This window comes from Manis pentadactyla, chromosome 16 (assembly GCF_030020395.1).
Source record: "Manis pentadactyla isolate mManPen7 chromosome 16, mManPen7.hap1, whole genome shotgun sequence".
Taxonomy (NCBI): domain Eukaryota; kingdom Metazoa; phylum Chordata; class Mammalia; order Pholidota; family Manidae; genus Manis; species Manis pentadactyla.
Genome location: NC_080034.1, coordinates 23,362,214 through 23,501,414, shown reverse-complemented (window position 1 = coordinate 23,501,414; position 139,201 = coordinate 23,362,214). Strand labels below are relative to the sequence as shown.

The following is a 139,201-nucleotide window of genomic DNA, read 5'->3' as shown; positions in this document are numbered from 1 at the left end:
CCCAGACAGCTTCAACATCTGCTACATCTTCCCCTGAAAAGGAACCGGGGAGATAGATTTAACCAGTCTTCCTGAGAAAGAATTCAAAACAAAAGTCATAACCATGCTGATGGACTTGCAGAGAAATATGCAAGAACTAAGGAGGGAGAATACAGAAATAAAACAAGCTCTGGAAGGACTTCAAAACAGAATGGACGAGATGCAAGAGACCATTAATGGACTAGAAAACAGAGAACAGGAACGCAGAGAAGCTGATGCAGAGAGAGAGAGAAGGATCTCCAGGAATGAAAGAATTTTAAGAGAACTGAGTGACCAATCTAAACAGAACAAAATCCTCATTATAGGGGTACCAGAAGAAGAAGAGAGAGAAAAAGGGATAGAAAGTGTCTTTGAAGAAATAATTGCTGAAAACTTCCCCAAACTAGGGGAAGAAATGGCCTCTTAGACCACAAAAGTACACAGAACTCCATGACAAGGGATCCAAGGAGGGCAACACCAAGACACATAATAATTAAAATGGCAAAGATCAAAGACAAGGACAAAGTATTAAAGGCAGCCAGAGAGGAAAAAAACGGTCACCTACAAAGGAAAACCCATCAGGCTATCATCAGACTTCTCAACAGAAACCCTACAGGCCAGAAGAGAATGGCATGATATACTTAATGCAATGAAACAGAAGGGCCTCGAACCAAGATTACTATATCCAGCATGATTATCATTTAATATGAAGGAGGGATTAAACAATTCCCAGACAAGCAAAAGTTGAGGGAATTTGCCTCCCACAAACCACTTCTACACAGCATCTTACAGGGACTGCTCTAGATGGGATCACTCCTAAAAAGAGCACAGAACAAAACACCCAACATATGAAGAAGGGAGGAGGAGGAATAAGAAGGGAGAGAAATAAAGAATCATCAGACTGTGTTTATAATAGCTCAATAAGCGAGTTAAGTTAGACAGTAACATAGTAGAGAAGCTAACCTTGAACCTTTGGTAACCACCAACTTAAAGCCTGCAATGGCAATAAGTACATACCTTTCAATAATCACCCTAAATGTAAATGGACTGAATGCACCAATCAAAAGACACAGACTAATAGAATGGATAAAAAAGCAAGACCCATCCATATGCTGCTTACAAGAGACTCACCTCAAACCCAAAGACATGCACAGACTTAAAGTCAAGAGATGGAAAAAGATATTTCATGCAAACAACAGAGAGAAAAAAGCAGGTGTTGCAATACTAGTATCAGACAAAACAGACTTCAAAATAAAGAAAGTAACAAAAGATAAAGAAGGACATTACATAATGATAAATATGCACCCAATACAGGAGCACCACCATATGTGAAACAAATACTAACAGAATTAAAGGAGGAAATAGAATGCAATGCATTCATTCTGGGAGACTTCAACACCCACTCACTCCAAAGGACAGATCCACCAGACAGAAAATAAGTAAGGATACAGAGGCACTGAACAACACACTAGAACAGATGGACCTAATAGACATCTACAGGACTCTACATCCAAAAGCAACAGGATACACATTCTTCTCAAATGCACATAGAACATTCTCCAGAATAGACCACATACTAGGCCACAAAAAGAGCCTCAGTAAAGTCCAAAATTTTGAAATCCTACCAACCAACTTTTCAGACCACAAAGGCATAAAACTAGAAATAAACTGTACAAAGAAAGCAAAAAGGCTCACAAACACATGGAGGCTTAACAACACGCTCCTAAATAATCAATGGATCAATGACCAAATCAAAATGGAGATCCAGTAATATATGGAAACAAACGACAACAACAACACAAAGCCCCAACTACTGTGGGATACAGCAAAAGCAGTCTTAAGAGGAAAGTATATAGCAATCCAGGCCTATTTAAAAAAGGAAGAACAATCCCAAATGAATGGTCTAATGTCACAATTATCGAAATTGGAAAAAGAAGAACAAAAGAGGCCTAAGGTCAGCAGAAGGAGGGACATAATAAAGATCAGAGAAGAAATAAATAAAATTGAGAAGAATAAAACAATAGCAAAAATCAATGAAACCAGGAGCTGGTTCTTTGAGAAAATCAACAAAATAGATAAGCCTCTAGCCAGACTTATTAAGAGGAAAAGAGGGTCAACACAAATCAACAGAATCAGAAACAAGAAAGGAAAAATCATGACAGACCCCACAGAAATACAAAGAAATATTAGAGAGTACTATGAAAACCTATATGCTAACAAGCTGGGAAACCTAGGAGAAATGGACAACTTCCTAGAAAAATACAACCTTCCAAGACTGACCCAGAAAGAAACAGAAAATCTGAACAGACCAATTACTAGCAACGAAATTGAAGTGGTAATCAAAAAACTACCAAAGAACAAAACCCCCAGGCCAGATGGATTTACCTTGGAATTTTATCAGACATACAGAGAAGACATAATACCTATTCTTAAAGTTTTCCAAAAAATAGAAGAGGAGGGAATACTCCCAAACTCATTCTATGAAGCCAACATCACCCTAATACCAAAACCAGGCAAAGACCCCACCAAAAAAGAAAACTACAGACCAATATCCCTGATGAACATAGATGCAAAAACACTCAACAAAATATTAGCAAACCGAATTCAAAAATACATCAAAAGAATCGTACACCATGACCAAGTGGGATTCATCCCAGGGATGCAAGGATGGTACAACATTCAAAATCCATGAACATCATCCACCACATCAACAAAAAGACAGACAAAAACCACATGATCATCTCCATAGATGCTGAAAAAGCATTCGATAAAATTCAACATCCATTCATGATAAAAACTCTCAACAAAATGGGTATAGAGGGCAAGTACTTCAACATGGTAAAGGCCATATATGATAAACCCACAGCCAACATCATACTGAACAGCGAGAAGCTGAAAGCTTTTCCTCTGTGATTGGGAACAAGACAGGGATGCCCACTATCCCCACTGTTATTCAACATAGTACTGGAGGTCCTAGCCACGGCAATTAGACAAAACAAAGAAATACAAGGAATCCAGATTGGTAAAGAAGAAGTTAAACTGTTACTATTTGCAGATGACATGATATTGTACATAAAAAACCCTAAAGACTCCACTCCGAAACTACTAGAGCTAATATCAGAATTCAGCAAAGTTGCAGGATACAAAATTAACACACAGAAATATGTGGCTTTCCTATACACTAACAATAAACTAATAGAGAAATCAGGAAGACAATTCCATTCACAATAGCATCAAAAAGAATAAAATATCTAGGAATAAACCTAACCAAGGAAGTGAAAGACCTATACCCTGAAAACTATAAGACACTCTTAAGAGAAGTTAAAGAGGTCACTAACAAATGGAAACTCATCCCATGCTCTTGGCTAGGAAGAATTAATATTGTCAAAATGGCCATCCTGCCCAAAGCAATATACAGATTCGATGCAATCCCTATCAAATTACCAACAGCTTTCTTCAATGAACTGGAACAAATAGTTCAAAAATTCATATGGAAACTCCAAAGACCCCGAATAGCTAAAGCAATCCTGAGAAGGAAGAATAAAGTGGGGGGGATCTCACTCCCCAACTTCAAGCTCTACTACAAAGCCACAGTAATCAGACAATTTGGTACTAGCACAAGAACAGAGCCACAGACCAATGGAACAGAATAGAGACTCCAAACATTAACCCAAACATATATGGTCAACTAATATTTGATAAAGGGGCCATGGACATGCAATGGGGAAATGAGAGTCTCTTCAACAAATGGTGCTGGCAAAACTGGACAGCTACATGTAAGAGAATGAAACTGGATCACTGTCTAACCCCATACACAAAAGTAAATTTGAAATGGATCAAAGACTTGAATGTAAGTCATGAAACCATAAAACTTAGGAAAAAAATAGGCAAAAATCTCTTGGACATAAACATGAGTGGCCTCTTCTTGAACATATCTCCCCGGGCAAGGGAAACAAACGCAAAAATGAACAAATGGGACTATATCAAGCTGAAAAGCTTCTGTCCAGCAAAGGACATCATCAATAGAACAAAAAGGTATGCTACAGTATGGGAGAATATATTTGAAAATGACACATCCGATAAAGGCTTGACATCCAGAATATATAAAGAGCTCACATGCCTCAACAAACAAAAAACAAATAACCCAATTAAAAAATGGGCAGAGGAACTGAACAGACAGTTCTCCAAAAAAGAAATACAGATGGCCAACAGACACATGAAAAGATGCTCCACATCGCTAATTATCAGAGAAATACAAATTAAAACTACAATGAGGTATCACATCACACCAGTAAGGATGGCTGCCATCCAAAAGACAAACAACAAATGTTGGCGAGGCTGTGGAGAAAGGGGAACCCTCCTACACTGCTGATGGGAATGTAACTTAGTTCAACCATTGTGGAAAGCAGTATGGAGGTACATCAAAATGCTCAAAACAGACTTACCATTTGACCCAGGAATTGCACTCATAGAAATTTACCCTAAGAATGCAGCAATCAAGTTTGAGAAAGACCAGTGCACTCCTATGTTTATCACAGCACTATTTACAATAGCCAAGAATTGGAAGCAACCTAAATGTCCATCGATAGATGAATGGGTAAAGAAGATGTGGTACATATACACAGTGGAATACTACTCAGCCATAAGAAAAGGGCAAATCCTCCCATTTGCAGCAACATGGATGGAGCTGGAGGGTATTATGCTCAGTGAAACAAGCCAAGTGGAGAAAGAGGAATACCAAATGATTTCACTCATCTGTGAAATATAAGAACAAAGGAAAAACTGAAGTAACAAAACAGCAGCAGAATCACAGAACTCAAGAATGGACTAACAGGTACCAAAGGGAAAGGGACTGGGGAGGATGGGTGGGTAGGGAGGGATAAGGGGGGGAAAAGAAGGAGGGTATTAAGATTAGCATGCATGGGTGGGGGGAGAAGGGAGGGCTGTACAACACAGAGAAGGCAAGTAGGGATTCTACAACATTTTGCTATGCTGATGGACAGTGACTGTAAAGGGGTTTATAGGGGGGACCTGGTATAGGGGAGAGCCTAGTAAACATAATATTCATCATCTAAGTGTAGATTAATGATACCAAAAAAAAAAAAGGCAGTTCCTTTGTGGTGACCTCCAATGAGTTCTACACAAGGGTATAAAGGGCATATAAAAGTGTAGGCAAAGGGTCGGTTTGTGTTTATACAGAGGATCAAAGCCTAATTTGGCTACCCCGAAAATGAACTAAGATATGATATGAAAAAGAACTTCCAACATCAGCACTCTCTGGAAGACTCATGCCAGAAGATGATCATCAAAAAACCCCAACAAAGATCCACGCACTGCTACAGGTGTAGATGCACTCATCCCACCAGTTCCTGGACTTGCCATTGGAATGAAGAAGGAGATATCTAAGCTGGCCTGTGCATACAGTAAAACAACAAATTTGACTGGATCTATACTGTTGGAACTCAACCAAGAATTAGGAGAAGTGCAAATTGTAGCACTCCAAAATCTTACAACTACAGACTATTTACTGTTAAAAGAACATATGGCATGTGAACAGTCCCCAGGAATGGGTTATTTTAATTTGTCTGATTTCTCTCAGACTGTTCAAGTTCTGTTGGACAATATCCACCATATCATAGATAAGTTTTCACAAATGCCTAAGGTGCCTAACTGGTTTTCTTGGTTTCACTGGAGATGGCTGGTAATTACAGGTATGCTTTGGTTATGTAACTATACTCCTATTATGTTAATGTGTGAGCGCAATTTAATTAGTAGGTTAAAACCTATACAGGCTGAAGTTACTCTACAAGAAGATATGTCAAAGAAATAATTTTCCCACGTTTTCTTCCGCCTGCCACTTCTATAGCTTTTCTTCTTCCTTCCTAATTACAACCCTTAAATAGAATTCGTGCCTCATATCAAATTTACCAAGTATCATAATTCTTCCAAGTGTTAAAGATACCTCAAGACAAATGCTGGGCATAGAAGCCACAGGGCATAAATATGCAAAGAAGTAAAAAGCTAACCTTTTCAAACAATAAGGCTTCTCTCTCACCAACTTTACATTTCCCTGTAATGGCCCCGGAAGATGACTGGTTAGCCAGAGACGGGTAAGATTCCTCAAGGGAGGAACAACCTAAGACAGGCAACAGTCACAGGGGGGCCATCAGGTGAGAAATTGGGGATCAACAGAGCTGAGGCTTAGAACCTCACCCCCCCCTGTTCTGAGAGAAATCTTCTGCATACGTGGGTGTTTTATTGCCCTTGTCTAGCTTGGATTAACACATAGTCTACAGGCACACACCTGATCATCTACATTTGCTCTCTTACAACACTAAAGTATGTTTTCTACCTTTATCTTGTATCTATCTACCACTTCAGCATTTTATTAAAAATAATAATAATATAGAGAGAAATGTATCCACATATAAATCAAATATAAAAATCAAATGAGTGTTCATATTTGAACTGTTTATAGTTCATAATGCATGAGCAAAACCGAAAGTTTCTGTGATGACTGCCCTTGTACTCTTCACCATGTAACTTATTCACTATGTAAGAATTTGTTCTCCATGTAAGAACTTGTTTGTTATGCTTCAGAAGATTGGAGACTAATGAAAATTAGGCTTGGGGTGGATTGATGATTGTGCATTGAGCATTGACTCCTCTATACAGAATTTTATTGTTGTTAACAACCATTTGATCAATAAATATGAGAGATGCCCTCACAAAAAAAAAAAAAAAAAGTACACACTTCCAATTGTAAAATAAATAAGTAACCGGGATGTAATGTATAGCATAAGGAATATAGTCAAAATATTGTAACAACTTTGTATGGGGATAGCTGGTACCTAGAATTATCATGTATATAAATGTTGAATCAGTGTGTTGTACACCTGAAACTAATGTAATGTAATACTGTGTGTCAACTACCCTTAAAAAAAAAAAGAAAATGACAGATCTGATAAAGGATTGACATCCAAAATATATAAAGAGCTCATACACCTCAACAAACAAAAAGCAAATAATCCAATTAAAAAATGGGCAGAGGAGCTGAATAGACAGTTCTCTAAAGAAGAAATTCAGATGGCCAACAGACACATGAAAAGATGCTCCACATTGCTTGTCATCAGAGAAATGCAAATTAAAACCACAATGATATATCTTCCCACACAAGTAAAGATGGCTACCATCCAAAAGACAAACAACAACAAATGTTGGCGAGGTTGTGGAGAAAGGGGAACCCTCCTACACTGCTGGTGGGAATGTAAATTAGTTCAACCATTATGGAAAGCAGTATGGAGGTTCCTCAAAATGCTCAAAATAGAAATACCATTTGACCCAGGAAATCCACTTCTAGGAATTTACCCTAAGAATGCAGCACTCCAGCTTGAAAAAGACAGATGCATCCCTATGTTTATCGCTGCACTATTTACAATAGCCAAGATATGGAAGCAACCTAAATGTCCATCAGTAGATGAACGGATAAAAAAGATGTGGTACATATACACAATGGAATATTACTCAGCCATAAGAAAAAAACAAATCCTACCATTCACAACAACATGGATAGAGTTAGAGGGTATTATGCTCAGTGAAATAAGCCAGGTGGAGAAAGACAAGTACCAAATGATTTCACTCATATGTGGAGTATAAGAACAAAAGAAAGCTGAAGAAACAAAACAGCAGTAGAAGCACAGAACCCAAGAATGGACTAATAGTTACCAAAGGGAAAGGGACTGGGGAGGATGGGTGGGAAGGGAGGGATAAGGGTGGAAAGAAAAGAAAGGGGGCATTACGATTAGCATGTATAGTGTTGGGGAGCACGGGGAGGGCTGTGCAACACAGAGAAGACAAGTAGGGATTTTACAGCATCTTACTATGTTGATGGACAGTGACTGTGAACTTGGTGACAAGTAGTGATTTTACAGCATCTTACTATGTTGATGGACAGTGACTGTGAACGGGGATGTGGGGGGGACTTGGTGAAGGGGGGAGCCTAGTAAACACAATGTCCTTCATGTAATTGTAGATTAATGATACCAAAATGAAAAAAAATTCTAAAAAATAAATAAATAAACAAAACCCCTTCTTTCTATAAATTTTCCTCATTGTGATATCAAGCATGTACATATGAATAAGTTATCATTGAAATATATTAAAAATCATTTATAACCAACTACAGTATTAATGTCTGAGTTACTTTTATCTGTTTGTAAAATAACTAATTATTTTCCTTTCTAACCTAGAATATTTTGTCAGTTAATTTAGAAGGTGCTATAATTCTGTTAATATCCTCCAGGCAGAGACCATCAGGAACACAGATTTAGTTAAGCAAGTTCAATTTAATGATCTGTGCAGTGAGGGAGACCACACATCATGGAGAACCCTAGACAGCTCAATAAAAGGGTCAAGTTCCCTATTCTAAGGGAATAATGGTCAAGGAGGATGAGGATATTAATGGATTTTGGAGCAAAAGAAAGTGTTCAAGGAAGAAAGACAAGTACCAAATGATTTCACTCATCTGTGGAGTATAAACAAAGCAAAACTGAAGGAACAAATCAGCAGCAGACTCACAGACTCCAAGAAGGGACTAGCAGTTACCAAAGGGGAGGGGTGGGGGAGGGAGGGAGAAGGGGATTGAGGGGCATTATGATTGGCACATGTGGGGGGGTCATGGGGAAGACAGTGTAGCACAGAGAAGACAAGTAGTGATTGTGGTATCTTGCTACACTGATGGACAGTGACTGTGGTGGGGTATGTGGGGAGGACTCAATCATATGGATGAATGTAGTGACCACAATGTTGCTAATGTGAAACGTTCATAAGAATGTATATCAAGGATACCTTAATAAAAAGAAAAAAAAGTGTTCAAGGAAGAAAAATTAATTACATGAGTGAAGGTGGTCACAAGGTATAAACTTCCAGTTATAAAATAAGTGGGAAGGATACCTGTAGTGCAGTATTTAAAGAAAACACTTTTTATGTGTTTTGAACTGCCTGCTACATGGCCAGGCAAAGTAACTAAAAGTGAAAGATACCACAAAATGTCTTAAAACTGAAAAATCCTTCCCTTGAGACTTAAAGCTCCATGTTTCTAGAGTGGCTAACAGAGCCCCAACTCACTGAGTTTTATCATTAATCATGCCATTTATAAAACCTCTGGTGGGGAGGGAGGAGTTACATTTAATGTCTGCTCCTTCAACAACTGTTTTAACAGATTATTGAATGTCAACTGGGATTTTTACTTACCATTATTGCTGAGTGATAGTTCTTCACCATGCACGAACAGGTCATACTAACCCTCTTGTAACTGAAAAGTATCTGATCTAATTTTGAGATATGTAGTATCTTCTGGAAGGTAGGCAATCCAAAACATACACAATATTGTCTTCAAAGGTTGGATTTTGGAGTTTTGGTATCCTCTTTGTGAAGAATTTAAGAGTTAATCACAGGTCCAAAATTACATTCAGCTGCACATGGTCCCAATCATTCAGATGGCCATCTCCTATGTAGTTTGCTCACCCATCTAACTTTTCACATGCACTTCCTATGTCAACTATGATACATCTTTCCAGTGACTGAGAAGCGCCAGTGCCAAAAACTTGAAATTCTAAAAGATACGTATTTTGGGATAGATGATAATAGAGTGTAAAAATGTAGCCTATGATAATAATAGCATTTCACATAAAATGTAGAAAAAATATTCAGTAAATAGTCTTGAGAAAACTAACCACACCAGAAATGGGGGTGGAGGGGCAGCAGTTAATATTCCTACTTTATGCCAAAATAGACTCCCAGTGAAGTTAAATATAAATACAAAGTATAAATAGCTAATTTTAGAGAAGCAAAAGCCTTATGCACATATAGATAAGACCATACAGGAAAAAATAATCATTAAACTTTGAACTTTTTAAAAATAAGATTTTAACCCCAAAATCAAGCCAAAGATAGCACAGATCCATACAAATATAAAACATACACAAAACAAAAAATATGCTTTCTCAATTAAGAGTTCTAAAATATCAGTAACAGTTTAAGTACTAGGAAAATGGGCAATTTTCAAAGAAAGATACATAAATGGTCAAGTGTTTGAAAGATGTTCAACCTTATAATAATCACTTAAGTGCAAATTAGAACAATGTTTTCATCTATCAGATTGAAAAAGGGAAAGCTGATGAACATACAGGAAAATGGAACCCAGTAACGCTGCTAAAGGAAAGAAGATAAAATCGGTGTGATTGGGGGTGAGGAGGAGGAAGCAACCCGCACAGATAAATTGCAGAATCAGTGAACTGTCAGTCATTTAAGATTCTTGTTTTATATGAGCCTTCCATTTTCCCAAACTCTCACTCTCAGTAGGTCGTATGTTTTAACAAACAGGTTTTGTTTAAATAGGAGACACCTCCACTGGAGGGATTTGCTTTCTTTTATTTGGTTGGATAGAATTTCCTGGCATTCTCTACCAAAAATAAATGCAGGTGCACCTGTCAAAATTAGTATTTGGATCAGTCAGGTGGCTTAGTCTCTAAACATAAATCTAAATCCTCTCATGTTTCATTCATTGTCAAGAAATACTCAGCTTTGACAGAGGAACAAAGAAAGCACAAGCAGAGATTCAAATTTCCCATTTGGGCTCTATCATGTATAAAGTGACTGAGCCCTTTTTGTGTTCTAACTAGCTTTTCTTGTTAACACTGCCATTGAATGTATTTCTTTGCTACTAAACCACTATAGAACCACTTGCTATAGCCTAGATGTTTGCTCTCCTCATTAAAGTGACCTCTACAAAGCTATGAAGTTGCTATAGCAACCATAAGCAAAGATTTGTTATGGTTGTCAAAACTGTGCAAAGAGGAAGATGAAGGGACATCTTGCAAATTCAATAAAACTATAGAGAATTTTTTAAAAAATAAAAATTGTTCATTTTTAACTAATAGAAACAAATGTGCTTTAGCCCATTTCATCCCATTTCCACCCATAAGGAGGAAGTTAATGTGGGTTTCCAAGTGGGACAACAGAACTATATAACAATAATAATTATAAAAATGGATGATATCTATCGATGTGTGCTATGTGCCAGGCACTATTCCTAGCCCATTACATGTATACATGTGTTTATACCAATGTTTAATCTTAATAACACTATGAGGATGAAGCCTCATGACAGTCACAGTTATCCCCATTCTGCAGTGATATGAGGCACAAAGAGGCCAAGTAACTGTCTTAACATCATTCACATAGTGATTGAAATAAGGAAGTGAAAAAAAATGGTAATTTTGACTTCTTAGTAATTTGCTGATAAACTACAAATAGAAGGGGCTGGTGAAGCTGAGTAAATCCAATAATGTACAAATCCATCTGTTTTTCTAGGTATAATGAGACTATGGATTAGAGATTTGCTTGGTTTTATAGAAGAAAATCTCTAAGTTGATCTTACATTAATAACCTCTTTTCCCCCCTTCTTTTTCTTTTTCCTTCTAATCTCAGAGTTTACAGTTCAGCTTGGCTTGATGGGCTTATTTTAAATTTAATTACCTTTAACCAATGCAATTTTCCTGGAAAAGTAATATGCTCTGCCTTTTTGGCATTTTTCCTTATGACAAAAAGCAACGAATTATTCTAATTAGTTCTGATGTATTATAGAGTGCAAAGAACTCTGAAAAAAGGGTAGATGTTTCAGTTTCAGATGCTCTTGGGAACAGGATGTATTTTAAGTCTGGGAAGACATTCATATGGCTCTCAGAGTCCATAAATAACTTGACCCCTTACTTTTTAAGGTTTTTCTGATATTGTTACCTCCTACTTAAAACAGTTTCTGTTTTAGAAATAACAGCTGCTGTTCATTTTTAAAAATAGATTTCCTCACATAATATTTAGAAAAGACTAGATTTATATAAGATCCTTAGGGCTATGCACAGGTTATGTGGGGGCCTTAGTAACACTTTAAAAAAAAATGTCATCGTACTAGGATCAAAAACACTTTGACATACAGTAATTGTTATCTAATACAATTTCTCCAGTCACTTTCAACTACCAGCTACCCATTGTATTACTTAAACTAGCATTGTCAAGTAAAGAATGCCCTAACTTACCCTTCATTTGGTCTTGACGTTATGAGACATAAAGATGGTAAACAGTAACCTCCCATGTGACCGCCTTCAAACTGAAGTACTCTCCATATGCCTTTGAGACGTTCGTACTGTTTATTATCCCAAGGCTCGGGTATTGTACTGTGTGCTGAGAAGCCCATGTAAGTGCTTATATGGTGCTTGAAACTGCAGCCATTTGAAGGAAGTGAGTTAAACTCTGAATGACTTCTCATTTAAAAGAATAGGGTAAGAGAATTAAAACTCTCAAAAATACTCTCAATTCCACAAGTATCCCCTTTAGAGGTTACTCTTTTCAGCCTTGGAAATTTAGGGCAGCAAAATCATTTTCTTCAGAATCAATAAAAATAGAAAAGGGGTCAGTACCTCTATCTTATTTTCTTACTGTACCCCATTTGCCTGGGTCCTATCCCTTCTTATTCCTTTCCATGGGATCATAACGGATAGGTTTTATGCCTAGAGAATGACCACAGTTAGTATTCATTGGCTTTTACACTTTAAGATTAAATGTTGTAGAAAGGAAGAAATGGGGTGAAAATACTTATATGTCTGATGATTTTTCACGTGACCTCATAAACTCCTCCCTTTCTACAGGTGTGGACACTTCTCTCTCCCTCCTCTTTCCACTAAGGACTAATTAGGGAAGTAGGCTTGAAGAATTAAACTCACCATTTAGGGAGAAAGAGCTGCTGCACTGAGAGACAGTTTAAAGACCTCAATTTCAGACTGAACTCCCAACAGCAGGTAAGCATTCTTTCGTTAAAATAATACATTTCAAACCATTGGTTATTGATCGAGAAGACATGGGAGAAATAGAAAGAGGAGAGATGAAATTCAACATTATATGGGAAGAATAAATTATAATTAGGCTTAGAGGAAAAGATGTTTTCTATTTGTTTTTTCGGTGTTTTTTTTTCCTCTTAACTGATAAAGAGAAAATAAGCATTATGAAATGTAAAACTCTTTGCATTAAGATATGGGCATAACTAGTGAAACAGATAAGAGGAATCTCTCTAAATAGAAAGCTTACCTAAAAATTAATCACTAACACTGGACTGCAAGTGCTTTAAAATAAGTTCTTATTAATAAACACCCACCATTGTATTGTACATGGTATATTACACTGTAAAAACAGAGATTTTTTAATGTTTTATTTAAAGAATTAACATTGTCCTCAGAGAGTGTCATATTTTCATTGTCTGATACATATTAATAAAATATTTTAGGTACTTGCCATGTACTGATGGCCACTTAAATGCCCCAAAGAAACTTCAGTTCCTAAAACTTACATAATTATTTTCCTTGACAAAGACTTTTAGTTAGTGAGTCTGTTGTTGAGAGTTGATCATTGTCATTATGACTTCCTAATATAATTCAAAAATGTGAAAAAGATTTTCTGTACCTGTGAGAATTTTTGCATTCTATTTTGTGGCGTTTAAAAAATATTTTTGTATTTCATAAAAGAAATACATCTTTATGATCTTTATGAAATTCATCACTGTTTACTGAAAGGATATTGCCCAATGTTGTTCATTAATTATAGAGTCCTCTCTGTATGAACCCATGGGAGAAATGTCTCTGATTTTAATTTCACCAGTATTTGTCATCCTGAGTAATTTGTTTGTAAGTTGAGAGAGCTTTTTAGTCTAGAGTTTATTGAAGCCAAGTGAAGAAGGGTTTTGATTATTTAAAAGCTAGAGAACTAGACTTCATTAGAGATGGTATGTGACAAGTCAAGCAAAATCTAATAAAGATCATGAGGATAATTTTTTGGACAAAGTGCATCATGTAACTAATCATGTCTGTTTCTCTTCGTGTTAGTTGCTAGAAAGCTTAGATTACAAAATGGACTCAGCCCCTCCAAGTACAGTTGATTCTCCTTGTTCCCAGTAGTTATGTTTAATTAAGTCCTAGTGAACACTGTCTTAGCCAATTCTGAACTATGCTCCTGGGGAAAATAAGAGTTAGGTTTCTGCAAGCTTCTGGTCACATGTTCATCAGCAGATCAACACATAACCTTGTTTTATGTGTATTTCTGTTAAGAGACACATTATTTAATATATATCGTTGATTTATTATCACTGAAGGCAGTCAAGAGCATTATACTCATGCCTTAATGAGGCTTATCAGTAACACATGTGTTTTCTCCATAAGGCACCTTATAGCCTTTTTGCACATAAGAACAATAAAGAGCACTTAAGCACTGTACTTGGAGACATTTTAAACAATGAAGTCACCAAAAAGTAAAACATGCAAAACACCATGGCCATAAAAAGACCATGTAGAGAGTTCCTTATAGTACAAGAGCTGGAACAAGAAATCGATTCTTTGACTTTACCCAAACCCGTAAGCAATGGGAGACTCAAATTTTCCACCGCTGTGCACATATCCACAAATGACTATAGAAGCACTGTCAGTATTGTTTGGGAAAGTGACAAATAAATTTAAGCGAGTAGATGATTTCACAAATATGGAATCCACAAACAGGAAGGATCAACTCTATTTGTAAGACTATCTATACAGCATATGTTTACTTGCTGACCTCACATGTGTCTCCATATTACTTCTGTACCTCTGTTTATCCTCTTGCCTGAATTTTAATTTAAACTAATTTTTCTTCAAATATTTTACCCATGTTTATAAGTGGTTTTAGGCCCTTTTGGGAAGAAATCAGGCAATACATAACCAAGACATCAATGAGTACTTAGAATTTCTGCTAGTTTCACTGGCTGCTTTGCTATGTGTTAGGACATCAAAAGATCTCTAGGCATCCATCCTGACAAGAGATACGTGATCAGCTTCCCTTTGAAGTAGTTTCATTTTATTTTCTCTTGAAAGATTTTGAATTAGAATAAATGAATGTACTCTACATGAGGGTCTACTAAGAACTTAAAATATTAATTGAGACAACGTGAAATAGTGAAAAGTCAAGCAGATATCCGGGTGAAGAGATGATGACTACTTTTCTTCTTTCTTTGCTCAACCCAAACTCTGGAAACTTGATATTTTCAAAGTTTCTAATAATGGCCTGGACTATGAGTATAATAGGGTCCAGAAACCTGATTTTCTGATGCTGGCCCTTAGCATCTCTTCTGCCTCCTGTAGAGAATACAAACACTTCAGGTTTGCCACTCATTGACCTGGAGCCCCCAGAGCTTGATATAAGAAATGTGTTTCCTAGAAGTTCAGACTCACACAAGCTATATGGTAGAGTTTTACAGTGGATTTTAACTAAATCACAGTCAAACACTCTAAGTATCTTATAGCAACACAGAGGTGCCACATGGGGATATCAAGTAGCTTTCTTGGTCTGGAAAATGTGTTATAAAGGAACAATCTCTCACAATCCCAGAAGCACCAGGTTTTCAAGTCTAGCTGAATTATCTTTGCCATCCTAGTTCCTGACTGCTAAAAGTAACTGGATAAGATCTGCTACACAGAATATAAAACAATATTTGTTTTTCTTTAATTTAATCAAGATGTGACTGGAATGCCAGGGAAAAAATTTTCTTGGAAACATAAAGCAACAGAGATGTAGCCCCAAAATCTAAAAAATATAATTCCATAAGAGTGGATGAAGTTGCATACTCTTCACTCCTTAATTTTATCTGGTGAAAATGAGCCTCAGCCTTTTCTCACATCTGACTCTTCATCTTCAGTCTAGGTGTTTCTCTGCAAGTTGTTCCTCATAAGCACCTGACATCTGACCCCCACTTCCAGTCTTTCTCTGGTCTTCGCCCCACATTGTGAAAAAGAAGTTTCCCTCCTTAACCCTAAGACTCTTACTCAAGCTTCATATCATCCATTCAACAAATCCATTCAACAACTCTGTTGGATGCCCGTTACTATATGCCAGGCCAGGTAGGCACTGGAGACACAGTGGAGCACAAAGCAGACATGCCCTTACTTCATGCAGCTCACAGGCTACTTGAGACAGATGTAAAGAAAGCACAGGTAAATGTAAAATGACAACTGTTTCCGTGTTCTGAAAAAACGTGATACAATGAACATGTGTAACAGGAAAACTTAACCCAGTATAGATCTCACATCTTTCTGGGATTAGGTCATGAACACTCTCCATTGCCGTGTGTCCTCTTATTTACCCATGCCCATGTCTCTCTTGTCCTTCTTCCCTCTTCAGAGGGAGCACTGGCATTACACCCAGTGAAAACAGGACTTCAAGGATGTTCCTCAATCGATTCAAATGTTAACAGGCAAAAATTAAATGTGTACCTTCAAGTTTTTAATTAGGTGTGGAATTGCTAGTGCTCTGGAGAAGATGTTGGTGCTAAACTGTTCTACCAAGTTACTGACGTTGGAAAAAATGTTGAAGTGTCACTTTCCTGAATCACTCAAGGTACTATAAATTTAAGAGTTTTATTTCTTCTTTATTTTATTAATCTGTGAAATAATGTCAGGCTAGTGGCTGTCTCCCAAACTGTTCTGATGATAAGAGTCTCTGGGAGCACTTGTTGAACATATAGCTTCCCTGTTCCCTCCTGCTAGAGACTGATTCAGTGGGTGGTGGACGCTGCACAGGTCATTATATTTTTGGCAGTAACTCAGATGGAAAATTCAGGTAATGCTGGACTAGGTTATTTCTAAGGTAAATTCAAGTTCTAAAACTTTTCAAATGGGTGAAGGGTATGGATTGGGTAGCATTGCCCCTAATAACATAACCTAGGTATGCAATGGAACTGAAATGTAGGGGGTAGTTATAATTTTTTTTCTGTTTACTTCAAAATCTTTTTTCTGGAAGTTTTTTCAGTAGCTTTGTTGGTCATCAAACCTCTATCTGTTGAAATTGTCTGAAAGTCAGCTACTGTGGAAGATGGCATTCATCAAAGATTACAAATAAATAAAATATTAGAAATATGTTAAGCACTTGGGAAAAAATACAGAATGCAATGAAATTATCTTTGAGGGCTGACTTTCTTGACCAAAGAAATAGCCCTACAACAATGGTTTTCAAATATGATCGGCATGCTAACAACCCAGAAGATGTATAATGGAACATAATTTCTGAAGATAGAGACCAGGGACCTGTATTTTTAACACATACCCTGGATAATCCATATTTAGAATAAAATTTGGGGAAAAAATGACCTAGAGAAAGTCCTCTGTTGTATTATACTGAGTTAATTAAATCCAGTCATCCTGCCTTATTGATTGTGCTTAAACTATAAGCGGTAGGGAAAACCTGAATGATAATTTGGTATCACATGGCTAAGACAATACCAACGGACAGTTCAACCCAAATTTTCCCATTTTGAGTGCTGACGATGAGGTGAATAAATGGAATGGGACAGTAGGCTGCTTTACTTTGACAACATGTTTGACCTACTCTTTCACAGAGAGAACTAAAAAGGGTTCACCAGCCTTCACAGAGTCATAAAAGATGTTATAATCATCAAGACAAATGATGGGTCCCTAGATTATAAAGAGTATATTTGGATAGTACTTTAGCATGCAGAGAATCTCATTTTTTTTATCTGTCCAACAACTTTATAAGATGTTTATTAGTCTATTTTATAATAAATTGAATAAATTGAAGTTCAAAGAAGGTAACAGCCAGTAAAGAATCAGAGTTATTAAATCTCAGTTCTTTCGATTTCGTATCTGTTGCTTTTCCCACAGGAACTTAGCTACCAGAGGCACAAGTGTAGATGTTGAATTTTTTTTTTTTTTTTACTCCTCCCACAGTGCTTGGCATGGAGCTTTGACCATAATAATGTCTGATCAAATAACTGTTACTGATTTGTCACTGCAAGCTTTATACAGTAATTACTGATTAATCCCCAGCTGTTCAAATATTATTTTAAAGATTTCTGAATTCAGATTGGTTGACTTGATCTGAATAGTATATGTAATTTTTAAACTTATCTTCCACACTATCTCATTTGAACTTCAAAAAGCTAATATTAACACCTCTGTCATATAATCCCTCTGTAATGTTAATACCTCTGAATAGACAGATACTTATAATTCTGCAGATGATATTACAAGTAACTGCCCCATCTCTAAGTGCTAGAGTTCAGACTTAAATCCAATCTATCAGATTCAAAATTGAGTGTTCTTTTGAAATGTTTGCATCTCATACCACCATTTGAAGTAAGAGTTAAGGGAACAAAACACGTAGGCACAAATTGATGCCTTCCTTGTATAATCTTTTCTTTAATAGCTGCACACCTTGGTACTGAAAAGTTCTCATTTTCCAAACACTGAGTCTCTTTATCCTTGGATCTCTTTCTCCTACTTCAATTATTGCATTGTTATGTAATACCTGGCTTTCGTTCTTTGACCAGACTTTCAAAATACCCTGTCAGTTACGCTATGCCCTTTAGAAAATAAAAAAAGATAAAGAAAAAATTATTTTGTTGCTCACCCTTTCTCCAGTCTTTATAGCTTATGGCTATGTATTTTATAATCTTACCTTAGTGTTTAAGTGATTCAATAGCTCTCCAAATTTTCTTCACAAGTTCTAGTGCTCACTCCCCCAGCATCTTTACTTAGCCACTTAGCCACTTTTCATCTCTCAACAGTCACTTTTTAAATAAATAGCTGTTGGAAGGGTTTGTTTTCAACCAAAGCCAAATCCTTCAGTTGGTTCCAGTCTTTCATAAACAAGGTTTTTTTTTCCTTTCAAAATCTAAATACTGGAAAGAGTTTTTTCCTTTTAACCTTCTGAACTTTCCAAATACTTAAGCTCCATTCTTGAATAAGGATGCATGGCTTCCTTATATGAAACCATCTTAATAAACTGATTACTTTGTATATGTAAGATCAGCAGCCCAGAATTTAATGATAGCAGAACAAGCATGGCCCTCCCAGGTTATTTTAGTCCTTGGGTTTTCACTGAGTATGATCCATGTTGCACATCAGTATGAGCTAGACTAAATTTGTGAAGATGTATTTTATGAGATTTGAGTGAGGTCCCAACTAGGTAAGACAGAACAGAGTTGGAAAATATTCTGCGCATTGAGGGGAGTGATTTGAATTAAGATAGGGATAAAGGAAGTAAAATGTAGGTTTCAAAGCCCTTATAGTTTAATTTTTTTTATTGAAGTATAACACATACTAGAGAGTGCATATAACATAATTATGCAGGTCAAGAGATTTTCACAAAGCAAATATCTGTAACCTCTACAGGAATCAAGAAAGAACATCACTTCTGATGCTGCTCCTCCCCACCCTCCAGTGCTGCTTTCCAATCACTGCCTTCCCCTCTCCTCAGGAGTTATCGCTATCCTGATTCTAAAGCCGTGATTTAGTTTTGCCCGTTTTTGAATATAATGTGAATTGGATCAATTGGATACAATAAGTATCTTTTTTGAATTTAGCTTCTTTTGTTCAACATTATGTTGCCGTTTTGTAATCCAAAGAATATGCCATACTTTATTTCTTCCACTGTTGATGGACACTGAAGATTATTTCCAGTTTTTGTTGATTATGAAAATACCATTGTGAATATTGGTCTATAGTTCAGCTTTCCTCATTATCACACAACTTTCTCTTCTCTGTAAGTACACATTTAACATATGAAAGTTGTTTTGTAAGACAGACCTCTTTGATTTTCACGGGAGAAAAAAAAATGTGAAAGGCCATGGAATGGAATTCAAATATTACTTCAGTACTGTAGGTTTAGTCAACAAGCATCTGAACAGCTATGTCAAACTCCATAGTTGTAATAATGAATGAGACATAATTATGGCCCACAGGAATGCTTATAGAATTTTACCCCATCAAACCCAAAATTCAGGGGGAGTGTTTGGGTTTTCTCTTTTTTTTTGGTGGAGAGAAGGGTGTTTCACCTCAAGTGATGTTTAATTATAATTCAGGGTTGAAGAAGGAGGTGCATTTCACGGTTATTTTCAGACAGTATGATATACTTCAGAAGCACCTGAACGTCAAAATTATGGAACTTTTAAAAGGTGTATGAGCCCTAAATCCATATATTAGGTTCTGATTCTCTCAGTAAGTATTTATTGCTGACCTATGTGCCAAGTTCCTGTCTTGACTTGATGCTCTCACTGTGGTATTGCAAAATAACTAACTTTAGGAAGTATTCAGATTTCTTAATCAGTTTTCATGTGTACCAAAGAAATAACAGTAAAGTTTTTATGTGTGTATATATGTATGTATATTTATAATTTCCCTGCTCATGGCCATGGCTATACAACAATAAGTGAAATGTGAATATATGATTGAAACAGTTATTAATGTGATTGGCTATTTCTTTGGGTTCTGTGGCTCAGGTTTATGGAGCAGTGATGAACATAAATCGTGGGAATCCCTTTCAAAAGGAAGTGATATTGGATTCATGGCCAGACTTCAAAGCTGTTATCACCCGGCGGCAGAAAGAGGTATAGTTTGGAAAGGCGAAAAACACTGAGTCGGCAGCAACTAGAAAGAAAACATAAGATAAAGGGGCTATTATAAACATCAGAGCCATATGCTTTAGCTTAACAGGCTACATATTTCACCATTCATTTCTAATTTAATTGGCTTTGAAGTATTAGACATATGGAAAACCTCTGGTCTGTCTTCAATAATGTGTTTCTTCAGTGTTTCACAATCTCTAGAAGCATGAAGCATACATATTTGTACATACTAGTTTTTCCAGTGGGTTGATGATTTCTTATCACCGATGGGTGACTTTGGTCATGTGAGTAAATATGTAAGATTGAAAAAGACAACATCTGCCCCATTTTGCCTCTGCAACCAAAGGGGCTCAAGTGATCTAAGATGTGCTGCCCTGACCACATTAGGAGTTTTAAAACTCCTATTTGATTCTCATAGGTGGATCTATTGAGTACCCTTTCTATTTTTATAAATAAGTGAAATTCTAGAAAAATATGAAATAATGTCTTAAATTCTACCTAATACCAGAGAACTAATCAAGCAAAACTTCCAAAAATTTCTGTTCTTTCCCTCCCTACAGTATATTAGCCACATTTACACTTAGCCATTTTTATAGTTGGTTGATTTTGGTAATGGAAATTATCTAGGCATGCCAGTTAATTGTATCTAATCTATTTAGGATTTGAATTATCTACAGGATATGTTATGTTTTTATGACTATGTCTTCTGTCCTAGGCTGAGACAGATAACCTGGACCATTATACTAACGCCTATGCTGTGTTCTACAAGGATGTCAGGGCTTACCAACGACTGTTGGAAACACGTGATGTTATCAATTGGAATCAAGTTTTTCAAATACAAGGTGAGGTCAAGTGCAAGATACTAGGCAGTCATTTTTTTCTTCTTTTTGTCATATCTATCAAATAGATGTGACATATATTTCACATATCTGATATATATCCCATATATGCACAAATACAGTATATTGTATATATTTACAATTAATGTATTACAGTTTTATAAGAACACTTATTTTTTACTCTTAGTGAAGCTTGGTCTTTGGTGTAGGCAGAGGCCACTTAAGTGGAGCTGCCTTTAAGTGACGTTTTTCCCACTACTAATGTAACATGAATTTCAGTGAGTATCACAGCATATTTTCCCTTACTACTCTTAACTCTCCTATCACAACCTTTTAAAAGAACTCTAATTTAAGTTCTAAGCCAATAGGTAAGACTTTTATTCTGTCTGAAGCAAATGGTTCTGGAAAGAGATAATCAACTGACCTGCATAGGGTATTCTGGAATGATTTTATGAGGAGAGAGTATATGCGAGTTCCAAGAAGGTAACTTCATGGCCATGAATACTAGAGGACGAACTTAAGACCAAGACAGAAACAGATTGAGTTTCTGACAGTTTGGATGGACAATTTCAGCTTCAGTGTATCACTTACTCTTTCCACTTTTCATGATGATTGGGGATTGAGACAGGCAATGAAGTTACTGTTAGTAAGTGTTCCAATGAAATGAGTTCTTTGATCATTTGACAGGAAGGTAGGGATCCCATGTTAGAAATACACACTCTGGTGATCTTTTCCAGCCATAAACAGCTGAAGCCCTCTCATAAGGAAAAACTTTGTCCACCAAGAACACTGACTAATGCATATTCAAAACCTAAAGACTCAGGATGTTGTATAAAATCCATTTGCAAATGCTCAAAAAGACCTATGGAGGAAGTTCTAAACTATCTCTCACCTTTACAGATTTACCCTAATTATGCTGGTTAGAAGTGAGATGTGGTTCTACCACTTGATCAGCCAATTTAGAAAAACATTCTCACCAGAATTACTTGAATGTGAAATGAGTATATCTCTTACCTGTTGTGGAAATCATGGCAATAATTGAATGGGTTTGAGTGCAATAGTCCTATTATCCTCAAGTCACCTGAATCCATTATTATGAAGAGAATATCCAATTGCCAATTTTTTTTTTCAAAGAGGCTGAGCTGCTAGTCATGAGTCAATCACAGTCATTTAAATTGACTCACTCATCCTTCCTAAAGGTTTGGTGGAGATGAATGTGAATTAGTAGCGCCTAGTCCAGCTGGAGTGGTAAAGTCACTTCATTTAGCACAAAGTCTGTGCTGACATTATCTGTGGCTTCTGATGTGGCCTCTTGGCAACAGGCTTCTGTGATGAGAACACTAATCTCCTTGGAATAGTGACAAGCTTCTGAAAAGCAACTTAGCTATTCTTAAGTAGAGCACCTAAAGAAGGTGCTGTTTCTGTAACATCCCCAAATCATGAACAACTCCACAAGCCTATCTCCTGCCATATAGGCGTTCAGTCATTTGTTACAGTGCAGGCTCCAGTCAGAGCTACCAGCTGGGCTGCCGGGATAGATCAAGCATTAGGCGGAGGAGCCACCTCAGTGCTGGGTGTTCACAGCAATAGCACACTTTGCACAGGAATGCCTTCCAAAATCTAAGAGCCATCCATAAACAATAATAAATCAGGTTTAACCCATTCATGTACTCAAAGGAGCCAAAGTCCTTGTGTTTGCCACAAGAGGGCAGGAAATGAAAAAGTGCATTCCTATGCAGACAGGCCAGCCTCCTTTGCTCACTCCTAGTTGCATGGATGAGAGAGAGCTTGTCCTTATGAGCACTAACCTGAAAGTTACAGAAGCCTGCACCCTGGTAACTGTGGTGCAAGAAATGTCTTGAGTTCTGGTTTACCCAGTGAGCAGTTACTCCCCTTCTAAGAGGTAGAGTGAACAAAGGCAGAAAAATAAGTGGAACTTCCTTTCTTCTGTGAGAAAGGAGAAAATCATTTGTTAAAGGTGATAATCTACACAATAGGTATGAAGGGGATTTAGAGAAGCAGAGCGAGTCAGTTCTAAGTAAAAAGAAGCTAACCTGCCATGCTATAGGCCCTAGCAGAACAGAGACCATACCACTGTGATGCAGCACCCAGCATAGTGCTTTATAGGAAACAAGTAGTAAATAAATGCATATATATATATAATACAGTATCGCTGTTATGAGTAGGACCCAAGTAAGTCAAGTTCAGGATAAACCTCACCAACACGAATTTTATACTTTAATATTTCTATAATGGGCATTTAGGCCAGAGGCTAAAAGAGACTTTAAAGTCAGAATACCATGCCAAGTGAATCTAAGCTCTTTTACACTTCTAGCTGTAAGGTCGATCATAGACTTCTAGAGCTATGAAATGGCCCTTACCTTTAAGAGTTTAAGATCGGTCTGAGGAGTAAGAAAAATAAAAATTCCCACAAGAATTTCCAAATTCCTAAGGGATAGTCCCATCAGAAATTTCCATGATCACGATCATAATAAACAACATGATGAGAATTTTAAAATTCCACACAAAGTTTGGAAATCAGGGAGTACTGTAACAGTCCATATATTCATACAAAGCAGTTAGGAAAATACAAGGTGGTAAACTGGTGTTACTGGTGATACTTAGTATAAAAATACTGCAACAAATTTCCTTTTTTTGCATTTTCAAATAAAATATCCACATTTTTTCATTATGTCTTTCCATATTCAGGGCTGCAGAGTGAGTTATACGATGCTTCCAAAGCTGTTGCCGACTCAAAGCAGTTGGATGTAAAGCTAACTTCCTTCAAGGCTGTTCATTTTTCTCCTGTTTCAACTCTGCCAGATACCAGTCTCCTGTATGTAAACCGAGTTTCTGCATTTGGGATAGGACTTACTGCTATGGAAGTGCATGTAGTAGTATCTGGAGTTCTTAGTATAATTAAGGGATATTTAGGTAGCTTGGATTTGAGCCACTGAGTCTAAGTATGTCTGTGTATGTTTACTCTTTTTCCTTTGTGCTGTGCTAGACTGCTCTTAATTTTCTACAAAATCAAATCAGTGTCTTTGTCCACAGTAATAAATGAACTCAGGAGTCCTGTATTTTTACAGTGTACATAGAAAAATCAATTCTTGGTATCCTCACCCACAAATAATTCTAAGTAACATCTGTTGTCTGAGCACAAGGCTGTTGTTACTGTTTTTCGTTATTTCAGGGAAATGGGCATAAGGTTTCAGGGATAAGGGCTTCTGTGCAGCTCTAGTATATCAGGCACTAAATGTTTTAAATATATTTCTTCTTGAATCCTTTTCACAACCCTATAAAATAGTACCATCATTTGAAGGAACTAAGTAAAACAAAACTAAGCCTAAAGAAGAATGGATACTTTAAGGCACATAAAGCAACTGGCCTTTATTTTTATTTTTTTCAGTTGTGAATATTTTCAAGCAAGATACAGAGGTTGAGAGACTAGTATAATGAGCCTCCCATCAATATATGGCTAATGTTGTTTCATCCATATCCATATCTATACTTTCCACCCCCTGGATTATTCTGAAGGAAATATCCCAGACATTATCCCATTATTCTTAAATATTTTCATGTATATCTCCCAAAGATAAGGATTCTTAAATTTAAAAAAGCACTATGCTAATTTCTTCTCTTTGTCAGGAGTCTCCAAGACTCCCCCCACCACAAGCTCAGTGATTGGCTAGAAGCACTCACAGGACTCAGTATGTTTATTACAGTGAAAAGATACAAAGCAAAGTCAGCCAAGGGAAAAGGCACATTGCAAAGTCCAGAGGACACCAGGCCCAAGCTTCCCAGAGTCCTCTCCAGTGGAGTCACACAAGACACGCTTCATTTCCCCAGCAATGTAGGATTTTAACTGGAGGCATTCTCTGCCTAGCAGGTACTAATTTCCTAGATGCCCGAGAAGGAAAGCCAGTGTTCAGCATAAACCACGTTGATTGAGCAAACAGGTCCTGTGAGCCCCTCATATCTGTTCTGGGATTAGCAGGTCCCCTCCAGAAATCCAGATTGCTGAACACCAGCCAAGGGCCAACTGGGCAAGCAGGCTTTCCTAAAGACAGCAGACTCAAGCCTGCTGTGTTATCTCTTTTCTGCACAACCCATTAAAATTTTCTTAATAATGTTTCCTTAAAATAAAATAACCAGTTAGTAGTCACATGCCCAAATCATCATACTATTTTTAGCAGTTTGTTTTGAATAAGCATCTAAATAAGGCTCATACATTGTAATCGGTTAATATCCCTCAAGTTTCTTTTGACATACTTTGTTTACTGCCATATTCCTGAAATGTTATTTAAAATTTTCTCTATCCTTAGTCAAGACTTTTAAAATCAGGTTTTGACTTAAATTGCTCCCTTTTGCATAGGAAGTTACATAATTGTCTTGAACCACCTAGGTCATTCCCCAAATTTGTACACTTTATTTTGAATACCCTACACTTCATATATAGGTCATAGTCTCTAGTATAACCACTCTTGAAACACTTGATTTGGCAATGTTTTTATTTGCAGGGACATTTCTGCCTGAGGCTTCTTGGCCTTTGTTTAAAATTTCACTTTCAAACATTAAATTAAAAACCCTACTAAACCAGTTATTGCTTGTATGCCTGCTTATTAGGTGATTGGCCCAGTGCCAGACCCCACAGTATGCCTGAAATATAAGCTATCACTACAGACTCACTAACAAAAAGAAAACACAAAGTTATACTTGATAAAAATATCATAGCAAGAATGGCATTACCAGTCTCTCAACAGTTGCTGGGGATGGCCTTATTACTACATCTAACTACAAGAATGAAAGCAGGTTCTGAAGTAAAATGAGCCCCATGGTCTTTCAAATAAGTAATCCATTTCAGTTCTTAGAAACTGGACCAAATCCTATCTTTATCTTAATCTCATGTGTGTTTTACACCTTTTACCAGCCCTTTTAGCCCTTTAAGTTTGGAAGAATCAACGTTTCTTGAGCATCTATATATGCCTGGAATGTTAAGCAGTTGGTATTTTTCTTCTAGCCATGGATGCATAAAGATAGAAGTTCTATCCTAAAACTTATTTTTAAAACCAAGGAGAAGATTAGCGGTCCAAGAATCTTGACTTTTTCAAGGTTTCAAGAGGATGTCAGAATACTCAGGACTTAACAGAAACAAGTCTGAGAAATGTTTTACAGAAAATGAAATACCTGTGTCCTGCCAGTGGGTTTCAGCCCCCAGCAAGTTCGCTATGGATTCAGTGTGACCAAAGAAATGACAGTAGAACGTTTCTTTGGGGTGAATGGGTTTATTACCTGGCTTGTTCCTCCGGTGGTAGGTGGAGCACTGGCGTCTCTGCCTCTGCCCAGAGCACTGAGCCAGCTCTCTATATAGCACAATAACAGCTTACTGTCTAAAGGTGCGGAAGCGGTAGCCTAGCAACAGGCCAGTTACATCATCAGGTGGTTAAGTTCAGTGAGGATCCTGGCCATAGGAACCCCAACTTCCCCACACTTGCCTTAATCTATACTCAGGGATAACAAATGGGCATAAAATTAGAAGGAAAAACTTAAATTTGATACAATGGGTATTTGTCCTGTGAGAAATGAAACCTTAAAAGATACTTGTAAAGTGAGGAGTGATGGATTTTAATTCATTGAAAATATCTTTAGATTTGCTGGGCACTATCTCTGGGATGGTTTCTCAGTTTGAATCAGTGCAAAAAGAGAAGTGGTTGTTCGTAATCACATGATCCTGAGTCCCTATTTCCTCCTGTGTTGCTTCCTCTAGAATGAGCTCTCCCCCGCGACTGGCCTACCTGAGCATTGCCGATGCTGACCTCCTCAATCGGACTTGGTCGCGGGGCGGCAATGAGCAGTGTCTGCGGTACCTCACCAACCTCATCTCCTGCTTCCCAAGTGTGTGTGTCTGTGATGAGAAGGGGCACCCAGTCTCTTGGGCTATCACTGACCAGTTTGCCACCATGTGCCATGGCTACACCCTGCCAGAGCATCGCAGGAAAGGTTACAGCCGGCTGGTGGCCCTTACACTGGCCAGGAAGTTGCAAAGCCGGGGATTCCCATCTCAGGGCAATGTCTTGGATGACAACGCGGCGTCTATAAGCCTCCTGAAGAGTATCCACGCTGAGTTCCTGCCTTGTCGTTTCCATAGGCTTATTCTCATTCCTGCAATTTTCTCTGGCCAAGTTTACCTCTAGCTCACTGACATTCCAGGAATTTTCTTCCTTTTCCTGAACTTAAACACACTCCTTAGCGGCCAATGAGATGAACATCAAAACTGTAATCAGGAGAATCTTGGGTTGTTGAAAAGGGCCTGGAGAAGTCATGCAGGATCAGCCTGAGAACCCTCACCCCTCCCTGTCTCAGGTTTCTACAGTAAATCACTGTAAGGGTCAGAGGCAGCTAGGACTGAGAACAGAGGCTGTCCCCCTTTGGGATCCACTGCAGGGAGAAGTTCTAAAGCCAGCAGTTCTTAGCAAAGGAGCAGAAATAACTGCAAGAGAACAGGTGACGACATAGGGGCACGTGGCTGCTGCTCTGTTATTGCTGCTTCTGTATTCTGTTACTTCTGTTCTGTATTCTCACAGACACACACACCAGAACCCTAAATAACACTCCCCAGTGCCTGCCGTTGCTGTGTCTACCCAGATGCTCTTCCAGCCACCCAAGTTCTCTGTAGAATATTTTGCTTTTTCCCTTCTGCCTACAGCTCTGGCCTATAGCTCTTCCCTGGGAATGCTCGAATGCAGTGGTTCTCACATTTTAGTGCACCCAGAATCACCTGGAGGGCAAGTTGCAGCACGTTCTCTGATTCAGTAAGTGTGGGGCAGGGGCTGAGAATTTACTCTTCTAACAAGTTCCCACAGCTCAGTTGCCTTGGATGGAGGAATGAAGATAGAGGCATTTTAAATGCTAGAAACAGATGAAGTCAGCATAGGACTGGACCTTACCTGTCACCTATTTCAGCCTCCTTGTTTATGATTAGCTTTTTCTTAAGAAACTAAAATGCATTTACAAATACGCATTTAAACACGCACACACACACACAAACACATATATAATTCCTTTCATACCTTCTATATGCATTTGTATAAACTCATAGAATTTTGATGCAATAATAAACTTCAATTCTTATTGCATATGAAAAATTTGAGGACCAGGAAAACCAAATGACTTCTTCAAAACTGTACAGATAATCAGTGCTTTAGGCTGGTCCAGGATGCTGGCATTTTGTTTTTGATCTATTTTTTTCACTAAACCATGTACATTTTTTGTAAAGGAAATTTAAATGCCTAAGCAAATACTTTCATTTGTCTTCTATTCATGGAAGCATTTTTAAAACGTGGGTTCCAGTTGCTTGTGTATGTGTATCTTTCAAAGATAGTAAAGGAAAAGATAGATAGCACAAGCTGTGTTCTTCCATTTGCAATAAAAGCAGACACAAACACTGGTTGGATTAGTCTGGATAAAGTGGATTTAGCCATGTAGAAAATACTGTTCTTTTATTCCAATAGAATAAAAACCCCAACCACAAAGATAAGGGGAAATCCAATTTTTAGGTGTTTATACTGAGAAAAGTAAATTAACTGGCTGAAGGAAAGCATCATTTTAATAAAAAATAAGACTCCTTAGGAGTGAATATGTGCTTAGGCCATCGTGAACCACTGGTTCCCTGGAAACCTGTCGCTGATGCCAGAGGGAAGAGCACCAAGTAACTGGATTCCATAAAACTCTTGGGAGAATACGGTCTAGTTGCTGCCCCACGGATGCTCATTATCTTTAGCATTAAGCATCAGTTACTCCTGTCTGGTATATGGCAATAATATTATAGCCTTATTTTCTTTCTAATAACAATATTAACATTTACTTAAAATTTAACTCTGTTTACTTAAAATTTAACTTTATGCTGACAATTGTGCCAAACAGTAGGTGTATATAATGTAATCCTTGTGAAGGATAAGGTATTGTCTACTGCTGAGAATTCTGACTCAGGAGTGTTATGACCTACCAACAGTAATGCAGGTTTTAAGTGGCTGAGTCATGTTTGGAATCTGGGTGTGTCAGATTCTGAAGACCGTACTATTAGTCATTTTGCTAACTGATGTCTTAAGCAGGTTGGAATTCTTTAGGGGCAATTATTCCTTTATCTCATTGCTTGCTCAATTTACCTCCTCCACCCCTGCTCTAAAAGGAGGAGTAGCAGAAGATAAATTGAGATTTTTTTCCAACCAAATTGCACCTATTACCGTATTTTTGAATTTTTATCTTCCAGATAACCATGTTGGATATAATTGTTCAACTGTCAGACCTGTTTTTGAGCTTTTTAAGGAATGTATGAAGCAATTTCTGCAGTAAGGAGAGAAAGGCATGGGGAAAAAAAAGAAAACTCAAGAAGGAAGGAAGGGCTAGATTCCCATAGGGCCTCAGTGCTGATTTTAGGAGCTTCTTTAATGTATTGTACAAACTCTTCAAGAATTTTAACCAAAATATTCATCTGTTTGGAAATCAGTTGGGAAACTATTGCAAAAGTCAAAACAAGAGATGGTCCAGGTTTAGTTTGTATTTTAATGCTGGCAATAATGATGATAAGTGAACTATTACCAAAGCTATTTAAGAGGAAAAGATGTCAGGATTTAGTGACTGTAGGGTATTGTGAGAAGTCATAGGCATGTAGATGGGAACAGAAGCCATATCTTTGTCTGAGACTGCCTAGGACTGGACCTTGAGTACATCGAAGACTTAAGGTTGAGTGAAGGGAAAGACTCTGGAATAGGAGAAGGAGCAGCCAGAAGATAGGAAGAAAACCAGGAGATGACTCTCACGAAAGAGAAAGGAGAAAATTTTCAAGACCAAAGGATAGTCAGTCAGTGGTGTGAAATTACTCTGAGAGGCCAAGAATACATAAGAAATGAAAATTTCCCATGGCACTAGCAAATATTTTAAATGTGTATACAAGGAGAAGCCAGAAACAAGGATATACATTGTATGATTCTGTTCATACAAAGTTCAAAACTAGGCAAAAGTGGTCTTTCACCTTAGAAGTCAGGAAGTAGTTATTCTTCAAAAGGATAGTAAACAGAAGAGAGTATGAAGGTGCCTTCTGGTTTCTGGTAGTATGCTGATTCTTGGCCTGGGTGGGTTATACAGGTGTGCTCACTCTCTGAAAGCTAATCAAGCTATACCATTACAATTTGTGCACTTTTCTGTATGTATGTTACACTGGAATGTGAAATACCCACAATCAGAAAACAGGCCTGGCATCTGGAAAAAAGGCATATTCCTTTGATCTAGTAATTCCACCTCTCGAAATGTATCCTACTGGTATAATATCAAGTATGCATTTATTTATATAAAAGGTGTTCTCTAAAGCATTGTTTGTAAAAATTAAAAAAAATACACTAAATATTTTAAGTAACTCATTGGTTCAGTATAGTACAACCATTCAGTGGAACTCTCCAGGAAACTAGAAAGCTCTGATTGCTTTGGAAACTATGGAAAAGATGTACATGATGATAGTGAGTTCAAAGCGATGTAAAGAAAGTAATAGAAAGTGTTTCTTCTATTTAAAATTCCATTGTGAAGGTAAGGAAAGAAGTAAGCAAATAGGTAAAAAGCAGCCTTATGGTTTTTAGTGGAATGGGGAAGCCCTTGGTATATGTATTAGCAAGTACTTCATGGTGCAGCCATGGCTAGTTTTTGATGATGAAACGAATCAATACAGGTAACACACTCCTGGAACGTGTACTTGTCTTGTACACTCTGGATGGATGTTGACTTACATTTTGCAAGCATCTGTATATTTTAGCAACAATGAGTATTCACTGTGCCTAAAACCCACTAAAGGGAAATAGGAACAATTGAAAATTCAGTCTGCTCAAATTTTGGGAGCAAGAAAAGGCAGTGCAATTCTGGGGGGACATTTACACACCCTCAAAACAGAGTCTAATCTAATATTGTGAGTTTTGATTCTGTTCATTTTGCGTTTTTCATCACTAATTTTTGTTTGGTGATTTGAATCTTGAGAAAGAACATGAAATAACTGAATTAAATTTCCTTAAGTTGTCCATGATCATACGTAAAGTTTTATATCTATTGTCCCTAATCTTAGCAAACATTAGGGGCAGAAAAAAAATAAAATGAAAGTAAAAACACAGCAGATAGAATAGCATAGTGCCAACTACAAAGGTAATTTTGTCTTTCTAGTCTAGGACGTTCACATTAAAATTATTTCAGTGGGGAAAATGAGACTAGTAGAGGTACAAAACACAGATGGAAGGGTTTTTCCCTATCAGTATAGCTATAATTAGCAACCGAGTTCCCTTTTCCCAAGTTTCTAAAAACCAGAATTTCTTAAACTCTAAGACAGAAATCTTAGCTACAACAGAAAACCCAACTGTTGACAGCCGTCTGCCTTTTCTGATCGTGGCTCTTACTGCACCTGAAGAGTGAGACAAAAAGGGGAAGGTAGCCACTCCAGCCTCCCCTCTTCCCTTTACTCCTCCTGTCTCAGAAGGTGTCGTCTATGTTCCCAGTCCTGTACTATTTTTGTTCACTCCTTGAGTGAACTTTTTTTCATTTCCAGTTTCTGCCCTTATGATTTAAAATATTATGACTAAGAATAGCTAACACCCGGGTATTCCTCATACCAATTGATGTGCAGCTCTCTCTTCCACTAACAAATTTACATATTTCCAAGGTAAAATATGCTCTAGGTTTTAAACGCTGTTAAAAGGCATTGCTTGTAATAGGGATTATCAGACGTTCAGTTAGTACCATGTAGTTATTTCAGTGAACACTAGATGTCAGATTTTAGTTCTAGATTGTTTTCCAATAAGCGAGCCATTGAACTTTCCTAGTTGTTTCAATAGAATTTTTGCTGCATTTTACACTATTTCCCAGCAGGTACCCGGGGCTACACAAGTTTATTTTAGGGTTTTATATGGAAAATAAATACATAAGAATATCAATATAAATTCTGAAAAAACAAGGTAAAAGAAAATTACTCCCCTAATATTAAAATATACTATAGTTATATAATTTTAAAATGTAGTAGTGGTACATGATTGTTCAGAACAATGAGGAAAAAAAGGTCCAGAAATAACAACAAGTATCTAGGAGAATTTAAAATGAGATCAAAATGGCATTTCAAATCACTGTGGTAAATATGGAATTTATATAAATGTCATTGAAGCAATGGCAATAGCAATTTGAAGATAAGTAAAAAAAAAAAAAATTAGATGCATACCTCATACCTATGCTAAAATAGACTCCAAAATGATCCAAGATATAAATTTGTACTTTAAAAAGAGTCATACAAATACCAGAGGAAACATGGTTTACTTCCTTTATAACCTGAACATGAGAAAAACTTTTTCAAATTCAGAACTAATAAAAAATTTTAAGTTTGATAAATATGTGCATGTGTGTGATTTCTTAATAGCAAAACACCATATCTAGAGTCAAAATACAGATGACAAACTAGGAGAGAAACTATTTGCAACTTATATCTCAAAGAGCTATTTTATGTAAAGTATAAAGAGCCCTGAAAATTCAGAGGAAAAAAAATACTCAAACCCAATAGAAAAATGAGCAAGATACATGATTAGTTCACAGAAAAACAAAATGTCCTTTAAATATATGAAAAGATGCTTAACTTTACTCCAAAGAAAAATGCCATCAGAGTATTATGTGGTACCATTTCTCACCTATCAGACTGGCAAAAATAAAAAGTATTCAAACACAAGATAGATGAAGGTGTGGAAAGCAGGCATTCTCATACATTTGTAGCGGGAGTAGAAAATGTTACAGCTCCAGTGAGGGGAATTCTTAGTAATATCTAAAAATATGCATATGCATTTAGTTAAGCAATTATGCTTCTAAGAATTTATACTGAAGATTCCTCCATAAATATAAAACAAATTTTTACACAGGGTTATTCTTTCTGATATTACTTGTAATAGCAAACTTTTGGAAACAACCTAAATTACCATCCTTAAGAGTCTAGTTAATGAATTCCAATTCCAATACATCCGCAGAATGGAACACTTACAGCAGTAAGGAAGTCCTGTATGATACAATTTGGAGTAATTTCTGTGACATATTTTTAAGTAAAAAAAAAAAAAAAAACTAGGTAACAAGAGATATGGAAGAAAAAATGAGTAAAGTAATGTATATCACCATAGATCTTTGTTTATTTTTGCAAACAAAAAGGCAAATTAAACAAGAAACTTTTTTTTTTTAAGTGACCCAAAAATAGTGGAGATAGGAAATGGACATAAGTCTTCTTTGACTATATCACATTTGTATAGTTTTACTTTCTAACAACATAGGAACCTGGGAATAAAAACTTAACATCTATTCCCTAGGTCTGTTGACTGAAAAGGCCTACAAATAACAACACCCAGTGACTATTCCTCCTACTCCAAAACAATGAACATTCCTAATATTCAAATCTTCATTTCTCAATACGTTTCAGGGAGAATGACTCCTTGAGAAAGCTGATTCCAGGTCTGGCAATGAAAGAACGTCTTGGGCAAGAAAGTAAACAAATGCTCAAACACTAAATGTGGTCATGGCAAAAGAAAACAGTTGGTGTAGCAAACCTCCTACTTGCCAAATGTGCTATCAAATATAACAGCATAAATGATAACAATAATGTTAATGGATTATAACATGGATTTAAAAAAATACCCCAGTCCACAATGATATGAAAAGGGGGCAGGAGAGGCAAAAGTCTGTTATAGAAGGGTACCTAATAGGAATGCAGAAGGAATGACAAAATCAGAAAATTGCCATTTTGCAATAACCAATTTAATAAGGAATTCAGGCAATGATCACCAATGGATGGTAAAGTCAGTGAATGAATGGCTATTGGGAAACAGGATAATAATGCAGGGTCAATTTCCCATCCACAGATTACTGAGTTGTAAAAGGTAAAAATGTAACTTTAGAATGGAGATGTCTAGCCATAAGCATCTTAGCCAAGTGATCAAATTCAGCATGAGCAATAGTGGAACAACTTAACCCTATGTGCCTTTTGATATGATGCAATGGGAAGTGTAACACATCACCCACGTAGACATCCTCCCAAAACTATTTAACCTGAACCTAATCACAAGAAAACAATCACAAAGATCCAGTATGTGGAACATGCTATCAGACAATTGGCCTGCACTCTTTAAAAAAGTCAATGTCATGGGGAAAAAAAAGAAAAGTTATGAGTGCTTCATCTTAGATTATAAGAGACTAAAGAAATTTAGCCAACTGCAACTCATGAACCTTTATTGAATTCTGGATTGGGGAATAAAATCTAAAATAACACATTTTGGGGACCATATCAAGTTATTCCCAGTGAATTATATATAAGATGTGTGTGTGTGCATAGAAAGAGTGAAATAAAATATGATAAAACGTTAGCATTAGTGAATCCAGGTGAAGGGTACAGAAGCTGTGTATTATACTATCCTTTCAACCATTTTTATGGTTGAATCAAAACTATTGGTGAAAAGTGACAGATTTACAGGCAGTTCAAACTGTGTGTAAATGACAAGTCACCAAAGATTTAATGTAAAATTGTACATTTTAAATATTACTTTATTCCCACTTTTCTTTTATTAAGGATTTCTTCATATTTTTATTGGTAAGCCCATGACTAATAATTTTTAATAAATATTGAATATGATATCAAAAACCTTAAAACCAGACATAGGAGACAATGTAGGTCAGCAAAAGAAGGAAACCTGAGAGGCAAAGAATGCAGAACTAGAAACAAAGAAGTTTCAGGGAGGAAAGAAAGAGGAAGTAGGGCTCCTAAGATAAAAACTTAAAGATAAATATGGTAGCAATAGAAAGCTGATTAACTCAACAGTGGTTTCAGACACTGTTCTGGGTGTGGGAGATATAGCAGTGATAGTTACATTACAGTGAATGAAATAAATAGAAATCCTTGTCTTCGTTCATTCTGTGGAATGAATAGGAATTGGTAGAACTATGTAGCTGACTCTGTTCTAGGGACTATACATGTATTAACTCAATCTCAACAACCACCCTGTGGGAATGGTACTGTTCTTACGCCACTTTTCAGATGAGAAAACTAGGGCAAAGAAAGGATAAGTATGCTGCCTAGTGTCATGTAGTTAATATAGGGCAGAGAAAGGAATTAAATCCAGAAGTCTGGTTCCACCTCTCACACTTAAATTCTGCACTGTATCACATTAAAAAGGAAGGAATTGCATAAAAGACAAAAAAAAAAAAAATAAGGAGAAAGTGAAGAAAAAAGGTAGAAGAGACACAAAGCATGATCAGACAAAATGATAGCTTTCAGGAGTATTAAACCGAATGAGGGCTAAATTCCATGTCTTTCCTACCACATTTATGGTATTGAAAATAAGAAAATAAACTAAGGTTGTCCTTAATTTAAGAGTTGAGTTGGGGGCGTGGGGGAAGTAGAGATAGGCAGTGGGGTTACTAATGACCAGCTCAACCTCCAATATTATTTTGTCCAAGCTTTGCCTTTTAGGGGTGAATTATGAAGTATGTAGATAAAGAGATAAAGAAGGGTTATTATCAACACTTTCTTTGAGCTCATAGACATTCCAGATCAACTTGTTTGCAAACTTGATAAACAAGAAATTCAATATTTTCTACCCACTTTTTGCTTTGTTCATATAACATAGCACATAACAGCTAGACACTGGGGAATGAAGTTGCTCTGGATGTGAAATATTACTGAGGATTTCCATGGCTGTCATGCCCCTAACCTAATCACATGTACGTTGATTAACAAAATAATGTAGTGGGAAGAAAACTTCCCCTTTAAAAAGTTTTATTGTAACTTAATCAAGATTGGGTATTAAGATCATGAACTTCAGTTTACTAATCCAATTGATTATTTTATTTGAAATAGTTATTACATATTAATGCACCCATGTTGAGTCAAGGCTTAAATTATATCTGGACTAACCCTGTGTTGCTGCTAAATAGGTCAACTTTGTTTATGCTCAAGATGGATATAGGTTAAAGAACATGGGTTTTTTTTTTAAATATCATTATTAAGTGCTAACTTAATCACTAATTTCCTGTTTAATAAGTTGCTTACTCATACTCAGTGAGCGAGCCTGGTCTTATATTCTGATCTCTGACAGGAGAGGATGATATGAATACACTTCAAAACTTTGGGTAATACAGGCAGCTGACATTGAATTACAATTTTAAATCTCATGTAAGCAGTAACTAGAGTGCTACATGAGTCATCTCTTGCAACTGGTTAATTGGCACACCTAATGTTCTTTGTCTTTTAACCCCAAATTGCAAAGTACCTGGCTAACATCATTTAGGGGTTGCCGTATCTCTATGAAGAAAAAAATGCAACGTGTTTCAATGTTTCATTGAAAATATATATATATGTGGCAAGTTAATCTCAGAGCTATCTACTACTTAAGCCTCTTTTTTCTTCTCCTAGGAACACATATACTGGTCAATCCAAATTTAAGATGAGAAATTTTTAAAAATTTACTTCAATATTCATTTTATCTCAGGCCACTGGATCAAGCTGCTTGATATTCAGAGAATTGCCACACTCCTACTCGTTCTTTTTTTCCCCCAATTTATAACTACCAACATATTAGCATCTCTATGCCAAGATGATGCATTTCATTTCCTAGCTCCTGGACTTGACTTCTGCATCTTTCCCTGAAGGTCTCATTAAAAACTTTGCTTTGGGTCCCCAGTCCTAAAAAACAACCATGAACTTTAAAAAATTACACTAAAAGAATATTTTTCAGGCCTTATAGTTTTTCAAAGTGTTACCAGAGGAATTGTTTCATTTGACCTTCACAACAACCCTGGAAACAAGCAGGACCTTGAGGATGAGAACATAGGTTTGGAGACATTGGAAGACTTGTTCAGGATAATACGGCCCATCAACACCTCTTGATTCAGTCCAGTGTTGATTTTCTTTGCACAAAGTTCTCTAAGTCATAAGAAAACCTAGTTGTCAAAGGAAATATGAGTAAAACTCTTTTAAAAGACTTGTGGTTTTTAAGATCCATCCATAATCAGGCTAGATTTTATTTCTACAGAATAACCTCACCCTATTCTCACACCTGTGCTTTGTGTTCCTTTAGGCAGCTCTGCTCCATGTGTTGTCTTGATGCTCAGATCATAGCAGAGACAGCCACCCTGATTGGAGGCATGACCCCAATACACATATGAATTTGAGGATCAAGAGTGTACAGGCTGCAGGTGAAGTAACAGGAATGGATAAAATCAAGAAGAGTATTTTAGACATGTGGGAAGAGAAATGTTAAGGACAAAACCATTCTCTACATAAGTCTTCATGGTGACCATTGCAGCATTGTTCATGTTGCTTTATCCAGAATACCTATTTGTCACAACCATACTGAAATTCTGTTTATAATAGTTGGTGTGGTAGACATTAGTGAGATTTTTTTTTAACTCTTCTTAACAACACCCTGAATTCTCTTTGGATTATTAGCTCTCTCTATTGTACAGTTTTGTTAGATGGAAAGACCAGCTGTTTGCTTTTCCATTGTGGAAACCAAGGAGTTCCCTAAAGGCTTCTTTGACTGTATCTTACCTTTTACTGTCCTGTGTTGTTTCAGGAGGTAAGCCTGGATACTATGGAGTGGGAATTTAACTCCTGCGTAAGTGCCACAGGACAAGGGTGAGTTGTTCTTTCACCCAGCAATGAAATCTGTTCCAACTTCCTATCCCTCTGCAACAGCTCTTCCCATTTTAAATTCTGGTGTTCCTGCTTTCCCAACAAACCTGTGAGCTTCTAATATCCTTAGGATAAAGTCTATTTTTCTTAAATTACTTACAGTTGGTATAGCAGTCAGCTTGGGTTGCCATAACAAAATACCACAGACAGAGTGGCTTGACTACAGAAATCTATTTTCTCACAGTTCTGGAGGCTGAAAGGCTGAGACCGAGATCCTGCGTGGTCAGGTTCTGACTAGAGCTCTTTTCCTGCACTGGATGATGGCCATCTCACTATGTTCTCACATGGAAGAGAGAAGGGTACCTCTCTTCCTTATAGGCTATAGTCCTATTGGATTAGGGCCCCACATTATGGCATCATTTAACTTTAGTTACCTCCTAAAGACCCTCCCTCCTGATACAGACACACTGGGGGTTAGGCCTGTAAGTGAAGGGTAAGCCTTCTAAGCTAAGACAGAGGTACTAGAGTAACAGAGAGATCCTATAGCATTACTCTCTAAAATGACCTCTGATTCTAATAGGCAAAATGAGAGGGCCGGGTCCCTGGGAGACAGGGCTATTAGTGACAGGCTTCTTTTGACCTTACCAGGGCACAGTGTCTGTATCACATTTCAGGTCCCAGGGATACAAATCATTTTACTACACCTCACTGGCTACATATTTGCAAGTGTAGTAGGCAATTCAGAGAGGAAGTAAATGGGTTCACTGTAGCACCCCTTATCAGCCTTTTAGGCACTTTGAGATATTAAAGCACAACAGACACCACTTCCCTGGAGGCAAGCTGCCTATTCCCCTTATATATTCTTTTTAGACTTTGCAGGTCAATTTATTCTGCATTTCCTGTTAATGTTCTTGCATGCATTAGTTCACAGCTTCTTGACATCTAGAAATTCAGGCACTATATGATCAGTGAATTTCTCATTTCTCAGCAAATAGGTTTTTCCCATTCCGCATTTCCAATCTAAGCCTTCACCCAATCCCCCATGGCAAGAAAATGACTTGAAAGCAGTAAATCTGTGGTTTCATTACATTTTCCTTGGACTACAGATACCATCACTGGAATTTTCCTAGTATTCCTGCAAGGAAAATAAAGTGTTCTTATTGCCACTTGAAAGCAGCCAAAAAAAAAAAGCCTAAAGCTTATCTATGTAGATTTTTGGTAATGTTTCTCATAGCTGTCCATGGACCACTAGCATTGGAATTACTGAGGATCTTGCTAAAAATCCATATTCTAAGCATTAACCCACACCTACAAGAACAGAATCCTTGAGAATAGGGTAAGGCATTAACCTTCATGTGATTTTTATTTACATTACAGTTAATTTATCTCTTACTTCTGGACAGAGGAGTGGTTGTATGTTACTGCATACATGTCTTGCCAATGGGTTTCAACCCTGGGAAAGCTCACTATGGATTCAATGTGACCAAAGAAATGACAGTAGAACGTTCTTGGGGGTGAAAGGGTTATACCCAACTTTATTTCCATAGTGGCAGGTCGATCACTAGAATCCCCATCACTCAGAGCGAGTCTGCATGCAGCAAGCTGGTCTCTGCCTCTGGGCCCCTCTATCTGCACAGCTGTTCCACACAGCAGTCCTCCGGGCCTCTCTGCACAGTCATCCCACACAGCCGTCCTCTGAGCCTCTGTCCTCGGCACTGCCACAACTCTAGCCTCTGCTCTGCTCTCTGGCAGCCTTGCAGCCATGCCACCGTGTCACCCAGAGGACTGGCAGGGCTCTTTATATAGAGTCAATAATGACATATTGCCCACACCTGTGTAGCGAGCTAGCCAACCAGGGCCAGGTGAGAATCCTGGCCACAGGAACCTTCATTTTATCCACAATACATAAAATGAAAACTTGAAGAGGACAAGTAACTGGGCTTGTTCTCCCAGATGTCCCCATCACCTAGAACAGTGGCTAACAATGACTGAGTGGCACACACTCAGTAATTACTAGTTAAGTAAATGAATAGAAAACAACATGAAGTCATCAGTTGAGATAGGAAAGTAATTTAAAATAGGAGGAAGCATTTAAACATGTTAGAATGCTGGCTTCACTGTTTATTGGGGCTTGACTTTGGGTAAATACTTCATCTCCCAGTTCTTCAAAGTTCTCAGGGCAACTATAGTAACAGTACTTCTTCCTTAGTTTGTTATGAAGAATAAATGAGTTTAAATATATAGAGTGCTTACAACACTTCTTGTCTAAAATACTCAAAAACTATATGATTTAGCAGCAACCAGCCCAACGTCAGGCATCTAATCAGCCAGATCTGACCCAGATTTTCTCACTTCTGGAACTATTTTTTTTTTAATGAGTTGGCAGACATCAGAAGTGCCTGTCTTTCCCAAACATCCCAAACAATTAGTTTTCACCATACGAATTGGTCCTTCATTTATAGGCAGAAATTTCCACCAATGCAGTTTTCCTGATGTAGACATTGCAGTAATTTTTTTCTAAAGGAAAACAGCATTTTCTGATAAAACAAACACCTGTTGCCAAGGATGAACTGGAAACAAAGCTCCCCTTTTACTATTAGCTGGTCTTCCTTAATCTCAGGCAAAGGTTAGTGTGTCAGAGAGCCTGACAATGAGTAGATTCCAAAAGTCTAGAGATGGGTATTTTTTTAACCTGTGAACGTTAATGAGAAGGGCATTAGGCAGTGAAGGCAGAAACTTAAAAACAACACGAATATAGAATTTTAAAACCTGAAGTCGTTCATTTAGCCATTTGTTTTCGCTTGTTCTGTTTGACCAAAGGCATCAAGTCCCTTCCTGGCATATGCATTAATTATTACCGAAATAAAGGCAGGGGTGCCACCCTCCTACAGATCCTGGCATCCCAGAGGAAGAACAGCAAACAAACCAAGAGCAGGTTTTCAAAGATTTCAACTTTTCCAGCTGGATCCCTTGATCTGCCTTCAATAATACTGGCAGCTTGGTGGGGGGTGGATTCGGAGTGGACAACACGAAACCGTTTTTTGAAGAAATAAGTACATCAGATAATTTTTTAAAAAAAACTTCCTTGTTTCTTCACTTTGAAGGGCGTCCTTGTTAAGAAGACGTAATTTGGGGCCTTTCCCGGGGGGCGCAGCGCGTTGAGTGTCTTTTGCGCCTCAGCGCTGGAGGAAAACGGCAGGTGGCAACTAGGCTGGAACTGACACAGAAGAGCGGATAGAATCAAAAATTCGAGTACGGCGGCCGGGCTGGAAGGGAGCGGCTTGGAAGGAGGGATGGGGGATGCCAGGCTTCTGGCTTCGAAGGGACGGAGAGCCGCGAGGTGGGCGGGGCGGAGAAGGGGGCGGGGGAGGAGGCGGGGTCGGCCCCTGGGGGCGGAAGGCCGGCCCCGAGCCCACACCCTGGGCCGGCGGGGCCCGCGCGCCCAGATCCGCTGCGGATGAATGGCCCTGCTGCCTGGATGGGGGCCCCGGGGCCCCGAGCCCCATACCTCGCGGACGCCCCTCGCCGCCTGGCGCGCGCCGGGTCCCTCCCGGGCGAGGTGGAGCGCGCGGCGCCCCCGGGCCCGGGCGCCCGGAGTCCCGCGGCGGCGGCGAGCGGAAGCCGGGGCGGCGCCCACGAGCACCGCGGGGCCGCCGAGAGCCTGGACTGCGAGTCCTGGGTCAGAGAGAAAGTGCTCTTCCTTCTGCACCCCGAGAGGTGGTCGGGGACTCAAGGGGACTCCGCGCGGGGAGAGGCGGCCGGTGGAGAGGACTTATTCCCGGTGGGCGGAGACGACCTGGAGACGGACTGCCCTTCTCTCTTTCCGAGAGAAAGGCGAATTTCTGGCAGCCGTGTAGACGCCCCCTTCGGAGCCCCTGAACGGGACCCCGCATCCGCACCCAAGTCCGTGCTCGTGCGCGTCGTGGACTACGAGGTGACCCAAGAAGTCCTGCGGAGCGCGTGGACGGAGGGCCGCATGACCACACAGACGGAGGAGCACACCGTGACCGCCATCACTTTTCGCACCAGCAGGGAGTGAGGCAGCCTGTGGGGCGCAGGGACCCCTGGAGAGCCCCTGGGCTCACTTGGCAGGGAGAGGAGCACAACGCCGCGGAGACAGGATGGTTTCACGGTCCCCAGGGAACTGATTCCTGAGGAGGTTTAACTGGAAAGAGGAGCCCGGGGAATCTTCGGGCTGGTGGGGAGTGAGCGATGCTCCTTAAGAAAACGCCCTTCGGGGAATCCCAGCCTGCAATATGCCAACAGCAAGGAACTTTTAAGAGCCTGGGGCAGGGCTTCGGGGAGACAGATAGCACCCAATACAGATTGCAGAACTGTAAGCAACATTATACCTCTTTTATCGTAAACACTGTGATGGTCTGGGACCTAAGTCACTCCGAAGAGAAGAAAAGGTATTTTAAAATCAGCAGAATGTGAAAGATTTGAAATAATGTGTTGTTAATTCTCATTTTGCACAACCTCTCAGTTAATCTCTTTTCTGTCCCCTCCCTTTCTCTTTAAGACCTAAGAACAGAAGTGAAGTTCGAGGTCTGCAAGTCTGCAAAGGGGGTAGGAGTGGATGGAAAGAGAACCTAGTTTTAAAAGCTGAGAAAGTAAACAGAAACGGGAAAAATTTTTAAACGCAAGTAAAATCTCTTTTTACTCTCTCCTGGTGTGCACATTTTTCTCCCCCCCATCCTCCCACCTCACATTTAAGTATTAGGAAGAAAAGAGCTAGGAGAAAAAAGGGGAGAACAGAAGGCAGCCTTGAAGGTGAAATGCCATTTAAAGGGGTTTACGCCGACATACCTGAGTCCAGTAAAATTGCTTTCCATCTGAAATTTTTAATCATTTTAATGTTTAAAATACTGCCGATAAATCTGATCTAACGGTAGGTAATGTATACTCTGTCATAAAATGACTGTCTCTCTTATTCTTGTCCATAGTTCCTTATTAGTAACATTTGTAGTCAAGACTGGATTGAAAATATTTATCTCTTGGTGCTGTTGAGAAAAAAAATACTTCTGGTGCCATTGAAAGAACTCATTTAATTTTACTACTTCTTTGTTATTAAACACCATCTTTAACTTTTTAGTAGTGTGGCCTGGTTTGGAGGTCTGTGGGGACCAAAGCATTCATTCTCTCTAGAGATGAACTTGACTTTAGCACTGCTACTGCAAGAATCAACACAACAAGTGGGACTCTTTGCCCCTTATTTTCAGTTTAGAGCTTGAAACACCCTCCCATACCTGATCCACCTCTTGCTTCCTTCTGGACAAGATAGGTAAGTCATGTACCTATTTTACAGATGAGCCAACCTAGGCTTAAAGGTCATGGGGCTTGCATAGGTCACACAGCTAGTAATTGCATATGTTTACCAAGTAAATAAGAAGATGATCACATCCCTTGAAAGGTCTGGCATTGGCCTTTAGAGCGACTTCTAGGGAGTCAAAAGATGACTGGGCACCCTGGGTTTTCTGACTCATGTACCTGAAAAGTGCTGGAATCACTGTGATGTCACTGATGTTCTGCAAGACCTTTTGCCTGGAAAATCACCACTAGCAATTCCCAAGCCTAAGAGACCCTCATTTGTGAGAGGAATTCAGCACCTGACTCATCTGTATTCCGAACTGCTTGGTCAGTAGAAAAGGTAGGCCCCATAAAATGAAGAAAACACTTTTCTTCCAACAACCCCGACTAGCTCCTCTTATGTGAGGTTAAACTTCCTCGCAGACAAATTTCAGACACGACTTAGTAACTGGTTGTGAGTCATTGTATGCCTCCAGTGATTGAGCATTGAATATGGTCAACAGGAAGAGCCTTAACACTGACCAAAATAATAACATCGTTCAGGTGTCTGCTGTTTGGAGGCAGACCTGGAGCTCAGCTTCTTGTGTTCAAAACCATTCCGCCCCTTCCTAACTGCAGGATTTTGGGCAAGTACTTCATCTACTTGTGCTTCTGTGGCCTTATTTGTTCAAAAGAGATAATAAGGTATATTACCCTTGCAGGATTTTTTCCTAGGATTAAGTTAAATGAAAAATACTTAGAATAATGCTTGGCTTACAATAAATGCACAAAGTTAGCTATTATTATGATCGCTAGTATTGTTATTTAGTTCACAGTCATCCTAACTGGGCTTTATAGTGTTTTGTTTACTAAAAAACAGCTGAAGGCATACAATACAAGCAATCCTGTAGAAACCAAACCAGTGGTTTTTATTGACTCTTTTGTGTATTCTTGAAAGAAAAGATTCATTTCCCAACATGTAGTGGATTACTGAATACATTCCTTAAATTCCTAGAAAAGGCTTCAGAGGCCGAAGGTGTGCCATGGTTAAAGACATAGACTGCTTAGTTCCCTTTGGCAGACAGGAACTTTGAACACTTTCTGTAGGACTTGTCAGGTTCCTTCTGGGATTTTAAATCTGATGCCCTGTTGTCTCAGAAATGCAGGATAGGCGTGCTGAGTTTTTGCTTTATCTCTTTGCTGTCAAAAGTATATTCAAATCATCTTAACTCCTTTAATCCAAATATGTTTGGGTTATTTTTATCTCCTTTCAGTAAGAATTATTTTTAAAGCATTTAACCTCCCTATTAACCACCTACAGTGCGTTCATAGATTTCCTTTGAGCAGATGTCTCCATTACCAGAAGTAATAAGTTGAAGTACTGTTGAGTTTGCTTCACACGGTTTCCTGATTCCAGCAGAACCCGGTTGTGTGAAGAGCCTGAGGAATCTTTTTCCCTTTGGAGTGTCCTGGGAGTGACTCCAAAGTGAAAGTTGGGTATCTTAAGAAATTTAAGAATGGCTGGGTCTTGGCTAAATGTGATCCTCTAAAATTGACTCAGGTGAATGATTCACAGCAAGGACTTCCAGAAGCTGTATACTCAAGTGACTGTAAGACAATTACTACAGTCACATAACAACCATCAGGCAAGTGTCCACTTCTTTTAAAACCTTCGTCCACATGCTCAGTCGTCTTTGAGATTCATTACATTTGGCTTCCTGCTCTTATGATTATCACCAGCACTTGAGGTGCTTTTTGCTTAGAAAAAAAGAAAAAGTAAAAGCTAGCTATTGAAAGAGAAAATTGTGTACACTGCAGAAAAATTTGAGGGAATGTTAGTTTGCAAGGAAAAAGAAAAATGGAGTGAAAGAAAACCTATGATTCCATATCTCTTAACATTTGGTATGTTTCAAGTCTAGTTTTATTTATTCTATTTTTTATGTGTATATACATATATACATACACTTCTGAACATAAACTATATATAAAACGTGATTATTGTCAGTTATATAACTAATTGCATACTGATGCCATTGGGGGTGTGGTCTGTGAACTGGCCGCATGAACGTCCCCAAGAACTTTTTTTTATAAGTGCAGTATCTTAGGCCACTCCAGATCTACTGCATCTGAACTTGCACTTGGACAAGATCCCTGGGTGACTATATTCACATTATAGTTTGAGAAGCATTGACATATATGCTCTGTTTAGTTCTGTATCCTCTTTTATCACAGTAACTAAAAAGTTTTTATTTTTTTCTATATTCCCCATAATTAACAATTGTGTACAATGCCATGGAATCATACTTTGTAGAATTATGAAAACATTTAGAGATTGCAGAAGAGTAAAATATATATTGATTTGTAAATTGGCAAAGAGTTCTAAAATCTTTCTCATGTTTTTTTAAAAAGCCCTATGAAGTTTTTCTAAGGAAACATTGATGATTGGAATTGAAACTATTTCAGAAACGTAGTTATTTTAATTATCTAAGAATGTGAAGCAATACTTGCTTTAAAACTCCTTAAGGGAAGAAGGGCAGGAAGTCATTAAAAAAAAAATACAGTTGCAACATTGCTTCTGCTGAGTTAGGACTTGGCATATTGATGCAATAAATGCGAGGGGGCGGAGGGAACCATGGAGCCTGAATTTGAATCAACCGATTCAGATAAGAAAACAAAGACTGACTTTTTAACACCCTGGCAGCTGTATAACTCTAGTCAGTACTCTGCTCTTTAGTTAGAGATGTAAATCTTCCTAACTTCTCTAGGGGAAGATGAGAAAACACCCAGTCTAGTTTCCTTTGGGAAGGGAGGGTCTCTGACCAGTCAGCTTCTGTAAGCATTCCCTGACCTCTCCGACAGGACTTAAGACACCCTTGAGCACGCCTGTGGGCTTCCCACCCCAGCCTCAGGACTGATCCACATCCCTGAGGTTTTAAGTTTCAGGCTCTACAGTCTTTCATCCCAACAACTGAGTGGAAAAATGTGCGAATTTACAAGTGAAATAATCTTATCATTAAAATGTTGGCGGGGAAGAAAGGAGCTTCTGTGACCCATATTCAGTGGCACGCCAAGAACTAGGCAATGGACAGGATTTGTCCCAGGAGTGAAAAATAAGCAATATATTGTCTGTAGAGATTTTAAAACAGTGAAAATGCTGAACTAAAAATCTTATCATCTCCATGTACTTTCGTGTTAAAATACTCTTCTTGGAAAAAAATTTATTGATCTAAAGTCTAAAAAGTTCCTGTGATTGCTCTTTGAATTTTAATAGTACAGATGTAAGCTTCAAATTAGCACGCTTCAATTTTCCTTTACTATTTTTTTCTGTGTGGAAGATAAAGTACTCTTGGTATTGTCCCCGCAATCTCTCTCACTTTCAAACACACATGTGGAATTAGGCACACATTCATTTTGAGAATAAATTCCTAAGGGTTCAGAATATCTCAAAATCACTAGGAGTGCCCTCTGAGTCTCCAACCGTGTATGTTCCTGCATTGAACACAGCCATTGTTGTGATTAAGAAAAAGAACTCGAGTTACTTCAATGCTAATATTATTGTTATTCAATACTAACAATGTGATTTATTCTGTATGAAATTTTAAGTAAGGAAACAGTGATATGTAGTATTTTTTGTTCATGAGTGTGAATCTAGTTCACACACAAGCAATTTTACTGGATTTGGATAATACATTTAACATGAAATTCATTTTTTATTCTTATTTTAAAATTAAAGGATCAAGAAAAAACATTACATAAGTGGTGTAATTTCGTTCGGTTTCTTTTGCAGATGTTTTAAAGTTTACCTATTGATAATTACTGGACAATTACTGATATTTATTTGACAATTATTCACATAAGTTATTATATTAGACTACCCAACGGATCAAAGTTATTATTTGCTTTATTTTATGATTATTACCAAATGTCATTTTCTCTTTTGGTGCTAAAAACTATCTGTGTCTGGTGTCAGATTCACTAAGTGTGCCACTGCCAATATGTAGTCATGAAGTGGAAAGGTCTAGAATTAAAACTCTGATTTCCTGATCTCTCATCAAAGCTATTTCTCTTAGTACCTATGTAAGAGGAAACAAGTCAGTGAGTTAATTTTGACTTTGGATTTGGAATTAAGTGATACATTATTGAACACCAATTATGTGCTAAGTGTAACTCAGAAAATTCAAAAGCCTCTTGAATGGGTTCAAACAATAAATTAAAATTAGCAAGTTCCATTTTCTTTGTCATTGACAGTTTCATTTAGTTCAACTGAGAAGTCAGGGAACCTGACTATTCCCCATTTGACTCCTTCTCAAAAGGCTTTGTGGAAAATGCTGGACTGGGGATAACCAAGAGGCCTTAACATTCCTCTCAGCTTGACTAAACTTCTGACAGGCTTCTTCCCAATTCTAGGTCCTGACCTCCCTTTTCCTACAGCATTTTCTTGAGGAAACTATACATTCTCTGAGTTGTAAAATCTTTAAAAATAAAAAAAATCCCTTGCCAGTTTTACAAGCCCAGGTGATGTCTTTCTCAAGGACCTGGGAGCCATCCCTTTGAAATGTAATCACTGAGGAAGCCAGCGCCCCCTTCTTTCTCCCTGACTCTGGGAGGGTGGAGTCTAACGTCAGCAGGCTCTCATGAGCACACACACGGATGGCCTGATTACAGAGGGAGCATCTGCAGATTAAGGACTAACCCTGTGTACAGGACACATGCCATCGATCCATCTCGCGCCTAATATCGTGTGTTCTTTTCACCAGTTCACCTCAGCACTTAAAAACCCTTCCTCCCTTTGTTTCAGTGGAGTTGAATTCAGACTGAATTCTGGCTTCTTCTATTGCCTTCATAGAAGCCTTACATTAAGTTTTTTCTTGACTGTTCAGCTTTGTCCAATGTAATTTTGACTTGGACAGGGATCAGATAAAAGCAGGGGAGAAGCACTCATGGTGGTGATGGGGAGATATATTTGACTTCACAAAAGCTGAAGATGCTTGTGTCCCATGGGAACTGATGATTTCTTTATTCTGCTGACAGGGTCCCTTGCATATGCCTTTATGGAAACTTCAGAGCACAAGCCTGTAGGGTGTTTAAGTTCCAGTTATGACAGGAGTGGGAGAAAACGGGCAGTACTCACAAGCAGTTATCTGTTTTTACCCACGCCTTTTTGATTATTCACAGAATGAGCCAAGATCTTAAGGTTTAGTGTGCTCCTTATTTATAAGGTTGAATTTTCTTCATTGCCGTTTTGGAGATATTCACGGTTTTCCTACATCCTCCCTGCCCTGCCAATTAGAACGATTGATTGGTGAACCTTAGGTGTCTCGTATGCTTTGGAGGAAAAGGATAATTTCGGTTTGAAGGACTAAACCTTATAGCACAAAGTGAAGGTTCTGTTTGTCAAATGTTCTGTTCGTTTGTTCTGTGTTGGAGAATGATGGTAAGGAGGTTTCTACTACCGTGATGAGCACAGGAACTCAATCTGACCTGACATGAGACTCCTCTGCAGTGATGTGGCTGACCGTTTAAAGAATGCTTGAGTGCTTGGCAAAATATCATAGCTGGCAAGATGCAGAAAAGGAAAGCTGGTGGTAAGGAATGCAACACAACTCCGAGAACTGGCGCTGCAGCTTGCAATGCGGGGCCTAGGCCCGGAGCAGAGCACGTATCTTGTGAGGCCTTGGTTGAGCAGTGAAGCCAGTGTCCGGAGTGAGGTCCAGGTCCAGAAGGGAGACTCCAGGGGGTGGCTGGAAGGTAAACTTCTGCATAAGGCTGGTGAAGAATAGGAAAAGCTCCATCTTGGCCAATGACTCACCAGCACACATCCGGGGACCTGGAGAGATGGATGTGTTGGACAATTAGAAGACGCAGGAGCCCAAAAATCCATGGTACAGTCTAGACAAACACAACAATCATCTACATGTGATTTCTTCTACTTCTAAAACACATGAATTAGTCACTTAACCTCTTTTGAGCCCTATGGGCTCTGTCTCCTGGTTTAAGCCCTGGAAATACAAAATTAAGTGTATTTTCCAACTCTCTAAGCTCCCACAAGGGAGACAATCAATTAAACATTAACATTTTAATGTAAAAAATACTACAACAGATAAGACCAAGTATGTCATGAGAACACATAAGAAAGTTTGCCAGTATAATTTGGAGGGCCAGGGAGAGCTCATCCTTGGTACCAGAGCTTTATATCTGTATTTTGTGCAAAGGAGTGAGAAATTAGCCAGGTGAAGATGGAAGGATCTGGAAGGGGTCATGATGCATTTCAGGGCTGAAAGAAATGTGACTGACTAGAACGTAGAGCTTGAGGGAGGGAGTCAGACCTGGGACCAAATGAGTGAGTGGAAACCAGATCATGCTGAGGCATTTGAAGAAGAGAGACTTGGTTAGTATTATTTTTGAAATATGATTATTTGGGAAAATGTCAAGACATCTGAGAAATGGAGTAAGTTAAAATTGAGGAAGGACATTTTCTAGGTTAAGTTTTTGTTGAAATAACAAGGTAACAATGATCATATATCTCTCAAGACATACTGTCCCTGGTGCATCCTTTTCAGCTTAAATTTGATGAGCTTTGTAGTCACACTATAGAGCAAAGATAGTATATGTGATTGATCATATTATGATCACATAATAATAGCATTATTAGAAGTTTGTGCTTCCAGTCCTTCAGCAGATGCAACCAGGTCTTCATTCCTGCTCCCAGAGTCTGTAAATCCTAACCTGCTGCTTTGCTTTGTTACCAGTAAGATGTTGTAGACAGTCCAGTTAGATGTCATTTTTTGTTTGTTTCATGTGGAAAATAACTCTCAAATGTACTGAGTCACAAGCTTCAAAGTTCAGAAAATATTAAAATGTAGATATTAACACAGATATAACACAGAGAACATAGCACTTTCAGGAAATAGATTAACTTACAAATGGAGGGAACATGCAGGATTTTTAGGGGTGGAAGGCCTCTCTGCCTGAAAGTGTTTATAAATAAAAGCCACCCATTCACTCCACCAGTGTATGTTTAATGTCAGCCAGTTACAAGGACTTAGCTTGGCTCTGAGACTACTGCTGTCAAAGGGAGGGTTTCCTGCCCCGGTGGTGAGTCCACTGGGTTAGATAAATGTGATTCAATGTCATAAACTAGAATAGGGTGCTGAGGGAGTCCACGGAAGAACACCTAAGCATTTGGGTCAGATCTAACTACCTGCTCAGGAAGAAATGCATGATTGTGTGGTGTCATCTAACTGGATGATAAATAAATTAACTTAGGGTGTGAGTTCTCTACCCTGTGTTTGGGCTTGTTGAGTTTCGTGGTAAGAGTCTAGCAGCCCAGCAAGATAAAGCATGTATCATTTTAGTTTACTCTTAAGGATGAATAGATGAAAACATACTAAGTGATCTTTAGAAAGAAATGCTATATTCAAAATTAATCCACAGTGATCTTGCTGATTGAAGACTATTTAGATCAAATAAGCCCTCCAGAGAGCAAAACCTCTCTTCTAATGCAGTAAGGAAGTGATAAAGAATGAACTGGAGAGAGGAGTGCCTTGAACATAACCAAAGGGAGATGAGGATTTGGAGAGATTTAGCTCTTAAAATTGGTTTTATAATAATTTTTTCTTATTGTGACAGTCTGTGATTCTCATATTTTAGAAATACATCTGCTTACTTGTCTATGATCAAAAATAGTATTTTTGCTCCTAAATTTCCTAAAACAGGAAAAGGCAAAACAAAGCAGTATATCTGGAGATGTTTAGAATTCCTGAGGTAAGCTGGCAAAATCTATTGAGGATCAGTCACTTTGAAAATATCTGGACTACTGCTGCTTGTCATATAATCTAAAGAAGCCTTCAGACCCAGGTGTGTGAGAAACTGGAGGGCCTGGGTACAATACTGGTCAGAGACAAAGTAAAAGTAATTGGAGAAAGGAGGGGAATCAAGGAAAACATAGTTTCTTTTCTCTAAATATTAACAGCAATAAGCCCAAGATGTGATAAAGGAGTTTGGGGAAAGAAACTTTTGTGTGTGATAAAATAATTGCTCCATCTCTTCACTTGTGAAACGCGGGCTTGGAATTAGATGTAGCTGAAGTGCCATCCAGAAACCACTGCTTATATTTCCCTGGCTCTTTTTTTTTTTTTTTTTTTGCAAAATATAATGCGAGTAAGTGTTGAGCAAAATTGCACTCATAACACTGCAAGTTACATGTAGATTATTTTTCATTTTCTTTAACTCTGGTCCTAGATGTGATTTGTTTCTTATTTTAACTGGATGTCATTAACCATAACATTTCCTTGTATAACATCCAGTACATGCCTGTATGGGAAAAATTAGAACAGATGATGGTTTGTATCTCTCCGTATTCCTTAGTTATCAGTAGGTGAAAAGTTATCCTTTGGGAGGCTGCTGTTCCCTTATCACTGAGCGGGTATCCGGAGTGACTGCTAAGCCACCGTTTGTATACACTTAAAGGCCAAGATGATAAATGCTCATGATGCAGTTTTGCTAAGACCCTTTCCTAGAGTGGAGAATTCATTTCAGGTTCTTAGGAACCAGATGATTATAGAGTAAGTTCATTTAGTTCTTAGGATTTCAGTTTACTCTGATGGAACGCTCCTCTCTTGCCCTCCCTGTCCCAGTCTCCTTGCCATCCCTGAGAAATCTTAAGAGAAACTCCAGCATTTACACACATTAAAACAAAGCTTTTCTAGTCGGAGTGAAGTGGGCTGTCCATTGTCTACCTGCTTACCTCTCTCAAATTCCCCAGGCTCGGCCCTAATCCAGCCACAAGGAATCTTCAGGGACACCCTAAGCAGATGTCATTCCAGTGCCTGCTGTCCTGCAGCCAATTCAGAATTGGGGGAGGCCAGGCTCTTTCCACTCCCTGCTTTTTCCTGTACAGTTTTTCTGAAGTCTACTTCCTCGTGGAAAAACAAAACCTTAGCACAAGGCCAAATCTCTGCAGATTTTTCAAATCGTCTTTCCCAAGTAAGATACCTTACCTACTGAAAAGGGCATGAAAGCTGCTTTCTTGATAAACTTTCCAGTCGAGCTGAGGAAGTGCTCAGGATTAAATGTGTCTGGTTTTTCCCACTGTGTTTCATCCTGAAGTACAGAGGTCAGCAAAGTGATGACCTCAGTGCCCTAGAAATAAGAATGCTGTTAGATTAAATTCCTTCCTAAAAAGGTGGCTCTTTAAAGAAGCACGGCGTTCTAGGTTTTGAAGGAAATGGAAATAGGGAAAGTGGAGAGGCAGCAGGCAAGGGTGTGAGATTGAGTGTGGAACATTTCATTTACTCAACCAAACTTTTATTCAGTACTAAAAAACAAGCTTTGGACTTGGACCTGGAAGCAAATTTACTTAGTCATGTGTTTGCTGTGTGATAACAATGTATTATTTAACTTTTGATAGATCCTAGTCTAAATTCATTATGATGGGTGTTAAACAATCCTCATTTGGTAACTGAGTCTTAGATGAAATGATCTGCATTAAAGAACCCGGTAGGTTTGGCAGCACAGAGAACTTTGCTCTTTTACCTCCAGGGACAATGGTAGTGGACAAGCTAAGCCTAACAACCCCATCAAAACAAATTCTCAAAATAAGCTCCCTACTTCACAGCTTGGTACCTATTCTGAAACAGTTTAGGGCCATCAAAGAAAGTAATCATAACTGTGATACAGGAAAGCACTCTGAAAACTAAAACTATAATACAAAAAATAACACAAGGGTGCCCCTAAATTAAGAGCAGTAATACTACTTAACCTTAGTTAATCACAGCTTTCACTTGCAGAAAGCTTTGGAGTACTATCATTGTGGTTAGCTGTTCCACGTGGCTTTCAAGTCACAAAAATCAAACAAGTTCTTTAACTGGTTTGGTTTAAACTTTTTATCCTTCTTCCTTTCTTTCTTTTCCTTTTTCTCTTTCTCTCCTTCCCTCCCTTCCTTTTTTCTTTCTTTTATTTATTTATACTTATATGTACCTGGGTATTGTATCTGGACTTCCTTCTCCTCGTAACAATTGCAGTAGGTTATACCGATTATACTCATTTCACCAAAGAGAAGATGGGGGCCGAGTGACACTGAAGAACCTAACAGCATGGTGGGGGGAGTGTGATGCCCTTTAACTGTGACACAATGCTGTTTTTTTCTGATGCTATGCTCTACCTAGCTTGCAGCAAGATAATGAACTAAAATCTTGTCATTATTGCTTCAATCATGTTTTTTTTTTCTTTTTGACATTGTTTGTATTTGTTCTCCCATTTTAGTTGCTTATCTGATTAATTCATTCCAATCGTGTGCTTCATGTGCACTAAGAAGAGAAACTCCAAAGAGGAATGTAGCCCCCTTGGCCGCAGGGTATGCACAGGATGGGAAATGATGGTACACAGAAGGGGCCCACTTAGCCAGGGGCTAGGAAGCAGTCAGCAGAAAAGTTATCAGGAAAAGAATTCAAGCTGTGGGCATGCCAATTCCTGCCTTCAGTGTAAGCAAAGGTCTATACCTACTTCCTCAGCTGCCCAGTGGAAAGCACAAGGTTGCTTCTAGATGTCATAATACTGAGAAGCAGAAGGCATGGGCACCTTTCTGGGTAAGGATGGACACGAAGCCTGCAGCTGCTGCCGGCAGGGAGCCTGTGTGTGCAAGCTCAGGGCTCCCAGGCGCACGCCTTGCCTGGCACAGGCTCCCAACTATGTTTAAGCCCTCTGAACCCCAACCTCCTCAACTGTTAGTACCTACCTATTCCACACACACACATGCTTAGACACTCATTTACCTTTTGTTGGGTGGTAGGGAGGGAGAAGTGGTGGAAAAAAGAAGGCAGGAAGGGAGGGTGGGAAGAAAGGCAGGATGAGAATTCTTTGGTGGTTTATTTCAGTTTCTGTGATTTTGAGTGGCTGACACTCTCTCCCTCTTCCCTCACCTCCCCTACTGAAAGTCTTACCTTTGGAATATAATAATTTTTAAATGTAGTATTTGTGGTGGTTGCATGGGGTAAGCCTGTGGGCAGGATATTAGCAAATCTCTGTACTTCGTGAATGACAGCATCTGTGTACGGCATTTGAGTTCGGTGTGCGATTCGAGGTTGGGCCGAGCCCACAACCTTGGTGATCTCATCACTGACCTTTTCTGGATAAGATGGGGAGTAGTTAGAGTCTGGGGTAGAGAGCATACAGGAACAGTCTCCCAATTTTCTTGTGCAAGTCAAACCCAAATGCCGAGTTCACGTTCATCTCACTGCACTGCCTGCACCTCGGCCCCATTCCTACAGCTCCTCTGGGGACCTGCATGTAATGACACCTTCCAACCGTCTCAGGAAGCTGAGCAAAATCTTCTTACATCTAAAAGGAAACTAAAGTACAAACTATCCTCAAGGGTACAAATTAAAGATATCCAGTATGGCTATAGAATTCTGCCTTAGAGAAGTCAGTCCAAGAGAGTCCTGACTGTCCTTCAGGCAACGCCCTGGAGACTTACTCTGGACCTTGGGATAGCGCATCATGAGCAGAAGCCCCCAGCGCAGTGTGGAGGCCGTGGTCTCTGTACCTGCCACAAACAGATTACTAACAAGTGCCACCAAATTGTCATCACTGAAATAGTCAGTAGATGTATATTTCTCCTGAAAGGGGAAAAGGAATCATTAGTAATGAAATAATTGTGTACTGGGCGATCATAGCAAAATGCCCTAACATGAATTTAAAAACAAAGCATTTTACCCTTTCCTCAATTCAGTGGAATTTTTTATGAGGATGTTGTGCTGAATTTTAGAATAAAGCACATCCCAGAGGCTAAAAAGATAAAATAATCGTAACAGTGGGAAAGGTTGTTTGTTATTTGGGATGATTGGAAATTGGTTTTTAACTGAGCAAGTAGAATATTCCCAGCACTATTTTTTTTTAATTAATGAAATTTTCATTCTTGGTATTGTCAATGGAAACACATCTTTTCAAGATTACAAGAAAGGATTAGTAATTCTAAAAACTAACATCTGAGATCTTCTACGTGTCTTCTTTTTTTTCCCGGAGAGTTATATGAAAAGTGGTAGAAAATATTCAAGAATGCAAAATGTAATAAACAGCATTCTTTATGTAGTGTACCAATCTACCGTTTTTAACTTAATTGAACTCAGTTATCTTCTTGGAAAGGAATTTTTTTCTGCCAGATGCTACTAATTATACCATATAATTATAGGCAAAGGTTAACCCCTGAAGAAAACAGCATTACCTCCTCCTGCCTGACCAAAAAGGCATCAATGAAACTTCTGAGATCATTTTTGTCAAGTTTATGACGGTGATCTAGGAAAGTCATCCTTATAAAAGAAAATAATTCATCTCTATTCCTGAGTACTGTCTTATGACTTTTTAGGAGGAACCCCAAGACAGGAAACATGTTGAAAAGCTAAAAGAATAAAAAACAACAAAGTAAATTAAATACGCGTATGGAATTCTTGTGATAATGGGAATTACAAGATTATTTCTGAAAGCATTATAGAAATAGCATCTCAAATAGACTTCAGTTTTATCTCAGCTACCAGTGGCAGACTCAACTAGACAATAAAATTTCCTCATTTATTGGAATTAAGTCACTTAAATGAGTATTGATAGGTTTTGCATTAAGTTCTGTGTACCCAGAGTATTTTATTAATTATACCTGCGGTAATACATTCACTTTGAAGTTAGATGAGACATGAAAACACAATTGGCTTTATGGTCAGAGCCATAAATCCAAGTGTTTTTCTGGCAAAATCCCAGGTGATACCAGGTTAGACTATTCTAGTTCTGGGTAGCACGCTAACTTTTCCACCGTTTCCTTACAGGGTCAGAATGATTATTTTTGTCATTTGTAACTGGCTAACTGTATGTAGGTCCCATAGAGCAGTACCGCTTAATCTAATATTCCTTGACCCTTGAGAAGTTCAGGAAGGACTTCACTTTTGCCAGATTTACTGTTGGCCAGTATGTTCATTTTTTTGAGAGACAAGCTCTAAATATTTTGTGAAATTCTCAACGGGATTCCTAACTACCCAAATGACTTAATAAATACCTGAAATTAAAGGCCACACCTAAAATTAGACTTCATAGTTGCCTAACCCAGTGTTTCCCAACAACTATATATTTAGAATAAACCCACATTTATAGTAACAGACCCTAAATTATTCCCAAGTGTAATAATATGGTTGATTGCCAGTGGTGCTATTGAAAATGGGAACTACTTGGCAAGGCTCTCTTTCCTACATTATAGAAGATGGCAACTTTATCACCCACAAATATAAAAAAAATTGGATTGGAGCACTGTTGTGAACTTACAAGGCGCAGAATAAATATTAAGGTCTCATTTAGTACTTCATATTTTTGGTACTTGATAGCCCGCCTTTGTTAAAATTCACTCTCCTAAATGAATTATACTGAGTGCTCTTTATCTACTTATGGTTTATCCAACATTCTGTGCATAACTAATGGTAGAGATAGAAGATGGATGGCCAAAATTATAAGAATTTACTAAGGCCATATGCTGAGCTATTTACTGGTATGATTCATAATCCCTGCATCATAAGATATTAGATGCAGTAACTTGTGATGGGAGAATTATTAGATATGTTAACCAAGCCAGCTAGTCACATTTTTGTACTCAGAATGTTTCAGAAAGTGTGCGTTGTTGAAATGGCAATTCTCTAATAAATCTTTTTTTTGTGGTGTCTTGATCAAGCATACCATAGAGGAAGTAAAAGTAAATAGGAAAACTACATTACCACAATTCTAGGGCTTCCAATGAGTTTCACATTTTCACCAATCAAGCTTAGGAGTCTCAGAAATTGGGTGTCTTGGTAGTCAAACCGTTTTCCAAACAGCACTGACACAATGACGTTAGCAACGGAAGCATTCATTATTGTTTTGACCTCAAAGGGCTTTCCTACAAGAGAATTAATCTGATTAGGAATATTCACATAAACATTAGTAAATCAGTTCTGGACTGATGGGGACAAACAGTCAAGGATTTCACAGAGGAAAGGCATTATCGGTGATCATGTCTTCCCAGGAGCAGTGAGAATAGAATGGACTTTGAAAAATACCCATAATTTTGTTAAAAGATTACTGCAAGGAAAACTAAAAGTGTATGTCAAAGAAAATCTGCATTTGGCTCAGTTAAAAAAATTAAAATATGCCAGCTGAGGGTGTGTATATGTGCGTGTAGGGAGTGTTAATGCATAATATCTGGGAAAATATTTCAACCTTCTAGGCTGCATTCAAGTTTAAAAGTTTAATTAGGACATCTAGATGATTAAAAATCAACTTTAAAGAACTTTATACAGAGCAGTTCTTTGTTTCAGCTCTTCTAGTGGTCCTGTTTTCCTCAGGAAAACTATTGGAAACTACTAAAAACTCTTTAGATTATTAAACATGTATCAGTGGGTGGGCACTTATTTCCCAGTGAAAGCTTTCTAGTTATTAATTCACTCTTAACATCAGCACCTATCTTAAATGTGGAGGCTGAAAATCTAGAGGAATTCTTGTAAAGAATATGTTTTCTTCAAATAGAAGGAAAGGTAGGATGCTATGTACACAAGCCTTGAGAAATTAACATTTCCTAGGAGCTTAACTCTGGAGAAGGAATAATAGTTTTTTCTATAATGTACTTCATACAAAATGCTTAGAGCCTCTCTAAGTGCACTGCCTTCTGTCTCTCCTCTGAATTCGTTTCAGGCTTGTTTACTTTTGACCGTTTCTCTTCACATTAATTCCTGCATCAGTGAAGATAATATTCAAATGAGCTCATCTTTAATAAAGGAATGAGCTCAACTTATTAAGGAAATGAGAAAACCCTTGACATGAAAATGAGTCATTGAATTATTCATCTCACATATTGATAAAAATAATATGGGATTAACTCTATATTATTTAAAGGGAGCGGAAATATACCCATTACTGAGAAACTGTCCCAGAATGAAGGAGGCAAAAAAGATGACAACTGAATGCAATGCATGATCCAAGATTTTCTTTTGCTATTGAAGATAATGGGGCCAAAGCAAAATCTGAATGTATTCTGCAGATCAGATAATATTATCGTATCAGTGTTAATTTCTGGATTTTTGAAAACTGTACGTTGGTTATGTAAGAGGATGTTTTTGCTTATTTTAAGGAAACACATTGAAGTAGTTAAGAATAAAGGAACAGCACTCTCAAACAGTTCCAAAAAAGGTGGAAAGCAAATGTAAACTGCTGACATTTGAGGAATATCAGAAAAGAGTAGAAGGATATTGGGAATTACATGTATATTCCTGGAATTTTCCTACAAGTCTAAAATTATATCTAAGTAATTAAAAATGTATCTTTTACTGACTTCATTTTCTTGAAAAATAGGACACGATTTTATTCATTCTACGCACCTCTGTGAGACTCAAAGTTCTGTACGAGATGCTGGCATTCCTCTATAATTGTGTCTTCAATGATCCGTTTGCCCATTCCAAAGTTCCGTAAGGTAGTCAGACTGAATCTTCTCATAGTTTTCCAAGCTTCACCGTGAGAGAAAGCAATTCCTTATAAGGAGGAAAATGTTTTTAAGATTATTTCCTCAAAGTTTTTAACATTTAATTTACAAGGGCCAATAAAAATTTTAGAGGCCTTCCAACTCTCCCCATTGAAAGTAAGGGAAGAGACTTCTCTTTCTCTTAAAGCATTTACTTGTAACTATTTTCTCCTCCCTTTGAATCATACGTAAATCATTTTGAACACTATATGGCTCTTCTGTCAACTTTATGCACTAGGAATGTCTTTCTCGGACCCGAGAGCCATCTCTTTGGAATATAAACATCAGGGGATAGAGTGCCCTTTCTCCCAGTGTCTGTGGGAGGGTAGGAGCCTATCTTTGGTGGGTGCCTTGCTCTAAGCTGCAGAATGACCTCCTGTCAGCAAGATATGGGATATTTATTTTTCCTTTGCATAAAGCCAATTAACACAGATAGCCATCCCAACCGCCTGGTGAATCTGGGATGAACTATGTGTGACAAATGGTGCTGTCAAGTCCTCTCGAGGACTAGTTATACCTTATCTTGAAAGCATTTTTGTAATAGCTTGTATCTGCTGGATTATATAAAACGGTGAGATTTCTTTGTCTTTGCAATCTCTTAGTGGATTGTCTGGGATGCACATCACATTCTGGTTTAATGTTTATTCAATAATAAAATTGTTTTCTTCATTTGTAGAGAGGAGGATTACTGGGTTGGGAGGGTTTTTTAAAATTATATTTCTCTGACAAATTCAGTTAACAATAGTATATGTTTATATCATGCTAGGTGTGGCTAAGGGATTGATGAAAAATAGAAAACAAAGTCTCTTTTGCCAAGGAAAAATGTAGACTAGTACACACAAGACTACCCAAATAAAAAGCTACAATTACCAAGAATTATAATCAAGCTTCCACATTAGTACTATTCATGCTAATTTCTAACGTGTATAGTAGGTGCTCAATAAATATTTATTGACTAAACAGACATGTGAATTTGTGCATGGATAAAGAAAATAGTAATGATCAAATGAGAAGTTACTTAGAGGAGTTGGAGCATGTGCTAACTTTTAGAAAAATAAGGAAAGAGGTTGCTCTGGTTGCCGATATCTTTCTGTGGTAGAATTTGTGGCAAGAGTGACATTATTCCTTATGTTTCAGCTTCTACCCAAATCCTTCCTCTTTTTTTTTTTTTTCCTGTGGAAGCACAAGAGACTGGAGAGAAATTCTGAGTTTGATCACCAGAAATAGGAAACTAGAATAGACTAAGGCAACCTAGGCTGTGAAAAATGCGGCAACACCAGCCTTGTTTCCTCTTTCAATACGAAATCTAAAAGGGATTCATATCTCCAGAGCTGTTATCACCACTTCATGTCAGGTTAAGCTTTCCTTGAAAGGATGCCAGTGAAGGTTAGATTCTGCTCACATTCAAATCTTATATTAACATTAATATGTGAATATTCTATGGATCCTATACTACATAAAACTTTTATACCAATTATGTGACTTCAGGCTATCTCATTTTTACATTTCAAAAGTATATATGTTAGAATACAGTATAGATTATTAAGGACCCACAGAAGTGGCTGTGTCTTTCAGAGAAAAGCAATAGCTCCACAGTCTTGTAATGCAGACATCACTAGTTTAACACCGTAAGGAATTGAACTCCTTTTCAATACTTGCACCAAAGTCCTAAATATATTTAAGTTATGCAGCAAAATATTAAGTACTCCCAAATTGTCTACTGGTAACAAAAATATCATTTTGTTTGTTTGTTTATACAAAACTGGTCTAAAGAATGTTACAGTTATTTGAATGGTTTTGGATTACCAGATTTGCGGGGTGGGGTGGGAAATGGAGTCATTTCCCTCTTTGAAAAACATTCCCCATGACAAATTGAGTCACTTAAAAAGAAGAAGGCTGCTTGATTGTTAAAGCAAATAGTTTGCTTGAGGAAAAAAATCATGTTTGGTAACAATAAAAATTAAAACAATTTTGTGTATAGTCATCAAATTAGTAATATGTGAATTATTGTGGAAAAGAGCAGAGATGCCAGAGGCAAGAGATAAGAAAATGTCCCAGATTTCTAGAAGGAAAATAAAGATGAATCCTGAAAACTAAAGATCAGGAACCTTGAATGAGCTGTTCCTCATTGCTGATTCTATGAGATGCGAATGGAAATTCCAAAAAAGGAGAAATGTTCCAAGGACTAATAAGTGTGAACACTGGATTAAATAAAATTAAACAAGCTTTGGGTGTTTTTCTCAGAGGCTTTACTATCCCAGTGGGCTCCCCCTGAGTCCACAGAGAAGAATATAATACACAGCATTTTTCAAATTCACTTCATTGATACTACTTTTTTGCATAGAACATCTAATAACATCTCAGATAACTCCTTTTTTTTTTAGGACAATAGTGTGAGAAATGCTTTTTAAAAAAATTGTTGCATGACAATGGCTTAGTAGTATTTACTAGGAGCCAATATTAATTTATTAAAAATAATATGGTGAAATTATTACCATGTTTAGAGTTATTAGTGTTAAAGAGTTCATCTAATAACTTAAAGGGTTATTAGATTGCTGCAATGACATAAAAATAGAGTCTTGATCTCACAAAGACATTTAGCAAGACTCACATGAGGAAGATACAACTTCATCCAGGTGAAAATATGGTTCAGTATATTTATAACACTGTGTATTGTTCAGTAGGTCTGCATCAGCCATTAGACAGTGATCCTTCCAGCTGATGGCCTCTATTCTGTTCATGTTTGTATCTCCCTGGCAGTGGACTTTTCACCTCGCTGCTGGCTAATAATTATTTGATTATGGAAGTAATTAACATGTACTAATGAGAATAAATCCATAAATCACAAATTTTCTCCAAAGTAAATACCGTTTGTCTATTATATATTAATGAAGGAAAATTAAATCACGAAAGGAATTATGCAAGAGAATATTTAATATTTAATTTTTTTTAACTTATTAAATAGTTGTAACCACAAAGATATACTTCAAAGTTCCTTACCTTTTCCTTCGAAAAGCCTTTCAAATATAGGCACTTGAGACCGTTCCCCAAATTGATCACCATAATTGACGAGGGCATCTTTCACTGTCTCGTATCCAGAAAGCACTACCACCTTCTTTGGTCCCATTTGGATGCTGTAAATGGAGCCATATTTCTGGGAGAGCTTAGGTATATGAGAAAAGGAGAAGCACCGGAAACATCGGGCTGTAGTAAAAGTGAACTGGATATTGGTCTTTGGTGATGTAATTTCAGCAAACCAGTTATGCAAGCTTATAAAAGAAAGGAGAATACTGAACTCATTCACTAAGGATACAGCGCTGGTTGCTGTACCTGTTTAGGCCATTGATAGGATCATCAATTGATTGTCCTTATGCTCCATTTTGTTTGAGATTTCAGTAGCAGTGGTCTGACAGCCTGGAATTGACTCAGTTTATCCCTGTTATATTTTTGTTTGGTCCCAGAAAATTCCCCCACCGGGACTCTAGGGAAACAAAGCACTTCCTGATTACCACACTGACCGCCTGACCACCGAACTCATGCCCTATCCTTTGTGGGGTCCTGTGACCAAAGTAGACCCAAGGTAGTTTTATATTACCATGCGACACTTTTTGCTGCAAAAAACATGCCATTTTCTTTGATAATTAAAAGGAAACAAAAGCTGACATTTATTGGCTCCTAACTATAATCCCAGCACCGTTACCACATTACAAACCAGTGAAGTAGATAGTATCATTATCTCTGTGCACTGGCAACATACTGGGGCTTCAAAAAATCACACAGCTAGTGACAGTGCTCAGCAAGGAATACACATCAGGCTCGCTGGTGTGCAGAGCCTCTGCTCTTCACCCAACAGGTTCAGGTAGAGAATGAGATGGGACTTCTAATGTTCCTTTAAGAAACTTGACTTAGAAAATAATATTAGAATGGCAACAGGAATTGCAGAAGGGCTCAATAACTTAGGAAGATAATGTAATTAAAATTATTATTACAGGAAAGTGAAAATTACAATAAGAATTGGAAGCTGTGAGGAGAGTCTCAGGTGAGAGCCACTGTACAAAAAGTGGATATGGCATGTTTCAGACAAAGAGCAAAAATCAGAAGTAAAGTTTAAGAATAAAATGTAGACAGAAGTTAGGGAGAAGTGTAGATAAGAATTCCGAATCTCAACTTCTGGGGCTATGATCTTGAAATTAGCACTGAACAATAGTACAGAGGTAAAAATGAGAAAAAATAAAAGACTAGTAAAGAGATTAGGCCAGTTAATAGCTAAGCAAAGGGCAGGAATATTGAGGAAAAACAGATGTGGTTGGGGCATATGGATTAGATGAAGAATTTGACTGAATGTCTTGTTCTTCTGAAGAATCAACCTGTCATGTGACCTTCGAGTGCAGGAAGAAGATTCATAAAGTAGTACCAGGAGATCAGAAAACTCAAGTCCTGTTTTTTAGTTACTTAGAAGTCCATTGCTTTGAGTCATGCATCTGTAAAATTGAGACAAAATGTCATTCCTATTTTCTTCTGAGGGTGATTTGAGGAATAAGTGAAAACCTTGCAGTCCTTTGTAAATCAAAAAGTACAATACAAATATTAGGTGTTATTATTGTGCTGCCTACTGCACTAAAGTAATGGTCTCCTCTTCGGTTTATCTCCCATTAGGATTTTCAAACTGTGAAGTTACAGAATATAGCAGAACTCAGCTTCATTTTCTTGCCCTTTAGAACTTAAATTTGGAATTTATGGCCAAATGCCAACTATGATTATTATGTCGTCTGTTGTCTTCCTTCCTCTCTCTTTCCCGCTCTCTTTCTTATTGTATTCCACAATCAAAAGCTACAAAATCTTGAAGAAAAAGAGAAATTTGATCTAGTACTTGACCTAGCCTTGAAATTTTGCAGATGAGGAAACTGAAGCTAAATTCTTAACTAATTAATGGCAAACCCAGAATTGAATTCTGAGTCTCAGCTTCTGGGGCTATGATCTTGATTGTGCCTTTTGTACCTACTGTTTTGAATAGTTAACTAAAATTTCTACAGTAAAATTATGGTCATAATTTGGTTCCTTCATTGTAGGACATATATGAAATATAAATATCAAAGTGGTTGAGATAAAGGATACAGGTCATATATATTTCAGGATAAAAATGTCCCTTTACATAATAGAAATATATTTACTGATAGTTTTATGTATGCAAATTTGAAAAAAACCAGAAATTAAAGCTTGTTAATTAACTTAAAATCCTATCTACTTACCTCCTACTTACATATATGAACCAGTGTAAGAACATACATAGTAATAAACCCACAAGAGTAAGAATGATTCAGGAACTTATAAATATGTATGCAATGAGCAATTATTTATTGTTTACCTCCAGCATGGTTTGATACGGCCTCTTCAGATTGAGAATGTGCAGATTTCCGATAATGGGCAAAGGTCTGGGTCCTGGAGGAAAATGTTGCTTGGAAGCTTTAGTCACAAAGATTTTAATATTTAAAATAAAAATGAGAATCAGGCTCAGAAATGAAAGTATGACCGAAGAATCAAATCCACTCATTATCTTTAAGTAGTACTTATCTTTAAGTAGAAGTACTTATTAAAGTAATAGAAATCTTTGTGATTGTGAGCAGACAAAAATCAATTTCCAATGCAAATCAAAAACATGAAGGCATTGCTAATAATATTTGCTCTATCTTACTTATCCATTTTATAATTGAAATGAATTAAGCCCTACACTGTATGCTTGCCTTATTTGAGCTCCTTCCCCTTTCTCCTTTTTCACTTCTCAATCTAATCTGTGTTATTCAATAAAGCCTGGAGGGATTTTCTTTTCAGATAAAACAAGGATTAGTCTTAAAATTTCAGAGAAATACAACATTTAATCCTTAGTGTGAAATCTACACTTTTACAGTACAATGACTTGTGTCATTTGCTAAGATATACCATCATCTGTTTGCGGATGGTCAAGTAACAGTATCACTCCGAGAATTTCAAGGTTCTTATACAACTATGAGTTTATACCTTCCACCCTCCCCATAGGAGTCTCATAGGAGTCTCAGTGCCATTGAATAAGCACTGAGTTTTAACTTGAGTGCCGTGTGTGGGACCTAGCAAGTTATGCAACCTCTTTGAGCCTTAGTTTCTTCATTTGAAACTGAGGAAAATAATAATACAGAAATTCTCCAGTTGTTGTGATGAGCTGAAGAATTAAAGGATAACTCTTGACATACTTATAACCCAATACCTGGCAGTCCTCATTTTTTTCTTTCATTCACTGACAAGCTTTCTCATTTGTTTAGATCTGCATTCTCTGTGGCAAATCTTTAAAAACTTTCTGTTACTCAATTTTCCCCCTTTTTTGCTACTGACTTTTAACCAAACATCTGAGAAATAACTCACTTTAGTTCACCTTTTCAAGAAACTTTTATCTTTCCTTTTTGTGTTAGAATGTCTGTGAATAAGGAACTAGTTTAATAGATGAAACAGTCTTTTCTATATTGCTTTCTTGATAACTACATTTCCTAAAGCTTTTACTAATGTCATCATATTATATATTTATATTTACTTTTTAGTTTATCATTTGTTTCCTTCCAGGAATTTAAAATTCTTGAAAACAAGGACCATTTTTGTTCAGTACTTTAAAGATGTTGCTCCATTGTCTTTTTGACTATGTGCTTCTGACATGAAGTCTGTTGTGATACTTACCTTTGTTCCTTTGTACATATGGCACATTTTCCTCTGACTGTTTTTATGATTTTCTCTTTATTACCTGTTTTGAGCAATCTGATTATTATGTGCCTTGGCATAGTTCTTTCCATTTGTTCTTGGGCTTGAGATTAATGGAGTTTCTTGAATCTGTGGGTTTGTAATCTTCATCAAATTTGAAAAAGTTTTGGCCACTTTTTCTATTTTATATTCAATCCAATCACAACATATTACTCCTCTCCTAATGTTTAAACATCCCTCCCAGCATCCATTTCATCTTGGATTTAAGTAATAACCACCTGGGGTTGCTAAGACTAAGCCTGGGTGCACTATTGGGACATAAAATGGGCAGTAACTTACTGAGTATCATTGTCTGAGGGTCCAACCCAATTGGCCAATCCTGTGGGCAGAACTGAATTCTAAGCTTAGTCTGTGGCCTTGTAACCAGGTCATCATTATCTAGGGCTCCAAACAGAGAAGAGGAATTAAAGTCAGAAGCAATAGGATGAAAATAGAGTAAATCTGATTGCAGGCAAGACTAGAAACAGGAGACTATAAAGAAAGACTAGAGCAATTCTCTAAGCCAGAGAGGTTGCATATTAGCTGGCTAAGGCTGCCATAACAGTTTCACAAACTGGATGGTTTAAACATCAGAAATTTATTTTTTCACAGTTCTGGAGGCAAGAAGTCCAAGACTAAGGTATAGCAGGATTGTTTTTTTCTGAAGTCCTCTCTCCTTGGCTTGTAGTGTGACCTCTTCTTCATGCCTTCACACAGTCTTCCCTTTGGGAGTGTTTAAATCCTAATCTTCTCTTCTTAAAAGGACACCAGTCATATTGGATTGGGGCCCATCCAAATGATCTCATTTAACCTTAATTACCTCTCTAAAGGCCTTTTCTCCAAATGCAGACACCATCACATTCTGAGATCCTGGGGGTTGAGACTTCAACCCCTGTTCAACACTCAACCCCTAATTCCAACTATGAATTTAAGGGGGAACACAATTCAGTCCCTAACTGGGTGTTCACAAAAAGTTAAGGCACCAGCCAGTAGAGAGTAATGAAGGACAGACTCGCCTGATCATATACCCCTGAACTGGAATTTTCTGGGTGAAGTTGGTGAAAGAGAAGATGGTATTCTAATTGGCTCTTTACATGTTTCTTTTTCCTCACAAAAGTGTTGGTGAAAGTGGTTGCAAAACTGTACTTCCTTTATATGTGTGAAACTGTGCCATAATACTATTGATGCCAGGGTTCTTGTTTGCAGAGTTGAAGAATGAATTTAGCAAACACCCAAGGTAGGAGAGCCAGGGAGAGACTTTTTTGAGAGATACAGTGAGAGGACAGAGCTCCTGGCTTACACCACAAGGGGCCAAGAGAGCCCAGGGTGGTGGGTTGTCTAGGGGATTTATAGGTGGTTGAGGATTTTTGGGAATTGGGGGCTTAGGGTGTGAACTTGTACCACCTGCCCTGCCCCCAAAGTGGGCTGGGTTGTTGTCTGTTTGCTAGGGCTGTTTACAGTTAAGTCACGGGTTATACTGAGATACCCTTGCGGAACACTCAAACATTCCAGGCCAAGTTGCTCCTGGCCTTTTGACCTTTAACTGATCTCACTGTAGATGTCTGTATTTCTAGTCTGGTATCTTTACCCTAGAGAATTAATGTGACCTTGACTTTGCATAATGCTTAACAGAGTTTCAATAGGAATTTCTTTGCATTGTTACATTGCTTTGACTGTAAATATCCTGCTTGCTTTTTCCGGAGGCCCTCACCCTACTCTGACTACACTCAAGGTCCTAGTCTCACGATTATGAAACTCTCATTATAGACATAGGTCAAACACAACTAATTTTGCAAACTTAAATGTAATAAACATAACAAATTTTCCTCCCTTAATTCCTAAATATTACACAATGGTATTTAATTTCTGGACCTGAGGAGGGTCCGCTGCGCACTGTGCAGATCTGGATGCATTATGTGTGACATTATGGAAAAAAAGGTGTGGCCTTTGGCATCAAGCAATCATGGATTTGAATTCTGGTTCTCCCTTTTATTTTGCTGCTACTTAAATGCTGTGATTCAATATGTAATATTGATCTGCAGGATTTATCAAAACTGAAATAAATATATAATCTGATTTATTGACCAGTTGTCTACCCTTGTCAATGATTGGCATATAAATAAAGAAAAATATTTTATTTATTTATACAGCACTGCATTACCACAATTCCTACTTAAAAGATGAGGGTAATTTGTCCCACTCTGGTAGGTTGAAGATGGAAATTATTATGTCAATAGTTGTTTCTTTAAAAATATGCTATTCACATAATGTAGGGGGGTCATGGGAAAGGCAGAATAGCATAGAGAAGACAAGCATCTTACTACACTGATGGACAGTGACTGCAATGGGGTCTGGAGGGGGGGGACTTGATAATATGGGTGAATGTGGTAACCACAATGTAGCTCATGTGAAGCCTTCATAGGATTGTATATCAATGATACCTTAATAAAGAAAATGCTATTATTATTAATCTGCTTATCTACCTCTTTCACTACGTCCAAGACTATAAGCGGTAATTCTCCTATTATTTCCCTTAGGAAGTCACTTCTGTGGACCATCTATAGGATACCAGAATATCAGTCATCTCCCCACAAGATTTTTTCTTGGAGATTGAATGTAATTTGAATTTGGGTTATCCTGCAATATGCAACTAGTTATTCATGAGGGCAGCTACCTGGCCAATAAATTAGGACTCTTGAATATGTTTGGTTCTGATAAAATCCCTAGATGAATGAATACGTATATTACTGAAATATGTATATATTTCAGCCGAAAATCCTGTCAGAGTTTTAAAGCAAGTAAGTCAGAGTTCCTATTTTCTTTTTCATATTCACCCTTGAACTTTATTTTTTTTGCCATGTTCTTCCTTAGTGTGAATTTTAGCCTAGTTTCACTTACATAAAGGTAACTCTAATCTCTAAAGCCTCTGCATTCAATAAATCTGTCAAATAAAAAACAAACTGAGTAGTCAACTTAATTCAAAAGGATTATTGAAAGGGAGGACAAGAGATATGATAGGGAGAATGCTGTGATCATAAGATCTGCAAGTTATCTTAGGAGCATAGAAAAGAGTAAATTAGGCCAGAAAGATCAATGTGTGTATATGACAGGGTGGCAGGACATAGCAGCACTCCAAGAATATTTAACCCTGAGGCCAGCTTACTTTTAGGAGGGGCTGTAGGCTGGATCATTCTGGGGGTGTACCAAAGTTGAGGGGCATGGAGGGAGAAGAAGAGAAGCTTAAGCAGTCTGGCTGATAAACATTTTGTTCCAATTTGCCAGTGGAATGAGTATTTCAAAATAATAATTTATGAGGCCAGGGATGGGAATTTAGAGGGTCTGTGCCTGGCCTTGTCATAGGTAAACAAGAGGCTTTTGTGAGTCTAATGTAATCATATGGGGAAGGGTGGTTTTTCCAGTATGCTGTTTTGTTTCCTGAAACACAAAAGGGTCAAGTTTCTTTTATATTCCCTCTTTCCAGGAGCACAGGGTGCAGGTACAATTCAGCATTGGCAAATATCTATTACCTAATGTTGATATTATTTGTTATTATAATAGTAAAATAATGATTGTTATTGTAAAACTTGTTTGAAACCAGAAGAAGGAATTAGAGACTAAAGACTCACATATATGCATTTATTCATCAACCTTTTGTTGTAAGGCCAAAGGCTTTCTTTTGAATCTGATGATTAAAATTTCTTCCTGGTAGAAACCACACAGGAAGTGTGTTGTCTAGGCTGTTCGTCTTCAGGTTCCTGAAGTAACACAAAGAAACTTGACAACAAGCACTCAGTATGAAATCTAGAAGATTTTTGCATTTACTTCGCAGTCTTCCTTGTTTTATAACCTAATGCAAAGCAACTAGCTTATTATTAGTTATTCATTTTATTGTTCTTGTTATTTTAGTAATTTGTCTTAATAGTCTTCCTAATATATTGAACAGGGAAATGACCGCTTTCATTAACTGCACTTATAAAATATAAGTGAACATGTACCGAATCTTTTAGAAAGGCTCCATCAGGCAAGTTACTAAAATTGCATTCAAGCAAGTGTTAAGTAAACTGATAACGTGTAATTGCTTGAGGTCTGCCCTTTGCTTTGAGCTTCTGGGAGGTAACTCCTAAGCTCTTGGAATGTGCTGCCTGATAAGAGTGTATTTGTTTACCTGGGGACCTTGGGCCCACCTGGACAGTTTATCTAACAATGTGAATTAAGGTGTGGTCTTGGGTGATGAAACAGATCAATCTTTGTAGGAGTAGAGACAAAGTTCAGCTGTGGAGGTGGTCAGCCATGGATGTGTGACTACATCCTAATAAAAGCTCTGGAAACCAAGGCTTGGTGATTTTCCAGGTTGGCAGGGCTTCATGTGCATTGCCATACATCATTGTTAGTAAGCCCTGTTCGCTGCAAGAGGACAACTGGAAGATTGTCTCTGGAACTTTTCTGGAACCTGGCCTATGTGCTTCGTCTCTTGCCTGACTTTAGTCTGTATCCTTTTGCTATGATAAGCCATAATCAAGCATAATGGTTTTTCTGAGTTGTGTGAATCTAACAAATTATTATTATTTTTTAAAAATTTTTTATTAAGGTATTATTGATATACACTCTTATGAAGGTTTCACATGAGAAAACATTGTGGTTACTACATTTACCCATATTGTCAAGTCCTCACCCATACCCCAATGCAGTCACTGTCCATCAGTGTAATAAGATGCCACAGAGTCACTGTTTGCCTTCTCTTTGCTACACTGTTTTCCCTGTGACCCCCCACACCATGTGTACTAAACATAATACCCCTCAATCCCCTTCTCCCTCCTTCCCCACCTCCCCTTGCACACCCCTCCCCTTTGGTAACCACTAGTCCCTTCTTGGAGTCTGTGAGTCTGCTGCTATTTTTTCCTTCAGATTTGCTTCCTTGTTATACTCCACAAATGAGGGAAATCATTTGGCACTTGTCTTTCTCCGCCTGGCTTATTTCACTGAGCATAATGTCCTCCAGCTCCATCCATGTTGTTGCAAATGGTAGGATTTGTTTCTTTCTTATGGCTGAGTAGTATTACATTGTGTATATGTACCACATCTTCTTTTTCCATTCATCTACTGATGGACACTTAGGTTGCTTCCATATCTTGGCTATTGTAAAGTCTAACAAATTATTGAACCTGAAAGTATTCTTGGAGACTCCCAAACTTTGCACTTTCTAATAAATTCAACAGAGAAATACCACTCACATTAAGTAAACATATAAAACATAAGTATAGAATAGTATGTTTTTAACAGGCTCCATATCAGCAAGTTGCTAAAATGAATTGTTCAAACAATTACTAAAGAAACTGGTAACATATAATTGTTTAACTAATATGATTACAGTAGCAGATAGACAGTTTGCTTAATTCCATGTGTTGAATATAATGGATGTCAGTAAAAAGAGCTTGTACTGTATGTTGGTTAAAAGATAAGAAAGCCACTGTACCTGATATTGCTCCCTTCAGACATGAATTTCTAGCTGAACTATGTATGACAGTGTGATACCCAAAAGGGATCTTTTACTCAGAACATTTTATAGATAGTTCTAAACTCCTGGACATGTAGAAATGACTGAATTTACAAACCCTAATGTAAAATATTTACAATTTGCCAGGCATACTTCTGGCCAATAAACTCAAGGATGTATTGTAGGATCTGATATAAATTCTCATTTCTAGCACAATACAAGACTGATGATTATTAAAAAAGTACTTCTAAGAGAATAGTTTTCAACTGAACTAGATTCTTTTTCAGTCAGATCCTACAGATACTTCTGTGGCTCCTAATTCTTTCATCTTACACATACTCATATTTTGTATGGCACTTTGCCCTGAGGTTTTTAACTTTGCCCGTGCATTTACTCAAAGAAAGTGGACAGGTTTTCATCAATTGGTTTATATGTGCTTTGTCTTTCTCCTTCATAAACTAAGTGCTGGCTGGCTGTTTTGTTGGTGAAGACTGGAGATGATGGCATCGTAATGAAGCTCACTGCTTCTGCGGTAGGGTCCCCGTTCCTCACTCTCCCTCCTGGACAGCATTTTCTTTCTTAAGAGGAGTGTGCTCCATGTGTATGTATCATCATAGGCATGTAAAATTCATTTAGGGCTAAAACAAAGTCATTTTATGTTTGACATCAAGGCTAAAGTGGAATCTCCTTAATGAAGAGCATACTAAACATTGGAGCAGAAGCTTATCCCGTGATATCTTTCAATCACTTCATGTTCCATTTGGGTACATTACACTAAAAACGTGGGAGAAGGATGGCTGGTAATTTATCTTTGCTCAATGTAGATGTACTCCCCAGCCTTTTTTATAAGAGTGAAAGGCTTTTCCAAAATAGAATAGAGCTAATTCCATAATGTAAATCCAGAAGAGAGAGAGCTATCCCAAAGTGATAAGTCACTACTTTTTGTTCCTGTAACAAAAATGTCCACTCTTTTGCTTTCTCTTCCCCTTCCCATTTCTTCTTTTAATGAACAGTTCAGTTCTATAGTCAAAAGGTGTGACAGAACAAGGTAGGCATCCATCCCTGGTGGTGAGGGTGACCCAGTGGCGCGGATCAGCACATGTTGGAGCCTGAACAGTATTAGAAGGACACTGTTCCATGTGAGAGGGCAGTTCACAGGGGACCATAAGAGCCAGAAGGGTGAGGAGAGGGGCCACATAGAAAAGTGGCCACATTTTGAATAGTATTTATGAATTTCTTACTCATTTAATGTGTTAAACTGTGCTATTATTTTTATTATGTTTCAGTCATTTTTAAATGTATCACTGATGAAGTATTTCCTCCAACCTCATTTTTCCTTGGGCCCCATCATTTTTAGTGTGTGATTTTGCATGGTATGATAGTTTTTAGGAATGTGTATATGATCATATAGCAGAACTGACTGTATTCAAAATTAGAAATTCACACAAACATCTTTAAGTTGGATAAAACTGGGAGAGACCTTATTCTGAGAGATTTTCACCAAACATCCAAAATAAGGCCAAGATAAGAGCTAAGGTTATTAGCTGGAAAAGATTGGGTTTTGTGCCCTCAAAACGAGCAGAACATAGGTCTAGGGTTGGACAGGATAGAGGTGGGTGATTCAGGAAATTAAGTACAGAGCAGAGAGATCTGACAGCTCACGTGGGTCCTTCCACTTGCCACTCTGACCTCTTCCACCAGCCCACAGACTCACGAACACTCACACACACGAATAACTTCCATCTTCAGAAAGAAGAAGAGAGAGAAGGAAGAGCTGATTGGGAAAACTTCCAATCTTTCATTTCATGAGCAAAGTGGTCTCCAGGGGAAAGAGACCACTCTCTATTTTCAATAGAGTTGAGTCTTAACTCAGTCTCTTCCTAGCTGGATGCTATTTTTGTGTAATTTTTTTTCTGGCAGATTTTCCTTGAATGGCTGAGTTTTATTTAGGTTATTCTCTCTTCTTATCCACAGCACTCTGTGTATGCTACCATTCTAGTACTCTTCACATTATAGTCCATCACTAATTCACCAGCTATTTTCCTGGTTAAGCTGTATATATGTATTCCTGGCTAAGTAATTGGATAAATAATAAAAATTCCCTTGCTTTTTTGAGGCTGATTTGCTTCATTTGTGCATTCATTCAATTATTTATCCATTCATTCACTGGACAACATCCCTTAAACATGCTCTATTCAATATGTGAGGGTTACAAAAGAAATAAGTATCAGTTCGTAAGTTTACTTTTTCATCTTTAAAGAGAAAATGTAACATTATCGAATTGTCAAGTACATGGAGTATCTTTATGCCTTATTTAGGTGAGAGGTGGGAGCTTGAATGTGTCTCTCCTGGCTTCATACCACAACTATAATCAAACTACAGGACTTATCTTGAGCTGAGCAGCAACTGGGCCTGGAGGATGTAACACCTTTGGATTCTAGAGGGAGAAAAAAAGTTGATGGAAAATTTCCCTCCTCTGTATTGGGGGAGAGTTTGGAGGCAGTTGACAGAGACCCATTGGGTAAGTAAGGATCTGCATACTACAGATTTGCAGAGATTTGTGAAAATCCAGGAAATGGCAATGTATCTTCCCAACTGAGTGTTCCGGAATGACAGCAGGTCTCTGTGGTCCCCCATGAGTTGCAGGAGGGCTTAGCAAATACATTGAGCCCCTTCTGGCCCTGACTCTAGAAGAGCACAGATCATTTCCTGCTGAAAAGGCTGACAAATGAAGAGACTTCATTCAAGCACCAATCTAGGGGAATTATGTTTTGACTATCTGGCAAATCTCTGATGCACTCTGCCAAAGACTCCTGTACCTCCCTTCATTTTCAAGATAGTTGCCACACTCGGCACCTCTTTAACTGGAACTTAACCCCTCAGTGAATAGACAAAATACATTGACAACCACTGAAGAGAATCAAGAAAACACACAAAATAAGTGGCTTCTAACAAAATAGAGCTATCAGAGATGTTTTCCTCTAGATCAGCAGAGCTCTCTTGTCTTGTGCATTAAACAGTTAAAGACTGTGGAAACAAAGGCTGGAGAAGCCTGAAAATATCTCAGCTTCCACTGAACTGCCTGAAATTGTAGTTAATAGTCATAGTTCATCTTTCAGATTTAAAGAACAAAAAACCCAAAGACTTCCTGAAATTGATCATCTAAGTAGAGCTTAAAAATCAACCAATTAATGTAATCAGTCAATTAATACTAATAGTATTATTTGGTATCTTGATAGCCCCACTTAATTTGATATCTTAAATGTTTTTACAAAATTATTTGATAAAACATAAATGTTATTTAAATATTTACAGAGTTGGGTTAAACTTTGAACTTGATCTTGAACAAAAATAGCACCACGCTTTCCAATAAATCTAAAAAGAATTAAGGAGATATAATTATAGTGTGTGCATGTGTATGTGTCATCACACACACACACACACACACACACACACACACACCTTTGCTGGGCCTATAAAAACGGACCATTTTTTGTTTTGCAAAAAAACAAACTAATTAATAGATGAATAGAAGGAGCAGAAAATCTCTATTAAAACCAATGAAATAAAGATGCGAAAGGTAATATATTTGGATAAAAAATCCAGTAGACCTTCCATATGAATAACGAATGCTGGAAGAAAAATGAGCATATGAAGAAGAGGAAGTTATTAAATAGTAGAAGGAAGTTTCAGCAGAAGATTTGAACCTTCAAATTAAAATGCTTCTCTATATTCCAGGCAAGATAAATGAAGGACATATACTATTGTGAAAAAAGATCAACAACTCAGAGTTTAAAGAACAAGACTACTGTTTATAGGAACTGCATTACAGGAAGGCAGGCAGGAGAGAATATTCACAAGCCAAGAGTGGTTGACCATCATAACCCAGTTCCTGAGCACATCAAAACTGTATTGAGGCTTTTGAAAAATACTTGAGTATGCTCAAAACCTGCAAGTTTTGCCCTATGATCAGTGGGGAATGGGGTGTGAAGATGATTCTTTGTGATGATCAGGAGTGGGGACAGTAGAGTTTAAAAGTAGGCACACTTCAAAAAGCCCGTTGAGAGAGAAACTGACGTACATTTGAAAGAAGTCACCTATTTTTCCAGTAAAATGCCAAGGATTTATAAATAAATTATAGTACTTTTCCAAAGGAATAAAATATTAAATAAGTCACTGTTAGTGGTGATTTTGAAGTTCTAGCATCCAGGAACTGAAGTTTTGTTCACTTCCTCACTGATACTTAAATACATTCCGACAAGACTGCAGAACTCCAGAAATAGAAGAAAAATCTTAAAAGCATCCAGAGAGAAAAAAAATTATTTCCTTAGAAATGATTTTTTATGACTCTGTCAGTTACCTTTCTTAAACTCAGTTCTTTAAAATATATTCCATAACATGATGTTAACTTATTTTTTTATAGTGGATATGTAATGGTTATTTGGATTGAGTACAGACTAAATATGAAGTGTGTGTGTGTGTGTGTGTGTGTGTGTGTGTGTGTGTGTGTGTGTTACTACAATAAATTCCAACCACTGAAGAAGGGAGAGCCAAAAACAAATGCTTTATTTTATAACTTTTAATCCATTGAAATTTTACACAAAATAGACTTCAGTAGGATAGAATTTGAACTCTTGTCGCAAATGGTAAACATGCAAAAGGAATTGAGTTTAAGAATATTCAAGCAAAGACATAACATTATTGACTAGACCATTTTTAAGATCAAGAAAGCACTACCAAAAACATCATAGTACTGCTTACATACATACAGTTCTTTAATATTTCTGACATAGCTTCCTTAGGTAGATTATTGTTACAGTGGTTTCAGTTTTATAATCTTTGGGCTGAAGTCATAGTATGTACATTAAGAAACTGACATGATTAGAATGTGTTGATTTCTTAGTAAATCCACCTTTATGGAAGAGAAAATACAATATACATGGAATGTCCACCTTACCTACCCACTGGATAGAATAGTCCGCGAGTCCTGAATAGAATTCATTTGATCATCTGTTTTATGAGCCACATTCCTTCAACTAAACAGTCATTGAATATCATGAGACAACACAGGTTATGTTAAAACATTTTCATGCTGGACATTTGGGGCTCCGATTCTAGCCATTCTGGTTCATATTCCCTATGGATGCTGCCTTGTTGTTTCTTTAAAGTTGATTCCCGATAATAGGCAAGGGAGCTGAGGCACAGGAATGGTATTTAGAGTTCAGGTTCCAGCTGGTTGTGGCTGTCCTGTTCATGGAAATGACTGTCATGTTGTTTAGACTTGGGGACCTTCAGAGAAAATAAGATTAGGACACTTTATAGTTTCTTTCACAGGGCCTGTCAAAGTATTTTCTGTAATTATTATCCAAGCTTAGAAAGACCTCAGAATAAAAAATGTTTGAGTTGGGAAAGAATTTTAAAACCAAAAATATTTATCCTACCCAAGCTGACTACATTCTCTGTATCCTGATCCTATTCTCCCTAAAAATCCCATTGAATATATCCAAGTATTATCACTCTTAGACTTTGTAGGAAATAGTTTGGGAGAAAATGTCAATGTAGTAAAGAGAAAGTGAAGGATAGATAGAGGCTGGTGTTCTGATTTATAGAACCTCTTACGGTATACTCTCTGAGATTTTTCAACCTTCTATGTTCTACCTGCTCTTGCCTACATATGACATACGGTGTAAAAATCTCATGCTATTGCCCAGGATTCCTGTTCTTTACAAGAATGGCTTTATATTGCTCTCCGAGGAGTGAAAGGGCACTGGCCAAGTAAATTCTGTCTTGTCTTCATCTAGTTTCTGCTTTGGAAAATACTGTAACATCTGTCTGGACATACTATCTCAGTTTCTGTCTGTAAATAGGGGATTCATCCAATTTCATCATGTGGATGCCACACGGACATCTAGGTGTGAGGCGAACAAAACTTCCACTAGTGTAGTCATCATTTACATCCTCAGACAGAACACTGAACAGTAAGTACCTTCCAATAAACGGAGTCATTATAACATTTCTGGTCAGACGGCTGTCCCCAGATAGGTAACTTTAGAATTAAACCTGTGAAGGAAGGAGAAAATAAGTCATATTATGATGCTGAAGAGCCCAGTAATTCAAATGTTAGAACATCATCTCCTTGAGCTTACATGATTGCTGCCAGAAGTGTAGAACATTTACAAATTTACATTTTTCAAATTTACAAATATATTTATCATTTAATATGCTGAGAGCGTAACACACACAGAAGTGTTTACTTTCTTTCCTGACCTGTGATCAGACCTCCGGCAATAGCTGTTCCGATGGAAGAACCTAGTGCGGCTGCCTGTATGGTCATGGAAGACCTAGGAAGCCGAAAGAAAAGAACTGTGTTGTTTTTCCAGGATACAAATCTCACTCCTAAGGGCATTGCTGCCTGCCATCTTCAGCCCAGAGTGAGCATTACACACCAGCACACAAACATTTGTTACAGTTTTTCTTTCATTTCAGATTTTTATCTTCTTTGAAATTCTTGAGCAATGCTAAGAAATCCTTTTAAACACTTAAACAAGAGCCATCTTTTCCTTCAGGTATGATGAAATACTATAGTGAGTTTTACTTAGAAAGGATTTAGTATTTTCTAAGAATGTGGTACCAGGTTCTGAGCTCTGGTCTGATGCATTCGACAAATATTTATTGAATATTCACGCCGTGCCAGGTTCCCTTCAAGGCACTGAGGACAGAGTCATGCACAAAACGAACATGAGTTGCGCCTCTCCTCACCCCATCCCCAAAAGAAGCAATGGCAATGAAATTTAAAAACCAATGAAGTCAGAAATGCTAATTTTAGCATATATTGTAGAGACAACTCATTGATTATATTAGTGTATACCTCTATATGTCATCTTAAAAGTTGTTACCTTAACATGAAATTAACAAAAAACACCTCATAGTTTGGGGAATGGAAGAATGTGATAAAAAAAAAAGCCATTGAAATGAATAAGGGTATTACATGAGTGACAGATGAACTAGGAATGTGGGGGTCTCCTTAGCACAGTGCCTTACTCTTAGCAGGCAATAATAGTTTTTGAAAGATTGAATGAGTGATTGCAGAAAGCAAACAATTGGAAACCCCGAGTGTGTTGGTGGCCATTTAAATAAACACTTATACCCTCTTTGGGAAGACTCTAGGGCAATCTGTTAGAGCTTGAAGGGATTTTAAGGAATAAATAGTACAATTTTTGTATTTTATGAAGAGGAAACTGAGAACCAGAGAGGTTGAGTGACCTGTCCAAGGGCCTGTAATTAGTTAATAGCAAAGTTGGAGCCTATGCCAGTCTTCCTGGTTCCCGAATCCAGCTGCTTGTCACATTTTGCTAACTCACTCATTTTGTGTCGACTGGATGGAAATGACTGCTCAGCTCATCACATAAGCCCCCCCTCCTCCATTTTGCTGGGACCAAATGAAAGAGGACACCTACTGTAATCTGAATGTGATTACCAAATTGCCCCATCTGTTAGGAGACAGTTGCCTATAATAGAGAAATTTAAATTAACACTTACTTTAAAAAAAAAACATGTATGACATTAGTTAAAACCCATCTTCCAATTCTATTCTGTTAGTTATGTCTCTCTGTCTTCAATAAGGACAACGTATGCACTAGATGGCTGAAGAAAAAGCTCTCTCATCACTGGACGTCTCAAAGAGTGAGAAAAAAGTATCACTGGATCCTCAACAATGGGAAAACCATTCCTTCACTCACGTGCCAGATGCTCCCAAGGCTATGGCCACAATGCTCGCGAGGCCTCCTATCACACCAGGTAAACCGTGCAGGTTATGGACCCCACATGTGTCATGGATCCTCAGTTTAGCAGTAAAAAATGGCTAAAATGGTAAAACGAGGAAGGTTTATTATTTTGTTACCTACACAGAGCTCTGAAACTAAGTCAATGATTTGCAGGAGGAATGTTACCTATGGCCCAGTTTGCCATCTGTATCTCAAACCCACTTAAGCCCAAGAATCTGAGCAAACACATCTCACTCCTAAGGGCATTGCTGGCTGCCATCTTCAGCCCAGAGTGAGTATTACACACCAGCAAACATTTGTTACAGTTTTTCTTTCATTTCAGATTTTTATTTTCTTTGAAATTCTTGAGCAATGCTAAGAAATCTGGTTATTTCCGTCTGTAGTAGATGGATTGAAGGTGAATGATTTCAAGTCATACTCCTTACCAACTGATGATATCCTATACCCTCTTTAAAAGGCACAGAGTCCTTAAATATACAAACATCAATACAGCAATTTTAGTGGAACTGTCCTGAGGAAAGTGACACAAGTGCTTAACATTCAATGCATAGTAAATTATGAATAAATGATAATCAGATTCTTTCCCACTATGCAAAAAAATCAGGGAAGAGTAGAATCCAAAGGACCACTGCAATGTGAGTGTATTTTTGACAGGAAGATAGACAAAGGAGAGGTGCTTAGGAAAGGACTTTTCATAGCTTTTCTCTGCTGGTGGGATGTGAGGAGATGCTGGTGCAGTTGGACTGAGAGCATTTGTCATACTTACAGTCAGGAACTTGAACCCAAGCACAGAGACAATCCCTGCAAGGCTTCCAATGATCATAGCACCATATGGCTTGATCGCCATGTCTGCGCAAGAGCCCACAGCAACTCCTCCAGCTAGGGTTGCATTCTGGATGTGAACCTGTGTGGAGCACAGACACATTGACGAAGTGAGCTGAAAGGCAAAGTTCAGAAGGCCTGAAGGCATCTAGGGCACCATGGGTGCCATGGCACATTGTTCAGTTGAAAGGGCTATGGATTTTTTTTTAAAAAGAAAGCTCTCTGCAATTACAGAAGACCTTTCCTCCAAGCAGTTGATATCTGCAATCTTTCTTGCCAGGGTTCCTTGGCAGTATATGAGCCATCAAGATAGTGAGACCATGAGAAGAGGGATGGTAGGAAACAAGTTGTAATGGAAGGGTGGAAGTGGGTAGAGCAATTATCCCAACAGTTTTGCCTGTTTATGTAGTCCTGGAATGCATCTGTGCTTATCATGAACCAAAAGAGGCCCATGGCTGCCGTGCGCTTTGTAGAGTCCATAATATTCCAATATTTAAAGAGGGGAAGGAGAGACGTTGAAGTATTCACATTATGTGTAAAAGACAACAGCTTTCACAAATGTCACTGTACTGAGGACATTTGAAGATGGAGAAAAGAATAACCAATTTTCATTTGCCAGAATATCCCAGAAAAATCATATTCTGGCTGTTCTGCCTGAGGAGGAAAGGTTAACAGTACTTTTAAAAGAGAACCACTGAGCTGCACATGTATGTTTGTGTCTTTTCATTGTTTTCAATTTTCTTTCATGAAACAATTTATAGAGAATTGAAATACATGTCCTTAGCTACACTTGAAACAAATTACAATGTTGTTTCCTCTCTTAGGTTAGAAGAGAAGAGTGGCCTGGTCTGAGGGTAACTCCTTCACTGCCATTTCTCTAGCTCCTAGTCAAGAAACTAAAAAAACACCTTGGGAGTTTTTTAAATGATTTATTTTGAAATAATTTCAAACTTATGTAAAAGTTCCAAAACTACTTCAGAGAGTTTCCATCTACCCCTTACCCAGTTTCCTCCAAAGATAACATCCTACATAGTCATAGATCTAGGAATTTAGCATTGATATACTACTACTAGAGAACTTATTTGAATTTTACCAGTATTTCCCACTCATTTCTTTTTTCTTTTCCAGAATCCTATTCAGGATTCCCACATTGCATTTAGTTGTTTCTTCTTTGAGAGGAATATCTACAGTGAGGACAATTGAATCACCTTGTATCCCCCCGCTCTCCTTTTTTACTCTTGATAAATCCTGTATCTAAAGACAATTTTCTAAGAACTCGGGGACAGTTAGCTCTCTCACTAAAGAACTATGTCTCAAATCTTTGATTTTTTTACATGATTTGTATTTCCTACTAGACTGAAAATTCCTTGAGAACACTTGTTGATCAGCCAGAGTATAACTTTGATAAACCAATGGATAATGTCATTTTAAAAGTATTCTCCAAGGTCTGCAGTGTTGTGATTCTTTCCGACAGCCCAGCAGTGGTGCAGCAATGACGTATTCAGCTGAGCAGCTGTCATTTTTGCTCAGTGACCCGTCCATGGGGTGATTATGGCACTTACCATATCGAGCCTGCCTTGGGGCTCAACAAAGCTGGAGAAGGCATAGGCTGTGATCACGCAGGCAGCAAGAGACAAGTATGTGTTTATGATGGCCCTGTACTGTCTGTCTCCTTTTTCGGCGATGGCTGAATTAAAGCTGGGCCAAAATGTCCATAGAAAAAGAGTCCCTGTAGTAAAGCACAAGAAGGGATATTAGTTCTGAACCTGGAACCATCTAATCCAGGGGAGGCAGCTTGCCTTGAGCACTGATGATGCGTTTGGTTTCAGGCTTCGTTATCCAAGAGTTTGGGGGGTAGAGGTGAATTTAGCCCACATAAACAAAAGTAGTATTTGCAGGATGCTCCTCCTCAAACACCCTCACACCTGTGTTGGAGTTCACCTTCCCTCTGTCTGACGAAATAGACAAGAATCAGGCACGTCGATCACTACTTACCAATCATTGCAAACAAGTCCGAGTAGTACTCAGACTCTTCATTGTCGTGCCCTTTCCTCAGACCTGATCGATATAAGACGCCTGCTACGGCCAAACCAAAGTAGGCTCCAAACACATGGATCGTCATTGATGCTCCAACATCAGAGGCCTGAGGGGCAAAACTTTCATGTAAATGGAGTTGAAATTGAGTCTTACTACAGGTAGAAGGCCAATGAAAGGACTGCTCCATTGGTTTAGCAACACAAAAAAATAGGTCAAGGCAGAGAAAGAATGTGTCAGAGAAGGGAGAATGAAACAGGATAGTGAAATAGAAAAACTACAGGCCTTAGAGCCACACAGAACTGACTTTCACTCCCAGGTTATATACTTTTTTGTGATGTGACTCGAAACAAATTAGTGTACTTCTCTTCATCTCCAGTTTTGTAAAATGGGGGAAGTATTACCCAGCTCATGTAGTTCTGGTGAGGCTTAGCTGAAACCAAGTTTATAAAGTACTAGGTTCTTAGCGGTCATTCAATATATTTTAGGTTACTTCTCTGGGTGAGGGAGATTGTCAGTGAAATATTATGCATTGCTCTTAATGTAGCAAACCAAGATTATTTTTGCATTAATTTGATATTGTAGTTAAGACTCACTTAACTGTAACTCAAAGACTTGAAGCCTCAAAAAGCCTGTATCTTTCTCATACTTTTAATTCTGCATGAAAATTGGTTGAGGTCCAAGATTCATTTGTGGAAATATATTTTAGGTCCCTCTTTAGCACACTGTCCAGATTTGGTGCAGTTTTCTACATTTTCTGCCTCTATAGGGAAAGTTCTGAGTGCCAAGCCCGAGGTATTGCTCTGTACTTATTAAGGTACATTAAGGAAAATGATCCAAATTAATTAATTTATTTAATATTTTCATACTTGATAAACTCCTATGTAATTTTCAGGTCCAGCTTAACTGTTACTTCCTCAGAGAGGCCTTCCTTGATTCCATAATCTAAATTAGGTCTCCCAGCTTTACTCTTTCCTAGCCTCCTCCACTTACCTTGCATAGCATGCATTGCAGTTTATAATATTGTGTGTGTGTGTGTTTGTACGTGTGTGTGTGTGCGTGTGCGTGCTTACAGGTGGGTGGTGAATGTATGACTGTTTCATGTTCGTCTTCCCCACTAGATTGTAAATTCTACAAAAACAGGACCTTAGCTACTTTTTCTGCAGTTGAATTACCAACACATGATGCCTAGAAAATTGTCAAAAATATTTGCTGTTGAATTAAATATTCAGTAGAAGCATTAACAAAACATTGGAGAGTACCCAGAAATACTCTATTTATTATCCTTGGGGGAATCAATTAGATTTTCATAGAGAAGAAATCTGATCTAGTAAAAAAAAGCCTTAGAAAAGGCTAGTCACCTAGAAGTTGAAATCTAAATTGATCACTGATAGAAACTATCATGTAATAAAAAGAGTTGTGGAGTTAGAAAAAGCTGGGTTTGCATTCAGATTCAGGCCAGTCATTTGGCTTCTGTGATCATCAGTTTTATATGTATAAATAGGAACGACGTAGTAATAACTACCTTACTGTGTGCTGGTGACAATGAAATGATATGTTGTTTATAGAACTCCTGGTTTACAGTAATAGTCACTCAAATAAATGATGGCTCTTACTACTACTTGCCGAGGTATCCCTCTCACCAAGCTTTGTCCCTGTGTAGAGTGAGCATCCCTTATGTGTCGTGACTAGGACCGATGTTCTAGTGGCAGAGTATGTGGAAAAGCACTGTGTAAGCTAGTAAGTATAAATCCTCCGACACTTACCAAAAATATCTCACCAACCAGGTATTCATTGCCAGCAAAGGCAGTAATTTCCATAATTGTCATGATCAGCATTTGGATTGGACTTATTTTTCCCAGGACAGCTCCAAAAGAAATCAGAACTGTGGCTGTACTGAAGTCTGCATTAATCATGCTGAGGGAAAGAAGAAAGAATGCATTGAAGAATAATGCACACTGAAAATGAACTATAGCATTACCTTATATAGAGTACAAGGCTTCTGTCCCCACCAGTGCCCACCAGGGGCTTCTCCCAGGCCTATGTTGATCTGCTCCTAATGCCTTACCTCTCCTCTCTCCCCCTTACCTTACATTCTAGTTGCTCTAACATTTCCTTTATTTTAATCTACCTGTTCTTTGTCTTATGAAGGGTTTAACTTTATTTTGTTGGTTTAATATAGAATTATTTCCTAGAGTGCTTACTTTTCAAAAACAGGTTTAGAAAAATAACTAATGGAGATGTTTTCTCTGTGTTGCTGAGATGGAAGGAATAATAGTTTTATGGAAGGGGATTTCTTATACCCTGAAAATCAAACCAGAGAGGATATAGACATGAATGTATGATTCAGCTCAGGAGAGCAAGGTGCTGATTTGCATCCTTGGATCCCAACATCTTCTATTGCCGAAGGGAGACAATTTGCCAGCTACTTCAGAGGCTGACAAGCAAGAGACTAAGCAGAGAAACGATTGCTCTGAAACACAATGGTTAAAAAATAAGGGATGCTTACCTTCTAATTCCAATTTGAATTTTCTTTCCATTGCTGTACAGGATCCCTTGTATAATAGTGCCCCACTGGAGGCCCAGAGCAGCAACGAATAGGTTGATACCCACACTACTGAAGCCATAGTTCTTCAGGAAGGTCATGAGGAAGCCAAACCCGACAAATATCATAATGTGCACATCTTGGAATACTGCAGAAGAACAGAGAAGTGCATTAGGGGAGCACTAAGAAAGTTTTACATAGTATATTCCATTGACTAAATCCTATACACTTTGCATAAAACACTGCAAAAGGAGAGCATTAATGGGGCAACCAAAGTCTGGGTTCCATTCCCAGCTTGCATACTTCCCAGCCACGAGACCTTGGGTAGATTCATTCAACGTTTGAGCCTGTTCTTGGAACACTACGCACTGTCATACCAAGAACACTATGCACTGTCATTCCAGTGGGCCTTTCATCCTCTCCCTGAAGAGGTTTTCATTACTTTCCACCCAAGGAAAACTTTGCAATGCATCATCTGCTATTGCAGACTCCCCAGTACTCCCAGAGAAAAATTCCCGTTTCCTCTCGTGTCTCACACAGCTTTCTGTATCCTCGACTTTTAACATTTAGTCACATTGAATTCACCTTTATTTAGCATGCATCACACTATGATTGATGGTCCGTGAAGTATTCATCTCCTGCACTAGATCTAGAGTTTCCTGTTGGAAATATTAGGACATGCTAGTCCTTTGCTCTCCCCAAGTTTGTATAAAAGTCTGACTAGTGAGCAATGACTAAAGGAATGTCCTACTGTCCCCATGTATCAAGTGTGCATAGTGGAACCAGTCCTGGGAATCTTACCAGATCATTTTTTAGGTCAAATGGATAAGCCTTTGTTAGCACTTCCTAAGCCAGGGTAAGGAACGCTGTACTCTCTGGAGAAACAAATACTTGACTTGGTGTCTGGAGATGTAAGCTAAGGCCCCCCCAGTTCTCTCATGGTTGTGTGACCTTGGGCAAGTGACTCATTCTCTGAGCTTCAGTGCTCTCTTCTGCGATACTGAAAAGGCCCTATTTCCCAGAGTTACTCTGAGTGGGGTAACCTCTGTGTGGCAGAGTATGCAGAAAAGCACTGTGTAAGTAAAACATAGGATCAAGTGTGAGATAGTGAAAACCGGCTCTTCCCTCAAGAAAGTTAACAGCTTACGTGGTGAAACATATATATATGGGGTTGAACCATATAGATGGACTTTTTGCACCGAAATTGCTGAGGAAAATGCTCCAACTATTGGCAATTTCTTATGGTCCAACCTAATAGATAACAAAAAACAAATTGGGATCAGGTTGGGAACAAATATAAACCCAGAGAGAAAAAGTAAAGCATGAGGAAGGTCACACCTAGAAGATACATCTCAGAGGAAACAAACGTTAGAATCCAATTAATTTGTCCAAGGAAGGAAGTCAGGATTCAAATTCAGGCCTGACTCCACCGACTGAGGCACTGAGCACACTAGGGATGCAAGCATGGTCAAGGCAGAGTTTTGGCCTCCCAGACGCTGGTGACGCAGAGACAGGCCACCACCCCTTGGCTGCCTCTGCCTCTGTTCCCCCCGCAGGCTCCGGAGACGGTGTGTTTGAGGGTGGGAGGCCGTGCCTCTCAGGTCTCTGTGCTATAGGGGGTGCTGTAATGTACGACAGAGAGGCCCCTTTAGACTTGAAGGACTTACTCCTTCCCTTTCTCCTGACTGCGGGGAGTGCTTTCAGATGACAGCTCTCAGTTCCTTCTGGGAGAAGCTCTTGCCCATGTCCCAGCCCTGCCCCGGGGTAGGCTGCACCAATGGCTGATTCACATGAGCACGCCTCCCCTCAGTAGAGGACTACCTGACTCTAGACAATGCCAGCCTCGGGGCCTGCTGAGGCCCTCTCTCTCTCTGCCCAAAGCCTTCTGCCACAGGTATCGATCCTTAGGCCATTTCCTAATACACCTCTTTCAGGCTAATGTCTGTCTTAGAGACTTGCCTGGGGAGCCCATCCTGTCGCACCTTCCCCATGGGCTTCCCTCCCCTCTCAGACCTCTCCTGATTTTCTCCTGACACAACTTGCATACCACACTTATTTCAAACTTTGCAAATTAAATCCATAGCAGTGATCACACCCAGAAATGGACGAAGATGCTGGGTTTCCAAAGGAACCCAGTAAATCGAAAAGGGTCCCTTGGAGGCATGGGAATTTATCCTAAAATATTAGTCTCTGAGTAATAGCATGACAGACAGATCTGGTTGGTATCCCAGACAGAGGCACCAGGGGCCTTTGGTGGTTCAGAATCCAGTCTAACTTTTGTCTGAGTGCAAGAAGTGCAAGAATAAAGAGAATGAGGAGGCCAGACAGAACCTCATGGGTGGGGCACACACGGGTGCCCCTCGCTCTTTGGGCCCATCCTTGCAATGAGCCTTATGGCCATTTTATTGTTCACTGGAGCCACCTGCCAATAGAGGCCGTATGAGGAGGGTGAGGAAGGAAACAACAGACTTCTGAAAATCACCCCTCATCACCAGCTTGGAGGGAAGTCTCAGAGAGAGAATGAGCCACAGAGCCTTTCTTCTAGGGAGGTCATTCAGATTGGCAACCATCTTACTTAGGCCCGCATTCTGGATGCCAACCCTCATCTTGTATCCACCCTGGGAACTTCAGAATTGAGATTTTACCCAACCTGCTGATGGGCAACAGTCAGCCAACACCCACCTGTTTGATTTCTGAAATGCAGGTGACGATATATGTTCATCTTTCTTTTCATATTGTTCTGCCACCATATAATTTTTATATGTAAACATTGATTTAGATCATAGACTAAATTGGCCTAGAACTTAGAGAATATACACAACTCTTACTAACTGGTTATGATTGTACTAAACCTTTCCGGGGCTCAGTTTTCTCCTCTTAAAGGAATATTTGGGTTAGAAGAAGTCCAGAATATGGTAGTAGCTCTACAATTTATTTATTTTATTTTGTTTTTAGATCAGGACTCTAAGATCCAGAAAAGTCGTATGAGTTGGTTAGAGTCACAAAGCTAAAATAAAAATAAGGGCCTAGTTTTACTGACTTCACTGTTTCGTTTTGTTTTGTTTTTCATCACACCAAGTTACTTTTCTTTTTTCTTACTTTTGTTCCTCCTGTAACCTGTTGATTTTAAAACGTGCAGTAACCAACTAATTAAAAAAATCGTTTTATCTAGCTTTTTCATGTCTCACACTGGGAGTAATAGTTCTTCAGATTCTGTCCCTCTCCCCCTTTGGTGGGAAGCCAGATGTTTTACATGCGGGGAGGAAATTCTTGTATTGACTGTGCTCCACTGTTTTCCCTCTGATCTAATTCTTGTCACTGCTTATGGCCACACGGGGGCTGAAGAACCTCATCTATTATTTAAGTTGCCTAAGAGAGCTTCCAAAGTTTTATTCCAAAGGCCCTTGACAGGTAGTGATATAAAAGATATGGATAAAAAGGTTTGTAAACAATTAAGATTATGTATTACTTTTCATCCTGTTCTAGGAATCTGTATGTGAGAACTAGCAAGAGGGAATGTAGTTTTATGGTGCATGATTCTGCCATTAAAGGAATAAAGTATCTTCTTTGTAGAGGAAAAGGGGATTTCCTTAGAGGTTTGAACTTTTTGTGAAACCTTCTGACAGGTTTGAAGCACTGTTAAGACTCGTCTAACTCATATTTTCAATAGGGGGTGATTTTAGCCTCCAGAGTAAATTTGGATAATATTTTTGTGCTCTTTTACATTCACATTTATCTTGCAATAGAATATCTTACAAGACATGGTAACTCAACATGCTTAAAGTACAACCGATCATTTCTATTCACCCTCTGCAACCACCAACAAATGAACACAATGAAACAGAACCCTCCTCTTCCTCTGTTTCCAATACATGCCTACTGCCTAGAATGTCTTCTCTGTCCCATTCCCAGCACTTCTTTACCTGGCAAACTTCTAGAACCCCTTCAGGAACCAGATTCTCTGCACAGTGTTGCCAGACACAGCTGCACCATTGTACAGGTGCCTCATTTTTATTTCATTTGTTTATGTGTTTGTGTGTTTTGTCACTCTATGTGCTCACTTATCATTTATTCATATAGAGTAGTGAGTGAGCACGGCCAGCAAAGCACTCTTTCAGGGGAAAGTGAGTGCGAGTGTGGCGGTAGGAATCATGAGGTGGCTTGTCCCTAACAGTCCCCAGCAGAAAGTCTGGCACCGGCAGCTTTTCAGGCAGTCAATGCCTGTTACACGAGTGACTGGACCACTGGTGAGGGTCACTGGGAATTCGTCTAAGTGGGAGAGGGCTCTTATTCAGAAAAATTGTTTTTCTGGATCAAGTGGTGAAAACTATTCAACTCACTCTCCAATTAAGGACTGACTGCTTTGTTGTTTTGTTTTTTAATGGTTGAAGACTGCCAAGGAGTCTGCCATGTACATAGCTTTTTGCTCTTAGTGAGTTCCAGTCTTTTGAACTATTGGAGTTGTGTTCCAAACTCATCTTTTCTGAGAAAATCATATCCTTAGGGTGGTATCTTTCCTCCCCCACTTCCCAAATATTTTAATTTCACCTAATTCAAATATTTGGAAAAAAAATACAATGAACGCCTATGTACTATTCACCTAGATTTATCAGTTGTTAATATTTTCCATATTTATTCTCGCTCTCTTCAGATATATATGTATTTTTTTTCTAAACCATTTGAGAGTAAGATGACCTTTTGCCATGAATGACTTTAACAATGAATCTCCTAAGCAAAAGGACGTTCTCCTAAATAGCCACAATATCACCACCACATCTAAGAAATGAAACACTGATACAATAATGTCTAATACAGACTCTATAATCAAATTTCTTCAACTGTTCCCAGATTGCCCTTTCATTGGATTTTTGACCCTTCAACCTATCCATGCTTCATACATTTTCTTTGTCATGTGTCTTTGCACCTCCTTTAATGCAGAGCAGTTCTCCCACATGGTCTTTATTGGTGGCGCTGCTTTGTCTTTTATATAGAATGTCCCACAATTTGGATTTATTTGGTTGCTTCACCATCATTAGAAGCAGACTAAATATTTTGGCAAGAATATTATACAGGCGGTGTTGTGGGCTTCCCATTGCATCACACCAGATGGCACTGAATTTGTCCTGTGACTGGTGATGGTAAGTTCAGTCACCTGGTTAAGAAAGTTCTGCCAGGTCTCTCCATTACAAATGTGTCTTTTGCCCTGTAAACAGTAAGTAATCTCTGGGGCCATTCTTTCCGACCACGTGTTCTCCAGTAATGGTTTACCTAATGGTTTTAGCATTCGTGGAAGGATCTTGCTGGAATTATTACATTTTTAATTTCAAAATTATAATTTTCTCTATTACTTCTTTGGTATTAATTAGTTGTCATTTCTCTGTAAACAAGAGTTTCCTCCTTCTCTTCTTATGTTCTTTTAGGGAATATTTCTGTGACTCCTTTTCTCTTTATTTTAATGTAATCTATCACCATCATATCATCATTATTTTTAGTGCTTCATTTATCTCCAATTTGGTTGTTTGGTGCTCCTTCAAGGAGGATCCTGCATTCTTCTGACATATCCTCATTCGTCTTCATGTACTTGGCTCCCCTTGTGCTGATCTCACCCTGATCTGGAATCAGCAGTTTCTCCATTAAGCCCCTGAGTGGGGGTATTTTGAAGCTAAGATTTAGGTCCTACTTGTGCCCATTACTTACAATCTTTTTAAGGAGAAGAAACCATCCAATTCAAAGGCAACACTCACGATTCTGCTGGAGACTGGTATCTTATTGTCAGGTCATACACCACAGGCAGTATGTTAATTCAGGCATAGCAACAATTCCAGGTTACACTCAGAATAGCAGCAAGCAGTTTTCTAGGAATAATTGACACTGCACAAACTAGTTACCCTTTGCCTGTAATATATATCTAGATTTGCTGAACCTTTTGGTAATAAGTGAACTGAATGATATATGGGTAAATACAGGAACAAATTCTTAAATGGAGATTTTTGAAAACTAAATCATTGTACTTAACCCATTGATGGTACTGAAATTTGTAAGATAATTTTTAGTGCTGTGTATATATCCTCTGCCAGTTTACCTGTATCTTCAGTGTTTCCCAAAGTGTGGTCTGAGGGTCTTGGAGATACTTTCAGAGAGACTGAGAAGTTAAAAATATTTTCATGATAATTCTAAGATTCATTTGCCTTATTTTACTGTGTGGATATTCCCACAGATGATGAAAAACAATGGTATATAAAGCTACGGGCACTTAGCATGAATGAAAGCAGTGGTACTGAGCTGTGTTAGTACACATGGTATTCTTCATGACCACACAGTTGCAGGAAAAAGAGCCTAAACTTATACTTAAGAATTCCTGATGCAGAGTAAAAATCATTACTTTTAACTATAGACACTCCCATACATGTCTTTTTAACATTCTCAGTGAATTAGTGTGCTGGAATGTAATTACACACGAAGCACTACTGAAATATGATGGTTATCTCAGGGGAAAAAAGACTTTTGATGTTGTTTGAGTTGTAAATGGAAATCCATTTTTACTTGAAATAGACTAACACTATGATTTTTCAAATAGGCATTGATGTTTCTAAGAAATGAATGAAGTGCAGCTGTCATTTCAGTAAAAAGAACTGACAAGTATTTCTTGCCAGTAATACATTCTGAGTTCTAAAAAAATTAGAATTTCATAAAGTTTGTGTCTGCCACTATGGGCTTGTCAGATTCCTGATACTTCTCAAGGGTTTTCTGGTGAGATTCTTGGTGAAACCAACAAGTATCCTTTTTTTTGTTATTATGTGATAAAATATGTCAAAGTTCATTTGCCTGTGAATTGGTATTTTTCAGATAATCAATGTATAATACAACAAGTCCACACATGGGTAAAAGATCCACTTAAAGTGCAAGACAAACTAATGGATTTTAATGTAACCAAGTACAAAAATATCATTCATTTGCTTTAATGTCCCATAGATATTAAAGACTTTGTGTCTGTAGAATCTCTAATAAAATTTAACAGTCTTCAAAGAGCCTTCCCCTTAAACTCTACTTTTCCCTGGCCTATCTATATGTTAGCAAAAAATAGCTGACAGTCACAGTCAAGATTCATTCCTTGTCAAATTATTTGTCTCAACAGAACGACTAGCACTTTGTTAGATGTCATGAAATCCAGAAACCATGGAGTATAGGTAGTTTCTCTAATGAGTATCTCTGGGGTCACTCATGACTTGAAACATGATATTCGGGTGTGCCACCTACCCCTGTGGCTGTGGCCTGGGCTGGGCATATCCCAGGGCTGTGTAACATCATTCCTTTCTCTGCTATTCAGAAGAGCACAGCAGAATTCAAGTAAGTGAGAGGATGAATAAACTTACACTGACTGAACTTACTTAAAATATAAATTAATATCCTAACTTATATTTTGGAAAAAACTCATAACTTTCACTACACTGCAGCTTAGAACTGCTGTGAGACACTGTGAGCTTCTTAGGCAGCAACTGCACCTTCTCTGTGCTTGAATCCCTGCCCTTAGCACAGCGCATAGCACTAGGTAAGCACCCTAAATGTGTGTCAACTTGACTCTTGAACATTGTTTCTTAATAAGTGAGTATTTAATAATCTCTCTAATGACTTATGCTATTATGTAAATTTTGTTCAAATCAATGGTTTGAGAGGTAGGAAAAAAAGTATATGTATAACCACAATCATGTAATTTCTGGGGCTATTCTACAAAATATTTTTATCAGGGATATACAGCTAAACTGGAAGATTAGTACTTGCCAGAAATTTAGGTCTTGAGAGCCACCTTACAGAAGAGAGAACTTTTAATTGTGTGGTGTAGACTGGGTTATGAACAGCATTTTGAAGGAAAGAAGACTAATTTTGATGCAAAATTTCACTTTGTGTTCTGTTCACTGCTCTTCTGGGTCCCCAGGGGCCTCTCTTGCTTGATGTCTCCCTCCTTTCCTCTGCCCCTGCCCATGTCCTGGCCTCTCTGCCCTTATAGGTGGGGAAGAGGTCATGGGGGGGGGTGTTTGTGTGTCGGCTGTTTGTAAATAAGAAGCTTTGGTTGGTCTCACGTACAACATACATCATTATTATTGGCATCTATAATTTGATGTTTCCTTAAAAAAGTGAAAAAGAATCCTGTTCTTGATACCATTTTTTGCACCTATCCAGGTGCAACTGCATAAACTCAGAATACCCTTAGCACTCATAACTCTCACATTATTCTATAAAGAGCTCCAGTGTGGTTATAGGATTCAAAGATCTCACATTCTGCCAAGTTTGATACTGCTGATGTATCAGAAAATACTGTTAGCTGTCATTTCAAATTATAGCCACAATTTGACCATTTCTTAGTACTTCCTCCACTACAACCTGGGTCTAACCTACTATCATATCTCTGCTGGATTATTGGATTGTCCTCCTAAGATGTCTTCCTACTTCCCTTGGAATACATCCAGTAAGTTCTAATATACCTCTTCTCTTGGCCTTTACACACGATTCTCTATTGAACAGCCAGAAGAATGTCTTTAAAACATAAGTTGCATGATATTTCTCTTCTCTTAGTCCTCCAATGGCTTCTCAACTTGGAATAAAACAATGTGCTTACAAAAGTTTACAGGGCTTTCCAGCATCTAGACTCTCACACTTCTGACTTCATTCTATTTGCTCACTCTACATAGTAACTACCCAAGGGCCTTTGCACTTGTGTCTTCCACATAAAATGTTCTTGTTTTAGTGTCTGGGTGGTTTATTCTTTGGCTTCCTTTAGTTCTGTTTAGTATCACTTCATATCAGAAGGAACTATACAAAGTGTACATTAATAGAGTATGCCCTTCTCAGTCAGATTTCTCATTCAAACCATAGAAAAAGAAAATGATTTAAGTGACTATTTTCCAGATCTCTCAAAGATGGTACAGGGTTGGTACCCTTTCAATGCTCAGGAGAGATGTTACTTAATTGTGTGCAGCGGACACCTTGTGCTGTTAGGCCTTAGTTCTCTCTCTCATATAATCCTGGTTGAGAAAGACTGATATTTTAATAGACACAGATTCTATCCACATACATGAAACTACAGACAGACCAGGTGCCACTGCATAAACTCAGAATACCCTTAGCACTCATAACTTTCACATTATTCTATAAAGAGCTCCAGTGTGGAGTTCAAGTGGTTACAGAATTCAAAGATTTCACCTTCTGCCAAGCTAAAGAACCAAAAAATGCATAATAAAAAGTAGATTGCATACTCACGAGGATATAACTCAAGGAATTTGTCCATGGTTGTTGGCTTGGTGTTGTTGAGTTGCTGGAAAATACTCCGATCTGTTTCATACTCAACAAATAATCCAAATAAAACAATCAGGACAACCTCCAGGCCAATGGCCATGAGAGGGAATTTGATCCTCATGTTTGTAGCAGAGGACCGAGGCACACTGAGGCCTCACAGGCTGTGGGAGGTTGATAAGAACAGGGGCACTGCTCTGCATGGAGAATTAGGCTGCGTATTCAAGGCACTCCAATGACGTTGCAAGAAAAAAATGGGCAAAACCAATGAGCACACTCCACCCATTGAGGAGAATTATGCTCTGTAATCAAATTATTCTAAGTTCTGGTTTGAAGAATATACAATATAGATTGGAAGAAGCCAGGTGATGGAAACGATCTATTGCACACAAGTATCTGAAATCTTATTTAACTTAAATCAGCAGGCACTTTTTGAGTGCTTATTGCATGACAGGCCCTGAACTAGGCTCTACAAGAGTCAAAAAAAACCTAAATGAAACATATTAACTTCCTTGAGGAGGTTAATAATCTAGTTGGGAAGACAGACATATAAGCAAATGACTGTATAATGACAGATAAGTAATTAGTAGTTATAAAAAGTATTAAGGAACATAAATTAGGCCATAATTAATTTCATCTTGGGCCAAGAACACTAGCATATGAAATGGTATTGAAAGGAGCATTAAAAAGTAAATAGGCTTTATCAGTAAAACAGGTAGAGGGGATAGCATAAGGCTTGGAAGAACACAATTAGTTACGTAAAGCTGGAATATAGGAGCGATGGGGAGGGAAGGGAGTGGCCTGGAGTAAAGCTGTAAGGTCTGTGCTAAAAAGGGCCTTGTGTTCAATACTAAGGATATGTAGTAGTTGACTATTAGCCCCTGGGAAATGAGGAGTACACAGCACTGTATGAGTGGTTTTACTTATTTAGGGTACTGTTATTCTCGAATCCTTACACAGCTTTACACAGAGGTAAATGTGTGAGTACACAGATATGTTGGGCTATATTTTTAGTCTTAAAAAAGAAAAGAGTGGACTTAACAGAAACATAGTTAATCCACTCTCCTGAAAAATAATCATGTGGAAATAAGATGTGTAAATAATTATGTGTAACTTCAAAACTACCCTGACTATTCTTGTCTCTGCCCAGGAACTGTTCTCATAGCAGAATAAACCTGCATCTGAGAACTCAGAGCTAGCAGTTAAATAAAATTCTTCTTGCTAAGCCCTGTTTCTAGAAAGATTCTATGCAGAAGAGAAAGGAGGGAGAAAATGCAAGTGGCTGCTAGGCCAGATTCTACACCAGAACAAATGTTTATGAAAGAAAGCAAATCTGTTTTATTTTCTGTCTGTCTACTATGTTTTTCCACAATTAGACCATGAGATACTGGGACTAAATGACCTCTGACATTTTATAGATCTGCAATTCAAAGATTTTGAAAATGGCTATTTCCATCGTTCCTTACAGGATGACACAACAGGAGTGTTTACAGGCCTAACTATTGGAATACACATGTACATTTCACACTTGAATTTTTGGTTTTGCAATGGGCCAACAAATGCTCATAAGAACTCCAACATATCATAAATGCAAAGTATTTATGTTGATAAACTGTATGCAGGTTATAAAAAAAACAAGTAACAAAGTATACACTGAAAGATCTGAACAAGATCATAAATCAATGTGGCTGTCAACTATTTAAAAATGAAAAATGTTAGATATATTGCAGTATCAGATATCGAAGAGTTCAGATTTGCTGAACTCCTCTGAATGCAGACCTTTGCAAGTTGAATCATGTACAATCTGGGAAAACAACTATTTCTCATTTGGCTTTTCACTCAAAATGTTCTCTCTAGATGGAGCAGTATTTCCACACATTCTTCCCCCCTGCCCCCACATGTTCTCAGATAAAATGTTTCTTCCTCAACCAAGCCTTCCTTGGCCTCCCATTTTCACCCAGCTTCTCATTATTATCTCCCATTGAATCGTGATCTTTGTTTTCATAACACTTCTAGTTGGTTGTGTGTGCTAAGTTCAGGTGGTGTTTATTTATAGAAATTTTTAAAATGGCTTTTTCCCTCACTGGCCTGTTGCTCCCTGAGGACAGAGGCTGGGTTCTTTTGCATATCGTTTGTTATGCAGATTTCAACTGTGCCTAGCACACAGTGGGCAATGGATAAATAGATATAAATGAATTAAAGTAAGGGCAGTCTTAAAGGGCGAAAAATGCTCAGAAGGCAGTCCAAATGGTATGAGGGAGGGACAAAGAGACAGTCTTACTTTAACAAATTGCATTTAAGTTATAGATATGTAGAATCCCAACAGTAACTTTAATATTGCTGTTTGCTCCCTTGTTTATGCCAGTCAGTGAGGGCTTATCACCAGGATCTCTGGTTGAACAAAACTGTGGATTGAGCTCAAACTAGGAAGCTGGGAAGGGCCAAAGATCTGGCACAAAACAGAATATGGCACACAGTAGGGTGACATTGAAGGATCCAACAGTCTTTAAGAATACTTTCTCCTGACAGTTCTTAACCACGAAGAGAACAGGCTGGAGAGTAGGGAAGTTCTATTCTGGTGCTTTTAAAGCCTTCCAGTAGGTAGGTGGGATAAATCTGAAAGTATTGTAACTGGGTAAACCATGTTCCCATCCTTGGTTGATTCTTGCTGTGTGGCTTTAAGAAAGTGACATGATTTCCTTATCTTAATTTCTGAATATATGTAAAATGGGATAACAGTATTATTAGGAACTTTGAGTTTGCTTATTTTTGCTAGCAAAGACAGATTGAAATAGGACCACTATTCCTTTTAAATTGTCTCTCTTCCTACCCTTGTGGATCTACAATAGGGGGATGTGGGGGCCAAAGGGCTAAAAGATTGTCAGTTTTTTCTATATTCTGGATACTGAGTCAAGTGCCTATTTATCCAGTGTATTGAATCCTATCACAAGTGGATACATTTTTCTATTTTACAAATGTAACTTGCTCCACTGATTTTAAATATTTAAATAGTTACTCAACTGCCATACTGATATAAGTCCAATGACTACCTTTCGGTGCATATTAAACAGGCAAATCTCATCAAGCAATGATCAAGCACAAAGAATCTTTAAATCTGATTGTTACCATATAGAAGTGTTGAATCATAACTGACATTCTATCAAAGCATCCCCTTTTTTGAGTGAGTCACTTCTTGTTAATTAAAATTCCAAAATTTTTAAAATAAAGGATCTTGCTTATACCAAAGGTGGGAGAGACTCTTGAAAGCTCCAGGATAGTTGCTGAGGTAAGCTTTTCATTAAGTAAAGCACTAATGTCTTTTCTTTCTGTCACTTTGGTTTGGTATTGTTGGATTGAATAAATGGATCTTATATGTAGCCTGTAAAATGTTGATCTCCTGATTTGAAAATTGAACTAACTAGCTGGGTAACTTATATTATGTGGTTAAGAAAAAAATACTGGTGTATGAATTAGGACTCTCAAACAACAGCTTTAACATAATTACTTTTATTACCCTTTAACTCCTCTACTGGATTTGAGTATCTTAAGGCAAGGTAGTTGTTTTATTCACTTTCTGTTTTTGGCCTGATCCATGACATAATTTCTTTTATTTTAATTTTTTTAAAGAGCTTTATTGAAATAAAATTTGTATGCTATATAATTAACTCATTTAAAGTATATGATTTCATAGTTTTTAGTATATTCACCAACATATGCAACCATCACTACAGCCAGTTTTAGAACATTTAGAACCTCAAAAAGAACCCCATATGCTTTAGCAAATCCCCTTTATCCCCAAAACTTCCTCCCTGCCTGAGTAACCTCTGAGCTACTTTCTTTCTTTATTGATTTCCCTATTCTGAACTTTCAGATGACTGAAATTATCTAGTACAAAGTCTTTTGTAACTGGCTTCTTTTACTTATGATGTTTTCAAGGTTCATCCATGTTGTAGCATGTATCAGTACTTCATTTCTTTTTATAGCCAATTATATTCCATGGTATGGATATACCACATTTTGTTTATCTGTTTGTCCATTGACAGACATTTTGATTGTTTCCAACCTTTGGTTAGTATGCATAATGCTGCTATGAACATTCATGTACAGATTTTTGTTGTAGACATACATCTTCATTTCTTTTGGGTGTATATTGAGGAGTAGAATTTCTAGATCATATGGTAACTCTGTGATTAATCATTTGAGGAACTGCCAGACTGTTTTCCAAAGTGGCTGTACCATTTATTCCCTCTAGTGGCATATAGGGTTCTGATTTCTCAACATCCTCACCAACACTTGCTGTTACCTGACTTTTTGATTTAACAGTCCTACTGGGTGTGAAGTGGTATTCATTGTGGTTTTGATTTGCATTTCCCTGATGACTAATGATGAACATCTTTTCATGTGCTTTTGACCATTTGTATATCTTACTTGAAGAAATGTCTATTCAGATCTTTTCTCATGAGGTACTTTTTGAAGTGTTGAATTGCACTGTTCCAGGTTCTGGAGGAGACTGTGTTACTAACTCACATACCGTTAAGTGAATCTCTTAAACTGCCCTTGTCATCATTTGTCTCATCTTTACTGTGGCAGGGAGGACTCTTGCCTGTCTCAAGCAGTTATTGTAAAGACCAAGTGAGAGAGTATATAAAAAGCTACATTATAAATCATAGATGGTAAATCTAGGTATGACAGAGCGAACAAGGTGACAGATGTGTGGGGCAGTTTTTTGGGAAAAGTTGAAACCTCTATATAAATTCAATAAATTGTAGAAATAAAAGCATACTTTTTAAGTTAAAAAGTCATCAAAATTGCTATATTCTGTCAACATTAGGAATTAGAAGAGATTTTTAAATTTCTTATTTTGAACAACTTTAGGTTTATAGAAAAGTTGCAGAAATGACAGAGGCCCCTATTACCCTTCCTTCTGCTTCTTCTAATGTACACACCTAACAGTCATAGTACAGTTGTCAAAACCAGGAAATGAACACTGGTATAATTCTATTAACTAAAATCCAGACTTTTCACTCGTGTCCTTCTTGTGTTTCAGGTTCGGTCTAGCATCCCATGTTGCATGTAGTCATCATGCCTGTGTAGCCTCCTGTAATCTGAGTTGCTCAGTCTCTCCTTGTCTTTCGTGACTTGAAGTTTTTGAAGAATCTTAGTCAGATATTTTGTAGAATGTCCCTCAATTTGGGTTTGTCTGGTATTTTCTCATAATTAGACTGGGATTATGGATTTTAGGGTTAAAAACTACAGAGGTATTAAATATTACAGATGAGAAATGCCCTTCTCATCCTATTATATCAGAGAACACATGATATCAGTGTTTATTATTGGTGATGTTAACCTTCGTTACTTGGTGAACGTAGAGGAAAGTTTTACTGTTTAAAAATACTCACTCTCCACAGTCATGCGAAGAAAAGATTATGTCTCAAACACGTTTCCCTGAATGCACTAATAATAAAATGACTGCAGTAGCTGCTGCCCTGCTCTGCAAAATGAAAATAAAGAACAAAAGAGAAGGAGGTGATAGCAGAAAAGGAGGGCACAAAACAGAAATTTGTGTCTGGGAGCTCCCGCCTGATTAGCACCTCGGCCGTTGGGCGCAGGGGAGTATACAGCCTCAGGGAAAGGGAAGTCATGTAAACCAGGCATGGTCTTGACCAAGCTGCTTTTTAAAGATAAGGTTGGAACTGAAAGGCGTCCCAGAACATATGACAGGCCTTTACTTTTTTTTTTCTTCCAGAACTTGGTCTCTTTCTCCACTGCATTTTTATCAATCTGCCTCAGCTTGCTGAGGCTTTAGCACTAACATGTCCCTAGAGTAAAGGTCTGGTGACCTTTGTAACATCCACAGGCATGTGATACCCACCAGTCTCTTTACCCACGCTAATAATCCAGTAAAATAGGTTTGCTTTTTATTGTCATTGTGCAAGTGGGAAAGCCAAGAAACTAAATGACTTGCAAAGTCTAATACCATTTAGAAAATCCCAGAATCCAAATTAAAATGCAAGTCCATCTGAGTCTGAAACTCATGTTCTTTTCCTTTGGCTCATTGGTTTTAGGTGTTTCTCATTTCCTAGAAAAAGGGCTCCCCTTCATAGGTATATGCACAATTGTATATGTGTCTATCTATCTACAGATAGATAGGTAGATATGTCTATTTATTTTCATTTTTTAAATTATAAAAGCTATGAATAGATTTGACTCTTTACAATGGTTCACACCACACCATAAAATAAAAGTGAACATCGTCCTTCCACTCCCACTCTTTTATCAATAGTTTGGTGTTCCTCTTCCCAGTTTCCCTCTATATATTTATATATATGTTCTTCTATACATATATCTTATTTTTAATATCAACAACATCATAATATAAGACTTTTGTTAAAAACTTAGCTATATGTCTTGGAATATTAGTTTTACTTTGTTATTTTTAAAGATGTTAAAAATAGTCTATTGTAGCGATGAATCATATGTTTTGGTATTTTGATAGAGGATTTCAAAAGATTCTTATTAGAGAACTGCAGCCCAAAGGATAAAAAACTATACTCTGAAACATCAAGCATAACAACAAGCAGGGAAAGGAGATAATTGGAAGCATTTTGGAGCATGTTACGTAGATCAGTGTTTAGTGTCTCAGACCTTGAATCCAGTCTGCCTGGCATCCTATCCCAGCTACAATGTTTACTTTGTATGTGAACTTGGTTAAGTCAAATTTTGTGACTGGTTTTGTTCTCTAAAAAAAATGGGGATAATAATTTCTTCAGAGGGTCATAATGAATTTGTAGTGACGATCCTAATGGTAGTGCACATGAAAGACCTAGGACAAAGCCTTGGGACATAGTAGGGACTCAATACATGTAACTGTTACTCTTATTGTCATTTTTGGCTACCAACATTCAAGACTTTCTATTTTGAGGGAATTTTTTAAATAAAGGCTTGCTTCACACTGTGGAAACTAAAGTTAGGCAGATATTTCCAATCCTCCCCCAATCCCCCTTTGGTAGTTCTAGCCTGTGACCTGGGCTCAGTCAATTGGATCCTCATAGGTGGAATTTAGAGAAATTGGAGGCAGTTATGCACCCTGGAGGCTGTTTGTGACCAGCAGTAGTAGTGGTTTTTAAACTAGAATGTTTGTGAGGTATCCTCTGCTTGTGAGCTCGCTTGCCTTGGCGGGACTTACTGCCTTACCTTTGTGTCTCCAGCCTTCATCCGGAAACCAACAGATTCTTTGCATCTCGCAGCCTTCAGCTGATTTTGTGAGCTGCTTCATACCCTTCCAGTGAATCCCATTTTCTCTTCAGACAAGAAAGTTTGGTTTCTGTAGTTTGCAACTAAGAAACTTAATGATCCACTAACCTCTCTGTACCCTTCTTTCATCTCACTATTTATTCAAAACCTTTATTGAGAACTTCCTGTGTACTGACAGAAAAGCTAGAAGGTGTGATATTGCTCCTCCGAAACAAATTCAGGAACGTGCCTAGGAAAAAGACACTCACACTAGGATACTAGGACGCCCTTTCCAAACTGCAGTGGATTTTTGGATCTGTCATGGGACTTAGGGCATTTTTACAAATGAGAATCATGAGATTGTTTATCTGTAAACACACACACACACACTTCTGGGAAAAAAAGTCACTTTAAGCTAACCATGAAATGAAGTGGCTCTTTATCAAAGTTTTAAAAAGAGTTTTCAATCCAATAATGTCTTTTTCTCAACCATTTTGCACGTAGGAAAGGCATATCAGTAAGTGTTGTCCAGGTATGATAGTTTGACAACTTCCACTCATGTTTGCTACTCTGTATCAAGCCCTGCACTGGATTATTCCCACGGCTAGAGCAGTCTCTCTGTTCACAGTGGCTTCTGCCTAATGCAGTTCCTTCAGCCTAAGACTTTCCTTCTCACCCAATTCAAGCTAACTTCTCATCTAGTAAAAGGAATCTTGGGTTAAATCTTTTTATATGACTTGATTTTTCATCTCAGTTCCCAGCTTTCAAGATTTCAAGATTAGCTCACTGAAGAACTGACCCTCCAGGAATTAATTGACCCACTTATTAAGCCCTTTATGGTCTTGAACTTTTAACTGTCCATGACTTCTTGATTCTTGGCTCTGCTATGATTTGACTTTTGACTTTCCTTCACATCAGTGAATCCATAAATGCTATGGAGATGATGCCACAGTGACCAACAGCAAGAATGTCGTTGCACTGAAGGCATTCTGCAACCACCCTCTGTCATACAACCCCTATCACCAACTAGCCAGCCAGTTTAATAAATGGGTTAAGCAACAACATATTTCCTGATGTTGAATGTACATGATTGACATAGTTTTTAGAAGGCTATTGTGGTTTGTGATGGTGACTTTTAATGGGGGAACCAATGGATAAAGGCAGGTAACAAGACAAAGGTGAAAGTTTGCAAATACAGAATGTTAAAAAAAGAGACTCGTGTGCATACAATTAATCTAAAAACACTGCCACTTTCATCTGCTTCCCGCCCATAAGAATCATGTTTTCCTTTGTGGGTTTTATTGCCCCCTTAGGGCTTCCCTATATTCTAGGACTATGTGTAATTATTAATGTGACCCTTACTTTTTCTATTTTCCAAATTTTCTAAAACTACTATGCATTATTTTTATAGAAATAAGGAAACTATAACATTATTTAAAAATATTAATGGATTATAGAGACCAGGAGGGATATAAAACATAGTTAAAAGTCTTTGCAAACTGTAGCTCAAACGGAGTTTTTATTTCTCACTGGTGTTAAAAATGAAATGCCTTGGAACTTAAATCTTAAAGTCAAAATAAATATATTTAAACACCTTGATGTACCTTATCTAGCCCAGGAATACTCCTAACTTTGGAACAATTCCCTGCCTTGAAGTTTACCTTGATTCATTATCTTATTTCCAGTCCTGTAACACAGTTTGCCTGTTACACAAATAGGCAAACACATGAAAGTTATTCTTTAACATTTAGACCTGTGGGGAAACCAACAGATTTTGTTTCATGAACTAGGAGAAAACAGTGATAAACTGTTTTAAGTTGATGAATATATTGATAACAGACCTTTTTAGTTGCAATGTGACTGAATCATAATAAAACAAGGATAGTGTTGTCTTGGAAAAATGGATTTACATTATCTTCTTTACTGTTATTTAGGCAAATGGAATATTAGCATAAAGGAAAGCTTTTTTGAATTTTGGGCAAAATATTGCTCACTATTTCTCCTTAACAAATTCAAGAGCGTGCTTTGGAAAAGACACTTATACTAGGATCCCCTGATCAAACTGCAGGGCTTTTCGCTGCTATTTAAGGGAGAGTCAAGTATTCAGGGGTGATGTGGAAAAGAGAAATGTTCCCAAGCAATTTGCAAGTCAGGTAAATATCAATGAATAGACTTGGTAAATAAAGAAGAGACTACTCTCTAATGTACTATTCATTGATATCTTAAAATTCCATTTGTGAGATCTATGACTAGCAAATGGATAATCATGAGTTGTTCCTTTCTCAACCAAGGAAGACCTACAGTTATCTCTAATTTAAGGTGAAAACTAAGGGGCTAAATATATTGTTTGTTTTATAACAAAAAGAAAATCAGAATAGAAATACCAGGATTCTTCATCCATTGACTGGATAAGGTTCACCCTCAGTTCACTTAATTTAGTCAAAGTATCAGAAAACTTAAAAGTTAAAGAAAATCAAATGAATCATTTTGGGAAATAATACAAAGGTAAGTACATTTTTCTTTTTGAAATACATGTTGTGTTTAGGTTTATAACCACATTGACCATTTTTTCCTGTATTGGCTGATCAATTTATTCTAATAAATTAGCCAATTACTCAGTTCTCTCTAATGAACTCAATTTTGCAAACGTCAAAAGACTCAACACAGTTACAATCTTCAGTTCACTGCTCACCCATAGGCTAGCAGAGCAATAGCATCTTTGGGAAGTTGGGACTAGAGGAGAAGAAACTGATTGCAGTAGCAGATACTTAAAAAAAAAAAAAGGAAAAGAAGGAGAAAGAAAAGAAAACCAATTATTGTGGGTTGAACTGTGTTTCTCTTCCCCAAAAGATATGCTGAGGTCCTCACCTTGGTACCTGTTAATACTACCTTATTTGGAAATAGGGTCTTTGTGGATGTCATTAAATTAAGATAAGGTCCACGTGGACTGGGGCAGGCTCTATGTGATTCTCACTCGTCCAACACCAGATGCAATGGTGTATTTTTTCCCTACTTGTATATATAACAGTAACCATATTGTACACAGCATAGTATAATAGCAATAGTAATAGTAACATAACTCCGTTCAGGTTCCCAGGCCCAATTACAATGTATATAAGTATGTGGGAGGGGGTCTTCCCACACATACTAACACCAAGCAATTCTCGAATACCAGCAGGGTGTTGGAGAACTCAACTCAATTCTGATGCTGTCTTCCCAGAGACAGCACCAAATTCTCCAGGTAAGGGCTCCATCCTGCAAGACTGCCCTTTGGCCACCACTCCAGATGCTGGTCGCAAGCCCCAGGCTTCTGTGCTTCTGACTTACCAAATACAGATTGGAGGTTCCAATAATCTCCCCCTTGGGTTTGATTAATTTGCTAGAGTGGCTCAGCTACGTTTACCAGATTAATAAAGGATACCATAAAGGATACAAGTTAACAGCCAGATGAAGAGAGAGACACAGAGCAGGGTCCCAAATGAAGGTGCTTCTCTCCTTGTGAAGCTTGGGGCCTGGCTTGGTGGCACCTGGAGGCATTCTGGGTCCCCAAGCTTAGAAGCTTTCTCTCTAATGCAGATGTAGGATCCCACCGAGCTCACAGCAGAGCAGAGCAGAGCAGAAAGAGGAAAAAGCTTTTCTCAGGGGCTTTGGTGAGGGCTTCATTGCATAGTCATGATTGACTAAATTATTGGCCATTGACTGATTCAGCCTCCAGCCCCTGCCCTTGGGTGGGAGTCCAAAATTTCATTAATATGAAAAGCACCCATTTCACCTTTAAGACTCTGCAATGTTTTCAGGACCAGTGGATGAAGACCAAATATACCTGGGAAATATATATTTGGTCACATGAATGACAAAATATGTATTTCTTATGACTCACTATGCTGTACCCTAAATCCAGTGACTGTTTTCCTTATAAGAAGACAGATTTGAAGACACAGAAGACACACAGAGAGGGAAGAAAGCTAGGTGAAGATGGGGAAATAAATGGAGTGATGCAGCTACAAACCAAGGAGTGCCAAGGACTGCAGCTACTCCAAGCTAGGAGGGAGGCATGGAATGGTTTCAGAGCTTGCAGAGGACACAACTCTGTAACACTTTGATTTTGAATCTCTCTTCTCCATATCCATGAGAGAACAAATAAATAAATTGCTGTCATTTTAAGTTACCTCACCGGTGGTACTTTGTTAACAGCAGGCCTAGGCAATGGATACACCAGGCATCTAGTTTCACACTCTTCCTGTCCTGTCCTCACCTCAAAAGTAGAGGATATGATATCTTTTAGGGCACCCTTGATGAAACTTCTGTCTTTGCCAGAGAGAAAGCATCTGTAATTTGGGAAATTCCTAAAGCAATTTAATCCCCCAGAATTTACTGCAGAGACCAGATAACATTTTAACTAAGAGACATGTATAATCATACAAGGAAATAAATTTTTCTGGTGTATAAGCTTCCTTGAAAAGTTTTGCTATCACGAGTTCTTTGCACTTACTCTGATAAGAGATTCCAGCCTCCTGCAAATTAAAAGTGGCATAAAAACAGACATATAGACTTATGAAATGGACTAGGGAGTTTAGATATAAACTCTCAAATATATGTTCAAATGAATTTTGGCAAGGATGCCAAGACCATTTGATAGAGATAGGACAATATTCTCAAGGAATGGTATTTGGAAAATTGCATATGCACAAGCAAAAGAATGAAGTTAGAACCTTATCCATATATGAAAACTAACTCAAACTGTATAACCATATACAAAAAATAAGTGCTACTACAAAGCCACATTAATCAAGACAATTTGGTACTGGCACAAGAACAGACCCACAGACCAGTGGAACAGAATAGAGAGTCCAGATATTAACCCAAACATATATGATCAATTAATATATGATAAAGGAGCCATGGACATACAATGGGGAAATGACATCCTCTTCAACAGCTGGTGTTGGCAAAACTGGACAGCTACATGTAAGAGAATGAAACTGGATCATTGTCTAACCCTATACACAAAAATAAATTTGAAATGGATCAAAGTCCTGAATGTAAGCCATGAAACCATAAAACTCTTAGGAAAAAACATAGGCAAAAATCTCTTGGACATAAACATGAGCGACTTCTTCATGAACATATCTCCCCAGGCAAGGGAAACAAAAGCAAAAATGAACAAGTGGGACTACATCAAACTGAAAAGCTTCTGTACAGCAAAGGACACCACCAATAAAACAAAAAGGCATCCTACAGTATGGGAGAATATATTCATAAATGACAGATCCGATAAAAGGTTGACATCCAAAATATATAAAGAGCTCATGCACCTCAACAAACAAAAAGCAAATAATCCAATCAAAAAATGGTCAGAGGAACTGAATAGACAGTTCTCCAAAGAAGAAATTCAGATGGCCAACAGACACATGAAAAGATGCTCCATATCACTAGTCATCAGAGAAGTGCAAATTAAAACCACAATCAGACATCACTTCACACCAATAAGGATCGCCACCATCCAAAAGACAAACAATGACAAATGTTAGTGAGGATGTGGAGAAAGGGGAACCCTCCTACACTGCTGGTGGGAATGTAAATTAGTTAACCATTGTGGAAAGCAGTATGGAGATTCCTCAAAAAACTCAAAATAGAAATACCATTTGACCCAGGAATTCCACTTCTAGGAATTTACCCTAAGAATGCAGCAGCCCAATTTGAAAAAGACAGATGCACCCCTATGTTTATCACAGCACTATTTACAATAGCCAAGAAATGGAAGCAACCTAAATATCCATCATTAGATGAATGAATAAAGAAGATGTGGTACATATACACAATGGAATATTATTCAGCCCTAAGAAGAAAACAAATCCTACCATTTGCAACAACATGGATGGAGCTAGAGGGTATTATGCTCAGTGAAATAAGCCAGGCGGAGAAAGACAAGTATCAGATGATTTCACTCATCTGTGGAGTATAAGAACAAAGAAAAAACTGAAGGAGCAGAACAGCAGCAGACTCACAGAACCCAAGAATGGACTAACAGTTACCGAAGGGAAAGGGACTGGGGAGGATGGGTGGGAAGGGAGGGATAAGGGGGGAGAAAAAGAAAGGGGACATTACAATTAGCATGCATAATGTGGGGGGGGCATGGGGAGGGCTGTACAGCACAGAGAGGACAGGTAGTAATTCTACAGCATCTTACTACACTGATGGACAGTGACTGTAATGGGGTATGTGGGGGGAACTTGGTGATGGGGGGAGTCTAGTAAACATAATGTTCCTCATGTAATTGTAGATTAATGATACCAAAAAAAAAAAATAAGTGAACATAAGAGGTAAAACTATACAACTATTTAAAGAAAGCATACAGGGAAATGTTCATGACATTGAATCACTGGATTTAGCTATGATTTTTTGGATATAACATCAAAAGCATAGGCAAAAAAATAAATTGGACTTCATCAAAATTAAAATCTTTTGTCTAAGAAAAAACACTGTCAACAGAGTGAAAGGTAACCCACACAATGGGAGAAACTATTTGCAATTGATATATCTGAGAAGGAATTAATGTCTAGCATATATATATATAAAGAATTCCTACAACTCAATAACAAAAAACAAAACAATCCCATTAAAAAATGGGCAAAGGCCTTGAATATACATTTCTTCAAAGAAGATACATAGATGGCCATTAAAAACATGAAAAGATGTTGAACATCAATAATCATTAGGTAAATGAAATCAAAACCACATCAAGTTACCAGTTCACATTCATTAGGATAGAGATTATATATATATATGTAAGTCCAGAAAATAACAAGTGTTGATGAAGATGTAGGAAAATCAGAATACCTGTGCACTGCTGGTGGGAATGTAAAATGGTGCAGCCACTGTGGAAAACCATATGGTAATGCAGAGAAAATGGAAATTTTATGGCCAGGATTCTCACCTGGCTTTCATATCACACCTTGTATACATAAAAAGAGCCTGTTTGCATACGTATGGGCAGCAGGATGTTTAAGACAAAGCCACCTGGACATAATTCATCAGATAGGGCCAGTCACCATGCAGACTGGCCGGCAGAGTTCCTCCTGGTGTTAGGGGTGGGAAAGGAGAGAGCAGAGAGAGCAGTGGGAGTGGAGAGAGGAAGGCAGAGGGAGAAGCTGCACAGCTCCAGTGGTAGGAAGGGAGAAGAGAGCCCCGTGCTGGGGACCATGAGGGAGCAGCGCCAGAGCCACGAGAAACTGAGACGGAGACTCTTTGTCACTTGTACATAGCCAGGTGACCCATGAGAATAAATTAGGTATGAACCCCTTTTAGCCCACAATTTTCTGTTGTATGTCTTTATTCAGTCTGATCAAATTCATAGTGAACTTGCGCGAAGTGGGGAACTCCCTCCTCCCGGAGCAACAGGTAGTTTCTCAAAAAATTAAACATAGAGTTATCATATGATCCAGCAATCCCATTTCTGAGTATAAACCCAAAATAAATGAAGCAGGGACTAAAATAAATATTTGTATATTAATAAATGTTCATAGTGGCATTATTCACAATACCAATAGGCAGGAACAACCCAAATGTCCATTCATAGATGAATGGATAAAAAATGTGGAATATACATAGTACTGAATATAACCTTTCAAGAATAAAATTCTGACACATGCCACAACATGGATGAATCTTGAGGACATTATGCAGAGTGTACACCTAAAAATAGCTAAAATGCAAGTTTTATATTATATATATCTTACAATTTAAAATTAGTTATTTCCTCCATATGACTTCAACACTAATGAAAGTTATTAAATATATTGTGATCACAAACATAGGTTAGAATACTTGACACAGCATTTTGTCCATAATTAATTCACCATTTTTTCTCTTAACAGTATTTCTGCCTCCAGTTGGAAAATAAATCAGCTCCTGTCACTTTGTGGACATTATTTGTATTGATGACTGTTCTACCTACCACCTTTTAGAGCTTCCATTAGTGTCTCCTTTTTCTTCATAACCCAAGGTAATGCCATGGAAGCAGGCTGCTGGTCTCACTCAGTGATTCAACTTAGAATTTTTCCAGAGCAAATAAAAATCTTCAACACACCACTGTCTCACATTATTAAAAATCTATCACCACCAGTGGGGGAGAGGAATGTGAAACAAATTTTGCAGTTTGAATTTTGCATCAAGATTGCCCTCATAATTAAAACAAAATTCCAATACCAATATTGGAGGTGGGGGGATTCCACACCAGCAAGCAATTCTCTGACACCAGGTGGGTGAAAACTCTCTGAACCTTGTCCTTACTGGGGTTTTATGGAGGCTTCATTACATAGTCATGGTTGATAGATCACTGGCCGTTCTCCAACCCCTCTCTTCTCCCTGGTTGCTCCCTTAAGCAACCAGCCCTCATCCTTTGGTGCTTTCCAAAACTCACCTCATTAACATAACAACAGGCACCTTTATTGCTCTCATCACTTAGGAAATTCCAAATGTTTTAAATCCTCTGTGCCTGAAAAGGGTAGAAGACCAAATAGATAATGCATATTATAAATCATAATATCACAGTCCATCCCCTGTTCTTCACATGCACAGATCCCTTAGAGCAATGTAATCATAAAAGTCAAAAGCTACTGGCACATGACTAGAATCCCAGTTAAACATCTCTCAGGGCAAGACCACTCAGGTTTGCAGGCTTCCATTTGATTCATTAGGTTTGAAAAGCAGTTGTGGTCTCAGTAATAGAAGACTTCACACCCTTTTAGGCATCTGGTATAATTGAACTAAGAGACAGTGTCACCTCTTGCTCTGAGCCTCTTTAGAGGTGTTAATGTAATATTTGATTTCCCTCAGTACATAACCTAGTTGTTTATTCTTTTCTTAGGGATCATCCCTATTTCCAGCCCTTATAGTTGCAGCCCTGGTCCCATGACACTGCATCAGTTGTGCGGGTGGAAAAAAACTTGAGGTGATGTGGGGAAGAAAAGAAGCACAGTTGTTATACTGGAGCTCCCCCACCTTCGTGAGATTTGCACTCTTCCCCACCCCCAATTCCCCAGACCCACCAGAAAAGCCAGAAATCTAGTGGGGCCCTCATTTGACACCACATCAGCTGAATGTAAGCACAAACTCCTAAAGGTGTGCAAACCAGCCCTTTATGCTTTGATTCCTCCATTTTGGACAAACAATGTTTTAGTTACCCATTCCAATTCTCTATCAAACTATTTCTGTGAAGGGATCTCTCTCTGCCCATGCATAAGTGTGCTCCTTGGTCAGAAGAAATGACTGTTGGCTGTTGGCCATCCAAACTGCATTATCTTCTGTTCTGGTTCTTCACAGCACTCTGAGCATTTGCATCCACCTCTGGGTCATAAAACCCCTCCCAGTTGCTGCAGTATTCTTATGTCCACCCATTTCATGGACCCAGATGACCACCGCAGGTCAGCCCATGGGAATATCTGCTTGTGGTTTCCAGTCACCTTCCAAATCTGGAAGGGAGTTCATCTGATGGGCATCAACATGCCTAACTTTAATGCACCCCTCTAGTTTACGTAGGGTCATGCCCCAGAAAGGGCATCCCTTTAATTGGCAAACTTAGGGGCTTTTCCCACTGTTCAATTCTTCCATCACTGTCAGGAAAGCAGCTTGTAACTCAGCACACCAAGATGATCTGTTTTTATCTTCTTCAGAGAGGTGACCTTACAAATAGAATTCAGCTTGAAACTGCCATCCACAAACCGAGCATATCTTTATCAGTCAGTCAACAGCTATTTATAGAGCACTGCCCTAGTGACAGCGGAATCCAGCAACTCTTCACACAGGTCTGAGTCAGTCCCATTCTCTCAATAACAAGATCCTGTATAAACCCTTTGCATACTATTTTGGAGCTTTCCTGAGCACTGCCATCGCCATCAGAGTGCATCTCTGACATCATCCTAGATATGGCTATTTCAGGTTTTAGGATCACTTTACGTCCTTCAGTCACTGGGGTTGCTTCAGTTAATGTCTGAGCAAGGGGATAAATGCTCCTCAGGTGGCAATTCTCCAGATCGAAGTCCCAGTGGCGGTCGCTGGGAGGCGCTCACGGGCTTTTGCTATAAAGTGCTGCTTCCCCGAGGCTCGCACTCAGAGAATTTGTCCCTGCCAGCGCTCCGTTTTTATTCCACCCTGTGTGTGCTTGGGCAGTCTTACTGATTCCCATTAGAATGTCCAATTAAGGGCCGATTTATATGCCTTCTGTTTTACTTTACTAGAAAGGGGAAGTAGTCTTGAATCAAATACAATTTCCATTCTCATAACAGGACCAGGTAAAATAAATGCAACAACTTCACATAAAGCCTGCTCAAACATGACTTTTTAAACAAAGCAAACTTTTAACTTAATTTCATCATCCCTTTCATTCCTAAATTTGGCCTCCTTTAGGGCTTCATTGATAGATTTTGGTTTTACAACACTAGGTAGGGACTATGTTCTCCAGTATGACATAATATCCATTCCATAAAACACGCAAATAAGAGACAAGCTTTTTTATATAAAGACTGCTTAAACAATCCTATCAACCATTACATTTTTACATCTCTCCATCTAATTGAAGCCCGTGTCAGGGCCTCACCAGTGGGTTTTGGCACCACAATGTGATACAATAGGACTCCTGTATCAAGGAGTTCTGGAAACTTCTCTGCCCCTGACCATTTTACCTACTCTTGTGTGAAAGGCGTTGAGTCCGCAGTGAGGCATAGAGCCAAAGGTCCCTAGCCCTTCGGTCATCTTTAATGTGATTAATCTGCATCAGGTTTCTCATAGTAATCTCTGCCTTCCGACTTTTAAATTTCTCCAAATGAGTAAATAGAGCAGACTTTTGAGAGCTCCTTAATATAGGCACTTCAGCAGGGAGACCCTTTGGCCCACCCCACCTTTGGCAGGGCTGTATTAAAACCTTTGTTTTAACCCCATCAATATCTGTTTTATTCATCTAATTTCTTATTAACCATCCAAAGATTTCTGCCCTGCTGGGCCAAATTCTGTGGTTCCCCCTTTCTGTTTTCTTTCTTTTGCTCCTACCAATATTCATTTTGTTTCTTAATAACCATATAAAATCTTTCATCTTGTTGGTTAGAGTCCTTTGAGTCGCCCCTGGTATCTTCCCATTCTCTTGTTAATTAATTTAATGGTTTTATTAGCATCTGTAAAACCCTTGGGGGAAAGCTGAGACAGCAACTGTGATGAGGCTTTCTGGAACTGCTTTTTGGCTTTGCAACAATAAAGTTACAGGTGGTGTCCACGTGAAAGGGGGCCCCTCAACCACATGGTTTATCATGACCTGGATAATGGGCAGATCCAGCTGGTGACTATTCTGGCATCCTAAAGCCAGTCCCACGTGGCTTGCCTATGAAGCATATTAGCTGCTTCCTCTGGGGTACTCCACTTGGCATATATAGCAGGTGACAGGCAGTCTACCTTCTCAGGGTAAACAGACCTTATATTGGCTTTAATCTAGTCCACTAGGCTGGCCCATCCTCAGGGATAACCTCCTGAGTGTTTGGATCACGCAAAGCCGTCTATGATTGCTCCCTTGTGAGCTGTGCAACCTGCCCCCAACCAAACATGCTCTTATGTTCTGCACCATTCATAACTAAAGACACAGCCTGAGTCAGTCACTCTCAGTTCATTTCAGCAAAGATTCCTCAGGAAACTGGTGATGTCCATCCGCAAAATGAAATAACTCCTTCCCATTATACCCTTTGGTTTCAATTGTGGTTTTGCCCATCCTCTACATTCACTACCTTCACTTTCTGGGTGACTCAGAGGTCTTTGTTGTCTCTGCACATTTTTTCCCTTGGAAGGTGGCTTTGAGGGGAATGGCAGAATCTCAGACTCACAGAAATTTGAGCTTGGTGGAGCATCAAGGTCAGACCCAGAGCTCTTTCAACTTCATTTTAGTCGTGTCAGATAACAGTGACTTCTACCTGTAGTCACTGGCTGCAGCACAGCCGCCAATGTGGCCACCCAGGAATCAGGCTCCTCATTCCCGCACTTTCATCCTTTCTATTCCCAAACCACATGCTTCTGTGAGTCAGCACTGTTCTAGCAAATTCCGCCCTCCTGACTACACCTAAGAACTCTGCACCCAATTACAATGTGGCAGGGTGGGCGGTTTCTCTACACCCACAAGTAATTCTCAGACACCAGCTGGTGTCCTACAATGTAACCCAGTTCTGACGTTAGTTACCCTGAGATTGCATCAGATCCCACAAGGAAGGGCAATTCAGAAGACTGTCCCCCACTTCAAGATGCCAATCGCAAGCCCAGGTTGTCAGCTGTGCTTCTGACCAGTTGGCCATTGATTGCAAGTTACATGGATCCTTCCTTAGATTTGATTAATTTGCTGGAGCAGCTCACAGATCTCAGAGAAAATTCTACTTACTAGATCGCAGGTGTTATAAAAGGATGTCACTCAGGAATAGCCAAATGGAAGAGATGCATAGGGCAGAGTATGGGGAAAGGGTGAGGAGCCTCCATACTCTCTCATAGCTTGCCACTCTCCCCAGTCTCCGTGTGCTCATCAAACTGGGAGGCTCTCCAACCCCATCTTTTGGTGTTTTTATGGAGGCTTCATTACATAGGCATGGCTGATGATGTCATTAGCTATTAGTGATTGAACTCAATCTGTAGCCCCTCTCCTCTCCCTGGAGGGCTGGGTGTTGGGACTGAAAGTTTAGTGGTGGCGTCCCAGACAACTAGCCCCCATCTTTAGGCACAGCCCTAAAGTCCCTTCATTGACATAACAAAGGACGTCTTGATTGCTCTCTTCACTTAGGGAATTGCAAGGAACTCTGTGCCAAGAATGGGTTTAAGATAAAATATAACTGTGTATTTGTTATTATAAACCACAATATCACAAAGGTCCTAAATAAAACAAAGTGACAACACAGGCACATATCTGGAGAAGGTATTTCTGGTAATAATGGGAGTAATATGCCTGTAGCAGTAAAGAAACTGTGATGTTTGAGGAACATAAAGAGGCCCAACCAGGCTACAGCAGGATGACCCAAGAGGAAGGTGGTAGGACATGAGGTCAGAGATTGAGGAGGGCCTCCATCAACTAGGACCTTATGGGCCACGAGTCCCATCAGAAAAGTTTGCCTTAAAGGTAAAAGAAGTTATGACAACTCAGAAAACAGGATTTTTTGCTGCACGTTTCCCCACAAGTTTAATAAAGATCGGCATAGCCTTCTAATGACTGAATCCACATCTGTCTGTGGTAAGCTGTACTCTATTCTTCTACAGTTGGAGAAATGGTCTCTTCCTGTTTTTGACTGTCTCTTTAGAACCTATTAGTTCTGTATTAGTGGCCGGCAAGGGAAAGAGCTTCCTATTTACAGAACTCGGATTTCAGGGATGCCTGAAACAGGGATTTATCTTTTACATTGTGGTTTCTGGAACCTCAGTGTTCTTTTTGGTCTGAGGTGCTGGATTCCAGAATCAGAGCAAAGAAATCATTTAAAAATGTGGTGTTGAGCCATGGTTATTCACAAAGAATGGGGGGATAGCAGGATAAGATAGAAAGGCAAATTTTCTAGAGTATGACTTCTGTATCACCTAAATTTTATAAAGAGCCTGAATTATTTAACATTTTGAAAAAAAAGAAAAGAAACTTGGAGTTCGTTATCTCAATATCTTCCTTACTTCTCCACACACTCTCCTTAGATCATCTCCTACCACGTGGAAATCTCAGGCATCTTTGCACTTTCTCTTCCTCTCTAACCCTCATGTTACCAGCCCATTATTCTACTGTTGGATTCTCTCAGAGGAGGACGCCGCCCCAAATCACTCACGGAAGGCGTCTCTTGATGCAACAAGCAAGAGGAATTTATTCAGAGGCCAGCTAGCTGGGGTCTATGTGTTAGCCCGACGCAGCGGGTCTCAACACGGACCTCGAACACACAAAGCCAGAAGTTTTTATAGCATTTTCAAAGGGGCAGTATTTTCTACAGTCACAATACAGTGTTTTTTTTTCATAGACACATAAATTTTCGGCTGACGCCTCATCCTGGGGATCTGGTTAGATAAAATCACTTTCGGAATGCTTAGGGTGGTTCTAGCAAGATAAGCTTAACTGATTGAGGTTGGCTAACTAAAGGTCACTACAATTAACACTGGCTGACTAACTTGTTTTTCAAAGTTCTAGTAATTTTTCTCCTTCTAGGTTAGAAAATGGTGTTTGAGCCTTTAAGATGGCTGTGCTTATGCTAACTTTTGATTCTTCAGGTTCTACATTTCCCCACTTCTCTTTAAGGGCATTCTAATCATGGAATGTTTGTATCTTTTTGTTGGGTGAGTGAATGATATTGTTGCTGCAACATTAGTACATGAACGGCACTCACTTTTTTTCTAACAAAAGTTATCAGCCGATTTAATATGCAGGGTTTCAAAGTGAGGAGCAACACAAAGATGAGTAAGGGCTCAGCTAGAGTGGATATCAAGGTTGTAAACCACAGGGACCTAGTGAACTAAGATTCAAATAGCCTTTGGCCGGCTTCTCGTTCTCTCTTTCTCTGGTCTAGCTTTTCTCTAAGCTTTGACATTGAATCTCTTACTACTCTGGAATGGTCTGCATAAAAGCAGCATTGTTCTTTTAAAGCTGCACACAATCTTCTTTTTTTTAGAAACAGCAGATCTAGCTCTCGTCTGTTCTGCAAGACTACTTCAGAGAGGGAAGTCAGAGATTCTTCAAGTTTAGTAATGGATTGCTCTATGGTTTTTAGGTCTTCATCAATAGCTGTTTTTAGTCTCTCATAATGTTGGTTCTCTTGGATAATAGCGGCTGTCCCTGTTCTTACTCTGGCTGCGACTCTTATCTTTAACAATACAGCTAAGGTCAGTGAGACCGGCTCTCTTTTATATCTATGCCTAGGTTCAAATTCAGCTACGAATGAGAGGTCATCATGATACATCAACCTGGGCACTAGCTGAACTATGATACAGAAATCGCGGGAGGAGTTGAAGGCAGAAGTAGAGACACATGGGGTCACTCCAGTGTTACAAGCTCGCTACCCTTCGGGAGGAGGGACTAGATACTCATTTTCACTTGAGGAGGTCACAGCTATGGTTTCATTACACAAAGCTTTATGGGTGGGGGGGACTGAACTGAAACATTTTCTTCTTCCAGTTACTCCAGTCAGAGTTAGCTTCTTGTGGCTTCCCCAGCTACAGATCTCGTGACGGGTTGTCCTGTTAAAACTGCTTAACAATCTCAATCTTTCATAATAAGGCGGCCCAGAAGAGAAACACAACTAACAGGATTCAGTAGTGTTAGGGTTGGTGGTATTTAAGACCTGAAAAGCCCCTTCAAGGAGGTTGAGAAGGCGTTGTCCGGTGCCAGGAAAGGAGGTGGCTCGGCCAAGAGTGGAGGCGGAGGGAGTGGTGGCAGAGTCTATAGGTGGGGCTAGGGCCTGTTTTGGGGCTGGGGCTGGGAGACGCGATTGATCTCGCAAGACAGCGTTGGGTCTTACTGGGGCAGCTGGAAGGGTCTCAACTTTGAGCCTGATAGTAAATATGAGGCTTTTATTATATCTAGATTTATAGTATCTGAGCCCCCACTGTCGTCTAGTGACTTATCTTTCATACTGGCGCCCTTTATCACTGAATGTGATATTTAAGGGGTTGCATAGCCTTGTCTGCTCACAGTTGGGGGATGTGTGGTTCAGGACTACTTTAAGGAGGTCTCAACTGGACACAGGGTTCTAATAAACATTACTCGTAGTTTCACAGCCTCAAGAGCTACAATAAAAGGATTCTAAGCCCCCACACTGTCGGGCTTGTTGGTGGGTTCGTCCGTCACGGGGGCAGACATAGAAGGTAGTGGTTTTTATTCTATTGCGTGCTCGGGGATAACTACACCCGCTGTCTCCATAGGAAACCTGGCTCTGGGCTGCAGAATAATCGCGGTCTGGTGGTCGAATTAGGTGGGCCTGTCTCCAAGGTATATTAGGTATGTCCCAGGTATCTAATCCAGCAACTAGGGCGCAAATATCAGGGTGCAGGGACGGCCACCAGGTCTTAAGGGGGGCAGTCTTAGAAACAGACCACACTGCCTCTCCTGTCTGAGAGAAAACCTGCCATGTCAGCAACCTGGGTTCATGGGGGTTAGGGTTCTGGAAGGGGGGAAGTAACTGGGTCATTAGAATTAGAATTGTTAGTGACACAATCATTTTTACACAAGCGAAATTTAAGAGGGTTATCAGTTCGAATTACTCGCCAGTCCGGGTCTGGTTGAGGCGCTTTCTTCAGATGTGAAGCATGTATCCAGGAAGAGATGCCATCTACTTTCACAGCTGTAGGTGTGGTCAAAAGGACGATGAAGGGTCCTTTCCACCGAGGCTCAAGATTTTCCGTTCGATGTCGCCTTACGTAGACAGAGTCTCCCACTTGGAACGGGTGAGGTACTGAAATGTCCTCTGGCCGATAGGCTTCTCGGATAGAGGCTCACACTTCTTTCTGCACAACTTCCAGAGCCCGTAACTTTTCAAGCAGAAACTTATTAGTCACAGATTCAGGGGATACGTGGAGGTGAGCTGCATTTAGTGGAGCCGGGGCTCCAAACATTATTTCAAAGGGTGTTAGTCTAAAACGGCTGGGGGTGTTTCTAACTCGGAATAAGGCGAAGGGAAGGAGGACCAACTAATTATATAAACCAGTCTCTATGGATAATTTAGTCAGGGTCTCTTTTAGAGTTCTATTCATTTTTTCTACCTGTCCTGAGCTCTGGGGCTTGTATGCACAATGCAATTTCTAATCCGTCCCTAAAATCTTGGCCAATCCCTGACTTACCTGGGCAACAAAGGCAGGGCTGTTGTCGGAGCCAATTACCTTTGGGATTCTAAACCTGGGAAATATTTCTTCAAGGATTTTTTTAGACACTGTCTGAGCTGTCTCAGTTTTGGTGGGGAACGCCTCTGTCTATCTTGAAAATGTGTCTAGGAAAACTAGAAGGTACTTATATCTATACTTAGCAGGCTTGATCTCAGTGAAGTCAACTTCCCAGTAAGCTCCTGGGCGATCTCCTCGAAGTCTTTTCCCGGATGTTACTGGATTTTTACTCACATTTACTAATTGGCAGGGAACACAATTTCTTACAACTTTGTCAGCCAGTTTTCTTAATCTAATAACATGATAAGGGGAGTCTTGAACCAAGGTCTTTAGGTTTTTTGCTCTCAAATGTGTTAATTGATGCAATTGCCTTAAGTATTCTTCTGCCTCTCTCTGGGGCAGGACAACTCTCTCTTTTTCAGACTTGTATATCTCGTGGGGTGAGGAATTTTTAAACTCTAATTTGTTTATACAAGCGAGGTCTTCGGGTGTATACTGGAAGCTCTTAATACAAGTGGCCTCCGGGTACACTTGGAGGGGTAAGATATTCATTCCCTGGGCTGCTTGTTTTGCAGCTTGGTCCGCCCTTCTGTTTCTTTGAGCTATTAGAGAGTCGCTTTTTTGATGCCTAGGGCAATGTATTATTGCCACTTCTCTAGGTCTATGGATGGCTTCTAACAAATTTAAAATTTCTTGTTTGTTTTTAATATCTTTCCCGGCAGAAGTCAATAACTCTCTCTGTCTATAAATAGCCCTGTGTATGTGAGCGGTGGCAAAAGCGTATCGGCTGTCGGTATAGACGTTAAGTCTCTTACTTTCTGCCATTTTTAGAGCCTGAGTCAGAGTGACGAGCTCTGCTCGCTGTGCAGAAGTGCCCGTTGGAAGTCTACTGGCCTACACGATTCGGTTATCATCCACTACTGCAGCTCTCGCCATTCTCTTACTATCTATAATGTAACTGCTCCCATCTGTATACCAAGTCAGGAGTCCTGGTCCTTCTAAAGGCTGATCTTGTAAGTTCTGGCGGGTCCCCGTCTCTTCAGCCAGGATTTCTTGGCAGGTATGAAGTACTTCTTTTCTTAAATTGGGGAGCAGAGTAGCTGGGTTTAGGATGGCGGGTGGGGCAAATTCTACACGATCACGATTCAGGAGTAAGGTCTGGTAGTGAGTCATTCTGGCATTTGACATCTATCTTTCGGGTGGTTGCTGGATTATGATCTCCAATGCATGTGAAGCAACCACAGTGAGTTTTTGTCCCAGTGTTAGTTTGTCAGAATCTTTAACTAGGAGGGCCACAGCTGCTACTACTCTCAGGCAGGCAGGCCACCCACTACTCACGGGGTCTAATTTTTTTGACAGATAGGCGACAGGTCTCTTCTAAGGTCCCCATTGTTGGGTCAACACTCCTCGAGCTACTCCGCTCCGTTCGTCCACGAAAAGGACAAATGGCTTAGTTACGTCTGGCAATGCTAGAGCGGGTGCTGAGAGGAGGGCTTTCTTGACATCATCAAAGGCCTGTTGTTGCTCAGATCTCTAAACAAACGGGGCTGTCCCCTTGGTAAGGGGTACAGAGGGGCGGCCAAGGAAGCATATCCGGGTATCTACAATCTATAAAACTCTTCTGTCTCCAGAAACTCGCGAACCTGGCTTGCTGTAGTGGGGACCGGAATCTGCGTCACAGTCTGCTTCCGGGCTTCAGTAAGCCACTTTTTTTCTTTTCTCAGGGAATATCTCAAATAAATCACTTGTTGTTGGCAGATCTGTGCTTTCTTAGCAGATGCTCTATACTCTAATTTGGCAAGTTCAGTCAAAAGGGCTTCAGTGGCTTCTTGGCAGGTCTCCCGGGTGGGAGCGGCTATCAATAAGTCATTAACATATTGCAGCAAAGTTACTTGTGGGTTTGAAGCTCGGTAGAAAGCTAAGTCCTGATGTAAAGCTTCATCAAAGAGGGTGGGCGAGTTCTTGAATTCTTGTGGCAAACGAGTTCAGGTCAATTGCCCAGTAGTTCCTGTGGTGGGATCTTTCTACTCAAAGGCAAACAGCGGTTGGCTGTTCTGGTGTAAGCGCAGACAAAAGAAAGCATCTTTTAGATCTAAAACTGAATACTAGATGTTTTTTAGGGCTAGGGAGCTTAGTAGGTTATAGGGATTTGGCACGGTGGGGTGAATGTCCTGTGTCTTTTTGTTAACTTCTCTTAAATCTTGTACTGGTCGGTAATCTCTCGTTCCTGCCTTTTTTACAGGCAGCAAGGGGGTGTTCCATGGGGATTGACATTTTACTAATATTCTCTGTTCTATAAGCTTCTGGATATGTGGCTTAATTTCATCCCTGGCTTCTTTACTCATTGGATATTGCCTTACAGTCACTGGCAAGGCTGAAGCTTTTAGTTCTATGATTACAGGGGGCTGGTTCTTGGCGAGCCCCATGCCCGCCGTCTCCGCCCAGGCTCCTGGGAATCGGTCGAGCCACTCCTGACTAATTCGGGAGGGCTCTGGTTCTATAAAAAGACAGTATTCGTCTTCTAATCTTATGGTCAGAATACTCAAGTCCAAAGGCTTATTTTCCTGATTAGTCACCAGAGGTTTCTCAGCTTGAAAAGATATTTGGGCTCTTACTTTGGTTAAGATGTCTTTTCCGTGGGGCGGAAGATGGCGGCGTGAGTAGAGCAGCGGAAATCTCCTCCCAAAACAACATATATCTATGAAAATATAACAAAGACAACCCTTCCTAGAATAAAGACCAGAGGACACAGGACAATATCCAGACCACATCCACACCTGAGAGAACCCAGCGCCTCGCGAAGGGGGTAAGATACAAGCCCCGGCCCTGCGGGAGACGAGCGCCCCTCCCCCCAGCTCCCGGCGGGAGAAGAGCAGGCAGAGTGGGAGGGAGACGGAGCCCAGGGCTGCCGAACACCCAGCCCCAGCCATCCGGGCCAGAGTGTAGGGCCCTCGATACTGGGAAAACAGGGCAGCAAGAACAGTGAGCAGGCACTGGAGGCTGGGCGACAGAGGACATAAGAAAAGCGCGCGACCATTTTTTTTTTTTTTTGCTTTTTTGCTGCTTTGTTTTGGCGAGCGCTGTTTGGAAGTCTTAAAGGGACAGGGACCCCAATATTAGGGAAACAGGACAGAAAGACCGGTGAGCAGAGGCCTGAGGCTGGCACCGGAGAATAAAGAAAAACGAACGACCACCTTTTTTTTTTTTAAATAAAAATTTTTTTTTTTTTTAATTAAAAAAATTTTTTTTCTTGTTTTTTTTTGTGGTCGTTGTTTTGTTTTGGCGGGTGCTTTTTGGAAGTCTTAAAGGGGCAGGGCGGGCCACATAATCCAGAGGTAGGGAATCCGGGACCTCTGGGCACCCTAACCCCTGGGCTGCAGGGAGCAGGGAGGCCCCTTACGGAGATAAATAGCCTCCCAGCAGCTCCTGCTCCAACACGACTCCACCATTTTGGAGTAGCTGCCCGAGCCAGGCCACGCCCACAGCAACAGCGGAGATTAACTCCATAGCAGCCGGGCAGGAAGCAGAAACCCTGTCTGCGCGCAGCTGCGCAGCACAAGCCACTAGAGGCCGCTGTTCTCCCAGGAGAGGAGGGCCACAAACCAACAAGAAAGGAAGTCCTTCCAGCCGTCACTCGTCCCAGTTCTGCAGACTATTCCTATCACCATGAAAAGGCAAAGCTACAGGCAGACAAAGATCACAGAGACAACACCAGAGAAGGAGACAGACCTAACCAGTCTTCCTGACAAAGAATTCAAAATAAGAATCATAAACATGCTGACAGAGATGCAGAGAAATACGCAAGAAAAATGGGATGAAGTCCGGAAAGAGATCACAGATGCCAGAAAGGAGATCGCAGAAATGAAACAAACTCTGGAAGGGTTTATAAGCAGAATGGATAGAATGCAAGAGGCCATTGATGGAATTGAAATCAGAGAACAGGAACGCATGGAAGCTGACATAGAGAGAGACAAAAGGATCTCCAGGAATGAAACAATATTAAGAGAACTGTGTGACCAATCCAAAAGGAACAATATCCGTATTATAGGGGTCCCAGAAGAAGAAGAGAGAGGCAAAGAGATGGAAAGTATCTTAGAAGAAATAATTGCTGAAAACTTCCCCACACTGGGGGAGGAAGTAATCAAACAGACCACGGAAATACACAGAACCCCCAACAGAAAGGATCCAAGAAGGGCAACACCAAGACACATAATAATTAAAATGGCAAAGATCAAGGACAAGGAAAGAGTGTTAAAGGCAGCTAGAGAGAAAAAGGTCACCTATAAAGGGAAACCCATCAGGCTAACGTCAGATTTCTCAACAGAAACCCTACAGGCCAGAAGAGAATGGCATGATATATTTAATACAATGAAACAGAAGGGCCTTGAACCAAGGATACTGTATCCAGCACGACTATCATTCAAATATGACGGTGGGATTAAACAATTCCCAGACAAACAAAAGCTGAGGGAATTTGCTTTCCACAAACCACCTCTACAGAACATCTTACAGGGACTGCTCTAGATGAGAGCACTCCTAGAAGGAGCACAGCACAAAACACCCAACATATGAAGAATTGAGGAGGAGGAACAAGAAGGGAGAGAAGAAAAGAATCTCCAGACAGTGTATATAACAGCTCAATAAGCGAGCTAAGTTAGGCAGTAAGATACTAAAGAGGCTAACCTTGAACCTTTGGTAACCACGAATTTAAAGCATGCAATGGCAATAAGTACATATCTTTCAATAGTCACCCTAAATGTTAATGGGTTGAATGCACCAATCAAAAGACACAGAGTAACAGAATGGATAAAAAAGCAAGACCCATCTATATGCTGCTTACAAGAAACTCACCTCAAACCCAAAGACATGTACAGACTAAAAGTCAAGGGATGGAAAAACATATTTCAAGCAAACAACAGTGAGAAGAAAGCAGGGGTTGCAGTACTAATATCAGACAAAATAGACTTCAAAACAAAGAAAGTAACAAGAGATAAAGAAGGACACTACATAATGATAAAGGGCTCAGTCAAACAAGAGGATATAACCATTCTAAATATATATGCACCCAACACAGGAGCACCAGCATATGTGAAACAAATACTAACAGAACTAAAGGGGGATATAGACTGCAATGCATTCATTCTAGGAGACTTCAACACACCACTCACCCCAAAGGATAGATCCACTGGGCAGAAAATAAGTAAGGACACGGAAGCACTGAACAACACAGTAGAGCAGATGGACCTAATAGACATCTATAGAACTCTACATCCAAAAGCAGCGGGATATACATTCTTCTCAAGTGCACATGGAACATTCTCCAGAATAGACCACATACTAGGCCACAAAAAGAGCCTCAGAAAATTCCAAAAGATTGAAATCCTACCAACCAACTTTTCAGACCACAAAGGCATAAAACTAGAAATAAACTGTACAAAGAAAGCAAAGAGGCTCACGAACACATGGAGGCTTAACAACATGCTCCTAAATAATCAATGGATCAATGACCAAATCAAAATGGAGATCCAGCAATATATGGAAACAAATGACAACAACAACACTAAGCCCCAACTTCTGTGGGACACAGCAAAAGCAGTCTTAAGAGGAAAGTATATAGCAATCCAAGCATATTTAAAAAAGGAAGAGCAATCCCAAATGAATGGTCTAATGTCACAATTATCGAAATTGGAAAAAGAAGAACAGATGAGGCCTAAGGTCAGCAGAAGGAGGGACATAATAAAGATCAGAGAAGAAATAAATAAAATTGAGAAGAATAAAACAATAGCAAAAATCAATGAAACCAAGAGCTGGTTCTTCGAGAAAATAAACAAAATAGATAAGCCTCTAGCCAGACTTATTAAGAAGAAAAGAGAGTCAACACAAATCAACAGTATCAGAAACGAGAAAGGAAAAATCACGACGGACCCCACGGAAATGCAAAGAATTATTGGAGAATACTATGAAAACCTATATGCTAACAAGCTGGGAAACCTAGGAGAAATGGACAACTTCCTAGAAAAATATAACCTTCCAAGAGTGACCCAGGAAGAATCAGAAAATCTAAACAGACCAATTACCATCAACGAAATTGAAGAGGTAATCAAAAAACTACCAAAGAACAAAACCCCCGGGCCAGATGGATTTACCTCGGAATTTTATCAGACATACAGGGAAGACATAATACCCATTCTCCTTAAAGTCTTCCAAAAAATAGAGGAGGAGGGGATACTCCCAAACTCATTCTATGAAGCTAACATCACCCTAATACCAAAACCAGGCAAAGACCCCACCAAAAAAGAAAACTACAGACCAATATCCCTGATGAACGTAGATGCAAAAATACTCAACAAAATATTAGCAAACCGAATTCAAAAATACATCAAAAGGATCATACACCATGACCAAGTGGGATTCATTCCAGGGATGCAAGGATGGTACAACATTCGAAAGTCCATCAACATCATCCACCACATCAACAAAAAGAAAGACAAAAACCACATGATCATCTCAATAGATGCTGAAAAAGCATTTGACAAAGTTCAACATCCATTCATGTTAAAAACTCTCAGCAAAATGGGAATAGAGGGCAAGTACCTCAACATAATAAAGGCCATCTATGATAAACCCACAGCCAACATTATATTGAACAGCGAGAAGCTGAAAGCATTTCCTCTGAGATCGGGAACTAGACAGGGATGCCCACTCTCTCCACTGTTATTTAACATAGTACTGGAGGTCCTAGCCACGGCAATCAGACAAAATAAAGAAATACAAGGAATCCAGATTGGTAAAGAAGAAGTTAAACTGTCACTATTTGCAGATGACATGATACTGTACATAAAAAACCCTAAAGACTCCACCCCAAAACTACTAGAACTGATATCGGAATACAGCAAAGTTGCAGGATACAAAATCAACACACAGAAATCTGTGGCTTTCCTATATACTAACAATGAACCAACAGAGAGAGAAATCAGGAAAACAACTCCATTCACAATTGCATCAAAAAAAATAAAATACCTAGGAATAAACCTAACCAAAGAAGTGAAAGACTTATACTCTGAAAACTACAAGTCACTCTTAAGAGAAATTAAAGGGGACACTAACAGATGGAAACTCATCCCATGCTCGTGGCTAGGAAGAATTAATATCGTTAAAATGGCCATCCTGCCCAAAGCAATATACAGATTTGATGCAATCCCTATGAAACTACCAGCAACATTCTTCAATGAACTGGAACAAATAATTCAAAAATTCATATGGAAACACCAAAGACCCCGAATAGCCAAAGCAATCCTGAGAAAGAAGAATAAAGTAGGGGGGATCTCACTCCCCAACTTCAAGCTCTACTATAAAGCCATAGTAATCAAGACAATTTGGTACTGGCACAAGAGCAGAGCCACAGACCAATGGAACAGACTAGAGAATCCAGACATTAACCCAGACATATATGGTCAATTAATATTTGATAAAGGAGCCATGGACATACAATGGCGAAATGACAGTCTCTTCAACAGGTGGTGCTGGCAAAACTGGACAGCTACATGTAGGAGAATGAAACTGGACCATTGTCTAACCCCATATACAAAAGTAAACTCAAAATGGATCAAAGACCTGAATGTAAGCCATGAAACCATTAAACTCCTGGAAGAAAACATAGGTGAAAACCTCTTAGACATAAACATGAGTGACCTCTTCTTGAACATATCTCCCCGGGCAAGGAAAACAACAGCAAAAATGAGTAAGTGGGACTATATTAAGCTGAAAAGCTTCTGTACAGCAAAAGACACCATCAATAGAACAAGAAGGATCCCTACAGTATGGGAGAATATATTTGAAAATGACACATCCGATAAAGGCTTGACGTCCAGAATATATAAGGAGCTCTCACGCCTCAACAAACAAAAAACAAATAACCCAATTAAAAAATGGGCAGAGGAACTGAACAGACAGTTCTCCAAAAAAGAAATACAGATGGCCAACAGACACATGAAAAGATGCTCCACATCGCTAATTATCAGAGAAATGCAAATTAAAACTACAATGAGGTATCACCTCACACCAGTAAGGATGGCTGCCATCCAAAAGACAAACAACAACAAATGTTGGCGAGGCTGTGGAGAAAGGGGAACCCTCCTACACTGCTGGTGGGAATGTAAGTTAGTTCAACCATTGTGGAAAGCAGTATGGAGGTACATCAAAATGCTCAAAACAGACTTACCATTTGACCCAGGAATTCCACTCCTAGGAATTTACCCTAAGAACGCAGCAATCAAGTTTGAGAAAGACAGATGCACCCCTATGTTTATCGCAGCACTATTTACAATAGCCAAGAATTGGAAGCAACCTAAATGTCCATCAATAGATGAATGGATAAAGAAGATGTGGTACATATACACAATGGAATACTACTCAGCTATAAGAAAAGGGCAAATCCAATCATTTGCAGCAACATGGATGGAGCTGGAGGGTATTATGCTCAGTGAAACAAGCCAAGCGGAGAAAGAGAAATACCAAATGATTTCACTTATCTGTGGAATATAAGAACAAAGGAAAAACTGAAGGAACAAAACAGCAGCAGAATCACAGAACTCAAGAATGGACTAACAGGTACCAAAGGGAAAGGGACTGGGGAGGATGGGTGGGTAGGGAGGGATAAGGGGGGGAGAAGTAGGGGAGTATTAAGATTAACATGCATGGGGGGGTAGGAGAAAAGGGAGGGCTGTACAACACAGAGAAGGCAAGTAGTGATTCTACAACATTTTGCTATGCTGATGGACAGTGACTGTAAAGGGGTTTATAGGGGAGACCTGGTATAGGGGAGAGCCTAGTAAACATAATATTCGTCATGTAAGTGTAGATTAGTGATAGCAAAAAAAAAAAAAAGGGCAGTTCCTGTGTGATAACCTCCAACGAGTTCTACACAAGGGTATAAAGGGCATATAAAAGTGTAGGCAAAGGGTCTGTTTGTGTTTATACAGAAGATCAAAGCCTAATTGGGCTACCCCGAAAATGAACTAAGATACGATATGAAAAAGAACTTCCAACATCTGCACCCTCTGGAAGACTCATGCCAGAAGATGATCATCAAAAAACCCCAACAAAGATCCACGCACTGCTACAGCTGTAGATGCACTCATCCCACCAGTTCCTGGACCTGCCATGGGAATGAGGAAGGAGATATCTAAGCTGGCCTGTGCATACAGTAAAACAACAAAATTGGACTGGATCTATACTGTTGGAACTCAACCAAGAATTTGGAGAAGTGCAAATTGTAGCGCTCCAAAGTCTTACAACTACAAACTATTTATTGTTAAAAGAACATATGGCATGTGAACAGTCCCCAGGAATGGGTTGTTTTAATTTGTCTGATTTCTCTCAGACTGTTCAAGTTCATTTGGACAATATCCACCATATCATAGATAAGTTTTCACAAATGCCTAAGGTGCCTAACTGGTTTTCTTGGTTTCACTGCAGATGGCTGGTAATTACAGATATGCTTTGGTTATGTAACTATACTCCTATTATGTTAATGTGTGTGTGCAATTTAAGTAGTAGCTTAAAACCTATACATGCTGAAGTTACTCTACAAGAAGATATATCAAAGAAATAATCAATCTTCCCATGTTTTCTTCCGCCTGCTACTTCTATAGCTTTTCTTCTTCCTTCCTAATTACAACCCTTAAATAGAATTCGTGCCTCATATCAAATTTACCGAGTATCATAATTCTTCCAAGTGGTAAAGATACCTCAAGACAAATGCTGGGCATAGAAGCCACAGGGCATAAATATGCAAAGAAGTAAAAAGCTAACTTTTTCAAACAATAAGGCTTCTCTCTCACTTACCAACTTCACATTTCCCTGTATGGCCCCGGAAGATGACTGGTTAGCCAGAGACGGGTAAGATTCCTCAAGGGAGGAACAACCTAAGACAGGCACAGTCGCAGGGGGGCCATCAGGTGAGAAATTGGGGATCAACAGAGGTGAGGCTTAGAACCTCACCCCCCCGTTCTGAGAGAAATCTTCTGCATACGTGGATGTTTTATTGCCCTGGTCTAGCTTGGATTAACACATAGTCTACAGGCACACACCTGATCATCTACATGTGCTCTCTTACAACACTAAACTATGTTTTCTACCTTTATCTTGTATCTACCTACCACTTCAGCATTTTATTAAAAATAATAATAATCAAGAGAGAAATGTGGTATCCACATATAAATCAAGTATAAAAACCAAATGAGTATTCATATTTGAACTGACTGTTTATAGTTCATAATGCATGAGCAAAACCGAAAGTTTCTGTGATGACTGCCCTTGTACTGTTCACTATGTAACTTATTCATTATGTAAGAATTTGTTCTACATGTAAAAACTTGTTTGTTATGCCTCAGAAGATTGGAGACTGACAAAAATTAGGCTTGGGGTGGAATAATGATTGTGCATTGAGCATTGACTCCCCTATACAGAATTTTATTGTCGTTAACAACCATTTGATCAATAAATATGAGAGATGCCCTCACAAAAAAAAAAAAAAAAAGGACAGACTTCCAATGGTAAAATAAATTAGTAACCGGGATGTAATGTATAGCATAAGGAATATAGTCAAGATATTGTAACAGCCTGGTAGGGTGATAGCTGGAACCTAGAATTATGTATATAAATGTTCTACCACTGTGTTGTACACTTGAAACTCATGTAATGTAATACTGTGTGTCAACTACCCTTCAATAAAAAATAATTATTAAAAAAAAAAAAAAAAAAAAAAAGATGTCTTTTCCTAACAGGGGTGTAGGACATTCCGGTATAATGAGGAACGAGTGACTTACTCATCTTACTCCTAAGTCTACTGCTCTTCGGGTGGTCCATGCATATTGTTTCTGGCCTGTAGCTCTAATCACCCAAGACTTTTTGCCAGAGAGAGGGCCCTTGTCTTTAGTTAATACAGAATGTTGAGCACCGGTGTCTACTAGGAACTCAACGGGTTGCCCCTCCACTTTCAGAGTTACTCTGGGCTCGGGGAGGGGTTCCGAGCCCCGTCTTCCCTAATCTTCGTCTTCCAGCAGAGACAACACCTTTTTTGGAGGCTTCTGCAGTGGCTTTTTAGGGCATTCTTTCACCCAATGTCCTTTCTCTTTGCAGTATGCACATTGATCTTTATCCAAAGGAGGCCGGTTGCCCAGGTGCCCTGCCTTACTAGTTCTACCACTAGAGGGCGGGCGTCTCTTACCTTCTCCTACTGCGGCCAAGATTTTTGTTAAATTTCTCTCATGCTTCCTATCTCTCCTTTCCTCTTTACTTTCTTTTTCCTTTTCTTTCCTTAATTCTTTCTCTTCTTCAGTCTCTCTCTTATGATAAACTTTCTCAGCTTCTTTCACTAAATTTTTCAACGACAAATCTTGTAAGCTTTCTAGTCTCTGAAGCTTCTTTCTAATATCAGGCGCTGATTGCCCAATAAAGGCAAGAGCCACTGAAGCACTGTGTTCCTCAGAAGTGGGGTCAAAAGGAGTATACCGCCTGAAGGCTTCCATCAGGCATTCTAAGAACACTGCGGGTGCTTCAGCGGCTCCCTGACTAACCTCTCTTACCTTGGCCAAATTGGCGGGGCGCCTTGCAGCCCCGCGAAGACCTGCCACCAGAGCCTGGCGATAGATGGTTAGTCGCTCCCTACCTTCTGGAGAATTAAAGTCCCAGTTGGGTCTGGTCAGTGGGAACCCCCTTTCTATATCATGAGGGAGTTGCGACGGTCATCCGTCAGCTCCAGGCACGTTCTTTCGCGCTTCCAGGAGGATCCTTTCTCTTTCTTCCGTGGTGAAGAGTACCTGTAAGAGCTGCTGACAATCATCCCAAGTGGGCTGGTGAGAGAACATCAGGGACTCTATCAGTCCCATTAGTCTCTGCGGTTCCTCTGAAAAAGGAGGGTGGTTAGCTTTCCAATTATATAAATCAGCAGAGGAGAATGGCCAGTATTGCAGAGGTTGGTCTCCTTCCTCCCCGAGAATGGGGGCCCCATAAGACCTGAGGGGAAAAATACCTGATGGGTCCAATGCGGCCCCTCAGCGCCGCTGAGTTCCCTGGGCCGTTCCCGGAGCTGGCCCCAATGCCTCGGTACCAGAGGCTAGAGGCATCGGAGGTGCCAGGGCTGGAGGCACTGGGGCCTCGGCCGCCGGGGCAGAGGCAGGAGGGTAAGGAGGGGGATCATCAACTATGAGCAAGTCTTGAGTGTCAGGGTGTATTTTGGTGGTCTCTTTCCCTTTTCCCTGAGGTTGAGCCTGAGCCAATAAGACTCGAGAGTTTGCTTTCTTTCACACCCAGGGCTTTACCCAGGGCGGTGGATTTTCCACCAATTCTTGCCAGACCACAATGTAGGGCTGCTGATCCGGATGTCCCCAAGTTGAATTCTGGGAAACAACAGCTTTTACTGCAAGCAGAGTGGAGAGGTCAAAAGTCACCTCCGGGGGCCATCCAACGTTAAAAGTGGGCCACTCGGAGGTACAGAAAGTCTGCCACAGCCCTTTTTTAACTTCTACCGACAAGTCATGCGCCCTTGCTCTTACTTCTGTCCAATGACCTAACGTCAGGCTAAGGGGGGTTGTCACTGTCTGTCCCATTGCCAGTATAACAATTATTAGACACGTAAAGGACACATAAAACAGAGACACACAGAGATTAGACACACAGTGGCCGCTTTTTGTCTTCCTCAGATTTCTGACCAAGAACCGGAAGGAATCAGTGGGCTGATACTCTCGGCGCCCAAAAACTAACCCTATCTCATCCGGTTCACTTTTGCGGAAAAACAGGTGGGAGGCCACCAGGCGTCCCTGGCCCTCCAAACTCCCCGGGGTGTCCCCCAGGGTTGCAGCCTGCGGTGCTCCAAGTATGTCTACCGACCGCAGTCGCGACCCCTTACGGGACCGGGATGGCTGCTAGACAGAGGGTACCTTTTTCAGAACTCCGACCGGTCTCACTGAAAAACAGAACACAGAACACAGACAACTCAAGGCACCACTAATCTTACCTCTTCCTCCAAGAATGGCTTCGGGAGTGAAGCAGGGTGAGCGCACGATCCCGGACGAGCCCCCAAATGTTGGATTCTCTCAGAGGAGGACGCCACCCCAAATCACTCACGGAAGGCGTCTCTTGATGCAACAAGCAAGAGGAATTTATTCAGAGGCCAGCTAGCTGGGGTCCATGTGTTAGCCCGACGCAGCGGGTCTCAACACGGACCTCGAACACACAAAGCCAGAAGTTTTTATAGCATTTTCAAAGGGGCAGTATTTTCTACAGTCACAATACAGTGTTTTTTTTTCATAGACACATAAATTTTCGGCTGACGCCTCATCCTGGGGATCTGGTTAGATAAAATCACTTTCGGAATGCTTAAAGTAGTTCTAGCAAGATAAGCTTAACTGATTGAAGTTGGCTAACTAAAGGTCACTACAATTAACACTGGCTGACTAACTTGTTTTTCAAAGTTCTAGTAATTTTTCTCCTTCTAAGTTAGAAAATAGTGTTTGAGCCTTTAAAATGACTATGCTTATGCTAACTTTTGATTCTTCAGGTTCTACACTACCATGAAGGTATTTCTCGAGTCCCACTCTGTCTCCTTTCCCATCACTTCCTACAACACACACAAATCTTTCTCTGCCTAGTAAACAAACTAGAACATCTTTCAATATTAAATGTGGTTTTCCTTTTGATCCCTCTCAAGGACTCCTAGATAGAGTTAGCTGGCCCTTTCTATGTTTCTAAATGCACTTTTTTCTGTATCTGTTTCTATTTCTCATTTTAATATCATTAACAGGCAACAAGCCCATCTCTTAGGTCACGAGCAGTATGGCATGAGGGCAGAAATTACATTTCATTTATCCATGTGTCCATAGCACATGCCACTTGCCTATCTTACAACAGGAGTTCAAGTACTGGTTAGTGATATAGATGAGGAGGGAAGAAAGAAAATGAAAATAAACCTGGGAAAGAACGTAATACCTAAAATGTTAGTGTAAGTGAGTATTACTGGATTCCTTACTGAGAATACTAGGTTATACTATAAAGATATTTTATGTTTGCCTCACAATACTGCACCCCTAATGGTCAAATACCAGAGGGACAGATTTATACACAGTTGAAGAAATGTCATAGAAAATACTGGTTTAAAAAATTACACATAAAAAGCCCCCTCTTCATAATTTTGCCCAGGCTTGACTTTTTCTCTTCAGTAATAGTCAAGCCTGGGCAATGTAGCTTGCAGTAAGTTGTGTTCACGTTGGTACCTGATGAGAGCATTGTGTGATTATCATATTAATTATGAAGTCCCCCCATTCAAGTATGAAAAACTTGATGTGCAGAGGAGTTAAGTGACATATTTATGTCCCTTATTCCTAAACTAACCTGATTTTGTGCTAAGCTGAGAGAGTCCTGACCCCCATATGCTTTTGTAGTTTCTTCTAGAGAAGATGGTAAACTCCTGACTCCCTAACATGTGATATACACCAAGAATTTTAAACATGTTTCATCTAAGAGTTACATTTTATCTCCATTTGGGAGCTGAAGTTGTGTGTCTTGAGCTGAGGTTTGTAATTTTTTAATAATGTGCCCTATTCAATAATTTCCACTTTCCTGTAGTGCTTTGACAAGAAAGTTGTAGTGAGAGGGCTTACACTAGTGGAAAAAAAGAGGAATTGAGTGCAAACAACCTAGGAAGCAGTGAAAAAAATATCTTGAGAGTAGGAATTTGCTCTATCATTTCTGTATTTTCTATCTCTTTTTGTAAACTGCCTGTTAGTTCATTGCCTGAAGTTAAGAGCAATAAATGAAGGGCCCCCACTCATAAGATGGCGAACTTCCTGCTTCTCTTCCGGGTCCTCGGTTCCCGCCGGTGCCACCTGAAGACCAATCACCCCTCGCCCCCCTCCCACTCCCAGCACCTAGCCAATAGCCACCAGCCCTGTAGAAGTGACACCACAATCACCCCATGCCCCTTCCTATATAACCCAGCACCTTTCCCTAATAAAGCGGAATTCTCCGGTGAATTGCTGCTGTGTGTCGACCCTTTCCTTTCAATAAAGAACAACAACAAAAAAGAAGATTATCTAGAGAGTTGATGATAATCCCAAATTTTGCCTTGGGCTGACAGAGGGCAAACTGTCAGTCATCTGTGTCCTAGAATTACAGTGAGGACTAGGCCCTTCTTTCATTAACTCTACCCACTTAAACCCAGCTGATCTGACTTTATGTGAGAAAGAAATCAACTCGTTTTTTATTTTACTTCTGCATTTTTTTCTCTTTTCCTCCCAAAATCTTGATGGAGAGTCTGCCTTGTATCTGAGGATCTCTGATGGCTTTTCTCTTAATGTTAAGTCAGTGGTTCTCCAAGTTCATTCCATGAGGCATGGGGCCCAGCAAGCTGCAGCTTAACAGGCCCTCAGGTGTATCTGCGGCTCTCTCTGGATGAAGAATCACAAAGGCAATGCCTTTTCCCAGGTGTCCACTTTCGACTCTTTCCTCAGTCCCTAATTTCCAGTATACTACCTTTCAGGGATTTGTTCTATTAAGGTCTCTGGCTCTAGAGCTGAAAAAGTCACTTAAAATGGTCACAGGACAGTTCTGTATGTGAAACATTCGTGCATACTTTCCTTTAACAAAGCTTGGGAGTGCAGGCTGTTCCAAGTAGACATCTCTCTGTTAGACTTGACTAGTCCCATCTTGTGCTTTGTTCTGGCGTGTATTTAGTATAGACCTTTGGATGCAGACACCTCAGTGGACACAGTCTGGACTCTCCTCTGCTTAAATTGAAAGGGGGGCAAGCCTCCCATCTCCTTGTAGGGAAGCAGGCTAGACATGACATAACACTTGAGCAGCTCTCCAAAGAAATTGATGCCGGGGTTCTTGTTTGCGGAGCTGAAGAATGAGCTTCACAAACAGTCAAGGTAGGAGAGCAAGGTACCGGCTTTTATTTAGAAATAAAGTGAGAGAATAGAGCTCCTGGCTCACGCCAGGAGGGGACAAGAGAGCCCGTAGTGGTGTGTTGTCTAGGGGGTTTTATAGGCAGCTGAGGATTTTTCGGGAACATGAAAAAACTTAGAGGTGTGAACTTGTTAAGTGGTCTCTGAATATTTAGAATTAACTTAACACAAGCAACTTCCTCTGATGATTTCTCCCTGAGATAACAGCATCTTGGTCTGGGGGCATATGAAACAAGGCCACCTGCTCAGCCCCCAAGGTGGGCTGAGATATTGTTTGCTAAAGAGTAAGTTAAGAATTTCTAACGTCTTAACTTCTTGGGTATTAAAATGCAATCTTATCTTTAAGGTGGAGTCCTTCCTGCCTTTTACTGTGTTGTTTATGCCTGGGCTTACTTGCTAAATTAATTGCCCAACTTGCAAAATCACTTCATCAGATCTGAAGGAGGAAAGACAGCACATAGGCCTGGGCCTTTTAATATGCTAAAGTGAACCTTACACGTGATTATAAATGGTTAGCATAATAAAACATGGGCTACTCTTCTTTATCTGAACATTAACTGATCTCACTGCAGAATGATTCTGGAGCTTAATGTTCAACATAGTTTTAGTAGGGGGGGAGGTTTCCTAGCATGTAGTTTTACATTGCTCTGACTGCAAATATCCTGCCCTACCCCCTCCAGAGGCCCTCACCCTACTCTGACTACATCCATGGTCCCTGTCTCAAAATCTTTTGCCTTTGATCTCAATCCTTTTGAAACATTGAGGAAGGTGCTGGGCTAAGAGGTGCAAATCCATTTTGGCTGCTTTGCAAATCCTTGTGCAGTAAAAAATAAAGGGAATCACATTATAACATTGTTACAAGGTCAAAACATCATCTGTACATGAATTTAGGAGTTTGTGTGTTTGTGTAGAGGGGGAGGATTAAGGAATTAAAATTCCATGCAGAATCTCAAATTCTGAAAAAAAAAAAAAAGAAAGAATCAAGAATCAAGGATGACTTCTAGCTTTCTTTCTAAGAACCTGGGTGAATAATGAAGTAATTAGCTAATATGGGGAGAAATTGGGGATGAAAAATCAGTAATTATGTCCCTTTATGTTTAATGACCTTTTCTAAATAGTACTAGGATGGAATCTAGCTCTCTAGTCTTCAAAGATCTCACCTACCATGATTGAGAAAGATTATTTGGTGGAAGTCTCCACCCAAATGAAGATTAAATTTGTAGGCAATTGGAAAGACAGATAATAATTAGCATAAGTTTGAGAAATATATAATTCCAGGCCTACTATAAAAGCATAAGTGCATATTATCCCACTGCATATTTTCTCAGCAGATTCTATTTTAGCATATTGTCTTAGCTCAACTTCTTTGGCAAACAGAGCCTGAGGCGAGAATTTATATGTTAACTTTATTGCAGGGTACAATTCCAGGGAAGCAGGGATGAGGGCAAAAGGGTGGGGAGATAAGGAAGGAGGGGGAGCAGATGGGAAGAGGTGCATCACTAAGACGGCAATAGCTTTGTGGCAAGTGCCATCGACTAATCTTGAGTGACATCTGAAATCACTGCAGCTCACAATAACACACTGAAGGGGAAGAAGATAGAAGATTTATCTGCCAGATTCATTCTTCCTGTCATTTTCTCCTTTGGTTCAAATCTCCCTCAAATGTCATTTGTGTTTCAAAAGCCAGGCTTTCTACATTGAAGACAGTGTATTGGATTTGGGAAAAGCTGAGTAATGGTACAGTAATTTTTGAGCATGAATGACCTGTCCCGATGTGGGTAAAATTGTAATACTTCCAAAATGTCTCCTCCTGGCTTTAGTACATCTGCATATCGACAGATGCTCAAGGGTGGAGAGAAATATGGCTTTAGGGCATTTGCATCATTCCTCAGGGGTGAAGAGGAGTTAATTTCCATATCAATGGGTAATTACCTAGGCAACTGAGGGCATGTCTGAACCTGAGAGGTTAAGGGGAAGGGGCTGGTTTGCTTTCAGGCTTGTTTCTTCTGGAACAGAGGAGAGAGATGGCCCTGGACTGCAATTTGTAAGTGAGGGGGAGGGCGGGTTTTGCTTCTGCTGGAGCAGGAAAGAGAGAAGGGCCCAGAATGCAGTTTGTAAGCAATAAACGGATTTTAAACTTTACTTTTCCCTTTGACTGATTTCAGTTTTTAGAAGAGGTGTTTAGCCCCAGGATTTCTTCTCCCTGGACTTACACCTGCTTATGGCCATTAAATTATAACCTATTGAAGATATTGCTCCTCTTTCTTACTTTTTACTTCAAAATAAATCCTTAAATCCCAGTAATTTACAATTTGTGGATTTTAATATAAATGACAGTATAGCAATAGCAACAGCTATGATACATGTCTCTTTGTTAATATTTTATTGGAAGTATCAATAAATTGCCCAGTTTCTTTGAGGATGTGGGAAATGCCACCATTATACAAATGCCTGTCCGACTGAATGTGCTTCATTTCAACCTTAGGGAAAGTACTACTAATCACCAGCAGTATTTAAATATTCTCTCTGAAAAATTGCAGTATAATTGAATCTGTACATACACTTTTTTGGGCACCAGTAAAACTCAGTCCCCAAAATGGATAAAGCAAAGCAGGGATTACAAAATAGTCCATTGCTAAATCCTGTTATTTTGCATTCTTTGAAACTAGAGAGAACTTGAAATGGAAGGGATCTGAGCATTTACCTATCTCAACTCTTTAATTCTGCAGAACTTGAAACTGAAATTGTTTTATCTAATTTGGGTGAGAACCTTATTTTTTATAAACATTTGACTTCTACCCTCACAATAACTCTCTGATACGTGGTGATAAAAGTCCTACTTATCTTGGAGGGTGGAGTCAGATTGCATAGCTAGTAAGTAGAAGAATCACTATCCTAAACAAATTCTTCCAAACCCTAAGTCCAATACTTTCTCATCACACCATCTTCATATGTTTCTGGGTAAATTTTCTTCAACAAATATTAATTAATTGTCATCTTACATAATAATGTATCTTTGATAGTATCTTAGACCTCTCTGATAAGATGTGTGTCTGTTATCAATTTATTAAAACTAATAATATATTAATTTTAGGTGTACGTCATAATGATCTGATACTTCTATATATTGGAAAATGGTCACCACAGGAGTCCAATTAACATCTATCACCATATATATCATTACAAGATTTTTCTTGTGCAGAGAACTTTCAAGACTCATTCTCCTAGCTACTTTCAAATATACAATACAGTGTTATTAACTGTAATCACCATGCTATACATTATGACCCCATGGCCTTTTCATTTTGCAACTAGAAATTTATACCTTTTGACCCCCTTCATTCATTTTGCCCACCCCTCACCCCTGCCTTAGGTAACCACCAATCTGTTCTCTGTATCCATGAGCTCAAGGTTTTTGTTTTTGTTTTTTTAGATCCCATATATAAGTGAGATCTTAAGGTATTTGCCTTTTCCTGTCTGACTTATTTCACTTAGCGTAATGTCCTTAAGGTCCATCCATGTTGTTGAAAATAGCAAGATTTCTTTCTTTTTTATGACTGAGTAATATTCATGCACACATATATGTATATCACATTTTCTTTATCCATTCATCTATTTGTGGACATTAAGGTTCTTTCCATGTCTTGGCTATTGTAAATACTGCTGCAATAAACATGGGGGTGCACATATCTTTTCCAGTTAGTGCTTTCACTTTCTTTGAATAAATACCCAGAAGTCAAATTGCTGGATAATATGGTAGCTTTATTTTTAATTTTTTGAGGAAACTCCATACTGTTTTCCATAATAGCCACACCAATTTACATTCCCACCAACAGTGTACAAGTGTTCCCTTTTCTCCACATCTTTGCTAACACTTGTTATTTCTTACCTTTTTGATAATAGTCACTCTAACAGATATGAGGTGATATCTCATAGTGGTTTTGATTTGCATTTCCCTGGTTAAGAGTGATGTTGAGAATCTTCATGTACCTGTTGATCTTCTCTGAAATAGTAATAAGTGCCTCCTATCTGCTAGACAAACAGAGGTAATGCACAACAGGACATTCTTTTGTTCACCATTTCTGAAGTTTCAGATTAGTGGGTAAAATAGATTCAGGTTAATGGGTAAAAACAGTAGTGAAGTACATGAGTTACAGTAAAGTTATTTACTCATAAAGGATATTAAATCTTATCAAATGTCTTTAGAATTACATCAAAATTTTTCATTTTAACCTATTATGTGATGTTGATAGAGTTTTAATAATAAACCATCTTTCCCTCCAGTATAAATGCCTCCTTTTCAGTATTGCTATTGTGTAACATATGATTTGATTTGATTTGGTAGTATTTATTTAAGGTTTAATATTCATAAGTGAGTTTACTGTCCTGGAGGAAGTTTTGTGTAGGGGAAGGAAATAGAGAAAAAATTATAAAAGGCATAGAGGATAAAATTTATGCATAGGAACTCAAACATTTGAGTGGTTTAGCAAGCTGCGGCATTGTGTTGTGCTTGTATGTTTGTGTGTGTTGCAAGGCGTTATTCTAGGAAGATAATCAGGGACCAGATCACAAACTTACATGTCATGTTAAGGAGGTTTTAAGGATTTTATCAAATAAGTAATATAATAATAAAGCTTATATAATAAAGAAGTATATAAAAGAAGTACATAAATTTTATGTCTTAGGAAAAGCACTTTAGCAAAATTTGGGGGACAAATCATAAAGGTCCAAGTTACTCAATATTTCAAGAGTCCAGATTGTGAAATATGAATGCTTGAACTATATTTGGCAATGGAGGTAAGGGGATGGAAAAGGATATTAAGGAGACTCAACCAAACATGGGCATCACTGAGTATGGCAGATGGGTGGCAATGGGAGGGAGTGTGATAATCAGGGAAGCCAGAAGGTTTCCATCTTCATGGAAAACTGCTATCCACCGAGATAACCAATACAGATGAATAGGAGTGTTCTTAATAGGGGAAGGAGACAATGGGCTTGCGTCTGAGATGCCTGTGTAGTATCATGTAGAACTGTCCAGGGGGCATCACAGGCTTGCATTTCAATAAGGGACACAAACTTGGGTCATAAAGGTGTTAGTTGAACTACGGGGGGTGAAAGTTAGCTCCAACACAATCTGTATTTTGAGAAAAGAAGCAAAAGTAGAAAAGTGAAAAACTATATATATATATATATGGGGTAAAGCAGAAGAATTAGAGAAATAAAATTATAGAGAAGGATAAACAAGAGAGATTAGTGTCCTGAAAGTCAAATGGGTAACAGAACTTTAAGAAGAAAGTGATCGGTAATCTCGCAGACATAAGAACTTGTAAGTGTAAAGGAAATGAACATCTTACTTGAATTGGGGAAATGACATTCAATTATAAATTTAATTTGTATTGGTAAAATTTGTTAATTTCATTCACTTACCCATGATTAATCAATAGAAAAATAATTAACAAGGCTTAAATTCGAAGCTGTTATGGTGGTTTGACGAAATGTAGTTTAATAACCGTTAATAACAAAATGCCGGGTTTACTGAGTTCTTTTTTTGATCCTGAAAATTGGTTGTATTATAAAGACTGCCCTCT

At 39.0% G+C, this 139,201-nt stretch overlaps 4 protein-coding genes and 1 long non-coding RNA gene across 6 annotated transcripts; 3 read left to right on the top strand and 2 right to left on the bottom strand.

The window, feature by feature from the left end:
- The first annotated feature begins 16,407 nt into the window (after window positions 1-16,407).
- Window positions 16,408-27,542, top strand: GLYATL3 (glycine-N-acyltransferase like 3). Its single transcript, XM_036916146.2, has 5 exons — window positions 16,408-16,485; window positions 20,384-20,491; window positions 21,225-21,351; window positions 24,058-24,184; window positions 27,116-27,542. Exons 1-5 carry the CDS (start codon window positions 16,408-16,410, stop codon window positions 27,540-27,542), a joined length of 867 nt encoding a protein of 288 aa, XP_036772041.2.
- A 13,880-nt stretch (window positions 27,543-41,422) lies between these two features.
- Window positions 41,423-43,120, top strand: C16H6orf141 (chromosome 16 C6orf141 homolog). Its single transcript, XM_057493626.1, has 2 exons — window positions 41,423-42,438; window positions 42,549-43,120. Exon 1 carries the CDS (start codon window positions 41,484-41,486, stop codon window positions 42,063-42,065), a length of 582 nt encoding a protein of 193 aa, XP_057349609.1. The 5' UTR covers window positions 41,423-41,483; the 3' UTR covers window positions 42,066-42,438; window positions 42,549-43,120.
- Window positions 43,121-48,954: 5,834 nt separating this feature from the next.
- On the bottom strand, window positions 48,955-61,962 carry LOC118927649 (cytochrome P450 2K6-like). The gene is made up of 8 exons (XM_057493862.1): window positions 61,836-61,962; window positions 58,696-58,845; window positions 57,061-57,221; window positions 55,536-55,709; window positions 54,789-54,930; window positions 54,256-54,467; window positions 52,315-52,456; window positions 48,955-49,142 (listed from the first exon to the last, which is right to left on the bottom strand). Exons 1-8 carry the CDS (start codon window positions 61,960-61,962, stop codon window positions 48,955-48,957), a joined length of 1,296 nt encoding a protein of 431 aa, XP_057349845.1.
- A 6,763-nt stretch (window positions 61,963-68,725) lies between these two features.
- Window positions 68,726-108,865, top strand: LOC130681187 (uncharacterized). Of its 2 annotated transcripts, XR_008994245.1 has the most exons (4): window positions 68,726-72,267; window positions 73,407-73,609; window positions 78,712-78,885; window positions 108,672-108,865. It is a non-coding gene; the product is annotated as an uncharacterized LOC130681187 (long non-coding RNA). The 2 variants fall into 2 exon arrangements; XR_008994246.1 differs by lacking the exon at window positions 78,712-78,885 and having other exon boundaries at window positions 68,735-72,267.
- Window positions 75,654-93,980, bottom strand: RHAG (Rh associated glycoprotein). Its single transcript, XM_036916145.2, has 10 exons — window positions 93,529-93,980; window positions 84,238-84,421; window positions 83,495-83,645; window positions 81,690-81,837; window positions 81,257-81,423; window positions 79,639-79,776; window positions 78,828-78,949; window positions 77,356-77,429; window positions 77,075-77,148; window positions 75,654-76,377 (listed from the first exon to the last, which is right to left on the bottom strand). The coding sequence occupies exons 1-10, from the start codon at window positions 93,683-93,685 to the stop codon at window positions 76,303-76,305; spliced, it is 1,290 nt and encodes a 429-aa protein (XP_036772040.1). The 5' UTR covers window positions 93,686-93,980; the 3' UTR covers window positions 75,654-76,302.
- Window positions 108,866-139,201: the final 30,336 nt, after the last annotated feature.

What these genes read in the sequence shown, in the direction of transcription:
- RHAG (XM_036916145.2), bottom strand. Translation starts at nt 93,685, where the DNA reads ATGAGGATCAAATTCCCTCTCATGGCCATTGGCCTGGAGGTTGTCCTG. An exon ending in CCCAAGGCAGGCTCGATATG is followed by an intron (nt 79,777 to 81,256) that starts GTAAGTGCCATA and finishes TGCTCCACACAG; the next exon opens with GTTCACATCCAGAATGCAAC. An exon ending in TTGGGTTCAAGTTCCTGACT is followed by an intron (nt 78,950 to 79,638) that starts GTAAGTATGACA and finishes TTACCATTTTAG; the next exon opens with CCATTTTTTACTGCTAAACT.
- C16H6orf141 (XM_057493626.1), top strand. Translation starts at nt 41,484, where the DNA reads ATGAATGGCCCTGCTGCCTGGATGGGGGCCCCGGGGCCCCGAGCCCCA.
- LOC118927649 (XM_057493862.1), bottom strand. Translation starts at nt 61,962, where the DNA reads ATGGGACCAAAGAAGGTGGTAGTGCTTTCTGGATACGAGACAGTGAAA. An exon ending in GCGCTATCCCAAGGTCCAGA is followed by an intron (nt 54,468 to 54,788) that starts GTAAGTCTCCAG and finishes TCTCTACCCCAG; the next exon opens with ACTCTAACTACTCCCCATCT. An exon ending in TTTCATGCCCTTTTCAGTAG is followed by an intron (nt 49,143 to 52,314) that starts GTAAGGTATCTT and finishes CCATCTCTCCAG; the next exon opens with GTCCCCGGATGTGTGCTGGT.
- GLYATL3 (XM_036916146.2), top strand. Translation starts at nt 16,408, where the DNA reads ATGTTGGTGCTAAACTGTTCTACCAAGTTACTGACGTTGGAAAAAATG. An exon ending in TCACCCGGCGGCAGAAAGAG is followed by an intron (nt 20,492 to 21,224) that starts GTATAGTTTGGA and finishes CTTCTGTCCTAG; the next exon opens with GCTGAGACAGATAACCTGGA. An exon ending in TCAAGTTTTTCAAATACAAG is followed by an intron (nt 21,352 to 24,057) that starts GTGAGGTCAAGT and finishes TTCCATATTCAG; the next exon opens with GGCTGCAGAGTGAGTTATAC.